Source organism: Myotis myotis, unplaced genomic scaffold (genome assembly GCF_014108235.1).
Source record: "Myotis myotis isolate mMyoMyo1 unplaced genomic scaffold, mMyoMyo1.p scaffold_m19_p_2, whole genome shotgun sequence".
Taxonomy (NCBI): Eukaryota; Metazoa; Chordata; class Mammalia; order Chiroptera; family Vespertilionidae; genus Myotis; species Myotis myotis.
The window spans coordinates 208,460,941-208,582,836 of record NW_023416324.1 but is presented as its reverse complement, the minus strand read 5'-3'; the positions used below and the strand labels follow the sequence as shown (position 1 = coordinate 208,582,836).

General features: G+C 51.1%; 1 protein-coding gene and 1 pseudogene across 2 annotated transcripts; both read left to right on the top strand.

Moving 5' to 3' along the window:
• Window positions 1-13,135: 13,135 nt before the first annotated feature.
• On the top strand, window positions 13,136-120,619 carry ADARB1 (adenosine deaminase RNA specific B1). Of its 2 annotated transcripts, none has more exons than XM_036348852.1 (12): window positions 13,136-13,260; window positions 60,474-60,623; window positions 90,176-90,269; window positions 90,392-90,466; window positions 94,111-95,045; window positions 98,364-98,478; window positions 100,337-100,505; window positions 101,127-101,272; window positions 102,340-102,508; window positions 112,617-112,798; window positions 116,210-116,344; window positions 117,146-120,619. In XM_036348852.1, the coding sequence occupies exons 3-12, from the start codon at window positions 90,227-90,229 to the stop codon at window positions 117,196-117,198; spliced, it is 2,022 nt and encodes a 673-aa protein (XP_036204745.1). In that variant the 5' UTR covers window positions 13,136-13,260; window positions 60,474-60,623; window positions 90,176-90,226; the 3' UTR covers window positions 117,199-120,619. The 2 variants fall into 2 exon arrangements, with proteins under 2 accessions (XP_036204745.1, XP_036204744.1); XM_036348851.1 differs by having other exon boundaries at window positions 116,210-116,388.
• LOC118675913 lies at window positions 22,547-24,737 on the top strand (annotated as a pseudogene).
• Window positions 120,620-121,896: the final 1,277 nt, after the last annotated feature.

Sequence of the window (121,896 nt, the reverse complement as noted above, 5' to 3'; positions counted from 1 at the left end):
GTTGAGGATCAAATATGCAAATATATGTAAAGTATGTACTTCTATTAGCATCTGGCACATAGTAAGCACTATGGAAACGTTATTATCTTAGAGTCTGGTCTTAATTTAATTAAGGTATACGGTTGTTTCACTCCATTCAATCACAAATTCATATTTTATTTTATTTTATTTTTTTAATATATTTTATTGATTTTTTACAGAGAGGAAGGGAGAGAGATAGAGAGTTAGAAACATCGATGAGAGAGAAACATCGATCAGCTGCCTCCTGCACATCTCCCACTGGGGATGTGCCCGCAACCCAGGTACATGCCCTTGACCGGAATCGAACCTGGGACCTTTCAGTCCACAGGCCGACGCTCTATCCACTGAGCCAAACCGGTTTCGGCCACAAATTCATATTTTATGAGCTCTTCTTGAAAGTCTTCAAGTCATCCATTCCAAATAGGCTACCCTGGACACAACTGGAACCTACTGGGTACAACTGGAGTTTGCATTTTGATAGCTGTTCCTCCCATGGCGAGACCCTGGACCTGGATTGTGGGTGGAGGAGGGGACACTCTGAGCTGCAGGTGGGTGAGTCCCTGGGGACTAGCGGCCTCGTGGTAGGAAAATGGTTGGCAAAGATGGTGCCCCGAGGAGGGGGAAACCTAGAAGAGAACTGGAGCCCTCCAGAGACTGTCCATTAAACAAAGAAGCATGCTTTGGGCGCCAACTTGGCTCCCCAGCCTGGATGGTAATAGGCCAGAGCCTTGAGCATAACCAAACAGGCGGGTGTCCAGGAGCCTTAATGCAGCCACAGCCCATCGACCGAGGTGGACACAGGCCACTCTAGGAGTTGTTAGGTTGTAGAATTTTGCTCAATTTGTCATCTTAAAGCGATGAGCTCAACTCACACGGAGCGGGCAGGAGTTCCCACACTGTCGGATTCCGAGTGAGCACGCCCTGTCCGCCTGCCAGCCACTGCTGGCAAGTCCAGAGGAAGTGGCGTCAGGTCCTCAGGTTGTGCTGTTTGCAGAGGAAAGAACTGGAAACTATGGACAAGCCCTTACAGGACAGGAAGCGTCTCTGTGTGGGGACCAGGGAGAGGACGCAGCTCCCAGCACAGCACCCCTGCTGGCCACCCCCACAGCCCCCTCTCTCTGCCCTGACCTCATCCGTGCACCCCTTTGCTTCTCCTACAGCCACTCCCATGGGATCTCATCACACTGCAGTGATAACTCAGGTTTGCTGCCTACACCTCTCCATGGAACTCCAGGCTGGCACACCTGTATTCTCGGGGCTCTCCAGAGAAACAGAACTAACAGCTGTATACATAGGGAGAGATTTATCACAAGGCCTTAGCTCACGGGATGATGGAAGCTGACACACGTCAGGACCTGCAGGCTGAGTCAGCAGGCTGGAGACTCAAGAGAGCTGAAGGTTTCGTTCCAGCTGAAGGCAGGAAAAAGCCAGTGTCTCCATTCAAAGGCCACCAGGCAGGAGAGTCCTTTCTCACTTGGGGGAGGTCAGTCTTTTTGCCATCCTCAAACCTTCACCTGATCAGTTGAGGCCCACCGTCTGGGGAGGGCAATCTGCTTACTCCGTCTACCTGTGTAAATGTTAATCTCACCCAGAAACACCCTCGAACGCAGACCCAGAGAGATGCTGAGCCAAATATCTGAGCCAAATATCAAGTTGACGGGTGAAATTAACCATCACAGCTCCTGAGTGGAGGATGAGCGTCATCGCCTGCCAGTTTGGGAGCGCAGAGGGGAGGGTCCTCCCCGGTCTGGACAGAAGCTGTGAGGAGCCAGCTGACCCAGAAGCTAGCCTCTGAACCTTCAGAGCTCAGGGTGGCCCCCAGGGAGGGTCCCAACCGCAGGGAGTGGCTGGAAGCCACTTTCTTAAGTCGTGTGCCTGCTGCCTACGCACTGTGCAGCGTCCTACCCTCCCGAGCAGGTGAAACCAGGGGGTGAGGGTGAGCAGAGCCTCCTGACTAGGGTTCCGGGATAGGAATGGGTGAACGTGAGGGCGGGGAGGAAGGAGAATTCTACAGGGTCACTGTCAGGGAGGCTGACAGGAAGGCAGCGCAGGAAGGGGAGCCATGCCTGTCCCTTCTTCATTCACAGCTTGCCAGTGGGCCATGGTGAGGGCACAGTGCTCAGGAAGTGCCGTGAGCCTAGCGGACCCTCAGTCAGCGGGAAAGGGCACCTGTCGGACCTGCCCCAGGGAGTCCTTCTCGACAATGTGGGGTCCTGAGCCCCTGGGAGAGGTGGGGGTGGCGCCGCGTAGAAACTGGCCAGTGGGGCAGCGCCCTGGCCTCTGGAAAAGGACGTTGCTGCAGAGCTGAGCATGTGGGGGAACTCCAGGAGCAGAGGGCGGTGCGAGGGAACCCTGACTCCAGGTGCAGCTGCAGAGGCAGGAGTAGCGGCCGCCACGCTGGCATCCTGGACTACGGGCCCAGCAGCCGCCACACCACAGTGGTGTCGGCGCCCGCCCTTCCTTAACCAGATGCCGTCAACCTAAGGGCCCTGCTGGTTTATTGAGCCAGAGCCACCGTGATGGGGAGGGTATTTTGAGACTATTTTCTGCCGAGTGGCTGGAGCAGGATTAGCATCACCAGGCATGAAAAGCCCACACCGCACCCAGCACGGCCGGGCAGGACCGGCTCCCACGCGCCGAGAGGCTGTTAAGGAAACCCCTCTCCAGCCCAGATTTAAGTCACCCACTTCCCTCTCTTCAATAACCGGGATCTCACATTAGTCGTGAGAAGCCAACCGAACAGAAAGGCACCTCTCTGCGAAAAAGGAAGACCCAGCCCGAGAGCTGACACGCGGGCAGAGGCTGCTCCGTTTGTCGGCGTTTATCTCTCTTCCTGCACCTTCTGGTTTCTTCTATTCGTGGAAGGACAGAATGGAGCCGCAGCAGAATGAAAGGAAACGCAGGGCCAACGGGAGGGCGGTCTCGGCAGATCCTGAAATAAAAATGGTTTTCCCACAAAGCCTTTGCTTGTCAGAGATACCAAGCAGAGATATTTCCAGGCGCTATTAATGCAGGGAGCCCCAATTTGTGGATTGCCACCGGCTTCTGCCCCTCCTCCACCCGAACCATCTGGGTGCATGGCTCCTTCCTTTTAAATCCTGTTTTTTTTTTAGAATAATGACTTGGTTGTTCTCTATAGGAGGGGCGTGTGCACATGCAGAGTCCACCAATTCCAAAAGTTATCAAAGAAAAAGCGATAAGGAACCAAAAAATTCACTGCCAATGGCACGGCCAGAGAAACTCCTGTGTCTGCCTGGTGGGGCAGGCCCACACCCGCCACTGAAGGAAGAATGACCGGCTCATGGAGGAGGTGGAAGGCAGAGGGAGAGGCAGGTAGGATTTTCTTTGACTATAACAGGAGAAAAAGGCATGGAGTGAATTTGAGGACTGCTAAATGGTACATAAATAAATCTTTGTCACAAGAAATAGCTTCTGAATGATCCCTCAAAGATAGTCATCAGACAGTGAAAATAAGGCTCTGTGTTGGGACCAGCCCTCCCTTCGGCACAACATGCCCGGTCAGGTGCACGAATGACAGACCCGGGAGAGAAGAGCAAGCCGGAAACTGGCCCAGGTATGCAGGGAAGTCAGTGTTTGATCAGGGTGGCATTTCCGGGGTTCATGTTCAGGGAGGTCCACACCCAGGGGGGCCCCTCCCCCGGGGTGTCTGTGCTCAGGAGGACCCTGCTTGCAATTTTAATGCTCTGTGGTTACTGTCTTGAAAGTTTAGTGATTTCATTGCTGAATTTGTGTTTTGAAGATGGAGCATGTTCTGGGCTTGGAGCCTGGCCTCGAAAGTGGCCACATCTCTCACCACCCGCCCACCCCCACTCAGTGACACCTGTCACCTCCGCTCTATCGGAGGCCTGAACACAGGGTGGGAAGGGGTGGAGATGGGCACGTGGACCGGAATACTAAGTGGTAGAGTGGGATCCCTGGTGCCTATAAGGGTCTGTATTTGCCTTGTAAATATTCCCATGCCCCAGGGATCATGACAGAGAGAGAAAGAGTAGACGAGAGGGAGGAAAGAAAGGAGGGAGGGCGGGAGAGAGAGGGAGACAGACTTCGAAAGAAATGAAAGGGCTTTTGTCCTGCGTTTTGAACAAGGTGCAAACATTTTCATTTTTCACTGGGCCTGCATATTATATAGCTGGCCTGCGTCTCATGAATTATACAATATGTGATATTCTTCTAGGGTTTGCTCTTTAATGAACATTGAGACGTCAGCCAGACCCCAAAAGAAAAGTCCTGTATTACCTTCCTCTTGTGGTTTCCTGGGGTCCCTGCACCATCTGTTCCACCGCCCCATTAGCTCAGTCATGTGGGCACAGCAAGAGTGTCATCTGCAACCCTGTGTCACAGTCCTGGCCGATGGAATGGAGAGGAGGAACTCTGTGTCTGTTCATAAACAACAGGGCTGTAGACGTCGATACAGAAAATCCCTCAAAACCCACAAAAAGCAATGGAATTAGTAACTGAACATAGAGAAGGCAAAGATACACCAACATGCAAAACCAATCTCACTTATAAATGCTAGCAAGACACAAGAGGAAAGTTAAATTTAAAAACACCGTTTACAGGAGCAGCAAAAAACATAAGGTTTGTGGGAATGAGTTTAACAAAAAGATGTAAGATGTAAGACTTCTACTCCGAAAACGCCAAAGAATGCTGCCAAGAGAAAGGAAAGCAGTAAATGAACAGAGATACGTGCCACGACCATGGGGGGAAGACTCAGCACCTTTTAGCGTCTTTCTCCCCAAAATAACCTCCTGATCAATGCCTCCCTCATCAAAATCCCAGCAGGCTTTTTTTGTAGAAATTGAGGAGCTGATTCTAAAAGTGTGATGGAGACACAAAGGGCTCCGAGGAGCCCCAACAGAGCTGACAAAGAGCCTCTGGGACTGACAGCAGCGCTGGCTGCGAAGCTACAGGAATCAAGGCAGCCACGAGAACAACAGGTGAAGGGACAGAATGGAGTCCAGAAATAGACCCACCACAGGTCAGAGATGTCAAGAATGGCTTCCTCTTGGCTTGACTTAAAAAGGATTTTCTGGGGCTGAGGGTAGCTGCTGTAATGTGATCAGGATTCTGGTTATACAGTGTATATATCTGTCACAAGTTATCCAGCTAGGCCACTGAGGCACTTGCTTTTTACCATAGGTAAACTGTCTGCCAATGCAATCTATATAAAACCCTAATATGCAAATAGACCGAGTGGCAGAACAACTGAACAACCAAATAACCAGTTGCTATAAAGTGTGCCCAATCCCTGTGGCAGTCGGACATCCCCTGAGGGGTCCCAGATTGGAGAGGGTGCAGGTTGGGCTGAGGGACACCCCCTTCCAGTGCACAAATTTTGCTCACCAGGCCTCTAGAGTTAAAAATAACAGATAGTTCATGTTTCACCCAAAAAAGAGCCTGAAGCAAGTTTACCAGAGAAGCTTCCCCCCACCTCTGTTACTCAGCAATGTCTGATGGGCATCCTACCCCAGCCCATCAGACCCTCTAATCCACGTAGAGGCCTGATGCACAAAATTTGTGCACTCAGGGTGGGAGGTTCCTCAGCCCGGCCTGCACCCTCTTGCAGTCCTGCAGTAGGACATCCTTAGCACTGCTGTGGAGGTGGGAGACATCCCTCTCACAATCCGGGACTGCTGGCTCCCAATCGTTCACCTGTCTGCCTGCCTGATTGCCCCTAACTGCTTCTGCCTGCCAGCCTTATCACCCCCTAACCACTCCCCTGCCAGCCTGACCACTCCCCTGCTGCCCTGGTCCCCCCCAACTGCCCTCCCCTGCAGGCCTGGTCCCCCCCAACTGCCCTCCCCTGCCAGCCTGTCCCCCCCACCCAACTGCCCTCCTCTGTTGGCCTGATTGCCCACAACTGCCCTCCCTGCCAGCCATCTTGTGGCTGTGGGCACCTCCATCTTTGAGGGCATGGCAATTAGCATATTCCCTCCTTATTGGCTGTGGGCGCTGCCATCTTTGAGGGCAAGGCAGTCAATTAGCATATTCCCTCCTTATTGGCTGTGGGCACCACCATCTTTGTGATGGCATGAGGGTCAATTAGCATATTCCCTCTTTATTAGATAGGATGTTAGCAAGTTTCTGTTACTTTCTAGAAAGGTTTTTTTAAATAATTAAGCTCAGATCCTTCTGTCAATCAACCGGTTGTGACGGAGGCTGACACGCTAATGGGAGTGAGCCAAGCTGGGCACCTTCACTTACACTTACCAGCCTGATGCGTGCTGAGAGTTTCTTGAAACAGTCTGTTAAACTATCTCCACTCATAACAAGAGTGCCCAGTGCCCGCCACCCACGTGCTTAGGGCAATATAGTGAGAGGGTGAACTATCCCAGTTCCCCCTCCTCTTCTCCCTTCCTCCTGGGGGACAGGCTGTGACCTAAGGCCTAGAATCCTCGCCGAGAAGCTGCCCTGGCACCCCGTTACAGGATGGTGGGCATGCCTGCTGCCCTCCTGCAAAGCCGCCTGTGGAATATGGATTAAATGCTGAGCATGAAACACCGAAATGAAATACATGTTGGGCTCGGGAAAGCCGTCGTGGTGCACTCAGCCAGCCCCTGCTCCGGGAACCGGGACAGGGGGCCTCACCCCGCTCCCACAGACTGAATGGGCAACCAAGATACTATAAGGCAGTCAAGGAAAAAATATGTTCTTCCATTTTGGGAAATAGTCGAAGCTTTTATATTCCACCAAAAATAGAAGTGGAATTCTAGAAAGCAAGACGAGCTGGGCTTCTGCATGTCTGCCATTCAGACAAACCCGCATAGACTATGATGCTCTCATCCTTCTGGAATGTGTGCCTGGGTTTCCCTGAGGTCCTGGACCCTGGACACAAGGGAGTCTGGGACCTGCTCTGGGCCTGCGCCAGCTCAGCCACCCGGACCCCCTCCAGGCCCTTATGTTCTCCCCCACCCCCACCCCCCCACACTGCGTCCTGGCCTGGATCCACACGGCTGCAGTGACCCCACACCCTCACTGATGAGTTCTCCCCGGCCGGTACCCCCCAGGGGACAATGACAAACATGAGATTCTTCCCCGAGACTTTTTTGTCACTTGAACCTTCCCCCGAGAAGAGACTTGCTTCTCTCATGTGTTCCAGTTCCCTCCACTGCTTGCCTTGAGCAGAGTGGGGCTCCTGGAGGGGTGCTGGGAGGATCATGGGACCCCCAGGAAGCACCGGGCACACAGGCCTCAGAGGCACAGGGGGTAGGGGGATGCCAGTCCCTAGGCCAGTGATGGCGAACCTATGACACACGTGTCAGAGGTGACACGCGAACTCATTTTTTTGGTTGATTTTTCTTTGTTACATGGCATTTAAATATATAAAATGAATATCAAAAATATAAGTCTTTGTTTTACTATGGTTGCAAATATCAAAAAATTTCTATATGTGACACGGCACCAGAGTTAAGTTAGGGTTTTTCAAAATGCTGACATGCCGAGCTCAAAAGGTTCGCCCTCACTGCCCTAGGCAGTGGTTCGGAGGCCATCTCTCTGGGGCGTTCTGCCACCCAAATAAGCCCCCTACCTGAGCACGCACCTGTGCACGAGGCCTTACGGAGCCTCTCTGGGTCTTGGATGAGGAGAATGTGGAGCACAGGGCTTTGGCCAACCAGCTCGAGACGGCAAACAGCCCATCTGCGCAGTGAGCCAAACCCCCATGTTCCCGCACACTGTTTAGTTCTTATGCCAAGACTACAGTGTTACCAGTCTTGACAACTTATCAAGGGGGACTTCCCCCTGCCTGATGTTTGTCTTGCCAATCTTTCTTCTTCTTTTAAAATTTACATTTTAAAATATACGTACTATGCTACTTGACTTACCGAAAGGTTGTATGTAAATATACGTAACTTACAAAGCATCATATGTGACCTCTGCCTGCTCAGGACTGAGGCTGTCTTCAGTAACTTTGGTCTGCAGGCTCTTCCCCCACCCAGTCCACCACTGTCTGCCTGCTGGAGGAGGTCTCCCCCTGAAACTGCTGATCACTCCCTTACTTGTGAATGCATTATGTGTGCAGATGTCTGTATATGTGTGTGTACATATATACTAGTGCATGTGTACACACAATAAACTATATATGTAGACATAATATATACATATGTTGTAGGTGTATGTGTGCCTACTTTCTTGTGCTTACTTTTCCTTGTTTCTAGGCTCTACAAAATGGCTTGTGTTTCAGCCAAAATTTTATTTCCAAGACTCACCCTTGTTGGGTGTTGCCACAGTTGAGTCATTGACTGTCAGTCACCATTTCATAATGTGTACAGTGTGTGGATTTACCCCGACGCGTTTCCTCTTTCCCCGGTAAATGGGTAGTTGGATATTGTGAACACGGCCATTGCACACGGCTGCTGTCTGTCTCCTGACCACACGCGGAAGTATTTTCCCCAGGTGCGTGTTTAGGATCTCTCTGTAGTGAGGTACACAAATATTCAATTTTGAGACAAGTGTTTTCCAAAGTGGTTGCAAATGAAGCCGCTCCCACTGGCAACGTTTAAGGATTCTGCTGACCCACAACCTCTCCAACACTTGATACCATCAGTCTTTTAAATTTTACCAACCCACTACCGGGTGTAAAATAGTGGTACTGCAATCCGCACCTGCATTTCCCCTTACTGATGAGGTTGAACATCTTTTCATGTGCTTATTGGCCATTCGTGTTTCCTCTGCTGTTCGAGTCTTTTGTCCATTTTCCATTAAGTTGTTTGCCTTTTCTAACCTGATACATAGTTCTTCACATATCCTGGATACAAATCCTCTGAAAGTCGTATGGATTGCCAACATCTTCTCCCTATTTGTTGTGTGGATTTTTACTTTAATACATCTTATAATGAACAGATGTTCTTAAGTTTAACATGATCAAATTTATCAGTCTTACCTCATGTGGTTAGCACTTTTTGTCCCTTAAGAAATCTTCCTTCCCCAAGGTCATAAAGATATTCACCTATATTTTAAAAGTTTTGTCTTCCTTAGTTCATCTGGACTGAGTCCTGAGCAGGGTACACACCTAATTCCATTTTCCCCCCAAATGGAGAAACAAGTGTCCTGCCGTCACATACTGAAGCGGTTCCTTTCCCTACTGGTCTGCAGTGCCTCGTCTGTCATATATAGAAAAATGTGTGGTCTCTTTCTGGCCTTTCTGCTGTTTCATTCGTCAGTGTGTCCATCCTTGAGCCAATAACAAATGGCTTGACTTACTACAACTAAAAGTTTATCTTGATTTTTGCGGGTGCAAGTCCTATAACCTCTTTTTCCTTAGGAGTGTCTTGGCTCTTCTAGGCCATTTGCCTTCCTGTTATATATTTTAGAACCAGTCAACTTGAATAAAAATTCCTGTTGGAATGTTGGTCAGAATTCCATCGACTCTTTAGGTAATTTTAGGGAGAGATGACATCTGTGGCCCTGAGGCCTTCTTATCTATTCAAATACCATGTCTCTACATTCTCCTGCTCTCTCAGTCATTTAAAAAAAATATTTTCTCCTTAATGATCATACACTTCTTTTGTTAGATGTATTCTTCCTAACTCATGCTTTTGTTGCTATTGTAAACAGGATCATTTTTCTAAATTACATGTTGTTTGTTCTTGATGTGTAGGGGTGTGTGTGTGTGTGTGTGTGTGTGTGTGTGTGTGTGCATGTGTGTGCATGTTAATTTTATACTCAGTAATCTTGCTAGATTTTTATTAAATCTAACAAATTAGCTCTAGATTATTTTTAATTTTCTGCATATGTAATCCTATTACCTGTGACTTTTTTTATCCCTCTCCCAATCTTGGTACATTTTATCCCGTTGCTGTTGGTGCTCTGTTGTTTAGGCTCCATTGCAATGCTGAACATCCTTCTTCTATTCCCGATGTCAAGGGGATGTTCCTAACATTTCACACTGGTGTGGTGTTTGCTGTAGGTGTTTGTGGGCACCCTTGATCAGGTTAAGGAAGTTCCCTTCTATTCCTGGTTTCCTAAGAGCTTGTTTTTCTCAACATGAGTGGTGCTGGGTGGTCTTCAAAACTTTTTTTGCATCTGCTGATGATTACACAGGTGTTTTTTGATCTCCTGATGCAGTGATTCACACTCATAGATTTTTAAGTGTTAAAAGAGAATTATATTCTTGGGTAAATCCAACCTGGTCATATATCCTTGTTATCATTTTATGTATTACTTGATTTTGGTTTGCTTCATGTTCTGTTTAGGATTTTAAAAAAGATTTATATAGGTTTATGAGGGTATATGTCTTTTCCCTTCGGTTATGTTAGCCTCACAATATGTGATGGGGAGTGTTCGCTCTTTCAGTCAATCCTGTCCCCAGCACTCCACAGAATTTATCAAAGTCACCATGACCTCTGCGTTGCCACATCCAATAGATTGTCTGTCCTCACTTTATTTAGACTTCTATAATTTTACTGACTTATCTTTTCTTCTTGAAACACCCCTTCCCGTTGGGCCCTTTGCACCTTCCTGGGTTCTCTTGGTCTCGTCTGCTCGCTCCCGATGTGTTCCACTCTAATGGTTGGTGTTCTCCAGGTCTGGGTCCAAGTTCTCCTCTTTTCTCTCTCCTATTTAGGTGAATGTTTCTGTTTTCATGGCTCTCAAATGTGCGTTGCCAGCATCATTCTCTTCCCTGGACACCAATCATTCACATTCCGCTCTCTTCCTAACACAGCCATTGGATACTGATGGGCATCACAAACTCAGCACAGCCAGAAGGGTCTCCTGGCTTCTCCCCAGTTGTCTCTCACTCTTTTCCCACCTCATTATGTCACTTCCAACACATGCAGCCAGAATGCTGGGCGAGTCTTGATCCTTCCCTCTCTACACCCCTTCACCCAGTCTATCACTACATCTTATTGAGTCTGTTTCCAAAAACACCCTAACTCTTTCCACTTCCATGTTACCACCTGATCTAAGCTATCAGCATCTCACCTCAGCAGGTGCATTAGCTTTAGAGCAGACACTGGTGAGGTGTAACAAGCCACCAGCATGTAGGGCCTGGTCACATCACATCTGTTCGACTGCTGCTGGGGAGAGGATGAGATCCACACCTGCAGCTCCGACTGAAGGGCAGTCCCTGAGTTAAATATTGTAATACCAAATGAGGGCCAGTCAAAGACGGCCACAGGGTGGGTCATGTGTCCCTTTGCGACTTGCTTTGGGCCAAAGGGACCTTGGTAAACATGGTGCAGAGGTTGGAAAAGCCCTGTGCACAGAGCTTTGCCACCATGAGAACAACCCAGCCAGCCTGCTGATGGTGGGTGACTCATGGCCCATCCGAGGATGTCCCAGGAGTCTTCACTTTTACTTACTTGTCAACTAGTGGCCCTCTGATACTGGAGCTGGCGGTTGGCCCTCAGGCAGGGTCAAGGGCTTGCTTGTTCACTGGCTGACCGCAAAGACAGGTTTTTCCTTTCCCTCAGACAGCAACCTGAAGCAGGTGACTGGCCTGTTGCAACACTTTCCCCTGTGGTTAATTTATGCTCTGGATCACTGAGCTTCTCTGTCATGTTCAAATGTCACACGACTCCTGAATAAGAGAAGCTAACACTGATGGCACGCTGACCACGTCCCGGGCTTTACCCGTGTGTGTCTCCTCTTCTCCATCTCACACACGAGGAAACAGGCAGGGGTCCTGAGAGATGCCTAAGCCCCCTCAGTTGAGAATTGGCTGCAGCTGGACTTGATTTTGGAGTCTAGCCTCTGCCCCCCCTGCCCCCACCTGGCACCAGGCTAGCCAGGCCCTACCCACTCTGTCCATCCCCTGTAAAAACGAATAAAGGAAACCTCATTAAAATCGGGGTGGGGAAGCTCTGAAGGGGGAGCTCTCATGTACCATACTCACTGACATCTGCAGACTCCAGCAGGAAGAAGTTACCTTGTCCTTCCCGGCCATGTGTCTCGGTGGTTTGAGTGCCGACCTGTGAACCAGGAGGTCATGGTTCAATTCCCAGTCAGGGCTCATGCCTGGGTTACAGGCTTGATCCCTACTGTGGGGCCTGGAGGAGGCAGCCGATCAATAATGCTCTCTCATCACTGATGTTTCTATCCCTCTTTCCCTGAAATTAATAAAAATATATTTTAAAAAATGTAATAAAAATTTTTTTAAAAAAGCACATTTGACCACAGAGGCAGGAGGAAGGTTTTCTCCTGGCCCAACAACAGCCCAGCCAATGAAAGACCACCACACTCAGCCAATGAGAAGTCACCTTGGCTGTCTTTGAATGGACTTTCGCTCATAACTGCCCCTCCCAGCTTCCTCCTTTTTCTCTATAAAGTAACACTCCCCTCCTTTGTTCTCTGGACTTGCCTATTGTGCCTGGGAATATGCAGTCTCGAGCTGCAACACTTCTGCTATTCCCGAATAAACTCATTTTCCATGGCAAGGTAAGTGGCAATTTTATTTTTAAGGTTGACATCCTTGAGTTCTCCTAGTAAAGCACCAAAAACCGAACTGCTCACGCCTTATTACAGGACCCGTGTTCAAGAACTCTAGTTTTCCTTATTAACCTTTATGTTCCGTCTGAATAGAATTGCAGTCTTGAGTTATTCTGGTCCTCGGCAGTGCATTTCCACAAATGCTCGTCGCAGGTACACGTTTCTAGGTCTAACCGTGCACCATGGATGCAGGAGTAAGTCTATCGCATGCACCGTAAAAAGGCTTTCAAATGCCTTTACTGTCGGAACCAACCAGTGCAATAACCACCTTCACTTCGGACATTTGGGCTTGCCTCTGCTGTCACCGAAAGTGCTTCACTGAAACAGGGGAGCCCGCTTGTCACTGGGGGACCCCGGTTTCGTAATGCACACCCAGGGCTGGTGGACCGGCCGGAATGCGTTAGAACGCCCGATCCCAGCGGGCCCTGCGGAGAGCTCCGTCCGGAGCCCTGGGCCCCCGCCCGAGGCCCGCAGCCCCGTGGGGCACCCCCTCCCCGCCCCTGCCCCGGCTGGCGCTCGGGTCGCCCTCGGACCTAGAGCGGAGCTCGGCTCGGCGCCCGCGCACGTCCTACGTCACGGCGTCGCCCCCGGCGTGCGCGCGGCGGGGAGCGGGGGGCGGAGCCGGCGCCGAGGGCGGGGGCGGGGCGGGGGCGGAGGCAGCGGCCTGTCAGGCCCGCACGGGGGCGCGCTCGGGGCCGCGCCAGGCCACGGCCCGCGCGCCGCAGCCCAGGGCAGCCGAGCGGTGCGAGCCCCGGCGAGGCGCGCCGACCGGAGCGGCGGGCGGCTGAGGTGAGGCGGGGGCGGCGAGGGTCTGACACCGCCGGCGGACGCCCACCGCGGGAGCCGCGTGTATGTCAGCGCGCCGGGCAGGTGGGGAGGCCGGGCCGGGTGTGGGGCTCCGGCGAGACCCGGTGCCACCGGCGGGGGGTCGGAGGGGCTGCGGGCCGGGCTGCCCGCGGAGGGAGGCTGCGCCCGGACGGCCCGGTCTCCTCCCGGGGCGCCGGTCTGCGCGGATGCTCTGCGCCGCCCAAGAGGAGGCTGCGCCTGGGGTGGAGGGGAGACTGCGCCTCGGGACGAGGCTGCGCCCCCGGAATGGAGGGGAGACTGCGCCCTGGGAGGCGGCGGTGCCCGAGGGGCGGGGGCCTACATCCCCGGGTGAGGCTGCGCCCGGGGTGAAGCTGCTCCCGGGGAGGGGCGCCGGCCGCGGGGACAGCCCCGTCCCCACCCTGCGAGCGCCGCGTCGGCGCCGAGGCTCTGTCCCGGGGAGGACGCCTTCGCGCGGGGATGCGGCTGCGCTCCGGGGCCAGGCTGCGCCCCAGGATGAGGATGCGCCCCCAGGACGAGACTGCGCAGAGGTTGGCCCCGCGTCCGCCGTGTCCCCGCGGGACGCCCTGCGCCGCGGGGCGGGGAGCGGGCCCTGGGCGAGGGGCCGCCGAGTCGGGGGTGAGGCTGCGCGCTCCGAGGGCGCGGTGTCCGCGGGATGCCCTGCGCCGCGGGCGCCGGTGGGGAAGTTCCCGCGGTGCCGGGCGCCGGGAGCGCACCGGAGGCATCTGGGGCGTCCCGGGGCCCGGGGTGACTTCTGACGCGTTCGCATCTGCAGTAGGAAAAGCACCGGGCGGTGGAGGGTCCGAGGGAAGGGGTCCATGGAGCCCCGATGTACGCGTCGGTTACCCTGAAATGTGTCCCCGCCCCGGGCTGTCCGGGGGAGACGTCTCCCGCACCACTCTGCTCGGTTCGCAGGGAGTATTTTTAGCCAGCCCGTGTTGGTTTTCCGTATGATAACGGCGTTTTATTTCCTCCTTACCCAAACCGATGAAGGTTAGCGTTCCATCCTCAAAGCGCCTATAACGAAAAGTGGGCTGGCGTCACACCTGCTTCTGGACGCTTAGCGCTCCCATTAAGGTGATCAACCTGTCGTTAAGTTGTGGGAATAGAATTATTTAAATAGAAATATTTAAACATTTTCGTTCCCTCTTAAATTTACCCGTATGTATTATACCTTTGAGAGATGCCACCCAGAGCTGCATGTCTCCAAACACTGGGTTGTCTTCAGCTCAGTTCCCGGGCAATGCTTTCCCCTCTGCCTGCTGAGGGCTTCCCAGAGAGGACAGGGAGAAGGAGGAAGGGTCGGTGATGCTGCTCTGCCCTGGGGAAGAGACTTAGCTGCCCCTCTGTGCAGGGCTCTTCCAGAGGGCTCGGTCCTCTCTCAGGGGCACCCCCAACGGTGGGTGGCGTGGTAAATAGGTGATGAGAGCTCTGAGCTGGGTGCCCCATTCTGTCCCGAGGTGCAGGCCAAGGACTCAGCACGAGCTTGGAAAGGAGTGCCTTGGCTTTGAGTAATGCCTGTTAGATACCAGAGGGTTCCCGAGACAAGCCTTCAGCGACATCCTCAACCAATTTGAAGATTAGTTGAAAGGGAAGAGAGGAGGCCTTGCTGCAGGGGGCAGAGGGGAAGAGAAAACTGGTCCAGCTCTGGGAAATGCATGACGCGTGTCTTGAGGTGCGATGTGCCCAGGAAGTCAGTCCTGGGAGTGATGAGAGAATTAGCTAATGACATCATCGGCAAAACTTCTGGGCGCACAGGCTAATTCGTTCCTTTGTGAACTTACATGTTGTGATAGCAGTTCAACTGCTTTTCAGTTTTTGGAAGAAGAAAATTCTTTAGGCTGACATTTGTCTGTGAGTAAAACAAATGTAGTTCATTATTATCCATAATATTTACCAAGTACTATGCTGTCTGTGTGCTAGGCCCTCCCTGTTTTCAGCAGGGGACACAGTGAAGGACAAGCTAGGCAGAGATTTTAAAAAGCTCCAAAACTGGCAGTGTGTTTTATTAATCACTTTTGTAGCATCACAGCTTAAAAATAAAATTTATAATTTTAGTTATAAATTTTTTAAATGTCTAGCACTAATTTTTTTGCAGATTTAAAAATATAAGTATGCACACAGTACATTCTAAAGGTACAAAGAAAAAAGACAAGGAAACCTCCTTCCACCCCATACCCAGTAGCTCAGCTTCCTCCACCTGCTGTGATTGGGTATTCTTCCCGCAATAGTCAAAATAGTGTACACACAGTCGTACATGTGTTTCAATATCGTTTTCAGTGTTTGCTATAACAGACAGCGCCACAGTGAACATTTTATGCATAGCTGCAAGCAAAGCCTGGTAACACTTTTTATTAATCATCAAAATTCCTTAGCTATAAGGCTTATTAAGAGCTGGGTTATATCCCCTTGGATGTTGTGACAAGCCTTGTCAGTACTTAGAACCAAATCATATTATTTGAATAGGTAGAAGATCACTAGAACGTACACTTTGGAGTTTAATAGGTGAACTTACCAACTTATTAAAAACTTGAAGAAAATTTATCAGTTTTAGTGTGAAACTGAGAAGAGCTTAGAGAGGCCCAATTTTATTGGAAAACTTGATGGTTTTGTTTTTTTTTTTTTTTTTGGGGGGGGGTTGGTGTTAACTTTCTAAAATGCAAATTTCCAAATCTATAATTTGTGATAGAAATGGTGATTTAAAAAAAACACACCCTTTTAAAAATATGTTTATAATATGTGAGGTAGGAAAGGCCGTGGTGAGAATTTCACTTACACGTTGTATGTTGGAGTCATTATGATTCCCTTGTTCCTTGAGTGACTGTTCCTGGCCATGTTCCTTTCATGTGGAGTGCGGAGAGGGGACGTGCAGTGGGCAGCAGGTCTTCCCGTGGCCTTGCTGCAGAGCTCACGAGTGGGCCCGGACCATGGGTATCATCACCTCTTTGTGTGCTCTGTGAGTGCGCTGGTCTTCTCCACCGGGACCTGTGCACGGTGTTCTAGAGGGTACAAAGAGAGCCCGCTTTGGCTTTAGGTTTCCGTCCTTGTGATAGGATGAAGCGGAAGATAAGCAGAGAAGGGGTGGAAGGAGCTCAGAGGTGCCTGCCTGCCTCTAGGTTGGTTTTGTCTCACTTTCGGGTCACCCCACAGGTATTTACCAGGTATTGTTCTGGACCCTGGAGGCGTGGGAGCTTGCACAGCAAGAATAGTTCCTGCCCTCATGGGGTTCACATTATAAGGAGGGAACATAAAGTCCTAAGTGCCAGGCTGGGCAGTGTGTGTGGGATCTGAGAGGGAGCCCAAAGGATGGAGGGAGCTGGGTGCTGCCCCGGCAGCCGCATTCGGGCAGCAGGAACTCTGGAGTCAAAGCTTTGTGTCCAACCGATTGTACTGCGCTGGTGACAACCCCGTGTTTGGGGAAATGCAGCTCTGGGTGGCATCTTTCAAAGGTATAATACATATGGGTACTGCGCAGGGAGGTCACTGGCAGGAAGTGCCCCTGGGGCACCGAGGGCTGAGGTGAGGAATTTAGATGTTCACCTACCTCAGTGTGATAGGAAGCCTTGGGAGGGCTGCCTTCCTCCCTCCTTCTCTTCCTCCTTCCTTCCCTCCCTTCCTTCCTAGTTGGCTTAGAGAATTTTGAATGAGGAGTGACATGATCTGATTTATCTTTACAGAGAATCGTTCTGGCTGTTACGTAGCTAACATTCGTGAGGAGCTTAAGCACTTTGCATATATTAATGCAATTCTCATGAAAGTCCAAAAAGTCGGCATTATTGTTTGTCTTCTGTGGGTAAAACTAGGCAGAGAGAGGCCACAAATAAGTGGCAAAGGCAGGACCTCCCTGAGCACCTGTTTCCGAGGCCCTTCCCCCCTGCCTGCCACAGGCAGGAGGGGAACAACAAGGGTATCCGTGATGGCGACCACTCAGCGCTCAGACCAGGGCAGAGTTGGCCAGATCCGATGCCACCATCGGTAAGTTGCAGCATTACTGTTTGTACTATTAGCAGGAAAGTGTTGCCAATTAGACTGGCATGTGCTTTCTTATCACTTAGCCTTTCCTCTACTCACTGCAAGTACAAACTTTTCAAGTCAGACGACTCTTGTGCTTCCATAAAAGGAAAATGTGAGTGAAGTAAAATAAAGTAATTCTAAATGTCTTCATGTTTAGAACCCAGTTCTTCCAAGTCAGCCTTGGCTGTGGTGCCGCGCTGCCTGCGGTGCTGTCCGCTGTGCTGTCACCACACCGGTGACAGCGTTTCTGAGACAGCGGCACTGTTGTCCCTGGGGTGTCGTCCCAGCTGCCAGGCCCAGTCAGCAAGTCTGCATGCTTTCTCGTTCTCGCTGTCAGGTGTTAAGGAAAGGTTTCCGGTCCTGAAGGGACTTGCTGACCGACTCGCTGACAGTTACGCTGTCCTGTCATACCTCCAAGAGGAGCAGCTGAGTTGAGTGTGCGGGTGCAGAGCCGTGTGACACACCTCCAATTCCAGGCACTCCATCTCCCCAGGAGTTAGGATGTGGGGCACGCCCTTAGCACTGAGGAATGTGGCCTGTTTAGCCGCGGGCCCATCAGGATGGCCAATAGACTCTGTGAGAAGGAGCATTCCAGAACGACCCCAGGGTTGTTGGCGGCACAGCTGCCTGGCCAGAGGTGGGGAAGTCTGTGGAGATGAGGAGCGAGGAGTGCAGGAGGTTCACACTGGGGAGGCCGTTCCTCAGCTGTCCCCGCAGACCAGAGCTGGGGCGTGCAGGCGGCTCCTCGTCCCACCCCGTGCCAGATGTGTGATTTTGAGCAGGCTGCGTAATCTTTCTGGGCTTTGGTTTTCTTGCCTGTGAATTAGGAGGAAGACTAGCAGCTTGTGTCCCAGGGTGGCTGGGTGCATAAACTGAGCTCATGTAAAGTGCCCAAAATGTACCTCAGCAGCAGGACTAAAGAGGGTTTACTTTGCTTGTTACTTCTGTGATTAGTCACCGAGTGCAGGTGCTTGGATAATTTCAGGTTGACTTCAAGAATATGTAAATGTGGCCGTGATTTGCTTATCTCAGGTGCTTGAAACCACAGACTGGGCAGTGGGTGTAGAGACTGGAGAGCAGGAGGACGAGGACTGAGCCTAGGGTCTTTGGCCAGGAGTCCACAAGACAGAGGATCTAGCAATACCCACTGGAAGGGGTCTGTAGAAGGAGGAGGAAACCTGGAGGGTAGTGGCCTGGAACAGGGCTGAGGGCTGGGTAGTTCCATCCTTTTCAGTGAAGGATTGCTTGGGTTTGATGAGAGGCAGATGGCCTTGTGGTGGGGAGCGGGGGTAGGAGTGAGGAAGCAAGAACATCCAGTAGACAGGACTCTACAAGTTTGCCTGAGAAGGGACAGAGTAATGGGACAGTAGCTGGGGGGGTGGGGGTGGGGGTCTCGGGAGTTTTTTTATTTTTTAAATGAGAGTGTTTATAGCATGTTTATGGGCTAATAGGAACACTCCCGTAGAGGAGGACAAATATACAGTGGGGCCTTGACTTACGAGTTTAATTCGTTCCATGATGGAGCTCGTAACTGAAATTACTCATGTCAAATCTTAAAGTGAACAAGTGAGACACGTGATGCTGGGCTGATGTTGTGGTGTTCACTGTGACGTTCGCTGCGCCAACTAGCGGTGGGGTATCTGAAACTAGCTCGTAACCTGAATTTTAGCTCGCAACTCAAAGCAAAAAGTCAGCCGAGAGACGGCTCGTATCTCGAAAAACTCATTAGTCGGGACACTCGTAAGTCAAGGCCCCACTGTATAATACTAGAGGCCCAGTGTTGAGCGTCTGCCCCCTGGTGGTCAGTGCGTGTCATAGCAACCAGTCGTTCTGCTGTTTGGTTGATTTGCATATTAGCCTCTTATTATATAGGGTGCCTGGAAAGAGGGTAATTGAAGAGCAAAGTCCTTGAGAAGGTGAGAGGGCACAGCTAGAGGAGCAGGGGGACACAGCCCCAGGAGCCAGGCAGGACTTTGCTAACACCTGGGCAGCTTGATTCACTTAGGATCTAAAATGAAAATAATGTGTCTCGGTCAGGAAGCTGGGCATTGTGCTCTAGGATTTGGGATCTAGTGTCTTATTAGTTTATGATGCTCAACATGCCTTGGGGCACTCTTACAGAAAGATACATGTGGAAATGGCATTTTTTTTAATTAAAAAAAATTCATGTGTCCCTAACAGTATTATTAACTTAATTAGACGTTGTCACCTTTACTCACCAAATTTGGTACTGCTCAGAGGACTAGCAAGACTTGTGCTTAATTTGTCTTAAGGATCTGGCAGGAAATGCCAGGGTTGCATCCTGGACAACTCCCCCACCCCCGGGGGAGGACAGGAGCTGCTGCTATGGGCCAGGGATGAGCGAGCACCTAGGGGGCAGCAGCATTCACTGCAAGTTGTCTGTTGAAATTATAAAATACCTTCCTTGCATGTCGGTTTGCATTGTTTGTGATCATTTGATTTTTTTAGGTTGGGAGTTTGGAAATACTACAATTTTCTCCGTGGTTCCACAGATGTGATGAAATGTGGACGCCCTTCCTTGACCTTGCCTTCAGTCCATCGTCGGGTGGTGGCAGGGTGGTGGGAGGGTGGTGGGAGAGCGGGTTTGCATCGCTCTGGGCACACTTCCTGTTCCCTCTGCCCTGCAGTGGACAGATTTCACAAGTGCCTTCTCTCTGTGTCACTGTGGAGAGACACAGGGAAGGAGGAGCTCTCTGCCTCTTTGAGCCAACATTCCAGTGGGGGAGACTAAGCAAGGATAAAGGCAGATAATATAACCTCAAAATTAATGTCCGTGGGATGAGTGAAGAAACGGGGCTGAGGTGGATGGTGTCAGAGGGCTGCTCCGACTGGAGGCCTGGCATTCCGGGAAGGCCTCCCGGAGAGGGAGCTGTGCTGAGGCCAGAAGGAGCTCTCGTGTCAGGAGAGGAGACAAGGACATTTCAGGCGGAAGGGACAGCTTGCAGGACCCCTGCTGGTTGGAAGAGCTCAGGTGGGGCCAGTTGCCTTTGTCCAGTCGTCATTAATGGGGAGTGCAGTGGAAGGTGACTTTGAGAGACACGTGTGGCTGGCTGTTCAGGCTCTCATGCACCACAGGAAGAGTTTGAAGCAAAAGGATGAGGAGGGTGAGGGGAGCAGGTGGAGAAGCTGGAGAGCAGAGAGCAAAGTGCAGTTTCTTGTGGTCGAGCCAGCAGGGTTGGTGATGGGTTGGGTCTGGAGAGGAGGGGGCTGGAGGGAGTGAGAGGGGCTGCCCTTAGGACTCCGAGCTGTGCTGATGCTGAGGACCAGCGGGTTCGAGGGCAATGCTTCAGTTATGGACGTTATCATTTTATACTGGGCTCTGTTTGGATCTGCAAATCAGTTCTTCCCAGTGTGTGATGTGCAGAGTATTTATCTATACCTGTATGTGGTCTATAAGATATTTGTAAACACACAGACAGATGTAAACGTTTAAACCTCTGTTTGCTACAACAGGCACTAACTAGGAGTCCTCACAAATCTTACATGGAGGTTTCATTACCCCTACTTTTCAGATCAGCAACTTCCTGGGAGAGCTGGACAGTAGTCAGCTACATTTATTATGCTCTTCCTCTGTGTCAGGCATGGTGGAACCAGTGTATTCTAGTTTGCTCCTCATGCTAACCTTAGATGGTCACTTTACGTGGGATCACCATCATCTGCTCTTACTGATCAGGAGACTTGCCGGGCTCTCCTGAGTTGCCTCCTCACAGGTCTCCTCTCCTCCTGTCTGTTCTTGACCAGCAGCCAAAACAGAGGCTTAAATGGAGGACAGATTAGTCACCCTTTTGCTCAGAAGCTTGTAACTTCCCCCATATCAGAGTCCTTCCAGGACCCTCCTCTCCTGCCAACCCTTCAGCTGTCTCCTGGGCTGCACGCCTCTGTACGCTCACCTCTTCACCCCACTGTGTGCCCTGCTGTCCCTACTATCTCCCTTCCATCCTCCCATCAGCCTGCCAAGAAGATGGGTCTTGCTCCGTCTCTGTCCTTAGGGAACAGAACAACACCTGGCAGATAGCAGACTCTCAGCAATGTTTGTTGAATGAATGAATACCTCTTTCTTACCTTTTATGTTGGTAGTAAATGGTGGAATCCAAATTGGGGCTCTTGGCCTCTGAAAACTAGTGCTTTTCTGCCTCAGCACCCCCTCCCATTGTGCTGGTGCACCAGGCATATATTTATGCCCATATGTCTGTTATCTCCAAAGTTCCATGCTTTCCTTTATAGAATAGAAACATTCACTAAACACCCAGAATTGTTCTAAAATTATACAGTGCAATAGATTAAGTGAATCTCTTGAAAACAGTAAATTAACCTGAAAAAATGGCTCTGTCCCACCACCATCATTTTAACCCCTTTCACGTGACGGGTAATTGAAACACATTCTCTTAAGTCAGTGGTTCTCCACCTTGGCTGCACATTAGAATCACCTGGGAATCTTGTTAAAATTCTGATTTCTGGGCCTCATCATTAGTAACAGAATTTCCGGAGGATGAGGCCCAGAAATCAGGATTTTAACAAGATTCCCAGGTGATTCTAATGTGCAGCCAAGGTGGAGAACCACTGTCTTAAGTAGTAACAGCGTCCATAACGGTCAGAAGTAACAATTATAACTACATCTTGATAAAAATGAAATAATTTAAAAATTCTGGAAGTTTCAGAAAAGCAGCCAAATAAAATGAAAAATATGTGATTCAACTGTGAAGGCTTAAAGGATTTAAACATTGGAGAGAATGCGGTTTTATAAGCTGTGTGGTAGAGAGCAATCAGAAGAATTTCCCTGGGTTTAGGAACCTGGGGATTTAATCCCAGCCCTGACCTCACGGGCACCTCGCTTCCTGGCTCTGCCGCAGGTTCCCTGTGTGTTGCGTTGGTGGTTTCCAAGCTTCCTTCCATTTCTAGAAGACTGCTGTTTGTAGGAGTAAAATAGTACGTTCTACGTGTTTTAAGGGCCACGCAATTGGTTGTTCAAGAAATAGCACCTGTGTGCAGTCCTGGGCTAAATACAGTGATGCCACGTCACTTCATGGCTGCTTAAGATCCACAAGAGGCCAGCACTTGGCACCAAGCATCCTGTCCCCTCCGTGTCGACCTGGTTGCTCTGCTGGAAGAGGTGAGGTGCAGGACGGAGGAAGGTGGGCCAGCGGGCAGGGTCTGGGTTGGGGGGGTGGGGGTGGAGTGATGGGTCTGACTCTGTGAGAAATGGCGAGACTCCAGAGTCCAGGCGATCCTTCTGTGTTTTCCTCAGGCTTAGGAACTAGACTGTTGTCGTGAATTAAATGAAGCAAGGATTGTGTTCAGATTGTAAATCTAGAGCATATCATAACTAATGATAATTCAGTGGTGGGTGACGTTGAATTAGGCCCTCTTCCAACATTGTAGAGTTAGAAAGAGGTGTTTGGAGAGTAAGTTTGAACGTTGCATTGTATTTTGTGCCTTCACTTCCGGGCAGCCCACGTACATCGATTCCTTCTGGGTTTTCTTGGTTAGTCACAGTGCACACAAGTTCTCTCCCTCTCCGAGTGTCAGCGCACTTAGGGTGAGTTGATTTCTGTAAGGACAGGAACTTACCAAGGATGTCAGGAAGTGTCTCATCACGTCTGTGAGGCCGAGAGCGAGTCACAATAGCCCTTTTCCTGTGGATCACATGCATGGAGCTGGTGCTGCACGCGAGTCCCCTGCCTACTGTCACCTCGCGGCACCCAGGTCTCCATCATCTCCCTTTCCTCCCTTTTCAGGAATGGGTTCTGCCGGGCACCTGCTTTCTCAGATTTCTCTTTCAAGGCGAGGCCTCATGTGTGCCTCACATGGGCCCTGGCTGAGAGAGGACAGGGATTCCATGTCTGGCCTCTGCCTTAGGAAGGGGGACCCAGCCAAGGGGATGTCCCCAAGTAGAGGAGGGGATTCAGGGGCTACCAATGGGAAAATGATGGAAAACAGACTTCACTCAGACGCTTCACTTGGTTCAGGCCTGAGCACAAACAGCCAACGTTAAATCTAAATACAGGAAGTAGTTTTGAGAGACGTGCTTGGACCATAGCTGAAATTGCAATGAAGTGACTGTTTATATCCACTCTAGCTAGATAGGAATGAAATTAATCACATAAAATGCATATTTATTTGTCTTGACGACTTGAATTTGATTCCTCTTTAGAATAGGAATCTATCCCAAATAACAGTCAGACTTATTATTTTTGAGTCAGTCATTGGCATTAGGTTTCGCAGCATGCCTATTATAATACAGTATTCTTTGTGGGCTACTTTAGAGGATTATCTTTCCTTTCTTACTATATTAAAACTTTATTTCATTAAAAAGTTACCTAAGGTAGGCCTGGTGGGGCGGGGCACCTGGTGGCAGGGCTTCCCCTCCAGCCAACCACTTCTCTCAGCCCATATTAGTACCAAACATGAAATGTGGGGCATCGGCCTTCTAGTGCAGGTCTGGGCTAAGGTCTGGTTTCCTGGAGTCTGGTTTTGCACCAACCTTCCAGGTGGGGCTGAAACCCACGCATGGGCATCCTCTGCAATGGGCCTTTGGGTTGTAGGTGGAACCTGCGGGCACCTGGGAGAGGTCAGCCGTGGCTCTTGACCGGTCTCTGCGGGGACCACTTGCAGGTCAGCCCTGTCAAGAAGGCCTGGGTGGAGCAGGAGGAGCCGGGTACACCACCCTCATCGCCACTGAGCCCCGAGCAGTTGGTCCACGTCCAGAAGAACAAGACCACGGCCCTGCGTAGACTCATGGCTCATAGCCTGCCAGTGAGTGTCGGTGAGAGTTGGAAGAAGCACCTTGGTGGAGAGTTCAGAAAACAGTATTTTGTAAACCTAATGGGATTTGTTGCCCAAGAGAGAAGGCATTACACTGTTTACCCACCCCTCCACCAAGTCTCCACATGGATGCAAAATGCAACACAAGAGGTTGTCATTCTGAGACAGGATCTGCATCATGGACCAAATCAAGCTCATGGGCTCTGCGTTAGTATTCAAAGACCTGTGCCACATCCGCCCAGCTTGGAAAGCATTTTTAAAGAGCTGTCTACAGACACCGATGGTTTTGTTCATTCTGGTCAGGGAGATGTATCTGAGTGGGCCAAGCAAGGTGTTCTATCAACATTGTCCTCACTGTCTGGGCACATCAGGCCAGTTCTCATAAGGCGGAAGGTTGGGATAATTTACTGATGCGGTTGTGTCCTGGCTAAATCAGAACTCAGGTGACCTCGTCTTCTTGCTCTGGGGCTCTTAATGCCAGAAGAAGGGCAGTGCCATCGATAGGAAGCGCCACTACGGCTGCAGACCACCCATCTCTCCCCATTGTCGTGTACAGAGGGTTCTTTGGATGCAGACATTTCTCTAAAACCAACGAGCTTCTGAAAAAGTCTGGCAAGGAGCCCATCAACTAGAAGGATCTGTGACCTTGAACTGGGGTGAGAGTGGGGGTCTTCTGGGCGGTTACTAGCAGTTGCTATTGAAGTATTTATCAGCGACGAAGTTGAATTGAAAACATAATTTCTCTAGTGATTCTTAAGCACTATGCCTACCAGGGAGGAAGTGTTGGTGAAGTGGCCATGAGCCAGGCTGCCCAGGAGTGGCAGCTTTGTCCAGCAGAGACTGTACCCTGTGACCACATGCCTGTCTTTGCAACTTGGCTCTGGCCTAGAATATGCGTCAAAGTTTTTGGAAGGAAGAGGAGGTCAAATTCTCTAGACTCTCTTCCCCTCTGTTTCCTTTATGGTTAAAGATGGGGCGATAGCACGTTTTTGGTATATAAGTCAGCTGCTACTCTACTGGTTTTTACCTGTAGGTTAAGCTTTAGGTTCTAAGGTGTTGGGTGTTTTTATATAGAAAGGCCCCCTTTGCACATCCTGGTGTTCCAGTCTGGGCCAGGTCCACCGCCCTCTGACCCTTTACAGAGCTCTCAAGCCCTTCCTTGAAGGAAATAGGACCCTTTTTGCCATTTCCCAGAAATTAAGGTTCAATTTCCTGGTGGTAGCAGAGGTGAAATTCCTAAGGAACAATCCTTGCTGTGACTCTTCAGACTGGCAGATGCCAAGAGAACTGGGCTGGGTCTTGTTGTACTGTTCTCTGGGTGTTTCTAGCAATAAGCAGTGGAAGCTGAACAGAAAGGAGGGGAGAGGGAGATTTTTTTTTTTTTTTTTTAGCAGAGGAAATGCTGTTCTCTCAGGTGTGTCCTGAACTGGATTTTTAAGGCAGCATAGTGTCAAATGCTGTTTTTTTTCTTGACTGAAATCACTTTGGGATACCTTTTTCTGCAACACTGGAGAATTTCGCTCTTTTAAAAAACACATAAGTGGATGCTTTGTATTTTATTAATCCTTTGTTTAAGAGACCATGTTTATTAGGTCTGCACCTCCATCCTAGGTCCTGTTAGAGATGCTGTATCGCTGTTACTTGGTCTCAAACTTGCTAGAGTTTGGTAATAAAAGGTTGTTGGAGTTAAAATAAAAAAGAGAGAGAGAGAGAGAAGAAGCTATCTAAATGTTTAAAGAGTCTCATGTAATAATTTTTTAAATTAACAGTTCCGGGAAAGTAGTGGCATGTGCAGTAAACAATGAATTATTTGCTGTAGGTAGAAGCGGGTTTGGGGGTTGAGGCTGAAAGTCCTAATCCAGGAGGAGGTGGAATTTGTAGGATGGAATCTGAGGACTTCAGAGCTGCAATAACCCAGGTCATCACTGAGCCCTAGGGACAAAGTCACTTCCCTCAAGTCTCCACTGGTACAATGAGAACCCCTGTGTGAGGACTGTGAGCTCCGTTAGGCCTGCGCCTCTGACTCCTACTCTGGGGTTTTCTCTCTTCGTATATTTGGTGTCACGAGTAGGTGGCTTCCTCCCACATGCACATGAGTGAGTGGCATATTTGATGATTTCATAACGGAGCTTTCTAATCTTTAATTTTATGCCCCTAATGAAGCTAGGAGGGCATTGATAGTATTCCCATAGAAGAGGCAGGTACTGTGTAAACCTACAGGATATTTCAGAGCACAAAGCATGGTGTCCCATGCCCCTCGCGCCCCCCCCCCCCCCCCCGCTACCCTTAAATTCTCCCCGTGTGGATCAGCTCTGGGCGGGCAGGGCACAGACAGGGAGGGGGTGCTTGATGAATGGAAGTGTTCGCACTGATAGCCCTGGCTGTAGGAAAGGGAGGCTTTCCTTTAAGTTCACCAAGACTTCGAGCCATGATGTAACCTGGGAAGGGTGCACAGAGTTCCTGGGTCAGAGCAACACTGTGAGTGGCACCAGGAAGGGGCAGTGCTGGGTGACACACCAGGCTGCCCTGTGTGAGTCACATAGAAGAATCCGTCTGCATGGAGTTAGGCCGCATGCAGTCTTTTGTGCCAGGCGCCTTTCACTTCGTGTGTTTCGGGCATGCCCTTGTTGTAGCACGGGCAGGCCTGGTATAAGTAAATACCTGGGTAAGTCAGTAAGTCAGCGGGGGAGCAGGGATAGCTCTTCCTGACAGAAGAATGTCAGTTAATCGGTAGAAGGAATGAGGAACTGGAAAATCACCATCAGCTGACACCACAGTCAAGTCACTTCAGGCGAGACCCAGGGACCAATGCTAAGATACCGGGCGCAAGTTTGAGGAGAAACAGGATATTTGCCTAGTCTCGAAGTATCTCTTCCCAAGTTATTTATTTATTAAAAGGGGAAAATAATAACTGTAGAGTGGATAAAGCCAGCAGACACTACCTCCCCCAGGTGACTCAGGTTAACAACACCTGTGATGAGACAGGTCCTAGGCTCCCTGCTAGCACACGGCACGTCCTCTTCCTGGTATTCTTGTCATAGATTCACTACCACAATGTCATGTCAGGAAAAAGCTGCCAGACTCCAGGAGAGGACGTCCTGAGAAATACCTGGCCAGTGCTCGACAAGCACCCCGAGAGGCCGGGATGGAGGAGGAGCCTGAGGAGACATGGCCTCGGACTGCAATGTGCATTCTGGGTGGGGTCCTGGAACACAAGGGACGTTCCAGGGAAACTGGTGCATGTGAACGGGGTCTGCACTTGAGCTGACACTGTTGTACCAGGGGCTCATTTTCTAATTTGGGGAACCGGTCAGTGATTCTGAGAGAGGTGGGCACTAGGAGAAGCTTGGCGAAAGGCAATGGGAACTCAGTACTATGTTCCACTTTTTATTAGTCTAACATTTAAAAACAAAATGTTGATATAGGAAAGCACACAACAGCATGGCGTGGTCCCTGGGGAACCCAGCAAGGACAGGCCCTTGGTCTTGGTCACCTTGTCAGACTGAGGGAGGACTCCCAGTTGTCTTTAGGGAGAGCCCTTCCCTCTTTTCGTACTGGACAGCCTGGCTACCTGGAGCCCAGTGTGGAGCCTTTGGGAGAGTGCGTCCTGCACCTGTGTGGGGAGGGGCACGTTCTTCACAGGGGCCAAGAATGCATGGTTCCCTTGGGGAGGGGCGCTGTGAGCAGGAAACTCCAGAGTGGGGACCTCTGGCATGGCTGCCGGGGGTGTCCTAGGCTGTCCTTGGTCTTTTAATGTTACTTTTTCCAAGAGAAATTTTTAATTTTTATATATTCAAACTAATCAGTCTTTTCCTTTATGACTTTGTGTTTACATACCGTCTAAGAACATTTTCCTACCTCAAGGGTCATTCTTTAGTTTCTTCCAGCAGTTTCATATTCTGTTTCCACATTCAGGTCTATGTGAAATCTGTTTTCATACAGCTTGAGGTCAGGATCAAATATTTTTTCCATTGGCTAGCCAGTTGCCCTTATCCTTGCCCAGTGGTCAGAAATGCCACTTTTATCATACACTAAATTCTTTCTTCAATTACATTCTAATTGCTTACTTATCATTGCCCAGTAGGAAAGCTATTGACTTTGTATGTCAGTCATGTCTCATGTTTTCAGGTGGAAGATCAAATTGTGCAAACAGTGCCTCTTCCTTTCTAATCCTTGTACTTTCCCCTGGACTCTAGAGCTTCTGATACCTGGCTGAATGCAATGTTTAAACAGTAGCGGTGATGAGTGGTGCTTCTCTTGTTCTAACTTGGTGAAGTTTCCTCACCAAGTGTGATAGTTACCATAGTTGATCATACACACCCTTTGTCTAGTTAAGCAACTTACCTCCCCGGTGTGCTGAGAATTTTTAAATAAACTTTATTATAAATAGCAGAATTTTACTGTTGCTTTTTCTACAAACAATCTGTAGAGATGATCCTATGCCCCCCCCCCCCCCCCCGGCAATCTGTTAATACAGTAAATGTCATTGGATTTCCTGATGGTAAACATTTTTTCATTCTCCGGAAAAACTTTGTTATACTTTGAACACACTGAACATTAAATGTGTTATTTATTTTAATACCTTCTTTTGAAAAATGAGTCCCTCCTCTTCCCCCTCAGCCCCACCCTTTTCTTTCCTGAGACGTAGCTTGCATACCACGAGGTGTCCGCAGTGGTATGGCCGGTGCATGAGTAATACTGGCTTTCTCGGGGGTGGAGGCGTAAAAGCCCTGATTTGCAGCATTTGTCAGTTTTCATGGCAAAAATATTCTCACCCTTGCCTATTTTCAGCTGCCAATAAGCTGACATGACAGCTGCTTCACAAAACTCCTGAAAGTGTAACAGTCCTTGCTCCTGAGCTGGTACCAGCTGCCACCGGACTCTGGTGTGCAGCCTGGTGACTTCCCTGTCTGCACGTGTGTCACCATCTCCCACGTCCACCCGGAGGCTTCATCGTGCCGTCCCAGCTCAGCCCCATGTTGAGAAGTGATTTCCACTTGTTTTCTAACCATTTGGTAGAGTTTACTGCTGCTTTTCAGTCGCCCCAGGGTTACCACCGGCTCCTGGCTCGAACACCTAGTTTATTTATTTTCAGCTCATTCTTGTTTTCTACTCAGTGCAGTGACAGCTGTTCATTTTCCCCTAAGCACTACCTTGGCTGCTTCACTATGGATAGTAAGTATAGGGCTCGGAGTGATTTTGAGTGACCAGTCGGGTATCTGACCCATGGGTGCATGACCCACAGTAAGTGCAGAAAAATGAGGCAGGTTCTGTGATAGTAACTCCTTATATCTGAGGGGTTGCTAGCATATGATATTGATGAAGCTTTTTGTCTTCCATAATGTAAACTAAACCACTTCTCACTCATTGTTTATGCAGTCATTTGACAAATATTTTTTGAGCACCTACTGTGTGTCAGGCACTTTGTAGCCCAAGGTATAGCAGTGGATAAAATAGCCCCTTTTTCATGGAGCACAGGTTCTGGTATATCTTTATTATTATTATTTTTAAAATATATATATATGTGTATATATATATATATTACTGATTTCAGAGAGGAAGGAAGAGAGAGAGAGAGAGAGAGAGAGAGAGAGAGAGAGAGAGAGAGAGACATCAATAATGAGAGAGTATCATTGATCGGCTGCCTCCTGCATGCCCCTCACTGAGGATCGAGCCAACAACCCGGGTATGTGCCCTGACTGATAATCAAACCCACATCTCCTAGTTCATCAGTCTACGCTCAACCACTGAGACATGCTGGCCAGGCAGGTTCTGGTGTATCTTTAAGTTGTGTGTTTTCCCAGTTTGACTGTCCTTGCCAATTTTCTCTTCAGACATCCACTTGTCTTTGCCCTGGGATTCTCTTAAATTAAGCTGAAATTAATCCAATTTCGACCACTTCTTCAATTCTGAAATTTCCTGCTTCCATACTAACTAATGTTTAGCTTAACTAATTATGTAATTACTAGAGGCCCGGTGCACAGACTTGTGCACCACCCTCTCGCAATCTGGGACCCCTCGGGGGATGTTGGAGAGCTGGTTTTGGCCCGATCCCTGCAAGCCAGGCCGAGGGACCCCACTAGTGCATGAATCCATGCACCAGGCCTCTAGTATGCATATAAGACCTTTGGTTAACCTCTTCCCACCCTCCCCGCTTCCCTCTGAGATTCATCAGTCTGTTCCAAGTTTCCATGCCTGTGCATTGAGCATCTTCCCCCTGGTGGTCAGTGTGCATCATAGCTACTGGTTGAACAGTCGACTGGTTGCTTAGGCTTTTATATATAGACTAGAGGCCTGATGCATGAAATTCATACAAGGGGGTAGGCCCTCAGAGCCCTGGCTGCCTCAGCCCTCGCAGCCCCAGCTTCATCCGGAATGTTGTCTAGACGGTTGTTCTGCTGTTCAGTCTAATTAGCATATTAGCTTTTTATTATATAGGATTTCTGTTTTGACTAAATTTTTACAATGAAACGGCAAAGGAATTGAATCTGGTAATTTTTACCTTAGGAACGGTTAATGTTTTCAAAGGGGTGTGACAGTGGAGCAATCGGAAACGTGTAGTGAGGTGACACTCTGACGTGTGGACTGTTGTCAAGGAGGGGCTGTGGCGAGCCTATGGTCTTCCGTGGCAGCTCCGATGTCGGCAGCTTGTTCTCCTCAGCGTGGTCTCTGGCTCCGGAGGGCATGAGGATCCGTGGGGCTGTGCCTCCTGGCAACTTGGTGGCTCCGAGGGATGCGAGCCTGGTCCCCGAGCCCTGAACAGCTTAGTTACGTGTTTGCTCTGTGCTTTGGAATCAGGTGGAGGACATTGGGACTTAGGTCCCCATTCTCCTGTGGGCCCCAGTTCAGGGAGCGTGGTGGGTCTCCCTGGGGGAGAAGGAGCTGAAGGACACCGCTAAGTTTAGTGTCATGATGGGGAGGCTGGGAAATGTGGATGCAGGCCAGTGGGCCTCCGAAATCCATCTGCTCATCTTTCTGCCTGACAGATTTGGTTTCTGCTTTTTAAATCCTTTGAAAAATTGGTGTCTTTAATTTCCAAGTCAGTATTTCATTTTAATAAGAGAAAATAGTTCTAATTTATTCAGATAATTTAAAAGGCCATAGAGGTCAACTTTCCTTATTCCTTGAGGAGGATATGGAAGAACAGAGTGTGAAAGGCAGTCTGGGTGGGCCTTGGCTCCTGGCCCCCAAACAAACCATTTGCCGAGAAGAGCCTTCTGGGGAAGGATGGGTCACTCTGCTGCCGGGCTGTCGGTCCAGAAGGTGTGCCCTGGCCCTAGCCGAGGTCCAGAGCCAACAGCACGCTCCCTTTCCTCCCCCTGACCCTGCACGACTTCTTTGTACCAGCTGGGTCTGTTGAGGAGGAAACCTTCTAAGGCCTTTTGCTTATCAGCGTCTGCTCTCTCCTGAATGAATGCCTGAGCTGGTCATCCTTGCTCTCTCACCACAGTGCAACTGGCTGATAGAGGGGAAAAATGTTAATGGCAATAAACATTTTTTTTTAAATTTAACCTTTGAAAGTAGTAATTATGGGGATCGAGCCTTAATCTGAGGGTTGAATTCTCGTACATTACCTTAACATCTTGGAATCAGAACTCAGGAGCCCTCATCAAAGTCATGTTCCATGGTTGTGCTCCTGCTGGCTTTCAGAAAACAGACGCATCTTATTTATTTGCACTTAAATATGTAAGTCAGACTGATGCTAATAGTATCACAGAAGAGGAAAAAGCAAAGCATCTTTCTGTAAATATGGAAGTAATGAGCAAAACACAGAGCAGATGAGGTGGAGGAAACCACTGACGCTCGTAATAGCGTCAATCTAACCCTTTTTCTGAATCATTATTTAAACACTGTTTTAATAAGTAGAGCCTCCCAATCCTATAAATAGGCATAATTCATCATCACACGTGTGTATATTTTACTTCTTTTTCTTGAAGATCGGTCCTAGGTCCTAGGGATGTCAAAACCACGTCAAAGCTGGTACCACGTCTAGTTTTCAAAAGCCAAGGAAATCTTTGTCCTTTTCTCAGGGGCCCACAGGGCGATTACTAGGCTGTTGAAACCCTTTTGAATAGTCTCAGATCACACACACACACACACACACACGCACTATTTACACAATAGACACAGTGAAAACCAGGAAATCAAGGCTTTGCGATAAGCACATCTCGGGAGGAAGGAAGCAGCACAGCACTGCCCCGCAGCAGGGCCACACTCGCCTTCACGCGATTCAGGGGCCGAGGTGCCACCTCGGGGCTGTGCTCCCCTGGCTCTCCCAGCTCTAGGCCCGGGCACCAGCAGTGGCTGTTCCAGGTTGGCTTAGCACTCCTGTTGACAGATTTCTAGAGGTACCCACCGACATCCCTGGTGATGGGAAGAGAGAAGCGGGCATCCTGGTGCTGAGCCCTCGGAGCCATGTGCTGTGGTCCTCTGATTCAGTGGCATTTTCCTGCCACTTCCTGCATTCTTCTGCAGTTTGGAAATGAGCTCCTGTGCCCTGTGTGATGGTTCTGGGTGTTCACAACCCGAGGCTGAAGACTTTCTTGCACACACACAGCTGTGTCCCAGGGAACCCACCCATCTCTTGGCCTGGCCTCAGCGTCCTACACCTCGGGGAGGCCAGGCAGCCGTGTCTGTAGGGTGTGGACGGCCCTGCTTCGGCCCCAGGACTCTGGGCAGGGTGACGAGGCCCTGGCGGGGGAGCTCTGGTGAGGAGGCTGCTGGCAAGGGCTCCTGATTTTCACATGATTGTCCAGACTTCATGCGTCTGCCCTCCTGGCCCTAGCTTCGGGCACACGCCTTATCGGCCCTGTTCAGCACCTTTGGGTTGGGTTTCGTGTCCCTGCACAGCCGTAGCGCAGTGGCCGCTCAGGAAATGTTGGATAACGTGGAATGAGAGGAGCCTCCGTGGCACCTCATTTTCACGGGTGCCTTGCTAGTCGCCTTCTCCGCTCGTGACTGCTGTTTGTTTGTTTGACTCTACATGGTTGCAACCTTCTCATTCATTGAATTTTAGGAGCTGGTTCTGGATTTTGATGTAATGATTAATGTTCTCTCTCAGAAGATGGGTTTCTGGTGATTTTATGTTTCAGAAGTGAGGCTCATTTGAGAACTAAAATGTGTGCGATTATTTGTGCAGAAGCACTCTGGAGCATGTGACAGGTCCCTCCGTGTGGGTCTGCAGGCCCCGTGCACAACGCCTGTCAGGCTGCGCATCCTGCCTTGACTGAGGGCAGAGCCTCGCGAGTGCTGGGAGCTAGTTTGTCATCTGAAGTTGCCTTTATATTCAGAACTCTTTGCCATTTTGGAAAGTTTTTGGTGACCCCCCAGGATGCTTTGGAATGTTGGATTTGGTGGGAAAGGTGTTTCTGACGCTCTGGCACCACCACTCACTGCTGCGTGGGAACTGGTACGGTTCCCTGTGGGTCACATCCTCTTCATGGAAACACAGCACCCTGGCGCTCTGTGTCTGTGTCTCAGCCCCACCCGTGGGCCCTCTGTGCACCTTGGGCCAGGCAGACTCACGGGCCCTCAGGATGCAGTCCTTGGCATTCTGTCTCCATGGCTCTTCCTCCTTCCCTTCCAGCCCGTCTTGCCCAAGTGCCCCTCGCATGTGAGGCTCTGTGACAGGTGGGGAGAGGGTGCAAGTGCAGGAGACAGGGCCTTGCTCTCGTGGAAGTGTCTGGTGGTGCCGGCATGTGAGTATCAGGTAGGCACTCACACAGTGTAAAACGAGAACCCAGGACAGAGCCCGGGCCTCCACTTGGGGGCTGGGGACAGTCTGCAAGAAGGTGATCAGCATTCATGCTGGGCTCTCCCAGCTTCCATGCCTGCCCTCCCTGTCTCGACCTCCTCGTCTTTTCTGGTCGGGTTTGGCCTCACTGTTTCTCTGAGATGGCTCTTCCGAGTCACTAGTGACCTGTCTTTGCCAAGGGCAGTGGCCACTGTCCTGTCCCTGTCTTACCCAGGCCCTCAGCAGGTCTAACAGAACTGCCTGAGCCAGCCTGCTTTTCCTCCTCCTCCCCGCCCCACCTGTGCTTAGCTCAAAGGCCACACTCCAGTCCCACTCTGGATGACCCAGGCCTTTCTCACCGGCTTGTCCTCCAGCCCCGGCTCCGGACAGGGTACAGTGCGTGCCAGCTCAGAGCCGCATCACGACCCCTGTCCCGTCACTCTGGCCCACCTGCTTCCTGACTGGCCGCAGCCGTTCTCATGCTCTGTCTCACCCTCACTCCAGTGTCTGGCGAGACCTGCCAGCTCCTCCTCCCACGGTGCTCCCAGCTTTTCTCTCTGGAACCCTCTGGAAGCCACAGGCTCCTTATTGGCTTCCCTGGGTCCAGACTGGCTCCCGGGCAGTCCTGCCACCATGTGGTCACTGAGTCATCCTTCTAGGGCACGTCAGCTCAGGTAACCCTGCTTGACCCCTCCAGTGACTTCCCAGACAGGGCGGAAGTGAGTTTCCTCAGGAGAAAGTTCACAGCTCCTCCCTGGCCTGTTCCCTCCATTGTCTGTTTGCTGCTCTGTGTGAACCCGCCCCACCCCAGGGCCCGGTGTCTGCTGGTCCCCCCGGAGGACAGTCACCCCATGTGAGTTCAGATGCCGCCTCCGTGGAGAGGCCGTCTCTCCCTGCCTCCCTGCAGTTCTCATCCACGTCCCCTGGTTAATGAGCACTTCGATGGCCCCATGTTGCCGTCCCTCTTCCCCGGTACCTGAGCTTTCGGAAGCCAGGGGCAGTGCTGGTCACCATGGCGGCTCCAGGTCTGCAGGAGGCCTGTCTGCAGTACCTGTGTCCAGGCATTCTCTGTGTTTGACTCAGGTTGACTTGTAGCAGAAAACCTGGCTGGTGGTGCTGGCTTTCAACTCCTGGGTCCTTTGTGCCAAGAAGGAGGCAGCCTGGGACGAGGACAGTGGTTTCTGGACTCTTCCGTCTCCACTCTGCTATTCATCCCTGTGCTTGGCCCCTGGGGTCTGGTGGCAGCTACTCTGACCCCCGCCTGATGTTGCAGAGAAAGGAGGGGAAGCAGGAAGGGGCGGGGCCTCTGTCGGGAAAGCAGTTCAGGAAACCCCCAGCTTCCGTCTCACTGGCTGGACAAGCACAACACAGCCAGCCCTGGTCCCCGGGCGTCTGGGCAGAGTCTGCGTTCCACAACGTCAGGCTGTGAGAGGAGGGCGATGTGCGTGGTGGGCTGGCCGAGTCAGGTCCCCCACGGCCACATCAGCAGCAGTTCTGTATGGCACTGCTGGAGGCTTTAACAGTGTTGGGGTCTTTATTTAGCAGCCATTTCTTACCATCTCAAGTCCCACATATCACCGGGAGGCGAGTGGAGAGCAGGTGCAGGCCCTGATTTACATAATTATAGAGAATGGGGCTGTCTGTGGCCTTATGGGCCTGCTAGTCTTTTATCCCAAATAAGACAGACTTACCCACCTAGTGATTAACACAGATGGGGACGGGTGCAGGGCGCCCTCAGCAGGACAAGCCCGTCTGCACAGAGACCTGAGTGCATGGTCGCTGTGTGTGGACCAGACAAGGATGAGGAGAGCAGGAGGCTGGCTGTGCAGGTCCTGCTCTCCCTCCAGCAGTGGCCTGTGCTCCCTCTGCAGGGAAAGTGACTGAGCTGGATTCTCCATAGGGCACAGAGGAGCAAGACTTCAGGACGTGAATGATGAGGGCAGGGGGTGGCTCTGGAGGTGAAGGCTGAGGGCAGGGGGAGACTTTGGATGCTGGGGCTGCACAGTTGCCTGGGCTGTGGCCTGAGCAGCGGGATGGAAGATGGTGCTGTGCACGGCAGCAGGAGGGGAAAGCTGCAGGTCTGATTTGGACGTGCAGACTGTGCTAATGCAGGCACTTGGACGGGGTCACTTGCTTACTTTTCCATCTCTAGGGTCCATGGCAGTCTGGGCCCAGGTCTACCAGGTAGCACGTTACGCCTCCCTCTCGGGCTGATGTTTCACATGTGCCCCACACAGAATATCTGGAACCAGCCACTTTATTTTACTAAATTTCATACCCTTTCTCCTGGTAGTGCATGTCACCAACATCCCCCATTTTCTAGAAACCTGGCAGTCAATCTGGACTTGTCGCTGTCACACCCAGTCCCCAGCACAGGTTGTGCCTGCATCCCGCATTAACCTTCCACCTGGGGTGTCTGTTTCTCCATGTCTCCCCTGCTGCCCAGCGGCCCACAGCTCACCACCATCTTTCCGTTGGTCTCCACAGAAGCCTCACAATGGGCCCTGGATCTTCCCTCATGCTTCCAGCGCTCTCCATGTAGCACCAGCAGTCATTATCTTACCCCTTTGCTTGCTCACCTGTGTCTGCAATAAAACTGTTACTTACTCCTAAGCCACAAGCACCCTGCTTGATCTGGCTGTCACCTGTCTCCAAACTTCCTCTGACCACTCTCCCCTGTGTGCTCCAGGCCACAGCCTCCTCCCTCTGACCATTCTGTGTGCTCCAGGCCACAGTCTCCTCCCTCTGACTACTCTGTGTGCTCCAGGCCACAGCTTCCTCCCTCTGACCACTCTGTGTGCCCCAGGCCACAGCCTCCTTCCTCTGACCATTCTGTGTGCTCCAGGCCACAGCCTCCTCCCTCTGACCATTCTGTGTGCTCCAGGCCACAGTCTCCTCCCTCTGACCACTCTCTGTGCCCCAGGCCACAGTCTCCTCCCTCTGACCATTCTGTGTGCTCCAGGCCACAGCCTCCTCCCTCTGACCATTCTGTGTGCTCCAGGCCACAGTCTCCTCCCTCTGACCACTCTCTGTGCCCCAGGCCACAGTCTCCTCCCTCTGACTATTCTGTGTGCTCCAGGCCACAGCCTCCTCCCTCTGACCATTCTGTGTGCTCCAGGCCACAGTCTCCTCCCTCTGACCACTCTCTGTGCCCCAGGCCACAGTCTCCTCCCTCTGACTATTCTGTGTGCTTGACTACAGCTCCTGGCCTCCTTGCACATGCCCCACTTGTTCCCACCTTATGCATTCCCTGTGCTGCTCCTCTGTCGTCAGATAACTGCCACTGTCTGAGAGGGTCCGACCCACCTGCCTGTGGAGGTGTTCAGAGGAGAGGCAGCCGAGGGACGTAGTTATTTGTCTGGTCTCTGGAACCAGATTGTTGGGTTTGAGTCCTCCTAGCCCTGCCTCTTACCAGATGTGTGATTTAACCTCTGGGCCCCAGTCTCCCCATTTGCAAACTGGGGATATAAAACCTACCTGCTTACCACAAGGACTGAGAGTGTGAAGTGTTGTGACAGTGAAGCCAGGAAAGCTCCCCATGGCCAGAGCTGGAGCAGTTTCAGCCACAGAATACAGTCACGTTGGATTACAGCCCCAAGTCTAAAATAAATATCCGTGAGTCCATACTGACATGAATAAATGATTAAGTAAATGGGGAGAAGCATAAATCTCCCATGCAGACAGCTCCAGATGGTTTCTGTGGCCCCTGCATCCCCAGGGAGGGGAGCTCACCACACTCCTTAGGGATGGGCTGTGCATGGTGACCTCCTTCCTAAGAGGACAGTGTAGGGGGGAAGAGTAATGAAGGGAGAAGCCTGACAGACACACCTCCTCCAGGAGACCACGGTCAATGCCAACGGTGACAGCTCATGTTGATAATATGTACTCTTGATACGTAATAAGAATGGCACTTTACCTCTGTGGTCCCCCTCCCAACACCCATGTCCCCAGTCTGTCATAAGAAGTCATCATGCTAATCCCAATTGAGGGGCATCCTACTCACCAGCCCTTCCAAAATGGTCAAGGTCATAAGGTCATCAGGGAAAGTCTGAGAACTATCACAGCCCATCTAAGGGAACATGACGACCAAATGTCATGTGGCGTCTGGATGGGTTCCTGGACAGAAAAAGGACATTAAGTAAAATCTGAGGAAATCTGATTACACTGTGGCTCGTCAGCCATAGTGTAATCAGTTAGCAATAATGTGTCCATTAATTGTAACAAATGTACCATGTTAATGTAAGATGTTACTAACTGGGCAAACCGAGTGTGGGTATATAGGAAATCGCTATACTGTCATTCCAGTTTTGTTTTTTTTTTTAAATCTAAAATTGTTCTCAAAACTAAAGTCTGTTTTAAATAATAGTGCTTTTAAAAAGGTAATAATTCCTTAGAACAGCCGTGGGCAAACTACAGCCCGCGGGCCGGTTTGAAATGAATAAAACTAAAAAAAAAAAAAAAAGACCGTACCCTTTTATGTAATGATGTTTACTTTGAATTTATATTAGTTCACACAAACACTCCATCCATGCTTTTGTTCCAGCCCTCCAGTCCAGTTTAAGAACCCATTGTGGCCCTCGAGTCAAAAAGTTTGCCCACCCCTGCCTTAGAAGTTCCTTTCATGTCCACCTCCTCTGCCCTGAATATCATCCTGACTTCCGTATTAGCTGTTTCCCATGGTTTTCTTTGTGGATTCATCACCGTTGTTTGCTGCCCTAAAGGGTATGCATCCTCTGGTCTTACTCGGCAAGAAAGGGTCACATGGCTGGCAGTACCCCTGGGTGAGGCCAGGGTCTTAGTGACCTCACTGGCAAGGGTCCCTCCTGGGCAGTGTCTTCACTAGGTCACACATGTTTATGCAATTTTCAAAGTGAGGCCTTTTAATTCTAGTCAGGACTGCCGTGTCGTCTTCATGCCCCCTACTCCCCCGTCTCCTGCATCGGGAGGCGAGGACCCTCTTCCTTAGACGATGGCCTTGGGCACCTTAGCAATCCATCCAGCTGAGAGGAAGATGTGCTGGGGATGCATTTAGTTTGGGTTCAGTGGGATACAGTATGTGGGTGTGGTCCCTTCTGTGAAGAGTTAATGTCATCTGGGTGGTGTAAGCTTGGACTCTGGAGTCATCCTGTGCAGCCTGGGGCACAGAGGAGAGGGGCTGTGGCCCACTGCCCCCGTTTACCTTGGGACCCCTGGGTAGACTCCAGAAAAGGCAAGATGGGACAGTGAAAGCACAGCTGGGGCAGGGCAGGGACTGGTCTGACTGCCACTTGGGGACACGAGGGAATGTGGAGAATGGACCAGGAATGGAGATGTTTCCAAGGAGGAGATTCTCCAAGAGCTTTGAGACGAAACTCCTGCCACCCTACAATTAACTAACAAAACTGAGGTGGTCCGTTTGGGCCAAGTCAGACAGATAGTATTGCAGGGGATCCTGCAAAGGGCTCAAAGCAGAGGAAGTGTCAGAAGTGGTAAGTGGGTGTTTTGGGGAGCAGAGACTGCCTGCAGAGGAGGGGCAGGCTTACAGTTGCCCCCTGGTGTCCTGGCGAGGGAGGCCTGGCTCAGAGTGATGCTTCACACACACTCCTGTGGGTCTTTTGGGGGTGACTGCTGGCCACAACGAGTCTCGGTTTTTATGATGTGAATATACAGTTGGCGTTTTTCCCTCGGGGGAAATACTCCCAAAAGAAGTGCTCACATTCTAAGTATGGAGTCAGATAACAGGGTTGAACTGAAGAGACTTATCTAACAGGGTTAGTGTGGGGATGAGTGAGGTGGGTGAGGTTGGATTGACTTCCTCAGGGACTTTTCTGTTGTGCTTTAGATGCATCATGGACCCTTTGCATTTCTAATATTTGACTGTGTCCTTTGTGATTTCTTTAGAGGAGTGTTCAGTTTCATTTTGGCTTTTTAAGTATAAAAGATGGACGGCCTACTTCCTCCATTATCATCACCTGCTCCTGATTGATCGCCCATCTGCTGTCTCGCAGCCTTGGCGGTTCTTAGATCACAAGCAATTGAAATATTGTAAACAAGACAGTCCATAAGACTTAGCCCTAAGGAAATGCTGAATTTTTTTGGACATTGTGCAAATAAAAACATTGTGTTGTTTCTATACTCTCTATCAGACTTCATTCATCCCAATATGCCTAAGGGGATAGTTTCGAGAGCCAGCCTCCTTTATGAAAACATAGAGGCCCAATGCACAAAATGTGTGCAAGAGTAGGCCTTCCTCCCCCTGGCTGCCGGCACCGGCTTCTGTCTGGCACCCGGGACCCAGGCTTCCCTCGCAGCTCCAGCTTCATCCAGGAGGTCGTCCGGAAGGATGTCTGGTCTAATTAGCATACTATGCTTTTATTATTATAGATAGGGGTTTGTGGGAAGACACAAGACTGAAAATGGGATCACCTGTCCTCAGAGGTACTCACACTGTCCAGGTCTTCTGAACCTGTTGGCTGAGCTCTCTTTTCATCGTATGCCCCAGTCTAGGAATGGGGGCAAAAGTCACTCCTTTGCTTTCTTGGTCTGTTTTGCTAGTGACACCATTGTCTTTGGTTTGTGAAATAACTGTGGAGGATATCGACAACCTGGTGTAGAATTCCTTTGTGAGAAAGCACTGCCTCGATGTCATTTCTTCTCAACTTGTCGAGGAAGTTGTTCGTAGAGTCTGAAGCATTATCAATAGGATTTTGAGCTTTCAAAGCTGTTTGTGAGGGGTTTTTTTTTCCTTTTCCATGGAAGTATTAATTCCTTCCTTTGTGGAAAATGAATGGGGCAGCCCGGTTGGTGTGGCTCAGTGGTTGAGCATCGACCTATGAACCAGGAGGTCATAGTTCTATTCCCTGTCAGGACATATGCCCGGGTTGCAGGCTTGATCCCCAGTGTGGTGTGTGCAGGAGGCAGTGGATCAATGCTTTTCATCATTGATGTTTCTATCTCTTTCTCCCTTCCTCTCTGAAACCAATAAAAAATATATTAAAAAAAAAGAAAAGGAAATGTATATGGCAGAATAAATTTCTGGGTGTTTTTTTGTCCTCCCTCCACCACCTGGACTCCCACAGCAGGAGCAGGTGCTGGACTTGTGGACCTCAAGGAAGGGCAGGGAAAACAGAGGTGTACAGTTTCATTAAAAATGATAAAGGGGATCCTAATGTTCTCACCAGGCAGGTTGGGAAAAAAACAAGTGAAAACGAAGGCATACAGTTTTGACTAGAAGAGGTAGAACGATCTCTTGCTTGCAGTCCACCTGGAAACCTCAGAGCAGCTGTGCTGTCCGGGAGCCCTGTCTGCAGGGGAGTGCTGCCCGGGGAGGGGGCCACCCTGTGGGAGACCACAGCCCCAGAGAGTCAGTGATAAAAACAACTCAGATCATGGTAGGAATACAAAACTAATATTAAACGTCATTCATAAATTTCATATACACAACAGATAATCAGAGGTATTATGGAGGAGATAGCTCCATTTATAATAACAACAATGAAGGTCAAGTACTTAGGGATAATTATAATAAGAACTGTTCAAAACTTAAGCAAAGAAAATTCTTTAAAAATTCTCGAGAAAGACACCAGGGTAGCCTTGAGCAGAAGGAAGGGTGTGCTTATTCTTGGCTAGGATGTAGTAGCATCATTAAGATGTCAGTTCTCTCTAAGTTAACTTACACATTTAATGTGATCTCTTAAAAATACTAACAACAAGCCCAGATGGTGTGGCTCAGTGGTTGAGTGTCAGCCTCTGAACCAGGAGATCATGGCGATTCCCGGTCAGAGCACATGCCCGGGTTGCGGGCTTGAGCCCCAGTGTGGCACGTGCAGGAGACAGCTGGTCAGTGATTCTCTGTCATCATTGATGTTTCTATTTCTCTCTCCCTCACCCTTCCCTCAAATAAATAAAAATATGAACACAGGAGTCTTTTTCTTTTCTCTTGGGCTGGACATGTTGAATATAAAATTGATTCAGTGAGAACAAACATGGGCGAATCCCTAGAAAACTCCGAAGAGAAGTGGAGAGAGCCTGCAGACAGTGACGCGTGTGGTAAATAAAGGCTCTACCATGGCTCAGAGCCCCATGGAATAAACAGGGAGTTCAGAATGGGCCCAAATCAGGTGGAATTCCAGTACACGATCCAGGTGTCATCTCAGATTGCTGGGTTAAGGTCAGCTTTTTAATCAGGATTTGGAACAACAGGACCATTCTGTAACAGACATTAGATTTCTGCCTTCCACCACATACAGTTGTGCTACAGGGGGTCAGAGAGCCAAGTAAAAGATGGAACTAGTCAAGTGTTAGAACAGGTGAATATTTTGTGGGGGTCAGTGGTACCCCCCAAGATCCCGTAGGAAAATAGGCAAAGGACATGAACAGCCAGACACACATGATACACACGTGTGCACACATACCCACACAGCCCTTCCCTGAGACACCATTTCTCACACATCAGATTGGCAGAAACTCCAGAACTCTTTTGAGAGCTGTAACTGTTACCCATGCCGAGTTGGAAAGGATGAGTTAAATGCAGGTGGTGGGCCTTTCCAGCTCTCCAGAGCATGGAAGTGTATGCTTGCTCATTTCCGAGCTCACTCGCAGTGCGCCTTGAAATAGGCTGCAATGACACCTCTGCCCCCGCCCCACCTCCTAGGTCCTGGGTGCTAATCCCGTGGAGTCAGTGGCACTTGGAAACCTGTGTGCACAGAGCAGGCCCTCTGATTCCACGGCTCCAGACCGCTTCTGCTCCCTCCACACCCACGCCTCACCCACACGTGGGCTGTCGGATTGAGGGGTTTCTCCTCTACTGCCTGTTCTCTTGAGGTGGCTGGGTGGTGATTATGGATCTCACACTTGGTGTCGAGAGAGGAGGAGGATCGGGGGAAGGCCATGCTCTGTTGGTGCTGGCCATGGGGTCATGGTCACCAGGCCATCCACGGGCTGGGTCAGTGGCCGGCCTGCCCTCGGCAGAAGTTGAGCCATGCACACAGCACGGAGAGCACTGGCCTCCTCGCCTGAGTCTGTCTCTGGAATTTGAACCGAAGAAGTCAGACGGGGATGAGGAAACACACAGACGAGGAGATGGAGACAGCAGAGCCGCCCTCAGGGCCAACTTCATGCTCAGGACTGTGCCAGAACCTTCCGTTCCTGAGCCACAGGCCTGGCCCCCCGCCGCCACCTCACAGCAGACACCCTCTGCTGACAGTACACTGTGTTCTCGGCTCCTGGGTTCTATTAAAGGCTGACTTGTTGATTTGATTTAAAAACGAATTTTATGGCTCTTATGTGGGCTTAAGAGCATGCGATCTTTCCCCTGCTTGGATGGCTTCTGCACAGAGATGGCTATAGCACAGGGGACGATGAAGCGGAACGAGTGTTGGTGCTGCTGCCAGGCTTCCTGGGCTCCGGGGGGCAGCACAGGGGCCAGGCCCAGGTCCCCTTCCTGGCTGGGAACTGCTCACTCGCTGATGATGGCTGGACAGGAGGCCCAGTGTCAGTCCTACTGCTGCCAGTGGGCTCCCAAGACCTCGGCTCTCACTTAGGCGGGGGAGGAGGGCACCTTTGCCTCAGGCAGGTCACAGCAGTCCTGCCTGAGGAGACGACACCAGGTGTGGTCAGTGCCCAGCCCTCAGCGGGGTCTGATGCTTAAGGCAGTGGTTCTCAACCTTCTGGCCCTTTAAATACAGTTCCTCATGTTGTGACCCAACCATAAAATTATTTTTGTTGCTACTTCATAACTGTAATGTTGCTACTGTTATGAATCGTAATGTAAATATCTGATATGCAGGATGGTCTTAGGCGACCCCTGTGAAAGGGTTGTTCGAGCGCCAAAGGGGTCGCGACCCACAGGTTGAGAACCTCTGACTTAAGGTTTGCTCACTTTGACTACCAGATTCCCTTCTCCCCACTGAGGTACATGCACTCAGCCCCTTTCTGATTGCCCCCAGCCTCTCCTCTGCTGACGAGGCCCATCAGGAATATTTCTGTATAAGAGAAAGCCCATCATTGAGAAGTATTAGGGGCCTGACTGGCAAGCACCCACCTTCCTCCTCCTTCCACTGTGGCTCTTACACCATTTAATAGACACCCCGCCCCATGTGGTGTTCATCCTGCCGCCAGGGGCTGCCCTGGACAGGGCGTAGCATCTTGAGCCTTGGTCACCTGCATGGCCACAGTGGTGGCTGTGGGAGGGATAGCAGCAGGTTGTTGGTGCGCTGATGGAAGGCGGGAGCACAGGTCCTGGGCAGGGTGGTGCGCGGCTCCTTGGCTCCCCTCCTGCCTTTCCTGCATCTGGCATCACTTCTCACACCTCTCTCTTTCTGTTATGAAACTGTGTGTCAGTGTAGAAAATTCAGACAATAGACACAAGGAAAGGAAAACAGAAGTCATCTCGGCGGTCAGATAACCTCTGTAGTCGTCTTGGTGTCGAGAGAGGAGGAGGATCGGGGGAAGGCCATGCTCTGTTGGTGCTGGCCATGGGGTCATGGTCACCAGGCCATCCACGGGCTGGGTCAGTGCATCTCACGCATGCATACATGCAGCTGGGCACCCAGGCTGGCATTTGAGGGTTCACGGTGCACTTTCTGCCTGCGATCCCATTCACTCTTCAGCCACAGGGACTGGGCATTGCTGGTCTCCTGCGCTGGCTTACAGCTGCGTGAACTGGGGCAGGAAGACTGGGCAGCTGCCTGAGCTGGCATAGCTCTCGCTGGAACTGGCCAGTCACATGGGCTCTGGAGTTCACATGTGAGTCACAGCCTGCGCAGCTCCCACTGTGCACGTGTGTATGCATGCAGGTGTGGGCATGGGCATGTGTGCACACATGTGAAGACTACACTTCTGCTTCCTACTGGACGGGGCTCCCTCCTGGCGTGTACACACTGGTGAAGGGTCGGTGGGTGAACACGGTATTTTTAACCTGAAACAACCTTTTGGTTGTTTCCAGATTCGCTGTGAAGACCAGTGTTTCGGGATAACTTTTAATATGTTTTTGGGATAAGTGACAGAATAGCCAACTCAAACTAGCTTAAGCAAAAATAGTTTGTTTACTCCTGACGTTTTCTTTGGAATTCCAGTAGGCCGTGCCATGTATGAAGTAGTCTGTCACTATGTAATTTCCAGATGTGCTGTGAGCAGTTTCTCTATTTTCCTGTCTTTTAGATATTTAGTGGAAAGCTGAGGGTGGCTGTGCACAGTTATAGCTAGTCTCTTGGAAGTCAAATGTGAGCATATATTTCTACTCAGCACCCTTTTTCTGAACAGCCCAGACCGCTCTTATTTTTAACTTTCTGCTCTATTAGCTAGTGCAGGGAGAAGCTCAAATTAGTCAGTTTGCTTTGTATTTATTTTTACTTGACCTTTTCTCATCCAGATTTTGAGAAGAAAATGTGAGATTCTTTTTTCTGCGTAATTTTCCTCCTTGACAAGAAGCCACTTTCAGTAACAGACTCTGGAAGAGGTGGGATTAACCTCAGGGTGCGTGGCTGGCATTTTCCATTCATGAAACAAACTTTAAAGTGTCCATCTGTTTATTCTATGAAATAACTATTAATTCCTTTTTCAGCAGTTTTGGAAAACAGTACATATCTTCCCCAAGTAATGGTGTGTTTCCCAGACAGCTCGGCCGGTTTCCAAAGCAGGGACAGGGGGCAGGGCGCGTGTGCGGGGCGTTTTGTTGGAGAGCCAGATGACGCAAGAGTGGGGAGGGCTTGTTTACTATTTGTGTGTTTTTTCTTCAGTAACTGGACTAAATACTTGTCACTGATAGGAATCTATCTTCATTTCTAGGAGAGTAAACTCCTCACCCATGGCTGTGTGAGGGATAATTCGGGTGCATGTGAGCACCTGTCGTCCCTTTGGAGAGTCTCATGGTCCAGGGGGTGCTAGCATGTATTGCACCCGTAACGTTTCTAGTTGCAGTTGCTATCAGGATTCATTTACTCTGAATAGGTAATTCACTTTTGCCATTATTTTAAAAGGCAATAAATACGCATATTAAATCAAATCTCATGGGTGGTGTTAATGACAGCAGATTCCTATCCTGCCTCATTCACAACAGCAAGCCAGGCACTTCTGGTTTTGTTCTTCCAGAAGCTCCCGTGCTGGGAACTCTGTCCCCAATGAGCCTCTTGAGACATGGCGCCCCCTGGAGGTCGCGATGCGAATGCCTCGTCAGGTCCCTCCTGCTCTTCCTTGTTCCTCTTCCAGCTCAGCAGCAGTGACTTCTGAACACTAGTGTATTAACCATTCTCGAGAAGCATCACACACAGGGAAGCGCACGGGACATCGCCGTGCAGCTCAGTGACTCAGCACAGAGCCGACTTCTGTGGGACCTCCACCCAGGCTGGAAATGGCACCGCTGTCGGGAACCCCTCACAGGGGCAGGGGGGGGAGCCCACATGTTTGCCATCCGTGCCCCTGCCTGTGGCGCAGCTGGGGTGGGTCTGCCTGCCCGCTCCTTTGTTTGAACTGTATATATACGCATTCTAAGAGTGCGTTCTTGTATCTGTTTTCTCTTGTTCGACATTATATCTGTGAGGCTCCCTGTGGGGTTGGAGTTTATGTTACTGCTCTGTAATATTCCTGTTTGACCACATCATGTATTTATTCAATGCACTGATGGATATTTAGGTGTTTGGGGGTAATTATGAGTAAAACTGCCATGACCATTCAGATACACATTTTTGTATAAGAAAGCACAGGCCTTGGCAGGGTGGGCCACAGGAGCGTGTATCTGCACGCCAGTGGACAGTGCTCGACCTCGGCGGGCGGAAGCTCTGGGCACCCTCAACACGGGCACCGATGGTCTTCCTACCCTGGCCATTCTGTGGGTGCTCACGGTGTTACCCTGCAGTTCAGTTTTTATTTCCCTGACTGCTAGCGATCGAGCACTGCCTCTACGCTTACTGAGCACTTGGACTTCCTCTTTGGAAGCGCTTCTGAAAGTGCCCAGCTAAAACCTCGGTCGCAGGGAAGAAAATGGGTATGGGACAATGCTCTCTGCCACAGCTTATGCCATGCCTACATCTTTTTGCTTTTTAAACCCCCTTATAAGTTAAAGAAATTGGCTCATCTCTGAATTCTACCTCGGGTGTCTTTTCTGGAGTTACCTGTTTTATTTTGTTTTTCAGAAGGCATAAATACTTCATAACCTTAGTTATGGCAAGTTCTCCACGTGTGGCAAGTTCCCTGGAGACGCGTGGAGGCTTTTGGCAGCCTCTTCCTGTTCCGCCCTGGGGACTCCCACAGGCTCCTCTCCTCCGGCTCCTGGCATCTGGGCCAGGGCCTGGGCCTTGGGCTGGGAATCCAGCTCTACTCTCCCTGTTTGTCCCCGTGAAGAGCTGCTCATAAGATGAGAGATTCTGTTCTAATGCAGCCGGGCGGAAATAAGGAGGCGGGTCGTGGGTGGCCCCCATTCCTCTGGCGGGTCTGGCTGGTGTGAGGTGGGAAAGATGAGCCGCAGCCTCTGCAGACCCTCTCTCCCCTCTAGTTCAGGGACGCAGGCTGTGTAAAAGTAGGTGACATGCAGTTTACTGCTTTAATGGGGACATATTTTAGAGTGAAAGGGCCTGTGATTAGTAATTGCTGCTGGACCACGTGGTGAACTGGCTGTCCTGGGCAGACCGGATCATGACCCCAGGGTTACGATCCCAGTCTGAGAGTGTCCCTGGGCGAGTGAAGGATGAACTGTGAGTTGTAAGGGGCCAAGAGTGTCCCTGAGCCACAATCCAGAGGGGCCTACAGGGGCATGTGTGTGTCCCCTGCGGCTGCGGCGAGGGGGCCGCTGGGCCGTGGGAAGATGGGCGGACTTGGAAGCAGAATGTCTAAGTGTTTCACACCTCACCTTTTGACTGTGTTCAGTTTATTCACCTGTGGAAAGGGGAGCCTAGTACTGGCCTTGCTTGAATGCCTTCCCTGGGGCTATTTGGGAGAGGGAAATGTGATGATAAAACTTAAAAGTATTTTGTAGAATGTTAATTATTCATCTTGCCCTCAGTTCTTCCCTTGTCTACTCCTTTATTTTTTTATCCTCACCTGAGGATAAGTTTATTATTTTGAGAGAGAGGAAGGGAGAGAGCGAGAGAGAAGTATCAATGTGAGAGAAACATCGATAGTTGCCTCTTCTGTGGCCCCTGACTGGGTTCCGAAACCTAGGTATGTGCCCTCACCGGGAATCAAACCCTTTGGACAGCATTCCAACCAGCTGAGCCCTGCCAAGGCACCTCGTCTCCCTTTAGTGCAGTGGTTCTCAGCCTTTTGGCCCTTTAAATACAGTTCCTCATGTTGTGACCCAACCATAAAATTATTTTCGTTGCTACTTCATCACTGTAATGTTGCTACTGTGATGAATCATAATGTAAATATCTGATATGCAGGATGGTCTTAGGCGACCCCTGTGAAAGGTCGTTCGACCGCCAAAGGGGTCGCGACCCACAGGTTGAGAACCACTGCTTTAGTGGGTGCTGAGAGGGGCAAATGCCTGCAGAACTTTGTCTTAAGACTGTGCCCCTCATTCTGTCAGGGAAGCGCCCAAGACAGTCAGATCTGTCTAAGACCGCGCTGACTCAGAGGGCTCTGCCTGCAGGAGCAGCCGAGTCCCTGCAGTTCTTTATCGTCAGTCACTGTGCCATTGAACTCCTCACCACTGACACAGTTACAGCCCAGTTAGCCCTTCCTTGACATGTGCAAAGAGCAGCTTAGCTTGGCCACTTCATACATTTTCCAAAGATTTCAAATTGCAGTCACGATTGGCTTTTACTTTTGTAAGCAATCCACTGTTATGATTAGTCAGTCATATACACACGTCACATTAGGACGATTGATAGTTAGTTGGTTGGTTAGTTGAAAGCACTTTAAATACCTGTGGCAGTACCGGAATTCTTTTATAAGTTGAAGAGAACCATGATCGAGCACAGTGGTGACATACAGTGTTTTTTTGGTGAAGATTGGGATCAGGAGACATGGCCTCCAGATCACCAGAGGTGACCTGTTAGGCCCGTGTTTTGAGACGGTGGCTCGGGCCTGAGAACACTTGGAGGATTTCTTGGTTCCCACCCTAACGAGGCTGACAGCCTTTGAGATCAGACACACAGATAAAACAAGAACAATCAGGGAAGGAAACGTCATTTATCAGGTCTCTGAGGACAAACAGTATTTTGAACTTAGTTCTATTCCTTCATCCCCAAAATGCAAAAACACTGGTTTGGGTGTGTGTTTGTTTTTAATGATCTCATCTGTTGGTGGTCCGGAGACAGTGAGTGATGGTCGCGGTGTCCCTTGTCACCCATTAAAGCTCTGTGGCCCTGGCTGGTTTGGCTCAGTGGTTAGAGTGCTGGCCCACAGACGGAAGGGTCAGGTTCGATTCGGGCCAAGGGCACACACCTCAGTTGCAGGCTCGATCCCGGGCCCCAGTCAGGGTGCATGCGGGAGGCAACCAATCGATGTGTCCCTCTCACGCCGATGTTTCTCCCTCCCTGTCTTTCCCCCTCCATTCCACTCTCTCTAAAAACCAATGTGAAAAAAAATATCCTCGGGTGAGGATTAACAAAATAAAATTCTGATTTTATATGACAAATGTAATTGAATAACCACCTTACTGGTTATAATGAGTGTATCTTCGTCTGTCCTGTGGACACCCTTCAGTTACTAAAAAGTCCCCACTGGATGAAGACACCCCTTAATTCCACCATTTATTTATTTATTTATTTAAAATTTTTTTTATTGATTTCAGACAGGAAGGGACAGGGAGAGAGAGATAGAAACACCAATGATGAGAGAGAATCATTGACCGGCTGCTTCTGCACGCCCCCCAATGGGGATCAAGCCCACGACCATGTGCCCTTGACTAGAATCGAACCCAGGACCCTTCAGTCCGCAGGCTGATGCTCTATCCACTGAGCCAAACCATCTAGGGCCTAATTCCACTGTTTAAAGGAGCTGCCGCAGGTACTGTCAGACATGGTGTACAGCCTACTCTGGCCCATCAGGGAGTGTAAGCTAAGGTAACGACCCCTCTCCCTGCTCCTCTCCCCAGACAGACAGTTTCCAGCCCATATTTCTCCCCCTTGGGCTCCATTCTTCTTGTCGTCGTCTCCATAACTTCCAGTCCCACTTCTGTTTGTTGGCTTGTGAGGGACGTGAGAAATACTGCCGCTCCAGCTCTTGGTCTTTGTGAGTTATATTTTGAGATTTATAATGACAAGGTTGGAAACATTTGTAGTCTGTGTCCCATCTATCAGTAGGCTTTCTGCGCTTTTTTTTATAGGTTTAGTTTAAAAATGTTAACACATGGAATGTAATATTTGTAGTGTCATGGTAATATAAATGTATTTCACTGCAGAACCAAGTAGTATGACTGGAGGAGGCAGAACGTGTACTTCTGTGTCACAGAACCTTAACCAGGAAAAGAGGAAGTCAGACTGGGGCCTCTCAGTTTCTGTTCAGGTTTCTCTGCAGCTTCCACTTGCTCCGGCTCCCACCGTGCCCCCTGTCCCACCGTGCCCCATGCCCCACCGTTCCTCCTGTCCCACCCTGCCCCATGTCCCACCGTGCCTCCTGTCCCACCGTGCCTCCTGTCCCACCGTGCCCCATGTCCCACCGTGCCTCCTGTCCCACCGTTCCTCCTGTCCCACCGAGCTTCCTGTCCCACCGTGCCTCCTGTCCCACCGTGCCTCCTGTCCCACCGTGCCTCCTGTCCCACCGTGCCTCCTGTCCCACCGTGCCTCCTGTCCCACCCTGCCCCATGTCCCACCGTGCCTCCTGTCCCACCGTGCCTCCTGTCCCACCGTGCCCCATGTCCCACCGTGCCTCCTGTCCCACCGTTCCTCCTGTCCCACCGAGCTTCCTGTCCCACCGTGCCTCCTGTCCCACCGTGCCTCCTGTCCCACCGTGCCTCCTGTCCCACCGTGCCCCATGTCCCACCGTGCCCCATGTCCCACCGTGCCTCCTGTCCCACCGTGCCCCCTGTCCCACCGTGCCTCCTGTCCCACCGTGCCTCCTGTCCCACCGTTCCTCCTGTCCCACCGTGCCTCCTGTCCCACCGTGCCTCCTGTCCCACCGTTCCTCCTGTCCCACCGTGCCTCCTGTCCCACCGTTCCTCCTGTCCCACCGTGCCTCCTGTCCCACCGTGCCTCCTGTCCCACCGTGCCTCCTGTCCCACCGTTCCTCCTGTCCCACCGTGCCCCATGTCCCACCGTGCCTCCTGTCCCACCGTGCCTCCTGTCCCACCGTTCCTCCTGTCCCACCGTGCCCCATGTCCCACCGTGCCTCCTGTCCCACCGTGCCTCCTGTCCCACCCTGCCCCATGTCCCACCGTGCCTCCTGTCCCACCGTGCCTCATGTCCCACCGTGCCTCCTGTCCCACCGTGCCTCCTGTCCCACCGTTCCTCCTGTCCCACCGTTCCTCCTGTCCCACCGTTCCTCCTGTCCCACCGTGCCCCCTGTCCCACCGTGCCTCCTGTCCCACCGTGCCTCCTGTCCCACCGTGCCTCCTGTCCCACCGTGCCTCCTGTCCCACCGTGCCTCCTGTCCCACCGTTCCTCCTGTCCCACCGTGCCCCCTGTCCCACCGTGCCCCCTGTCCCACCGTGCCTCCTGTCCCACCGTTCCTCCTGTCCCACCGTGCCTCCTGTCCCACCGTGCCTCCTGTCCCACCGTGCCTCCTGTCCCACCGTTCCTCCTGTCCCACCATGCCCCCTGTCCCACCGTGCCCCATGTCCCACCGTGCCTCATGTCCCACCGTGCCTCCTGTCCCACCGTTCCTCCTGTCCCACCGTTCCTCCTGTCCCACCGTGCCCCCTGTCCCACCGTGCCTCCTGTCCCACCGTGCCTCCTGTCCCACCGTTCCTCCTGTCCCACCGTGCCTCCTGTCCCACCGTGCCTCCTGTCCCACCGTTCCTCCTGTCCCACCGTGCCTCCTGTCCCACCGTTCCTCCTGTCCCACCGTGCCTCCTGTCCCACCGTGCCTCCTGTCCCACCGTGCCTCCTGTCCCACCGTTCCTCCTGTCCCACCGTGCCCCATGTCCCACCGTGCCTCCTGTCCCACCGTTCCTCCTGTCCCACCGAGCCTCCTGTCCCACCGTGCCTCACGTCCCACCGTGCCTCACGTCCCACCGTGCCCCATGTCCCACCGTGCCTCATGCCCCACCGTGCCTCATGTCCCACCATGCCTCCTGTCCCACCGTGCCCCATGTCCCACTGTGCCCCATGTCCCACCGTGCCTCATGCCCCACCGTGCCTCATGTCCCACCTTGCCTCCTGTCCCACCGTGCCTCCTGTCCCACCGTGCCCCATGTCCCACCGTGCCTCACGTCCCACCTTGCCTCCTGTCCCACCGTGCCTCCTGTCCCACCGTGCCCCATGTCCCACCGTGCCCCATGTCCCACCGTGCCTCACGTCCCAACGTGCCTCATGCCCCACCGTGCCTCCTGTCCCACCGTGCCCCATGTCCCACCGTGCCTCCTGTCCCACGGTGCCTCATGCCCCACCGTGCCTCCTGTCCCACCGTGCCTCATGTCCCACCGTGCCCCATGTCCCACCGTGCTTCATGCCCCACCGTGCCTCCTGTCCCACTGTGCCTCCTGTCCCACCGTGCCCCATGTCCCACCGTGCCTCCTGTCCCACGGTGCTTCATGCCCCACCGTGCCTCCTGTCCCACTGTGCCTCCTGTCCCACCGTGCCCCATGTCCCACCGTGCCTCATGCCCCACCTGCCTCCTGTCCCACCGTGCCTCCTGTCCCACCGTGTCTCCTGTCCCACCGTGCCTCCTGTCCCACCGTGCCTCCTGTCCCACCGTGCCCCATGTCCCACCGTGTATGTTTCTTGGATTCTGTTTTTGTTTTGCTGGAGTACCTCCTTAACCCCTTCTTCATGGAGTGTGTGGCTCACAGACTTCTTGGTCTTCTCATGCAATGGTCAGGCATGCAGGCATTTTATCCCCATGCTTAATTGATAATTTAACTGGGTTTAAGAATTTCAGGACCCTATAATTTTCCCTGGGAACTCAGAAAGCATTCTCTGTGATTTTCCAGAGTCCATGAGAAGTCAGATGCCAGTTCGATCCTCTTCTTTCACAGGCAAATCTCTCTGCTTTGTCCTCTCCCTCCTGTGGCTGATGGTTTCATTAGGAATGACCCTTCGCCGGATCTACTTCTCATCCAGGCCCCAGTGAGAATGCTGAGATCCCCCCTGGAAAAACCTCCGACTGTCTCGGAGAGTTTGTTCTCAAGTTGCAGCCTAGAAGTCCTGTCATGGCCCCTGTTCTTGGGGAAACTCCCCCCCCCCCCCAATCCAGCACTGTTGTTTCCACTGCTCTTCAGGTCGCCCTGATGTCATCTACGTTATGCCACAGCCACGCAGGCCAGCACCTTTGTCTGCTGCTCAGTCCCCTTTGTAATTTTGCAGCACTGTTACCATTCGTTCACTGCCCAAAATGACCTTCTGCCACTTTGATGGGTTCTTGGGAAGAAAAGAAATACGATATATAGTTTATCACCATTTTCCATTAAAGCCTTTTTAAAGCGCTCTTAGCCACAGGATTCTGTACCTTGAACATCTCTAACCATGTGGTTCTTTCTTTCCAGTGGAAAAACCACTCAACATTATCAAACAATTGGGAAGACATTAAATGAGCCAGTTCTAGTAAATTTGTCAGCAGCATGTACAAATCCTTTATGGGACTTGATTTTATACGATGTCAGAGCACTCCATACACTTAAAAAGAGCTGGGTAGTTTTGCTACCCTTACGTTGATAGTGTGTTGCAAGTTAGTTAAATGACACATACTGTGAGTGGGAGCTTTGACAGTAAATGGAATGGTGACCTCACAGAAATGGGGGTGGGGATCTGGGCATCTGTTTTGTAGTAAGGTTGAGGATGACTTATGAAGCTGTTAAGTTTTGTTTTTAAAAAAGTCAAGTTCAGAGAACCAAGATGGCGGCATAGGTTAACGCCGGAGTTTGCTGCTTTGAACAACTACTTCAAAAGTGAAACCAAAAAACGGAAGGGACATCACCCAGAACCACAGGAACGCTGGCTGAGTGGAAGTCCTACAACTAGGAGGAAAGAGAAACGCATACGGACACTCAGAGGAGGCGCAGTGCTGAAGTCAAATTCTGAGGTGCGGAGTGCGCGGAGCGGGCTGGCGGCAGAGGGCGCGGTTGGCGTATTCAATCGGGAGGGAGTCGCAGACTCTGAGCTCCAGATCCGGGCGAGTCTTTAGGGACCCAGACTCAAACGGGAGAAGCGGGACTGTCTGGCTTCGGTCAGAGCGAGTGCAGCTTTCTCTCTGAGCTTTGCAGCGGGTGCTGGGACTCAGAGAGGCAGAGCCCCTGGGGACAGGACTGAGAGCCGCCATAACTGCTCTCTCCGGCCCACCCTGTTGATCCTGTGCGACCCGCCCCACCCAAGCCCTGCACACAGGCATTTGTCGGATAGCCTCAGGCAAACGCCAGATTAGCACCTCCCTAGAGGACAGAAGTTCTCTCACTGCTGACACAGCTGATTCTCATAGCCACTTGGCCTGGAGGTCAAACCCTCCCTGGAATTAGCTACAACAATCAAGATTTAACTATAAGACTGCAAACAAAGACCACTAGGGGGTGCACCAAGGAAGCATAACAAAATGCGGAGACAAAGAAACAGGACAAAATTGTCAATGGAAGATATAGAGTTCAGAACCACACTTTTAAGGTCTCTCAAGAACTGTTTAGAAGCCGCCGATAAACTTAATGAGATCTACAAGAAAACTAATAAGACCCTCGATCTTATATTGGGGAACCAACTAGAAATTAAGCATACACGGACTGAAATAACGAATATTATACAGACTCCCGACAGCAGACCAGAGGAGCGCAAGAATCAAGTCAATGATTTGAAATGCGAGGAAGCAAAAAACACCCAACCGGAAAAGCAAAATGAAAAAAGAATCCAAAAATGCGAGGATAGTGTAAGGAGCCTCTGGGACAGCTTCAAGCGTACCAACATCAGAATTATAGGGGTGCCAGAAGATGAGAGAGAGCAAGATATTGAAAACCTATTTGAAGAAATAATGACAGAAAACTTCCCCCACCTGGTGAAAGAAATGGACTTACAGGTCCAAGAAGCGCGGAGAACCCCAAACAAAAGGAATCCAAAGAGGACCACACCAAGACACATCATAATTAAAATGCCAAGAGCAAAAGATAAAGAGAGAATCTTAAAAACAGCAAGAGAAAGAAACTCAGTTACCTACAAGGGAATACCCATACGACTGTCAGCTGATTTCTCAACAGAAACTTTGCAGGCCAGAAGGGAATGGCAAGAAATATTCAAAGTGATGAATACCAACAACCTACAACCAAGATTACTTTATCCAGCAAAGCTATCATTCAGAATTGAAGGTCAGATAAAGAGCTTCACAGATAAGGAAAAGCTAAAGGAGTTCATCACCACCAAACCAGGATTATATGAAATGCTGAAAGGTATCCTTTAAGAAGAGGAAGAGGAAGAAAAAGGTAAAGATACAAATTATGAACAACAAATATGCATCTATCAACAAGTGAATCTAAGAATCAAGTGAATAAATAATCTGATGAACAGAATGAACTGGTGATTATAATAGAATCAGGGACATAGAAAGGGAATGGACTGACTATTCCTGGGGGGGAAAGGGGTGTGGGAGATTCGGGAAGAGACTGGACAAAAATCGTGCACCTATGGATGAGGACAGTGGGTGGGGAGTGAGGGCGGAGGGTGGGGCGGGAACTGGGAGGAGGGGAGTTATGGGGGGGAAAAAAAGAGGAACAAATGTAATAATCTGAACAATAAAGATTTAATTTAAAAAAAAAAAAAGTCAAGTTCACATGAGGGTGATATTTTCATCACTATACACACAGACAATTCCTATTAAACTAATGTGAAACGATGAAACAAAACTAACAGTATAATTATACAAACAAGAATGGTGGCTGTTGAAATGCACGATAAGCTAAAGCAATCATTGAGCAGGAACTGTCTTTGGGAAGCTGCGGGCACGTGGCCTCTCCGTGCAGGTGTGCCGCGGGGTGGCTCTGTGGCCGAGCACATGGCCTCTCCGTGCAGGTGTGCCGCGGGGTGGCTCTGCGGCCGAGCACAGGGCCTCTCCGTGCAGGTGTGCCGCGGGGTGGCTCTGTGGCCGAGCACGTGGCCTCTCCGTGCAGGTGTGCCGTGGAGTGGCTCTGTGGCCGAGCACGTGGCCTCTCCGTGCAGGTGTGCCGCGGGGTGGCTCTGTGGCCGAGCACAGGGCCTCTCCGTGCAGGTGTGCCGCGGGGTGGCTCTGCGGCCGAGCACGTGGCCTCTCCGTGCAGGTGTGCCACGGGGTGGCTCTGCGGCCGAGCACGTGGCCTCTCCGTGCAGGTGTGCCGCGGGGTGGCTCTGCGGCCGAGCACGTGGCCTCACCGTGCAGGTGTGCTGTGGGGTGGCTCTGCGGCCGAGCACGTGGCCTCCGTGCAGGTGTGCCGTGGGGTGGCTCTGCGGCCGAGCACGTGGCCTCCGTGCAGGTGTGCTGTGGGGTGGCTCTGTGGCCGAGCACGTGGCCTCCGTGCAGGTGTGCCGTGGGGTGGCTCTGCGGCCGAGCACAGGGCCTCTCCGTGCAGGTGTGCCGTGGGGTGGCTCTGCAGCGGAGCCACACTCCTTGGGTCTGAATTAGACCTCTGTCAACCCTAGTAACACCCCACATGTAGGTGATGAATTCTGAATTTTAGGGCCCCTCTATAATTCACTTTATAGGTTTCCATTGACTAGCCAGGGTTGTATTGGAAAAAGAAAGGCTGTGCAGCTTTATTGGTTAAGTGCCCAAGAAAGGACTGGGCTTGGGGTTAGTTCACAGCCCAGGGGAGGGCTGGCTTTGGACTGCTCTGCTAAACCAGCATGCACTGAGCATCTGATTAAAGCTCCGCACCTTTCACTAGGAAGATGCCCTCAGGCATATAAACACCATTTTGTGTATAATTTTACTGTTTGCATGGACTGTGACCCCTCGGTGAATACCTGCTCTGGGTACAGCTGGGAAGCCGCTGTTTCTCTCCCTTGGCACTCACCTGGCAGTCTTTCCATCCGGACAACAAGCCCAGAAAGCCTGCAGAGGCCAGGTGTCCCCACTTCCCTTTCCTGGGGCTGTGCTCCTGGCCCTCAGGGTGGGCACACCGATCTCCTGAGGGCGCCGTGTCCAGCTGTCCTGGCTCCGGTGCTCCTGCTCAGCTCAGTGCCTTTCCTCCCCCAGAGGAAGAGAGGTGTAGCGACTTCAAGTGCTTGGTCTTTATTTTCATGGTTGGCAAACGCATTCATTTTATCAGCTTCTTTACCTCCCACTCCCTCTTTTTAGTTATTTCTTGAAGGTATTTTTAAAGAAGAGTGTCAGGTACATTGTACAAATGGAGATTTAGGAAATAACCAACTTGAAGTATTGAGGAGTCTAAGTTAAAGGACTCTTGAGTGGAAACGCCACTGTTGATGTATTTCCAAATGTGCAGCCAACTGAGCATCCTGGGTGTATACATACTGAACTTGGTTGTGATGTCTCTGTTCCGAAGAGAAGTTGACCACTGGTTTTTAATTCCTGCAGCGTCGGTGACAGGCGTGCTCCCAAGGCGATCAAGGGTTAGGAGTGCTCCCTCTCTTTTCTGTCTGAGCAGTGGGAGGTCTCTGTTCCCACAGGCCACTTGCTCTTATCTTTGTTCTTTCTGTTCTGATTCTCTCTCCACGATAGCGCATTTCTTCTCCTGTGCCTTTTAGGATTTCTCCTAGTGAGGGCCACTGCTGGCAGGTTCTCAGCTTTTACTTGTTTGAAAACATCTTCACTTGCTGTCACTGTGAAGAGATTTTTTGTTGAGTCTAGAGCAGCGGTTCTCAACCTGTGGGTCGCGACCCCTTTGGGGGTCGCACGACCCTTTCACAGGGGTCGCCTAAGACCATCAGAAAACACATCTATAATTACATATTGTTTTTGTGATTAATCACTATGCTTTAATTATGTTCAATTTGTAACAATGAAAATACATCCTGCATATCAGATATTTACATTATGATTCATAACAGTAGCAAAATTACAGTTATGAAGTAGCAACGAAAATAATTTTATGGTTGGGGGTCACCACAACATGAGGAACTGTATGAAAGGGTCGCAGCATCAGGAAGGTTGAGAACCACTGGCCTAGAATTTCAGGTGGGCACCGTTGGGCTCTCACTGCCCCCTGCCGACTTCTCCCGGTGTTCCTTCAGTTTGCCAGGGAAGGTTCGTCATTGTCCAAGTTGAAGTAACAGCAGTCAGAACAACTGAAAACTGCCCTCTTCTACCATTTCTTCTCTTGATTTTATCATGTTGGTTGCCAAGTGCTATCCAGCCCTTCACGGAGCCTGGATCCTCAGAGGCACCCAGGCTTGGTTCATTCCTCCGCCTGGACTGTCAGTCACCGCGTCCCGCTCCTCACACCTCCAAGATGCAGACCTGATTTTTCCAGTCTCTGCCCTCCCTCTGGCCCCAGATGTCTTCCCAGCCTCTGGTCTCAGCCCTCTGGCCATTGCCCACAGAGCCCTCAGCGCTGCCTTTCTGAAAACAGACTGGGTTTTCTTTCTTATACGTTTGTCCGTTTGTCCGTGGTGCCTTCTCCCAAGAGGCCTTCCACCCTCCCTCTCACCAGGCATCTCAGCTGAGGCCGTCTCTCTACCCTCTTGCTCCCCAGGCTCAGTGACCCTGGCCCATTCGCATCTGCTCGCTGGTGCCGCTGGCTTCCATCCTTTTGCGGTGGGTACCCATCCTTAGGAGTAATTAAGCCCTTGGAAGCCACTGTGAGAGATCGGGGAGAAAGCGTCTTTGTCTAAGTATCCTTCAGTCAATTGGCTGTTTACTGTCGTTCACTTGTCTTGAGCATATCAAGCCTCTGTATCTTGGAATAATTGGTGTCTCTAAACATCAGAGTCTGCTCCGTTGAAATCTTTGTTTAACTCGTGTAATCGATTTATGCAGCTACAAGGTAGAAAATGAGAGTACTTATTTTTTGGCAGAGTGAAGCCTTAATTTCCAATCTAATTAACTTATAATGATAAATATCACTTTAGAAGGAAACACAATTGCTTCATTTAATCAGTGTGATTATTACCAGCACAGCCAATCCATCCAGCGCTGAGTGACACGCTTGTTTTAGTACAACTAGTCCTGTACTTGCTCTTAGTGCGGGCGTGCTGCAGCTTACACGGCCCCGATTTACCAGCATGGCTGTGGCATTGGATTTCCTTGTGTTAGGAGGTGGTCAGATGGGAACCTGTTGTGGAAGCCCCTCGGCTTGGTAAGGGGGGCGTCGCACTGTTTTCAAGGGGGCTGCCCGGAGCTCGGGAGCACCCAGCAGGAGAAGACTCCGGAAAGGCGTGGGGCTGGGTCGCCCGCCCCAGCGTATCAGGAGCTGGAGTCACAGAACGGCACAGCGGTGGGCCTTTCTGCTCGTCCCACCCGATACCTCCGGTTCCCCCTTTCAGATTTTCACATGGCCACACTTCTGCCCGTTTCACCTGCGGGTCCAGGCATTGAGAATGAGCAGGATCTAGCTCTCAGCCTTGTGACGGTCTTGCTTCCTGTCCCCAGACCACAGCTTCGTGCCGCTTCCTCCCCACCTTCCCTCTCCTCTTTTGCAAGGAAGACAAAGCCTGCCCTGTCCTGACTTTTCTCACACTCCTGCCACCCTCTGCATCTGCAGTGTTAGCTCTTGCCCACCGAGGATGGCTGTAGCCCTTGTCGGTTTTCATGTGGTTAATTGCATAGCAACTCCTTGGTCCCATCACTGTTGGGATGGTCTTCATGGGGTCCTGGCCTCGGTGCAGGTGAGTCCAAGCAGTCACAGCTGGGAGGTGGGGAAGGTCTTGGAGAGCAGTCAGTTCTCACCCACGAGGACCAGTAGTTGTGGCAGGCGCCCGGGTGGCCTGGGGGGACGTCCTGGTGGCTGGACTGTCTGCAGAGTAGGAGCTCCTGCCCACTCAGACCCACCTCATCTGCACTCCAGCCTCAGTCTCCAGGGCCCACCGAGGGTTCCTGCCTTCCATGTTAGTGCACAGGTCTGCCCCAGGACTTCCCTTCATTTGGATGTCAGTTTGTTTTTAAAAAAGAAAATATAATTTTACTTATATAGGTTTGGAAGTGTATTAGTGTGTGGAAACATTCTCTTTCATAACTTGCAGGTTGAAACCATTCTTACGCAGAGAGGGAATGACATGCAGACCTCGATTCACAGCCTCGTGCCTGTGCGTGGAGGGCCTGTGGCTCCTTGGCCTGGGCAGCAGGGGGTGGGAGCCGCCTGGGCCTGCGAGGTTCTGTCTGCACTCACACACGCTCACCTTGCAGGAGGGAAGCTCACACAGGCAGTGCCCGTGGCACATTCCTTTGCCTGTGGCTTGGTGCCCGTTGGCTCTAGTGTGTTGGGAGCAGAAATGGATTGTGGGTGTTCCCTGTGCGTCTGCCTGCCGTGGCAGGTGGGATGAAGGCATGATCGATAATTGTGTATCCGCTTTAAAAAACCATAAGAACACATTAAAAATAATTTAAACTTATATTCAGGAAGAAGATTTTTAATTGAGTATTTATTATCAGAGCTCACATCTGAAAGGGTGAAGAAGTATCTAAGATTGAGTTACGTTCATGTAAACAATTGAACCTTTTTATTACACAGAGTGAAGTCTCTCCAGTGGGGTGTGGAGACCTTGAGAAGCAGCTGAAGAAACCTGGCCAAGCGCATGTTCCGATGACCTCAGTCCGACACGCACTGACGGAGGCCTGGCCCCAGGAGCAGAGCCGACACAGGAACTGAACTCACTCCAAGGTAGGTCAGAACCTGCAGCCATTGCCAACATTCGCCTGTAAAAATGACTTCTGTTTGATGTAAAGCGATCACGCCTTCTCACGTGGGCTTTCTTGAGTCACTCCCAGCAGAGGTGGTTGTTGCCAGGGATCTCTCTGCGATCCCCACTAGTCCCCGCGGCCCCTGCAGGCTGGAGCCCTGCTGCTCTCAGAGACTCTGGGGCCTGGAGCCGCCTCTGGCCTCAGGGCACCGTGTAAGGGTTGGTGCCGCCTTCAGCCTTTTACCATAAATAATTTTATTTGAGGTGATTAGGATAAAATTTCTTAACTTCTTATTTTTGGTGACTATTATGAGATTCAGCATCTGCTTTTGAGAGAAGTTGAGACACATTTGGGGAGTGAAGATGCACCCATGTCTGACCACTGGATTGGGTTTGTGCCTGGAAAGGCCCCGCTGGTCATTTCTGAGTCGGGAAAGGTCAGGAATGTAGGGTAACTGGTTCCCAGGGAGACGTGTACCGGAGGTTCTGCTTGATCCTCAGCTGATGCCTTTCTTTGGCACCAGGCATAAGAGCTGAGGGGGGCCGGGGGGTGGGGGGAGAGTGGAGGGCGGTGTCGAGGTGACTTTGCCCGTGGCTTGTGCCTCTGAGTGGAGTTTATCTTCAGTCACAGATCTTCTTTTATTTGATTGTGATACGAAATCGGCTTCTCTGTAGCTTTATTTACTGGAAGCTAGAACCCCTGGGCGGCGGGGTCGGAAGGGGACCTGTGCCTAGTGCTGCGGAGCCAAGTGTGGTTGTGACCCCGACCTGTCACAGGCTGCAGGTGCGAACGATGCGTGCGTGATGCTGCTTATGTGGAAGGGCAAGTATTTTTATTGAGTGTAAACATGCATTGGAGAAATGAAGCATTTATAATCTTTTGCACAAATAAATTGTCCTTAAAGCCATAGGAAAAAAAATAATCAGGCCAGAGGAGCTATCCGAAACGCATGCTGAGAAAGCAAAGGAGAGGGCTGCAGCGAAGCCATCACAGCGTTCTGAGTCAGGTCTCCTGACTGCGCACTAACACGTGACTGCACAAGAGAGGGCTTGTGTTTCTTCTTGTTTTTCACAAAATGAGCTAATGTTGGCAACAAATAGTCTGATATATATGCTTTTCCTTTTTCAGTGTGGCTTAAAATAAAGTAAATAAACATGATTTTGGGGGGGCTAAAAGCCATATTTACTAGTTGAAGCCCTCATCGCCATAGCCCCATGACATGCCATCGAGCTCTCTCCGGACCCTCGGGCAGGTCTGGCGGGGGCACTGTAGGCATGCGGCCTCCTGTTCAGTGTCGGGCACAGATGCCGCTCTTGCCTTGCTTATTCCTTAACAAGATTGAAGTTGTTTCTGTGTCTTCACACGTGAGAGTGTCCCCGAGGTTGGGGCACCTTGGAGTGGACTGTGGCGTTCCTGTGGTGTTTACCCAACTGTGCACATTCGGAGAGGGGCCCACAGGGGCCTGGACTCCTGTTTAACTTCGAAGCCCTCTCAGCGTTTCTATTGGCCCCACAGCATTCTTTTTCTAACAGTTACCCAGTAACTCCCCTTTTTATTCTGAAATTCATAGAAGATACTGCTTTATACACGTATAACCATATAATTTTAAAAAGCGCTATACTGCCTGAGTGTAATAAAAGAGAAATTAGGAATTCATACTAAAATAATGTTTGGGTCACCATGTAAAATCTCAGGCACCACTGCTCTCAAAGGAGCCACTGTGACGGACACCTGCGAAGGCAGGTGGAGCCGGGTGCTGGGTGATGGCGGGAGCCATGCGGCAGAGCTGGTGTGGCTCGTGGATTAGCTCCGAAAGAAACAGGTGCAGCCCCCTGTCTTCTCACGGTGGTTATGTTTCTGGAACGTGAGTGGGTGTGGAAAATCTCGTGTTGGCCGTAACAGTCGGGTCTGGGTGTGGGGACGGTGAACCCCTTTCACTTACACGCGTCCTTCCGTGTGGGAGCGTTTTGCTTCTGGTACGTCCTGCTTGTCCCACGTAGTGCCCACAAAGTGCCTGGAGACCCCACTAGAATGTGCAGACCCTTCCACACGTGGCTGCCGTGGGGCACCACTGCCACCCACCACAGCCACCTGCTGGTGGCCGTGGGCTGGGAAGCCAGTCGACAGGGACCAGCAGGGAGCATAGAAATCCAGCCGCCTACAGTGTTGGGTGCATGCGCAGTTCTTAGGAGTCTGTGCGTAATGTCCCTCTAGCTGTTTTGTGTCTGGTCGTGACTAAACATAAAATAATGGATGCAGATACCTTCAGACTGATGTGTAAAAAACGAAGGGGTTGGTTTGTAGATGCAGGAAAGTCTGGTATCCTCCAGCCCTTGCTTTTTTTTTCAGTTTCTCTGAAGGCATCTGCCGCAGAAGGCGCTTGTGGAAGCACAGCAGCGCCCTCTCGTGGACCTTCCTTGATGTGCGATAGTTCAGAAAGATGGTCTTGGCTACCTGTCAACCCAGCCTAGCTGTGCCCAGCAGCCATGTACCACCACTGACCAGGGGCGCGCCTGCCTGGGTTTACAGCCACGGGTGACCTCAGACATGGGCGAGAGCGTTCGATGTGGCCTCTCCACCACTCCTTCGCATTGTGATGAGAGATCCGTGGGCCCCATTCTAGAAGAAAAAGGCACCGAGTTGCTGGAGAGGGAGGTGGGGTCCCTTGTTTCATTGGCACTTCCCAGGGAGGCACTGGGGAAGGGACAACATGGCCTTTGGACTCAACATGAGCGTCTGGTGGGCTCAGGGTTGTGGTGTCTGCTGGTGCTGTGACAGCAGTGGGGAGCCAGGGAGCCTGTCCTGGAGGCAGGGGCGGCGAGCTTCGTGGGGTGAGCTGGAACTGAGTCTTGAAAGAAGAGCCTGTTATCTGGGAAGTCAACTGGGGAGGTAGGCACACGACAGGAGAGGCTGTGGAGCAGGGGCGGGGGCAGGAGAGGGCTGGCTGTGGTAGCCTGGTGGGCCTGAGGGGCTGTGACTGTGGGAGGGGCGTGGAGGGGCGGGGCCTTGGGTGGATGCCTGTGGGGGTGAGGGAAAGACCAGACCTGTGTTTTGTTTCATTTTTTTTTTTTTTATCAAAGTGATGCTGTCAAAGTGAGACAAATCACATAATTTGGAAGGGCCTTTGGTAAAAAGCACTGTCCAGAGCGCTCACCTCCCTAGAGGCAGCATTGAGTTATTTTAAAGGGCCGTGGCTCTCTGTGTTTCTGGGTTGGTCAGTGTTAGGACCAGCGGCAGGAATCAGAGGTCCAGCACAAGGGAGAGAAGAGGCTTCCCCTACGGCCGTGTCTGCTTGGTGGGCAGGGCTGGAATGGTTCCAGCTGTCAGCGCCCCAGACGCTTTCTGTCCTGGTGTTCGACCTGCCCTATGAACTCACACACGGTTGGGCGTGTGCTGGAGAAAGAATGGCAGAGCCCTGTGCATGGCTCACTTGAGTGACAACTTCAGACAGTAGATGGTGCTATAGGATCGTGCTAAGACGATGAGAATGTCCCCAGGAGCTGTCAGGAGACACTTCTGTTTTCATCCCAGTGGACTTACCTTTAGTCATGTGACCATGACTGGCTATAAGGTGACTAGAAATGTGGGTGCTTTGCCTCGAGAAAGAAGGAAGGATGTTGGTTCTCAGATGGCAGTCCCTGCTGTACGCCCTGTTTCTAAAATATATACTTGCTTTTTTAAAAAAATACATTTTAGACATCATCTGATGACTCTTAGTTCAGATAGAGGAGGATTTAGCTCAATTGCACTTCTCCTGCCTTCCCCTCTCTTCCTGTGTCAGGAGTGCTTTTGGCTGAAAGTAACAGAAAACCTACAATGGTTTAAACAACAGGGGATTTATTTCTTCATTTATTTCATTAAGAGTAATGTAAAGGTAGGTTTTTACTAGTGTTGAATTAGAGCATAACCATGTCAGGAATCTGGGCAAGTGTCTCTGCAGTTCTCGTTACCATTCCCTCATGGTTGCAATGTTGTTGCCACAGCTCCAGTCATCACATCCACATTCAAGGCAGGAACAACTGGAAAGGAGCAGGCAGTACAACCCATGTTTGTCCTTTTTATTGGGGCATTCAAGAAGCCGCCAGTATATTTTTACTTGTATCTTGTTGGCCAGAACTGTGTTGGGCATCCAGCGATAGTCACAAAGGAGACAGAAAATGTGTATTTAACTCTCATAGCATCCCCGATGAAGGGGGCAGGGCCACAGGCTTGGGGAGGAGCACGGGGTCAGCTAGCGGGGATAGCAGCCTCGTTCCTCTGTTGGTTAGCTCAGAACTGTGTGTGCTTACCCGTCCTTGTTCCCTGGACTTCGGACGCCTCCCGGCTCCCCACCGTGTGGGACATAGGAAGCACTTTCCCTGCCATGCCCAGTCACCTCTTCTCACTCTTTCCACTGTTCAGCTTCGGGCAGGTTTGTTTTTCTGTTTCCTTTCACATTATCGAAGTAGAAAACTTCATTTTGTTCTGTACCCACAGTTCAATCAGTTTCAGATCCAGAAATGGTATTTGTCTTGTCTTCTCATGATCAGTAAATGCTGTTCGTCACAGAACCAAGTGAAATGCACGTGGTTGTATTTTCTTCTCCATGTCCCACACCAGGACTTTTTCTCGGCCAAAGGGAAGGGTTAGCATGACTTCTCCTTTGCACCCTCTGACTGCTGAAAGTCGCCCACATTTGATTTCCTGCCATTGAGCCGTGCCTTTTGGTTCAGTGTTATCGTTTCCTGCATCCTCACATTGCCTGGGCGGTAGAGCAGAGGGCGCGAATGGCTGTAGGCCTGGCCCTCCCAGCAGCACCGTGTCCTGGGCTAGTTGCCCAGTCTCCTCGTATGTGCAGCGGGGGTGGCCGTGGTGACAGTGAGCCGGAATCGAGTAACCTGTGTCTGCGAGTATTGGCCCTGAGCCTCCGTTTTCTCATTGAGAGAGGAACCACATGCTCCCTTGCTTTCTCCCGGTCTCTGCCAGCATCTCATTCTGCTTTTTGGAGTATAGTCATTCATTTTTCTTGAAATCTCTGTGATGTCTATTTTATTTCAAATTGAGGTTCTGACTTTTTATACAATTTTTTCTGGGATTTTTGTTTTTAAGTTGGCTTCATTGAGATGTAAAAACTCACTCATTTCAAGTGTACACTTGATCTATTCTGACAGATGTGTGCAGTTAGCCATGCCTCCAACCAGAGATGCCCTCTTGCCCACGTAGATGTGCTGATCCGCGTCTGGAGTGGCCTGCCTGACGGTGATGTTCGGTGACATTGTGTGTGTGCAGGACAGAACACCTTGACTGCACAATGAGGGACAGGCCAGTGCCCACAGCAGCCAAGCTGGGAGCCAGGGCCTGTCTTTGGCTCACTTGAGTGACAACTTCAGACAGTAGATGGTGCTATAGGATCATGCTAAGACGACGAAGAGACAGCTACTAAGGAAAAAACTCCATTTTCAGGCCATTAGTACCTTTTCTATGCCTTCCCTCTATGAGGCCCAATATCAGTTTCCTTCAAAAAACTTTTTGTTCAACAGGTTTTAACCATTTTATATACTTATTTAAACATATTTTTATTGATTTCAGAGAGGAAGGGAGTAGGATAGAGAGATAGAAACATCAATGATGAGAGAGAATCATTCATCAGCTGCCTCCTACACACCTCATACTGGGGATTGAGCCCACACCCCGGGCGTGTGCCCTGACTGGAAAGCAAACCCTGACCTCCTGGTTCATGGGTTGATGCTCAACCACTGAGCCACACTGGCAGAGCTATGCTATTGCCTTAACCTATACATTTCTCATTTTAAAAACCCTGGAATTATTTACAGTAGATGAACTCAGCCAGAAGTTAGTTGCTCTAGAATGAGCAAAACTGCTTTGTCATCTTTGAAGGACCAGCTGGTTTTACTTTATATTTTAAAAGGTTTGTGTTCTACTTTGTTTTTAATAGTCAGTTATAGTAAGCGTTGTTTTTAAAGAATGATTCAAAATTAATCCTTAAAAATACCCATTTAAACTGTGACTATCAATTTAACTTAGTTTCAAGTTTGTGTTCAGACTTTCAGCAATTTCTTTCCAACTTTCTCTCAATCTATAAGGAGGGAGCAGAGCTCTCTGTAGCACCAGGCCTTGCAGGTCTGCATTGCTCTCTGCTGCCAGCACTCATCTGCATACCACCTGAGCCATCTGCATGCCATCTGAGCTATCTGTGGGCCCCTGAGCCTTCCTTGGGCCATATGGTCCATCAGTGGGCCACCATAGCAGTCCATCCGTGAGCCACCTGAGCCATCTGTGGGCCCCTCAGCCTTCTGTGGTCACCATAGCCATCCATCCGTGGGCCACCTGAGCCATTGGTGACCACCATAATTACCTGTGGGCCACTTAAGCCATCCATGGGCCACCTGAGTCATCTGTGGCCAACATAGCTGTCTATGGGCCACCTGAGCCATCCATGGGCCACCTGAATCATCTGTGGCCAATGTAGCTGTCTGTGGGCCACCTGAGCCATTCATGGGCCACCTGAGTCATCTGTGGCCAACATAGCTGTCTATGGGCCACCTGAGCCATCCATGGGCCACCTGAATCATCTGTGGCCAATGTAGCTGTCTGTGGGCCACCTGAGCCTCCCGTGGGCCACCTCAGCCATCTGCGCACCATAGTCTGTGACTGCTTCCTTCCTTTAGGTTGCTTTTGGCTATTGGAGCTAATTGTAGGGCCTCCAAATCAAGGGCCTCACCCCTCCCTTTTTTCCCTAAACCTAACACCTGCTATACTGATTTGAGAAATGTAGATTTTTATTTAAATTCAAAACTTCTTGGTAAAGTCACCTTAAAAGAAAATGGAAGAGCTCTAACCGGTTTGGCTCAGTGGATAGAGCGTCGGCCTGGGGACTGAAAGGTCCCAGGTTCAATTCCAGTCAAGGGCATGTACCTTGTTGGCAAGCACATCCCCAGTAGGAGGTGTGCAGGAGGCAGCTGATCGATGTTTCTCTCTCATTGATGTTTCTAGCTCTCTATCCCTCTCCCTTCCTCTCTGTAAAAAATCAATAAAATATATTTTTTAAAAAAAGAAAATGGAAGGAGCTTAATTGAATCCATGATCTTGAGTGGAGAAATGTTGCAAGTAGACTGATAACTAGACTTATCCCAATCTATTTGAAACCATTTTAATATAGAAAAGAAAAATGTGTTAAAGAAATACATATGTGTGGATTTTAAAAATTGTGAGGAATTTTAACATAGTGAAAACAGTAAACTTGAGTAGTTGTGAATTTGCTTTAATTGGGCTGCCTTGCAGGAGAAGGAAGAGTGTAGAATGTCCCGGATCCCCCAGTGTTCTGCCACTTCCCCAGTGTGTGACCTTGAACAATCCATCTAGCCTCTCCAGCTACGGGGCTCACCTTCATAAAGTGGGGGTGCTGACGATATGACAGCAGCTAAAGCCCAGTGGCCACTGTGCCCTCGCTGTATTCTCCCAGAAAGCCTAGTGAGGGAAGGGGGGGCATGACTGTGACCGTGTTGTACAGATGAGGAGTCCGAGGAGCCGTGAGGGTGAGAACTTCTCAAGGTCTGCTGGCCAGCAAGAGGCAGAGCAGATGTTCCACCAGGAGGACCTGCTCAGGGGTCTGTGCTGGTTACTCGGTCCTGTTCTCAAGGCCACACTGTCCAGCCGTGCGGGTTGTACACTGCACAGCTCCACTCATGAGGGCTTGCATGTTGTATGACAGATGGTGGCCGTGTCCAGACTGTCCATTGTCAGTCATCTCAGCGTCTCCTGTACTGAGACTTGGTGAAATCTAAGTAAGCTAATACAGATGATGTGATTGGCAGGCCACTTAATAAACATACTACACACCGTGTCCCGTGGCTGCTCCCTCACAAGCTCCCTGCCCATCCTTCCCTCTCCTGTCCTCCCAGCAGCAAGCACTGCCCAGTGTACTTACCAGCTCCGTCCTGGTCTCTCTCGGCTCTGTCTGTGCTCAGGACTCAGGAATCTCACCGCTCTCATCTCTGTGTAGGTGAGTCCCACACCTGATTCTCCAGCCCAGAGCTTCCTTGTGCTGTCCAGACTTAGATCTGGGTCCACCCAGCATCTTTTCTTGGGGGTCCACAGACCTCTCCAACCTCAGACAGCAAACCCAACTCCTGACTGCCCAGCCCACTGGCAGTCTCTGTCTCAGCAGCTCTGTCCTTCCAGGCCCTCAGCCCTAAGCAGGCCATCCTGTCTCTCCTGCCCCACATCTAAGCCATTGGGAAGTCGTCAGAATCTATCCAGAACCTGGTTATTTCTCGCTTGTCCCCTGCCTTCCACGCTGCGCTACCTGCTCTGTCTGTGCTGGGCTCCTCACCAGTATCCCTGGGTGAGCCCTGTCCCTACAGCTGCTCTTCCCCAGGGACCTGAGGCCAGAAACAGCTTAAAACTCCTGGGCAGAGTGACTACCACGTCTTGGCCCAGGCTCAGGCCCAGGCCCAGGAGACCCTACGAGCTGACCCTCCAGGACCTTCCAGCCTTCGCCTTGGCCATTCGGGACTCCTGGCTGTTCCTGGGCTGCTGGGCGCTGCTCAGGGTCTTGGCCCTTCTGTATTCTAAGAACATTCTTCCCCAGTGTCTCTGCTCCCTCACAGCCTTCGTCTTGGCTTCATGACGGCTTTCCTCGAAACTCAAAGCCACCACTGACTCCTGTCCCTGTCCTCTTCCCTGGTGGCACCATCTCCTCCGACGTGTGTCCCAGCCCATTTCGCTGCTTAGACACACTATTGATTGTCCTTCTCTCGTTAGAACGGGGGCTCCTGAAAACAGACGGGACTACCCTATTGCTCACTGCACTGGGATGAGTGACAGTTGGCTATGTGCCTTATTAGCAGCTCTTTCCGGAGTATTTTAACATTAAGTTAAGTAACGTTACAGATTCCCATGTGTCGATTATATATAAATAATTGATGAATAACTGACTCATTTAGAGAGTTTAGAATTCTAATGGAATAAACTCCTCTTTTTCCTCTTGTAAGAGTAGAAAAATAGTTTCTAAGAGTTTCATCCTAAATTAATATTCTAGGAACATTACATTTTGGAGTCTTTACTCTGAGGACAGAGATAAAAATAAAATTAATTAGATACCAGGAACGTCAGATGCTCAGTGGCGTGTGGCTCTTTATGACGTTCTCCTAGAATTCAGTAGTTATTAACTCGCAAAGACATGACAGCTGAAGTCTGAAATTGATGTGTTTTGTTGTTTTTTTTAAAATATATTTTATTGATTTTTTACAGAGAGGAAGGGAGAGAGATAGTTAGAAACATCGATGAGAGAGAAACATCGATCAGCTCCCTCCTGCACATCTCCTATTGGGGATGTGCCCGCAACCCAGGTACATGCCCTTGACCGGAATCGAACCTGGGACCCTTCAGTCCGCAGGCCGACGCTCTATCCACTGAGCCAAACCGGTTTCGGCAGAAATTGATGTGTTTTAAAGTGGGGAAAAAAGAGCTTTAAAGCGTGTGTTTTTTTCAATTATAAATTGTCAATTTGCTGGTTACAGAAACCATACCTGGTGCATTAAATCATCGTCGTTCAGCTGTAGTTTCTTGACTTGTGAATACAGGTGTCTGTTTTTACGTTTCTCTGAAATAGTCCTGGAGGTAGAAGCAGGACTTGGAAAGGACGAGAAGAAGAAAGTGATGGGCGCAGAGTTAGGGCTTACTTAACTCTGGGGACTCTCTGTGGAACGGCCGAGGTCGGCGCCTGCCGTCAGAGCGGATCTCCCGCGGCTGCGCCCGGCCACGCACAACCTCCACGGCCAGGGCGCTACGTGCCTCCTCCTGCTGCTGGATCCGAATCACTCTGATCTCCAGGAAAGCAAAAAGTACAGCATTTGTTGTGTTTGAAGATTTCCTGGGCATTGGGTTATGTCATTTGATGAGGAAATAAGGAAATGATCACTTAATGAGATGAAAGCAAAATATATGTAACTGGCGTTTTTAACGAACTCATTAGCTGAAGGTAGAGCAAATATCAAGTAGGATGGCACTGCATGACAGTCAGTCTGTGTGTCTGATTAATTACACGCCCTTTAGGTAGCAGGAACCTAAGTAGACTTGGAACTGTCAGACCCAGCAAGTCTAGAGAATGCTCTGCGGCCCCATTGGTACCCTGGGAACTGTAGCTCTAATGGGGTGCTGAGTGACCCCAGAGAGAGCCAGTGCCATTGGAATAAGACTTACTCCTCACAGTTCTCTGGAGGCGGGGTGTGTCACGCCACACGGGGAGCACAAGGTTGGTCAGGAGGAAGACAGCGGTGAGGGAGAGGCCTGGCCCAGAGACTTCATTGGGGCTTCCACAGGGTGAAAGCTTAGGAGTGGCCAGTTTGAAGGATCCTGGTGGGCGTTGGGCGCTGACGGTGGTCTCTGGGTGCCTGGCCCTGGCCCAGGTTGTCTCAGGGCAGGGAAGCTTTGCCTCAGGTGAGTGAGTTGGAGAAGGAGAAGCTCGCACTGCTGGCCGAGCCCTCTGCTGTCCCTCAGACCGGCTAGCCCTGGGAGGGCCATCTCTCCCGGGGTCGGCAAGGCTCCCAAATGGCAGAGCATCAGGAGAAAGAAAATAGAGTTAATATAATCTGCCTGTGACGAGTGGATGTGAAGTAGACAAATGCAGAATCCGGGACACAGTGGGAACCTCTGCCCCCACTGACAACATGGCACACGCCACCAGAGACAGACCCCCAGACGGCAGGCTGACCCCAGCAGAGGGCCTCCTATCAGACTTGCCACTGTGTCTTTTACAACATTAGCTCTAACCCCCAAGTTGATTTTTAGTGGCAGCATCTCTCCTGGATTTGGGTTTAGTGTGTTTCACTTAAAGCAGTACCTTATTGGAGAAGCTCCGCGTCCATCACGTATGGGTGGGTTGAGCCAGGAGCCTGCAGTGTGCTGGTGCGGCTCACTCCCCACAGCGCAGCCAAGAGCCTTTGAGTCGGTCCATCTTCACAGCTCCCCGACTTACCCGATTTACGCATCTTTTGCACATTTTTCTTTTTATGAATATGCTGGTTATAAATTGTGAATTGTCTTGATGGTAAATGTTTTGTTGTCCCTCAGAGGTCAGAGTTATGGTGGAGATGGAGAAATTATAATCTTCCCTTTTAAGAAAGCGGTAGGAAGGCTGTGAAGTCACCACAGCAACTTGGTGGTGGCCTCACCCAGATCCGTGCCTGCGGAGCAGGGGTGCAGAGAGCGTAGCAGACCCTGGGGTGGCCCGGCTCCTTGGCCACCTCTTCCCATATGGGGGTAAACTAGAGACTGAGCTCCGCTTCCTGGAGAAACTAGACCCAAATGAAACCCTAACACAGAGAGACCATGAGGTTTATTTTTTCAAAACCGTGTCTCCAGCAGCTGGGGAGATGGTCCTTATTTTCTCTGACTTCACTAAGCATTATTCCCCCAGAATAATTCGTAAAGAATCCGAATCCAGCCAAACCGGTTTGGCTCAGTGGATAGCCTGAGGACTGAAAGGTCCCAGGTTCGATTCTGGTCAATGGCATGTACCTTGGTTGCAGGCACATCCCCAGTAGGGGGTGTGCAGGAGGCAGCTGATCGATGTTTCTCTCTCATCGATGTTTCTAACTCTCTATCCCTCTCCCTTCCTCTCTGTAAAAAATCAATAAAAATATATTTAAAAAAAAGAATCCGAATCCAGGCAGCTCTTCACGGTCTACTCTTATTACTTCTGTGTTTGTTTTGCTCTGGCCTCCCCAGGACTCTGGCAGTATTCAGCTCTTTCTCCTGGGTAAGGGAGCTCTAGAAGTTCTGGCTCCATTTCTCAAATTGTTTCTTCCGTGGTTCAGTCCCCGTTAGGAGACCCCTGGGGCCAGTCTCAGCGGCTGCGTGCTCCAGCCTGTGTCTCCTCAGAGGCTGGAGACCTGACTTCGCGGCTCTTCTCAGCAGGCCAGCTTACCGCTGCGGAATGTAGCTGCTGGCTCAGCCTCTGCCTCCAGCCTGGTTAGGCACAGTGCGTGGCCGCGTTCATGGTCAAGTGCACACGTGCTCTTATGCATGGCATGGGACTAAGTATAAAGAAACCCATGGGAATCCCCAAACACAGTTTTTAAAGGCAATAAGTGACTGTATTCTAAAATAGGTTTTCTTGTTTCTTATTTGAAATAATTGAAGAACTTTATGTTTTCCTTTTTTGAGTCTCCTTTTCGACTCCTTCTTTCCTTCCTTCCTTCCCTCCTTCCATTAATCACCCAAGGATATTTTTCCATTAATTTTTTTTTTTTTTAAGAGAGAGTGGAAGGAAGGGGGAGAGACAGAGAGAAAGAAACATTGGTGTGAGAGAGACATCGATTGGTTGCCTCCTGCACATGCCTGACCAGGGCTGGGGATCATGCCTGCAACCAAGATACGTGCACTTGACCAGAATCAAATCCAGGACCCTTCAGTTTGCAGCGGATGCTCTATCCGCTGAGCCAAACCGGGGCAATCCAGAGGCATGGCGGGCAGGTGGGCATGGGTCTGAGTGAGTCCTCACTCTCAGGGGCGCCTCCTTTGTGGTTTCTTGATTCCTGTGGTTGCCTTTGGATTCCTCTGTTGGGGATGCACTGTGCATCCAAACTTGATCCGAGGGGCAGCAGCAGGACCGCCAGCCCAGTGATGCTGTAAGGATTGTGTCCAAGGTGACCTGAGCACAAAGGTGTAGAGGGTGCAGAGAGAAGGGGTTTCTTGAGGTTGTTCAAGTGCTGCCTCTACCAAAATGGATACCTCAGGCCACGCCTTTGGGGGCACAGTCCAAGCACAGCAGCAGTAGAAGGGAGGCCTCCAGCCCACGGCCACAGAGCTGAGGGAGCTCTGCCCACCTGTGGCATTAGTTCCACAATCGCCATGGGAACCGTCCAGGATGTGGACAAGGATACACCTGCTCCCCTCCGCACTTCTTTAGGCCGCCGGTTCTTTGTCCGGCCCCTAGGTCCCTCTCGGCGTGTTAGGAGCCCGGTTCAGGGCTCTGCTCTGTCCCTCGCCTTCTTCCTCCTCCCTGAGAGTGGGCTGAGGGCTCTGTCCTGCCAGGGCTGGCCGCCTGGGGGCTTTGTAGAGTGGTCTGCAGGGCTCACAGCGCAGGTCTGTAGAGTGTGACCAGGTCACATGCTTAGATACTAAAAGAAAGAAGGCGCTTTTCAGTTCTTGGAGAAATCCATCCTGACAGAGGGAGGGGGGGCAGCCTTTGCCAGAAGTTTCTCTCCCCTCTGCACCCCAAGGCCACGCCAGCCTTGTTATATTTGTTAACAATAGAAACGTATGACCACAAACTCTAAAAAACCTCTTATCTGGCGCCTGATCCAAATGATTAATGATAAAATATGTAATTGAAATGAAAGTATACAAAATTTGAATATATTCCTGTTAAAAATGTGAATTTAACTAAATTACAAAGCAAAACATTATTATACCAATTTTTCCACGTTTTTAGAGAATACTTTTTCAAAATCATGAATTAAGAGTAAGTTTTAAAATATAAATGATGGTTAGTATCAAGTGTTGAAATCAAAATGATTTTAAGAGAGCTGAATTTTAATTTAACACTGAAAGTTTAGTTAAATCATAGTAATAGTTTTATTTTAAAAAACTCAACACAGTAATTCTGGTGTCTGGCTCCCACCTGGTTGCCTGCACACACCCGTGCACAAATTGGAGAGTAATAGGAATTGCTGAGAAATGGTGCCGTGTGCGGTGGGAAAGTTAGCTGCTATACATGCCTTTGGGGAAGTAAGTTGGGGAGCAGATGCTGGGCGTTGCTGGGAGAAGAGCTTTGTTATAGAGGACGCACTTGCTGTGAGTTGAGGGAAGTACCCAAGTGCTCCTTCCACTCCCATGCTACCCGCAATCCGGCTCCTCCCAAAAGCCACAGTCTCTGTATTTTGGGATGTCATTGCCTTTTCCACAAGGACTCGAGCCTGGATGTGGGAGAGCATCTCCTTGGGGCCTGGAGCAAGTCTGTCTGGACCTGAGGATGTGAGGGCTGTGGGCTGTGCTGTGCCTAAGGCACCCAAGATTCAGGCATGTGCTGTGAGGTGTGTGCATGCCTGCTTGTGTGAGTGTGTGTACATGCATCGTGTGTGAGTATGTGTGGGCATGCATGCGTGTGCGAGTACATGTGCACATGTGTGCACGTGGCATGTGGGCCCTGCAGGTGGGCTGGCCCTGACACTGTGCTGGTCCCACTAGCTGTGCTGTCATCCCCCAGGCTCTGTAGTCCAGGCAAAGGGATCAGAGTCTGCTCCCCCCTCGCTTGGCATATGGTGGGAGGCTGTGCCTGGTGCTGTAGTGAAGGAGCCCACAGTGGACCGACACCTGGGAACCAAGGGGGGTAAGGCAATCCAAGGGCATGGCGGGCAGGTGGGCACGGGTCCGTGAGAGTCCTCATGGCGCCCTCGCTCTCAAGGGCGCCTCTGGACACTGGCTGCCTCTGTGCTGGGGTGTGGCGGCCTGAATGCGGCCGGTTGTTTTGTGAACTGTCCTCTCAGTGACACTTCCAGGTCATTATTTGAGACGCTCTGTCTCTTGTAAAGAGGACAGGCTTTTTACTTAGACGGGACTTCGGAGAGTCCTACTCCCCTGGGAAGCGTCCCTGGCAAGTCTTTCCTCCCTGCCACGGTGCTGTGTCCGTGACGGCCCTGAAGGGTTAACAGTCTCATGCCGCTCTGGGTGCGCTGGAGGTCACTGTGCTGTTGGCGCCGTTGCCCTGATTCCTGGGCTGATGAATGAGCCTGGGCTGCGGAGCAGCCCCACGTGCCGGCAGGGGCTGGCATTGTCGCAGCCGCTGCTGGAGCTGAGATTCACAGTGGCGAGGGGCACAGAATGAGGCTGGAGCTGGCCGCCGGCAGCTGGTGTCCGCTTGGCCGGATGGCCTCGCCTGTCACTGGGACTTTGACCGTGGGGACCCTTTTCAGCATCATGGGACGTCGGTACAAAAGGAGGCGCAGGAAACGCTCGGAGAGGAAAGGTGATGTGTTCACTTTCATTCTGAAATGTCAAGTGTTGGGCTTTAAATGCAATGTAGGAATGTGTTCTGGGTTGCAGCTTTGTGAATTAATGTTGCTGCCAGTTACTTTATATTTTCCCTTTTCAAGTGCCTCCTGTTGGCATTTAGTAGATTTTAGACGGGGGCTGGCTTAAAAAGGAAGATTTAAAAACATGTCTATAAGCTTGTTTAGAAATCATTAGATATTTGTGAAACCATACAAGTTTGTATCTTTGCTTTATAATGGTTTACCCTAGGCTGCCACCTTCCATTAATGACTTTTCTAACATTTAAAATAGTTTTCCTGCTGAAGAAATAAGATTGTGGCAACCATTGTTAAAATATTTTCCTTTTAAAAACCTAGACAGCGAATTCCTTATATTCATCATTCATCATTCCAGGTGATTTCAGTCTTTAATTCAACTTGATGTTTTAAGACATAAAAACCTATATTTTTTCTTAACACCAGACTCAAAAGTTGTCCATGACTATAAAAATCAGAAACCACTGGCTTTGAGGGGGTGAATTGTTGCTTTAAAAGGTGTTGAGAGTTTGCTGTCTTCATCGAAACGCATGAACGAATAGAGAATGTCTTCGGTGCAGAGATACTTGAGTGAGGGGAGCAGCGGTTGTGCAGCGAGTGAGCCTCTTTCCCGAAGCGTCACCCTGTTACCCCCCAACTGATAGGACAGTCTTTTGCCACAGCAGCATTCTAGGGCTGTTCTGTGGCAGGAGATAGTCATCCCTCAGGAATAAAATGAGCCACAGTTTTTAGCGCGGCTTCCTAAGAAGTCAGTTTCAGAGTCAGCAATCCTGGGAAAATAGCATCTTGCTAAATATTACGAAGAGGACTGTGCCTGGTGGGACCCGTGTTTGGGAGTGGCGGGAGCACCATGACCCATAGAACTTGATGGGCACCGTGCCCGCTATGTGCCCAGGACAAAAGGCACTGTCCCGAGGGGGCCTGGGTGTCTTCTGGGCGACTTTCACACATGTCTCTGGGATTCTCCAGACTCTCATCTCAGGTTACAGCATTGATGTGTTTTGTTTCCTGGTTTAAGCATTAAAAAGCAAGATGTCATTAACTCAAGCAACAGAAAAGTAAGACAAAGGCCAGAGCAAAACTGCAAGAAATTTTGATCAAATGCCCTAAATTTAGAATGGCCACCATTTAAAAAAAAACAAAAAACGTTTTTCTTGTTTTCGAAGAGTAAGGGAGAGGGGGAGAAACATCAATGATGAGAGAGAATCATTGATCGGTTGCCTCCTGCATGCCTTCTCCCGGGGATTGAGCCCACAACCCAAGCATGTGCCCTGACTAGGAATCAAACTGTGATCTCTTGGCTCATAGGTCGATACTCAACCACTGAGCCACACTGGCTGGACTAGAATGGCCACCGTTTTTTACTTGGCTTCTCATCACTGAACATTTATGTTGGAGAAAATATTGAGAAGTACAAGAAAAATTCTGTCATCATTCTTTTGGAACTTACTGTAATTCACATGGTTTGTATTGGCCCCATTATGTACCGACTCAAAATGTCTTCTTGCTCTGGCTGCTGGCTCAGTTGGTTGGAGCGTCATCCCATACACCAAAAGGTTGGAGGTTGATCCCTGGTCAGGGCACTCATAGGAGGCAACCGATTGATGTTTCTCTCTCTATCCTTCTCTCTCTTTTCTCCCTTTCCCCATTCCTTTCTCTCTAAAATCAGTTTGTTTTTTTGAAATGTCTTCATGAATCTAGAACAGCAGTTTCAACTGGTGTGCTGTAAGAATTTTTAAAACATGCAATTTAGTCAGGGCACTGATCTCTTTACCCTTAGATTGTCAAATTTAAAAATGACAACCGCCAACACAATAGCTGTCTGGTATGAGTGAATCAAAACTATACCTAATTTTTTAGTCACAGCAAAAAATATATTTTTTTGGTGTGCTGTGGAATTTAGTAATAAATGTGTACTATGAGATGGAAAAGGTTGAAAACCACTGTTCTAGAATCTTATTCTTCTGTAGGTAAACCTTTCTCAAATACAATGCATTTTTATTACAACATCTTGAGAAATTGATAGTGTTGCAATATGTAACAATTAAGCCCATGTATTAAATGTCGAGTTCACTGGACATTCTATGTAAGTTCAGTGTGTCTCTCATTGAACAGTAAAATGTTATATGTTAGTACCTGTTCTTATCTATAATATGGACTTAATACAAATGCCTTTGAAAATTATGAATTTTAATAAAACTGTCCTGTTTATACCAAATCTTTGGCAAAGGTGTACAGGATGTGAAATGTCGTCTTTTAATTGTATAATTTTAAGGTGCTCCAAATCATGTGTATGGAGCTTCCTAAGACTGGTATAATGTGAACCTTTTCAAATTTTATTGTTTGCTGAGGACAATGTAGCAGCAGATTGCTGTTGGCTTCGGCAGCCGTATATTTTCAGTGATTTTCATCACCCCTGAGTTATCCATACAGTCCTCCCTTCCACGGGCAGGCAGTTGGCTCTTGACTGTGCGTGAGACACAGATGGATTAGCTGAGTCATCAAAAAGGACAGGCGAAAGAGAATAATGTGCAACTTGGCCAGGCCCTCTATAGCCGATAGTGCTGCCCTGGCAGATCCTGCCAGCCGGGACCTGAGGGGGTCTGGAGCCCAGGTCACTGCCGGGGACAGCTAGACCCCACACACCCACCTTCCCTGGTCTCAACCTGCCCAGGTGTTTGCTGCTCACCTTTCCACCCAGGCCATGGCTGCGGAGTAAAGGCACGGTGGGAGGGGAGTGGGGTGGTGAAACGTGAAGGCTCTCCCCCACCAGGTTTTATGAATAAGATCCTGTATTTTCACCTTCTCACTGAGTACTTTGCCCCAAGTGTGACAGCACCCTGTCTGTGCCCAGTCATTCTGCATACTATGTGAAGCCCACTGCTGTGGGGGCAACAACTCTGAGCTGTGCTGCAGTCTGAGGCTGGGATCCCCCAGTTACCAGGATGGGGATGTGAACGTGTGGGGGAACTATTGTAGAAATGGAGATCCAGGCCCATAGAGGTGCGCCACCTCTGAGCCCTGCTAGGGACTGGCACTGAAGATCCATTCTGTCTGTCTTCATAGAGCAGCTGGCTGTGGGTGACACACCTGAGGGAGCAGGTGCTATCATGCCAGCCTTCTCACCTGGTTCCATCCTGGGTTTCACCTTGCTGAGAGAACGCCTCTTTGTGAAGTTCAGAGCATGGTTACATGCAGGAGGTGTAGGACGAGATGTTATTCATGTCTCCACCCAGCCATCCACCCATCATCCATCTACTTATCTTCCCATCTACCCATCCACTCATCACCCATCCCTCCATTCACCCATCCCTCCATTCACCCATGTACCCAGCCATTGATCCATCCATCCATCCGTCCATCCACCTGCCCATCCATCCATCCATCCATTTATTCATCCACCCATCCAGCATCCGCCCATTCATCCATCCAACAAGTACCCATTAGAGCTTTCTGGGCGCTCGCCCCAGGGATTGGGGCATGCACAGGACAGGTGTGGGTGGCAGGGCTGTGGCAAAGGGACAGCCGAGCTTCCAGACTTGAGGTTTGCTGTGGAACGGGCCCCCTGAGTACCACTGAGTGATGAGCAGGTGGGTTGTGTGATATGTTGCTCCCGTCCTGTGTGCATCAGGAGGAAGGGATCCTCCCAGTCTCTGGCAGGAGTGGAAGATGCATGTCTGTCAGGGAAGGGTACGAATCAGGACCCCCTCTCGACCCCCTCCTATTGTACAACAAGTTATGGGTAGAAGGCCCTGGTTTGGGGTGCATTTCATTGCATTTGGGCTTCACAGCACAAGTGAGGACCCTGCTCCCGGGAGGCATGGGCGGGCAGAGCCCCTGCAGGTTGGCAGTTGAAATTATAAGCAAAGGTGTGGAATTAAGTGTGTGGATTATACGTGAAATACTGTGAAATCGGATCAAATCCTAACAGTGCCTGTTCTTTAACTATCGGTGTTTGTTTTGAAAATACAGTTCACATTTCTTCCTTGACTCCAGAAAATAAAGTATAATTTTATTTATTTTTTTAAATATATTTTATTGATTTTTTACAGAGAGGAAGGGAGAGGGATAGAGAGTGAGAAACATCGATGAGAGAGAAACATCAATCAGCTGCCTCCTGCACACCCCCTACTGGGGATGTGCCCGCAACCAAGGTACATGCCCTTGACCGGAATCGAACCCGAAAGTATAATTTTAAATGAATGGGACTTTAATGAGGCCATGTTACATAGAGCAAGGTCGGACAGTGCATCAGATGCATTGTTACTGTGTGTTCATTTGGAGGGACAGAGTGTGGTTATAAAAACAATGTGAAGTTTTTTCTTCTGTGGTCAACTCTGAGCTGGTGACGTTACCTTGGTGTTCTGGTACCAGGCTCCAGCAATCTGTGTCCGGTTCTAAAGGCTGGATTGCCCAGGCCTGCTGTGCTGGGGCGGGAGCGTGTGCACACATGTGGGTTTGTGTGCATAAGCACGCATAAACACACACACACACACACACACACACACACACGGGAAGGAGGCAGGGGATGGGACCAGAGGGACAATGACCGAGTAAGAAGCAAGCCCGGTGCTCTGACACAGCAGGCTCTCGCGGTGACTCAGGGACCCTGGTCCTTGGTTCTCTCTTGAGCGGAAGGTTCTGGAGTCACCTTGCAGTTGCCCGCCCCCATCCAGCTATGGGAAGGTGAGAGAATACCGAGAAGCTCACAAGAGGCTACATGGCCAGGCCAGGAGGCAGTGCCCACACCAGACGAGCACAGCCCTCCCAGGGAGACAGCCCTCCCTTCATCCCGCCCAGAGCCCAGACCCGGGGCCTGACTGTCTGGAGGTGGCAGTCGTGGGGCAGCAGCCTGCAGTGGGCATGGGCACAGGACAGCCACATCCGCTGTCCTCCAGCAGCATGGGTGGAGGTGCCCTGCAGTCGGGCCCCCAGTGACGATGGCCCACCAGGCTGGGCTGTGTCTTATTTCCACCCAAGTCTTCTCCTGGGGCCCTTGCCCCATCCTGCAGAGTCCTGCCCGAGGTGGGTGAGGCTCAGACCACAGCAGAGAACAGGACCATCTGAAAGTCAGCTGGTGGGCCTTACACATTTCTCTAGCTTAGGCCAGACTCATTTCCGTGTATCTGTTCGTTATGAAAGATACGTGTTTAGAAGTGTGTGTAGTGGTGATAATCTTGTGAAATAAATGCCTCGAATTTGCAAGACTGTGTCCGAGAGCTGAGAGTCCTTAGGTCCCTTTGTGCCAACGCCACTTTATGGCAGCTCATGGCGGATTGAGGGGCCTGCGCAAGGTCGCAGGGCAGCAGCTTCCCAGGCAGGACTAGATCCAGGCCCCGCTCTTTCCCCACGGTGCCTCCAGGTGTCCTGAGCTGCCTCGCCTTCCCCACGTCTCACGTCTGATGGTTTGTCCTTTACCCTGCAGGTATTAATTCTCCTTCTGTTTTGGCAGTTGTGCTGTCGCTGTGAGATCTGACACCCTGATCTAGTCTGTAGGGCTGAAAGGCGCGCCGCCCGCCTCTGCGGGCGGTGCGGGAGGAGGAGTCTGGCCGCTGGGCTCTGGGATCCCTTCGCGGCCGCCGGCCTCCCCGGAGCGGGTCCGAGTGGCGGCGGGCCGAGGGGTGGGGCCGGGCGGCGACCGACCGCGGGGGAGGTCAGGGGAGCAGAAGGCCTCACCGCCTGGCTCTTCCCTCCCTTCCCCCGTGGTCGGCTCCCCGCTTGCCCGCGCTGGGGCCGGGGGTCCATGCGGCCCTTGGGGCCCGGTCGGGGGGGCCGGGGCCTGCGTGGGCCAGCCGCTGGGCCCCATGGGGGGGGCATTGGCTCCCCAGCCCACGGCGGGAGCCCGCCGTGGGCTGCCACCCGCCCGCTGCCCCCCGGACTGGGCCCAGTGCAGCAGCGGCGGCAGCGCAGTGGCGCGCGTGCCCTAGCTCGGGGAGGCCGCCATGCTGCAGTGCACCGGCCCCATGGCCGGGCCTGCTCCGAGCGGATGCCGCTCCTCCAGAGCTGGGCCGCTCCACCGGCCGCACCCCGTTTGCTGGGCCTGTGCCGCCCAGACGCGCTGGATTCCCAGTCTGCCCGCAGGCCGGCTGCGGGTGCTGTGCGGGGGGCCATCCTGCCTTGTGGCGAGTTCGAGCGGCAGCAGCAGGAGCCGGGCAAGGACTGCGCCCTCCATCCTGCCTTGGGTCCTCCATCTTGGGACAGAGCCATGTGCGCCCTCCATCTTGCCTTGGGTCCTCCATTTTGGGACGGCGCCATGTGCTTCCTCACGGGAAGAAGCCGCTACTAGCCACACCCAGGATTTCTCTGGACTAACCAATAATAATCAAGGGAAGTGCACGCCATCACTATGACCGACTTGCGCCTGGCCAATCAGCGGGGCCCACAGTCCCCTCTCCTGCCCTCACTCCACCCCCCTTTAAAACCCCCTGTCCCATCAGGTCTCTCTCTCTCGGCCACTGGAGCTTACCGTTGCATTGGTGAGTGTGGCAGGGGAGCCAAACCTAGGTTTGAAATAAATGACTCTTTGCTTTTGCATCGGACTGACTGGCTCCCTGGGGGGTCTTGGGAACTTTGAATTCTGGGCACAACAGGGCGTCCAGAGTTTGCTGTGATGTCAAGGCCAACCGGCACCTCTTCTGCTCAGTGGTGACCGCAGACAGCAGACACAGCCGCTGGGCAGGTGTCAGTCCAGACGCAGGTCCACACCTTCCCAGACCAAGTCCAGAGTTCTCTGCAGAGCACGCATCTTTGTGTACAAGAGGATGACTTAGAACAGAAAGCCACTTTTCTCATTATTTTAAGAATTAGGAAATACAGATGCAAATAAACTGTATGAGCAAGCAGAGGTGATGATCCTTGTAGCTAAACCTTTGAATATGAACAAAGCCTTGGTAATTTTCTCCAATCCTTAGAACTGGACTTAGAGTTAGAATTCAGTGACTGTGTAAGATTCTGTGTTTGACATTATGGCCAGGAGCCCGGGGATACCTGACTTCTGCCCTGGATCCCCTCCCAGGATCCCTAGAGAGAGAGGCCACAGGAGGAGAGGAGTGACTGGGACCCCCTCCCCCCATCACTGGTGGCTGAGCCCTGGTGCCCGACCACCTCTTGCAGCCCTGGCTCCCCAGCCCAGCCCCTCCTGATTCCTGGCACAGTTTTCTATTCTGGGTGTAGCCTGGGGAAGGCCGGAGGGCCAAGGGCACTCCCTGTGAGAGCAGGGCCTTGGCCCTCGGGAGGCCGCTGGATTTTGTTCACCATGAAGAGTGAACCCCGCCCTGTACTGAAATCATCTGAGACTTTGCTCTGTCAGTTTGACAACTGACACCTTTCTTTGCTTATTAGTGAGTGAGGTAAAGCTTTAAAAAGTAAGCTTATTAAAGTCCATTCACATTTTTGTAAGGAATTTTGTTTATGTTCGACTACAACTTACTTAAGCTGAGTGCTTGCCTTTCTATTACTGACTGTAGTGGGCCGTTGAAAGGTTGACTAAAGAAACATGACTCCTATTCAGACAGACTGGGCACCCGGAGGTCACTGGGCGCCCTGGGCCAGGCTCATCTGGAAGGTGCTACTTTCTGACAAGGGGCATCCAGGGCCCTGAGACATGCGGAGGGACACATGGCCCTTTATCCAGTGGAATCGGGTCGGAGTTGCCCGGAAACATCCTCCTGTACAGGGAGGCTCTCTGCCACTCTGAGACCGTCCTCATTTCCACAGGCTCACAGGGGAGCAGAGCGAGGAGGCGGGGGTAAAGGATGAGGCTCAGACCCAAAGCTCAGTTCTGTTTGGTTGTTTTAACCCAGAGAAGTAGCTTTTTTGAGTTTTTACTCTCTCTGTTGCTGCATCAGTCTATTCACTGTTTTATCCAAATCTGCACACTTATGGTATATCCAGGCCCTGGCTCCGTGCCATGCCATGGCCCTACGTGTGTGTGTGTGTGTGTGTGTGTGTGAGAGAGAGAGAGAGAGAGACAGAGAGAGAGAGAGAGACAGAGAGAGGTGCCGATCATGCTGTATGAACCTTCCCAGTAGCTCAGCTCTCTTTACTTATCTCAGTGCTAAATGTAGTTAATTAAATATATGCGGAAGATTCTAGATTTTGCGTGTCTGGAACTCTCATTTACTAAACATCTTTCTGTGTATGACTCTACCTCACAGCATTTTGGGTTTGATCATAAGTAATAGGATTTTGTTCACCTCATCATTTGGTTCCAGTGGACGTTCTGCCTGGAGAGAATGTGCTCAGTTTGGCCTTCCTTCTGAGTATTTATTTCCCAGATGGAACTCTGGTTTATCCCATCTCCTTTATGCTCATTGTGCTGTTACATACAGAATCCACCAGCCACGTGCAACCGGAAGGTTAATGGCTAGAGAACAAGTTGAAACATGACTTTGAAAATGTATTTCTTGAAGAATTACTTTAATTTTCCTGAGATTGTAACTACCAAGGTTTCTAATATCTGCTGTGGGACTTATGCTGCAAACAGCTTGGCAGAATTAATGCACCTGCATTTGTTTCCAGGGTGGCACCCTCTAGCATTTCAAGCAGCATCAGTTTTTTGTCCTGGCAGCTGAGCCTGGAGTTTTGATTGATCAAGAACAGCCACACGTGACTGGGAACATTGAGAAGCGTGTGGCTCTGTCCGTGTTGGTCCTGCTCCGTGCTGTAGTCATGATGACAGCTGATGCTCAGAGTGCATGCTGTGTGCAGGTGCTAATCCATCCCCTTGCATTAGCCTGGCTCAGAGCCCTTGAGAACCTTGCCCGAGGCCACATAGCTAGCAATTGAAACAGGCTCACCCAAGACGGTTACCCAGGATGGCCTGACAACAGCCATCATGTGGGCCACGGGCACAGGCAGAGTTCCAGCAAGGCGTTCATAACCTGTGTGAAAGGAGACTGGTCATAGCTGCTGGGAGACAGTTCCTAATCATGAACTGTACTCAGCAGGTAACTTTTAACCAATGTAAAGCTGTTTCATTTACAGATGTTTCTGACTTCAGGACTTGAGAGGTAACTTTGTTCTCCTTCAATACTGTGTTGGCTATTCTGGGTCTTTGTCTCTCCATATTTACTTTACTATCTCTTTGTTGATAGCCACGAAATAACTAGGTGGGATTTTGATTGAGGTTGCTTTGAGTCTGTAGATCAAGTTGGAAGAACTGACATCCTGATAATATTGAGTCTTCCTACCCATTAACATGGACTATCTCTACATTTATTTAGTTCTTCTTTGATTTCTTTCATCGGTGTTTTGTAGTTTTCCTCATATAGGTTTTGTTTGATTTATATCTAAGTATTTAATTTTGGGGGTGGTAATGTAAGTAGTATTGTGCTTCTCTTTCAAATTCCACTTGTTCATATATAGGAAAGCAATTAATTTTTTTGTATTAATCTTGTATTCTGTGATCTTGCGATAATTTCTTATTTTAATTATTCTGTGTTGCCTTTCACTAGAAGAAACATGTTTGCTAAAAGTAACGCATGAACCTTATTTGCTATGCACAGCCTGCTGTATTTGTTCCATGTGCACAAAATCTCTAAAGGGCAACCAAACTAAGCATCCATTACTGATGGTTACCTAGAAATGAAACTGTTTTCATTGTAAAATATAATAAGTTGACAGCTTTGAACGCTTTAGTGATATTGTGTTTAGATGATGCTGAATTTGATTATCTTACTTCAAATGTAAAAATTTTGTACTTCTTGCCGAAACCGGTTTGGCTCAGTGGATAGAGCGTCGGCCTGCGGACTGAAAGGTCCCAGGTTCGATTCCGGTCAAGGGCATGTACCTGGGTTGCGGGCACGTCCCCAGTAGGGGATGTGCAGGAGGCAGCTGGTCGATGTTTCTCTCTCATCGATGTTTCTAACTCTCTATCTCTCTCCCTTCCTCTCTGTGTAAAATCAATAAAATATATTTTAAAAAAAAAAAAATTTTGTACTTCAGTTATCTTTGTTAAATAATCACATTATCATTCAGTTGTTTTTTTTCTATAGCTACAGCTTTTAGTATGTTGCTTGATTTATGCTAAAGAATCAATAGGCATCGCCTCCATGTAACACTTCTCTTTTTAAAAATGTGCAGTGTTGGCTTTTAAAAATAAAACCTTTAACAATCATAAAAATATGTAAAATGTTTCTCAAAACCATTTTTTTGAGACTAAAATGAAGTAAATCTATAATAACAAAAGCGTAATATGCTAATTAGATCAGATGCCCTTCCAGACGTCCTTCTGTCCTTCTGGATGAAGCCGGGGCTGCAAGGGAAACCCGGGTCCTGCATGCCTACCTGCGGCCAGAGGGAGGCCCGGGTCCCGGGTGCCAGAGGGAAGCCAGTGCTGACAGCCGGGAGAAGGAAGGCCTACTCTTGCACGAATTTCGTGTATCGGGCCTCTAGTCCAGTAATAATTAGTAATAAGTTTAATCAAGGTTAATGTTTGTCTTAAACATTTTTGAATCTATACATTTTAAAAAAATATGTTTTTATTGATTTTAGAGAGGAAGGGAGAAGGAGAGAGAAATGGAAACATCAATGATGAGAGAGAATCATTGATCGGTTGCCTCCTGCATGCCCCCTACTGGGAATCAAGCCCGTAATCCAGGCATGTGCCCTGACAGGGAATGGAATCATGACCTCCTGGTTCATAGGTCAATGCTCAACCGCTGAGCACACTGGCCAGGCCCATGTGGGATTTTGATGGGCTTTTAATTCTTAGATGTTTATAGTTCAGGCTGTAAGAGGTGCTTTCAGAATGAAAGAAAAATGGTTATGTGAAATGCTCTAAAGTGCTTGCATTTGCTGTTTTGCTTTGTTTTATAACCTTTGATACAAAAGTTGGCATTTGTAGAATGTGAAAGTGTTGCTCCTGCTCAGCGAGAGCTCTCTGGCTCCCATTCTCCACACGCACGGCCCTCCCGCCGCTGCGCACAGCCTGCTCATTTTCCACTGTGAGACATTTCCGTGTCCTTTTAGAGAACTCTAATATGTAAGAGCAGGGAGACAGGCGCTCTGTAAATCAGGTGAGCTCCATTAGGGCCAGCTCCTCCCGTGGCTCAGACTCAGTCAGTGTCCCTGGCAGTGTGCTCTCCCTCACCCCGTCCTCCAGGTAAGCCAGCCTGCTCTGCACCCCCTTCACTGATGAATGGTATGCTGATTGGGCCTTCTAATTAAACTGTTTATTTGGGGATAATGCAGATTCACATGTAGATTCACAGAAAGAACCATGTTTCCTTTACTCAGTGCATTGTCACAGTCAGGATATTTGTTGACTGGGATACAGTCAGGATCCAGAGCCTTCCATTGTCCCTGGGATCACTTCCATGTGCTTTTGTAGCCAAACCCTAACCCTCTCAATACCTGGCAGCCACTAATCTGTTCTCCATCTCTACAGTTATTTCATTTCAAGAATCTATAATAATAAAAGCATAATATGCTAATTAGACTGGATGTCTTTCTGTTCGACCTTCCGGATGAAGCCGGGGCTGCAAGGGAAACCCGGGTCCCGGGTGCCTGCATGTGGCCAGAAGGAAGCCGGGGGAAGGAAGGCCTACTCTTGCATGAATTTTGTGCTTCGGGCCTCTAGTGTTATATAAAGGGACCACACAGTAAGTAACTCTGGGATTGGCTTTTTCCCCCTCAGCCTAATTCTCTGGAGATGCCTCCAGGTCACTGCGTGTATCAGTCCTTTTCATTGCTGCACCGTATTTCTTGGCATGGGCATGCCCACAGTCGGTTTAACCATTTGCCTGTTGAGGGTCATCTGGTTGTTTCCAGTTTGGAGAAGTTGCTATAAACATTCGTCGGCATTTGGGGTTGCAACCGGTTTCATTTTGGCCACTCTACATGGATTTAAATGGCATTTCCCTGGTGGCTAATGATACTGAACATTTTCTCATGTTTATCCGAATATCCTCTTCATTGGAAGGTCTCTCATGACTTCTGCCCACTTTCTGATTGGATTGTTTGTTTTGAGAATTTCTTGTGTGTGCCATTTTTTCAATGTGTGGCCTTTGTTATATTTTCTCCCAGTTTGTTGCTTGTCTTTTCATCTTCTCTACAGGGTCTTTAGCAGAGAGAAAAAAATGTTTAATTTTGATTAGGTCCAAGTTGTCAAAAAATCCAATTTATCTTATAGATTGTGCTGTTGGTGTCTAGTCTGCTTAAGCATGCTCTGCCCAGCCCCAGGTCCTGGGGATTTTCTCCTATGATTTTCCTTAGGTTTTATAGTTTTATGTTTCACACTGAGCCCCGGACCAACTCAAGTGCATTTTGTGATAGTGTGAGACGCGGGTGCCTGGTGGCTGCAGCACCATCTGTGGCCTGGCCCCTCCTCACTGAACTGCTTTCCTGCTTCATGAGCCGTCAGCCGGGCACGTGGGGCCTGCCCTGATTCTGTCTGTTCCATGTGGTCCACGTGTGTCTCCCTGGCAATGCCATGCGTGCTGCCTTGAGGACTGACACTATCGAGTGTGTGTTGAGATCAGTTAAGACCGCTTCCTCCCGCCTCTTTACAGCCTCAGACAGACGTCTCTGGGTTGGCGTCTGTTAATGGTCTTTTTTCCGTTCAGTTTGAGGTCTTCCTGGCTGTTGGTATGATGGATCATCATTATTATTTTTTTTTTTTACTGAAACTTGGACACGACTCTAAATCTTACGTAAACCATTGCGTCAGCTGACTTTCACTCATTCTTCTCTGTTAGGGGATGGGGGCATCACCTCAGGTTCCCCACCAGGCCTTTGCTGGGGGTAGGGGAGGAGAGGCTCCTCCTCATCCTTGCTGGGTGGGAGGGTCTGGCTGGAGTGGGGCAGTCTGTCTGTCACTTTCAGTCCCGCCGGGAGGAACCGCTGCTGGTCCATTGTCAGAGAGAGCAGCATTTGTTGGGGTTTTGTGGTCTGTGCCCATTGGTGTTTCTAAGTCGCTGGCTTCTTCGGCTCCAAGTCGGGGATGATGACACAGAAAGACCAGGGACCCATGTTGTGTGGTCCCTCGAGTCCCCGCCGGTCTGCCCTCCTCCTCCCACCTGTGTATGTGTTGTCGGGGTTTTGAGTTGTACTGAGGGGAGGGGAGGGAAAAGGACGTCTCCATCCTCCCCCTGCGCACGTCCCTGCGGCCTGTTTCGAAGCCAGGGGTCAGTGTGTGCTGTTCCGGGAATGGAGAGTTTGGGTTTCTTTGAAGAGCTGCGATTGCCTCTCTCACACAGCCTCGTGCTCTTCGCACGCCACCTGTCTCCCGTCTTTGTGGTGCGCCTGACACCCTCCGCTCCAGGCTCAGTTTCACCTCCACGCGCCCACCTTCCGACCTGACCCCGCAGCCCAGAGCCCTGGGAGCACCCGCGCCTTGCGGGGGCGTGCGGTGGGCCTGCACCCCTGCTACATCTTACCTCCCATTCTAGACCTCGAGGAACGGACTCCTGAGTAAAACTTTCCGTCGTGGAAATTGTAAAACACCTACATACAGAACTGCATAATGAATCCATCTCGCAGCAGCCCGCCCCGGCCCCCAGTTTCAACTGTACAACATCTGCTTTTCCCCACCGCGCTGGGCTCTTTTATAATTATAAATTCCAGATATTACCATTTCGTCTTTAAATACTTCAGTATCACTAAAAATAAGTACTCTTTCCACACCTAACATGATTAATAAGAACTTCTAAATATAGTTAGCTCTCCAGATGGTATTTCTGTTTTAATTTCTCCATCGCAGGATCTGTCTGATTCGCTTCAGGTTCTCATCGTGTCCCATTCTGGGCTTTGCACAGAAGGAAGTTTCCAGAAACCATATCTAGAAGTAATCTGGAACACTCTCTTGAATAAAGATATGTTTCTCGTATATCAAATACCTAAAATATATATAGCTTTTATGACAACCGTTTGTTAATAATGTCTTACAAGCAATGAATTTGCCTTTTAGTGATTTATAATATCAATTTTATTTGTATATAAAGCAACATGTGCAAATCTTTTTCCTCAGTTACAATTTGATGGGATTCTTTAGTACAGACGGTGTGTTAGTAAAATTTTACTAAGTATAGCCAACCTATTTAGGAAGAGGAAACTCTTAAGTTTGTTAATTATTAGATATTTGGAGTAATTGTTCTTTAAGGATTTCCTGTGGTTTCTCCTACCAACAAAATAATACATGGCTAAGAAATTCAATCAGATTTAACAATTACATGCTTTTTAGATTCGTCCACGTGAGATGCAACTTGAGAAGAAAAAGAAATGGTAAAGTAAAATGCTGTTGGGTGCTTCTTCCTTTGTAGCCTTACTTTATAACCGGAACCGGAAGTCCTCCAGAGCAAAGGTCAAATGGCACGGGGTTGAGTCCTGTTTGGGTTCTGTGGTCATCTGTCTTCAGCCCCTCCTACAGGAGCGATCTTTCTAAGACAGAAACACCATCCCCTTTCTCCCTGGTTCGGAGCTTGCCAGGGCCTCCACCCTGGAATCAAGGCCAGCTCCTCAGAGTGGGACCCCTCCCCACCTCAGGCCTCCCTCCCTGCAGCAGAGTCCTGGGGCCCTGCACTGACCATGCTGAAGAGGCGGGAGCCTCCGAATGTCCCGTCCTGACCGCAGATCGCAGAGCGATCTAACCATCGGCAAGTGTTTCATGAGCTTTCCCGTCAGTGTGTAATCCTGGGAGCGTCGTTTCCGCAGAGGAGACACCTCCTGTGACTCACGTGATGGGCTCACTGAATGTGACTTTCTTGCTGTCTTGCAGACAGAAACAGCCTCCGCCAGTCAAGAAACCCTCCAAAGCATTTTGCCATGGATCTGGAAGATGAAGAAAACCTGAGTAAGACCTCGGCTGCCACATAGGCTCCAGCAGCTGGTTTTCCATTAGCCGTAGAGTTCCTGGGCGTTTTCTCAGGAGGCCAGTTTGGGGGAAGTGAATTTCCAGGGCTGCAAGCAGTGGCGGTGTTTAATTTTGGCCACGTTCTCTATTTACTGTGGGCCTCCCCTCCCAGCCGCAGGGAGGTTTGCCGCTGCCTGAAGGAGCGCATGCTCTGGTGCCTGTCTCATGAAGCTGTACGCTTCCTGTTGGCACAGCCTGGTTACCATGACGATGGTCAGATTTCCGTCTGTAAAGTCTAAGATAACCTCTGAGGTGGATTTAAATAGCTGGCCATTTAAAATAGTACATACCTTTTCTGTTCAAATACCCTGGATTCTCCTATATTTTGAGGGAAAGGGCTCACACAATCTGCTGATCTTGTTTCTAGACTTTAATGAGCCTTAGGACTAGTGTGGCCTGAAACACCCTTCTCCTTTCCACCCTGCCCTCTATGGGGCGGAGGGACGGAGGATGGAGAGGCTGGGAGCTATGCCAGCTTCCCCTCTCTACGTTGTTCTCCCTGAAAAGTTCAGTGAACATCCTTCTCTTCTGTTTTATCTTTACTCCCAGAGAGCAGTGCATTTAAGGCTTAAATCTCCCTCCCCATTTGGGAGCTTTTAGTAGGGACACTGCAACAAAGACTTCCTTTTTCTGACACATGTAGACATGAGCGTTCTTGCTTGTCTGTGTTCAGTTGCTCCCAAGAGAGAGCGTGCAGGTCTAAGTGATGGGTGACATTTTACCAGGAGTGGTCATCAACGGCCGGGACACAGCTCAGTCCACTTCTCCGTGACGCCACCCACGCCGGCCAGCTGAGGCCTTGGCGTTGGCTCGCGTCCGTAGATAACCCAGAGGTTCCCGCGGCAGACCGCCCGCCTCGCTCGCAGGCTGCTCCGTGGGTTGGGTTGGGGAAGATGCGGGTGAGCTGGGTCTTGGTTACAGTGGACACTCTCTGGCTGAAGTCAGTCCCTGTGGGATGGACACAGCATGAGCAGCTGCCCAGTCGCTGTCGGAGAAGCTCGTGCCCTCCCTTCTGCTGACTGTGGTGGCCTCTGGCGGCCTGGCGGAGGCCCTCTTCAGGGTGACCTCCCATCAGAGCCTCCCCTGAGGTCCCTTTAGAACCAGCCGTGTGTTTTTACTGTGCGGTTCCACTCGCCATCTCCAGTTTTGCCCGCGCACTGTTCCCTGTGAAGAGTGTGCATACGAGTGTCCCCCAGCCTCCGAGTTGTTGGGACTGCGGGCTGTCGTCCACGGCAGTGGGCATCTGGTTTGGGTGGAAATGTCATGCAGTGTAGCTTGTATAACTGACCCTCGGGTAACGTAAAGAATCCTTCTGAATAACTTTTCTGGAAAGATAAGCTGCTGGTGCAAGTACTAAAACTTAGCTGTGCCAGTCCTGTATTTCCTGTCATTTCGTAAGCAACAAAAAATATTATCACGATTAGTAGTCACACTTAGGAAACCAAGTAGCATGATATGTAAAGAGAGAGTTGTGATAGAGGGGGTGTCTTTCTCCAGTTTTAATATTTTCTCTTTACATGGTAGCATTTTAATAAGACAGACTGTGAGTAGCATTTCAGTGCTTCTGAAGCAAATAAGAACTTAGAATTTATGGGAACTATGCTATAGAACGTGTGTTTTTCCTATGCTCTCAAGACGGCCAGTCCAGTACTGGTTGTCTTTATCCCTTGAAGGGAAGCATTTTGGGGTGGGAGGGTATCCTGTTTGGGTAATTGCATGCCGGAATAACTGATGACGATCTGAGTGTCTCTGTTGCTAGTTCTTCGAGCAGGAGCACCAGCACGTCCGCCCGCGGTCCTCTGTGGCGCCCTTGCTGCCTGTTCATCTAACCTGTCTCGCTCTGCCCTTTCCACCTTTTGTTCCCTCTGAGCACCGAAAGGAGTAACCTATCGAGCTTTTGCTGGAGGATGTTATAAATGAAAATTTAGTGTCTATTCCGTCAGCTTTGTCAACTGGGAGAAGTGGTGTGTGTATTAGGGCCTGAGAGAAGCTGTCTACAGAGGAAGGGCACCTGGCTCTAACCTCCGCCACAGGAGAGCCGGCTCCCCCAGGAGCTGTGTGCAAGCACATCTCAGCCGATGCTGATGGCCCGGGAGATGCGAGGCTTCACTGTGGCCTGGCAGCCAGGGGCCTGGGCCTCTGTCATGTGAGGCCCGCCCGTAGGTAGAGCTTAGCACGATGAGAGCCTGCGTTTACACTGTGTTGTCGAAATAGACCCAGGCCACCGCACCAGGCCCTGTAAGTTGGTTTACATTGTAAAAAATATCTTGTAAAAGATTTATTGTGGGCTTTCGAAAGCTAGCGGTAGGTTTTAAATGCCGTGCCATCAACATCCCCCCGCCCTGTGATCACGGCTCTTGTGCTCCGTGCAACAGGCGGCCTGTGGAAACGTGCCAGGAAAACAGAATTATTTCTTGTTCTCCTTTTTAAAAAGCTCAATAAACTTAAAGGGAGACTAAATACTCTTTTATTCCTCTTTTTGAAATTAAACTCATATTTTTGCCATGAACCTTCAGAGTCCTAAAATGATCTTTATTAATTATAAACACCTTCAAAAGGTAGCATAACCAAGTTAGTCTGTAATTCCAGCTTCAGTTAGGAGGTGGTAGCCTGCCTGCAGCTTCAATTTTATATCTGCTCATATATTTGTTTCTAACGTGGGCTGTATTAAAAATTCAGAGGTAAATCAGTCCCCATGTGTAGTAAAAAAAAGCTTTAAATGAATATGGGAAATGAAGTTGTATCCTTCAAAAATCATTTCTAAATGGGCAGAATACTCTACATCAGTGATGGCGAACCTTTTGAGCTCGGCATGTCAGCATTTTGAAAAACCCTAACTTATCTCTGGTGCCGTGTCACATATAGAAATTTTTTGATATTTGCAACCATAGTAAAACAAAGATTTATATTTTTGATATTTATTGTATATATTTAAATGTCATTTAACAAAGAAAAATCAACCCAAAAAATGAGTTCACGTGTCACCTCTGACACGAGTGTCATAGGTTCGCCATCACTGCCATAATTACATAAGCAGATTCCTAAGATTGATTCATGAACTAAATCAAATAGCTGCACAAATTGATGGAATATTTTGAACCTCGAGAACAAACCAGCCTGTAAATGCTGCTTTTAAATATGTCCCCTCGTCTGGGAGAGGCTGCAGTGCAAAGCCCAGTGAGTTAAATGCCATCGGGAGGGGGAAATGCCAAAATAAACGACAGGTGTCAGTGCTGACTTAGGCTTACTAATGTAGGGTCTTCTGGACAAATTTATCGTCCCACACTTTGATGCTCAGAATATTCTCATAAAAGTTATTTAAAAATTCACCTTTTAATGTAAAAGCAGCTGGCGATACTAAATAGAAATGGTAGGAGCCATTATTCAGCAAAATGTCAGACTACCCATTTCCGCTGAGGTCCTGAGCTGGTGGGAAATGTGCAGCCCTCCCGTGTGCAGCAGGGAGTGAAGTAGAACACACATCACTTACCCAGTTACAAAGAGAGATAAAGGAATCTATAAATTTTGCATTTACAAGATCCTGCAACGAAGGCGTTGTAAGTTGCTCTTTCTGGGCACCGCAGGTTCGAGCAGCACAGAGGCTAAGGACAGCTGCAGTGTGGACCCTGGGCCCCCGGGGGACAGCGCTCCGGGGCCGGCTGACAGCTACCTGCTCCCCAATGGGGGTGGTGGCAGCGTCAGCAGGAAGCGGCCCCTGGACGAGGGCAGCAATGGGCATGCCAAGTTCCGCCTGAAGAAGAGGAGGAGGGCGCCGGGGCCCGCCCTGCCCAAGAACGCGCTGATGCAGCTGAACGAGATCAAGCCCGGCCTGCAGTACACGCTGCTGTCCCAGACGGGGCCCGTGCACGCACCGCTCTTCGTCATCTCCGTGGAGGTGAACGGGCAGATGTTCGAGGGCTCTGGCCCCACGAAGAAGAAGGCCAAGCTGCAGGCGGCCGAGAAGGCCTTGCGGTCGTTCGTCCAGTTCCCCAACGCATCCGAGGCCCACCTGGCCATGGGGAGGAGCCTGTCCGCCAACACGGACTTCACGTCTGACCAGGCGGACTTCCCCGACGCGCTCTTCAACGGCTTTGAGACACCGGACAGGTCGGAAGTGCCCTTTTACATGGGCTCCAACGGCGGCGATGACTCCTTCAGTTCCAGCGGCGACCTCAGCTTGTCAGCGTCCCCCGTGCCCCCCAACCTCGTCCAGCCGCCCCTCCCGGTCCTCCCTCCATTCCCCCCGCCCGCCGGGAAGAACCCCGTGATGATCCTGAACGAGCTGCGCCCGGGCCTGAAGTACGACTTCCTCTCGGAGAGCGGGGAGAGCCACGCCAAGAACTTCGTCATGTCCGTGGTTGTGGACGGCCAGTTCTTCGAAGGCTCGGGAAGGAACAAAAAGCTGGCCAAGGCCCGGGCCGCACAGTCTGCCCTGGCCACCATTTTTAATTTGCACTTGGATCAAACGCCGTCTCGCCAGCCTATCCTCAGCGAGGGCCTCCAGTTACACCTACCCCAGGTGAGGAAAAGTCTGTCACGCTCGGTCATGCTTTACACAGCACTGGGGTTCTTTGCCATGTTCACTCTCCATGTCATGCCACTCTGTCCTCACCACAAACAGCCAGCAGTAAGTGTGGCTGCCGAGCAGCCTTCCTAGATTGGGATGGCCAGGTGGCCCCTGGGGAGCCATCTGAGGCCATCATGGCACAGGGTGGGGACACAGAGCAGTGCCATCAGCCCTCTCCACACTGAGTCTCACCCCGAAGGACAGTCCACAGTGCCCTCCCTCCCTGTGTAACTGCCCTGGGGGGGGGGGGGGGGACGGGTCCCATAGCAGCCTCTGATGAGGAGGGAGGGCCAGACACCAGAGCCTGCCCAGCCCAGGGTGTTTCCTACGTCTCCCTGGGTCTCTAGTCACAAAAGGAGTGAGTTTGGCCATTCAACTGCTGAAACCTAAGAGTATGGGCTCTGGGCTCCAGCGGGATTGGCTGGCAGTGCATTCCTGAGCCTACAGTGTAGGGACCGTGTGTCAGAGGGACGAGGGGCATAGGGGGCCCTTAAGCAAATGCTCCAGGGCCCCCCAGGCACCCGGGTCTCTCTGTACCTGGAATTCCCCATGTGGGATTCATGCAGGCTCCCTCCTGCCCAGCCCCCTCCCCCCTAAAATCAGGGTGAACAGAGGGAAATGCTCGGGACTCGGATCAGCGTCTGTGAAGGAGGACGACTGAAGGAGAAATGGCACTAGTGTCATCTCCAAACCCTGCAACTCTGATTATTTATTGCTCTTTTCTTAGAAATCCAAGCTCTCTGGTCTGCTTAAAAATCAGTCTTTTAGGGAGAAAACCCGACCCTCTTCTCTGTTTATTCCTTCTTGTCACAGTATTGTTCAGTTTGAAGATAAAATATGTAGTGGTTTGATCAGAAAAAGTGAAGGACTCAATATTGACAGATAGTTTGGCCTGTATTCTCTCAGCGGGATCCGAGAATGTTGGCTTCTCTTTTACCTTTGAACCAATTAGAGAGGCCTGTGTTCAGTCCTCTGAAATGACCACGGTCCTCAGTTTTCAAAGAGGGAATTTTATTTTATTTTGCCTAAAGAGGCCAGGTTTCGAAGTGCAGATGAGTAACATTGAAGGGGAGGCAGAAGGAGGTGTGTGTGTGTACACACATGTGTGTGCATGTGTGCATGCATGTGTGTGCATTTGCAGCCCAAGCCCCAGGCCGGGCTCCGTGGAGCAGTGACCAGAGGCCCTGGCCTGGGAAATGGGGCCTATCAGCCTCTCTGGGGAGAGTGTCTGGGAATCCTATGGGGGGTGTGGGTGGGGGGGCCATCCCAGCCCCACCCTCACCACCTGTGCTGGTTCTGCTGGTGCTGAGCAGCAGGTTCTGGGCTTCTGTGTTCTCCAGCCAGGGAGGCCTGGGGTGTGCAGCTGTATCTGCTTCCCAGTCTCTGCTCACAGTAGCCCCGTAGTGTCTCCCAGAGGCCCCTGAGGCCCCGGTAACCATGTTTTCCTGGAAGACCTGGGGGTGGCTTCGCAGTCAGCCCGGGCCTTGTTTCTGAGCTACGCTGTCTTTCCCCTGAAACTCTCCAGTGTGCCTCTAGAGTGGGTGTAAAGCCTATGTTTCCCAAGAGTAACCCATGCGGGACTTGGGCCAGACGTCCCTGGTCCTAGGATTCTTTGCCTTCGTGGTGCTCATAGTGGCACTAGTTTAAAAAGCAGGCGACATTAACCGCATGTGAGTGCGAAACGCCCTGTCAGCAGTGACTTATTAAAGCGGCCAGCCGAGCCTCCGGCCTCTGCACCCCGAGGGTCCTCAGGAGGCCGTGCCGCGGGGCCGTGGTGTGTGGGCTTGCCGTTGAGGAGCATGTTAGTTTGTCATTATACCCACCCCCTCGTTTAGAGGGAGGGGTGCTTCATCGCCCCTAAAGAACGAGGCCGTGACCTCTTTACGGGGGCGGAAGAAGGTCCAGGAGTGCCATGCTGGCGTCGCACGGGGAGTGTGCGCAGACGGGCCCGCCTCTGAAAACGTGCGGTACGCCTGCCTCCTGTGAAACGAAACTCCTCTCCTCTGGGCCTCCTTAACCTCCCTCTATGTTTTCCTTCTATGGAGGTTGGAACGTGTTGTCCTTTATCTGTGGTGCCCTCCATCGTGTGGTTGCTCATCTGTTTCTGTCTGTGCTCCGACTCCCTCCCCTGTGTTCACATCTGTAGCATCGATGCCTCTGCTGAGGTGCCAGGTGAGGCCCGAGGGCCCCGCCTGGACCTTCTGCCCACCCTCCACCTGGCTGGTCTTGAGCAAGTCCCCAGGGGCTCGCTGGAATTTGCTGGAGCCATGATGGGAGGAAAGCTTTCTGACAACTATGCTTTTTCCAAATAAGTCATCGTTTAGGATGAGTGACTTTTCTATTCATTTTGGGAGTATTTTATTAAGGGGACATTAGATTTGGCCGTTTGATTGTCAAGACAAGTGTGAGATTAGGGAGATGTAGATCCAGTGTGGCTCTTTACACACACACACACACACACACACTCATACCCGTTAACACCATTTCCCAGAACATTATGGGTCCGCTCTATCCATGACAACTCATGAGCCATAAAAATAAGACGTGTCCCAACTCTAACATGTTGGCTTCTAAGAAGCACTCCCTGGAGGGCAGTGCTGTCGGGCCTGGTCACATGCAGTGAGGTGTTCCAGGCCTCGCCGAACCCTTCTCTGGGTCCATTCCGCTGTCATCTGAGCTGAGTGACAGCTGCCCACAGGCTCTGCTCAGGGCTGGATTCGGAGGGAGTGACTGAGCCAGGGTGATGGGATAGGTGTTGCAATAACTGAGACGTACCTGATGGGCGGGGCCTTAGAGAGGGCGATTGCTGTGCAAGTTCACGCTTCTTTAATTTGATCACTTCTAACTGCTCCTTTCTCCTGCCCGAGCTGCACACTGGGGAGCCTGGGCAGCAGAGCAGCGGAGGGGGAGGCAGGTGACCCCAGGCAGGCACTCTAGCCCCCTCCTCCTCGGTGTCCTCATCAGAGGGCGGGGCTGGTGAGCTGTGAGGACCAGAGGGGCAGCAGGGTGTGCCCCGGATGCACGAGCTCAAACTCCCACTGCCGGGCTCAGGGCTGTCCCTGCCCTCTAGGCCCTGTTGAAAGATTCCAGCCATGGCCTTGCATGCTCCTCGGATGTGTGTTTTGGAGGAAACACGCACACACATGTGCACACACACACACTTGTTTGCCAGACTTAGTGTGGGATTCTCCAGAGAAGAAAGCATCTGAGCCATCACCCTGGCTTTCGGGGGGCAGGTGCAGGTGCCTAACCCCCTGCTGTGGTCCCCAGGTGTTAGCAGACGCCGTGGCCCGCCTGGTTCTGGATAAGTTCGGTGACCTGACGGACAACTTCACCTCCCCCCACGCACGCAGGAAGGTTCTTGCTGGAATTGTCATGACAACAGGTAAACATCTTGCTCTATAAAAATCTCTGACAGGAAAATCGTGTTTTCCTTCTTCCTCAGAATGTCTGTCATCTGCAAATGTGGGAACTGTACTTACATATTTTTCCCAAATGTTCATCCTTTCAACCTAATTGTTTTCATGTGGAGAAGCGCCCTCTGTTACGGTTGGATCCCCATGATCGTGTGAGAGCGGTCTGTCTGCTCAGGAAACTGCAGGAGACATTAATTCCTGCTTCATGGGAAAGTAGGGCGTATCTGATTTACCAGCTAGTGTTCATGCTGCCAGGGAGGTTTCTGTGTGGCTTGTGGGGGAGAGAGGAAGCTCCAGCCGGAGGTGAAAATCTGGGGGAAAGCACAGTTTGGAAGGCAGGAAGAACCCTATTAAATTTGTCCAGAAGGAACCCTTCCCCAGGTCTTCTCCCCACACCTGGGGTGCATCTCCGTGGTGACTCCTAGGAGCAGGAAGCCACACTCTGGCAGTGCCCTGTCCAGCGCTGGGACAGGCGGGACGTGCAGTGCCCTCTGCTGGCAGCTTCCCCAGCCTGTGCTGGAGGCAGGCCCGGAGGCCAGGGAGGAGGGCTGGGGATGGCGCATCTGTCTCCGCCAGCCAGGAGAAGCCCAGCTCTGTGAGGGTGGCTGTGCTGTCCTCCTCTCCCAGGCAGTTCTCTGTCCGACTGGGGAGAGGACGCGGTTCTGTAATCCTAGCCTTGATCCCCCCGCTTGCAGAACGTGACGACTGGAATCACAAGCTCCTCCCGCCACGTGTGTGCTTTGGCACAGCTGAGCGTGTGTCTGGGGGCGGGTGAAGAACTCTGAATCTTAACGTGGGTTTCAGGTTTTCTCTGATGTTTTGTGCCTGTGTTTTCCTGCTCTTCTCTCTGTGCTCGTACTATTTACGTAACTGAAAGGTGAGCTGCTGATGCAGCAGCCCCCTGAGCAGGCTCTGTGGTGTGTGGCTGGTTGCCATCTAGCTCTTCTCACTGCCTGAGGAGAGGCAGATGCCCGCAGGGCAGCATTTGCCCCTCTGTGTGAATTCCACTGCTCAGAGCCAGTTTACACCTGCATGCAGGACTGCCAGCACAAGCACCTGGCTGTGACCTCAGAAGACCTCCATGCCTGGCTCTGACCTCAGGTGGCCTGCACTCGTTGAATGGCCTTGGGCAGGTTTTTGGCCCCTCTGAGCCTCAGTTTCCTGGTCTGTAAAACAGAGGCAGTGGTGCCATGCACTTTAAGGATGTGGGGATGAGATGAGAAAACCTTCCCTAGTAGACCTAGCACAGTGCCCGCCTCTGGGTGGCACCGTCTGCAGCTGGTGCTGGTGGTGCAGTTTATCCCTGGTGGCGTCAGGCCTTTGCAGCACATCTGGCGCGTGGCCTGTGACAGGTTTACCGCAGAGTGGCCGCTCCTCTGGAGGTGCCCGGTGCTGCGGGCTGCAGTCCAGCATGAGGGGGTGACAGGGACTCCTGACCAGCACACTGTGAACACTTCTTTTCCTTCTTGTCCCTCCCTCGTCGCCTCTTTAGTGCTTTCACATCAATCTTAAGATTAATAACCAGACCACCTACCTGCCTTCACATAGTGCTTCCTCCCTGTGTCCATGGGACTGTTCAAGAAAGACTTACATTCCCGAGGAGTCACTTCCTCAAGCTCAGAACCTTCACACTGAAGACGAGGGCAGCTGGCTCCCAGGGGGCAGCACAGAGCTCGTCCTCTGGGAGGCTGCGGCCGGGGGGTGGCATGGGGGGTGAGTGTGCACTGCGGTCTCTGCCAGGTTCCGTCACCGCGGGTGCGTGCAGGCCCTAGGGCGCAGGTGGGCACATGACTGTGACTCAGAGGAACGGTCTCTCTTGTTTTCCAGGCACAGATGTTAAAGATGCCCAGGTGATATGTGTTTCCACGGGAACGAAGTGTATTAACGGCGAGTACATGAGTGACCGTGGCCTCGCTCTGAATGACTGCCACGCAGAGATCATATCGCGGCGGTCCTTGCTCAGGTTCCTTTACACACAGCTTGAGCTGTACCTAAAGTAAGTCTAGTAAGTAAGTAAGTAAAGGAAGCTGTTTTAAAAAGTACTGCCTTCTCCCCCTCCCCCGTCAGAAAACACTGCAAAACTTTCACTCAGTTCTCACAACAGCAACTTTGTCAGTAATAGTGAGGTTGGCTCCCATCTGCCCATGATGCTCAAGCTACAAATAGAGTTGGCTAACTTATAGCACACATGCGTGTACACACATACATATGTGCACACACGTATGCACACATGCATAATAGTATCATGGATTTCAGGGCTGTGCTCAGACCCTGGGCTTTTGTTTCCTGCAGGCTGATCTCAGTAGACTCCACAGCCGGTAAACACGGGCGTTTTTATCCCAGTCACTGTGCCTCACACCAGCCCATCACGTATCCAAACTGCTTTTCTCTGTAAAGACATCTCTACACAGTCGTTCTGTTTGGAATCAGAAATGAGAAGGCAAGGGGAAATGCTCCCATTTTGATGCCCTGTCCATTGTTGAGTGACAGGAACTGTGTGAATGATCATAAACCGTCGGAACTGCGGGCCTTTGAAAGTCTCTGGGGGCTGGGACAGACCGGATTGTGACTCCACGCAGCTGGAGCACTCACTCTGCAACTTGCTTCCTTTCCGCAGCAAAGAGGATCAGAAGAAGTCCATCTTCCAGAAGTCTGAGCGGGGAGGCTTCCGGCTGAAGGACACCGTCCAGTTCCACCTGTACATCAGCACCTCGCCCTGCGGGGACGCCAGGATCTTCTCACCTCACGAACCGATCCTGGAAGGTATGGCCAGGCGTCTGCACAGCCAGCAGTTTCTCACTGTGAGGCCATGTGGTAACAAAATAACAAACTTACATTAATATCCTTCTTCTTTCCATGTCAGCCTTAAACGTGGGTCTGAGGGCTAAATAAAAGCAGGTTTTACTAGTTCTTCTCCACGAATAATTACTTAGGATATTTTAATGAATGAAAATGTTGACTCTGGGATTGGAATAGAATGAGGATACCAGATCAAAATCGATGTCAGCACTTAAATTTGGATAATATACAGGTTGTCACAATCTTTGGGACACCTTGTCTGTCTCTAAGTCAGAGACGTCCATCCTCTTCCCTGTTTCTGATGAACTGGAACTTAAATGTGTGATTATTGGCGGAAACCCCAGCAGCAGGTCAGACGAATGAAAAGGGAGACCCTGTTTCTATCACATGTCCCCACCCTTCTCTGCACGTGTTTTCCACGGATTTCTGTTTTCCATGGATTTGTATTCACCTCTCTCCCCCGAAGCTTAAACATTATTTGTTCCAAATAGAACATTTGATTGCATTGTTTTTCTTGATTATAAAGGCAACACAAATCAATTTAAATATTTTTTAAATAAGAAAGAAAATTTAAATCACCCGTCCATATGGCCCAGAGGTAGTCACTGTCTGTGCGTGCTTCCTGTGAGCTTCCTGAAACCCTATGGGTTTCCTTATGAAATTTTTAAAATGTGGGGGAAAATATAACAGACACCCAAATATCCAACACGTAGAAGGAGCAAATGTTAGCATTTTGTACTATTTGCTTCAGTCCCTTTTTAACAATGGAAGTCAATCACTTTGGTTAAAATGGAAGCCCTCGTCTTCCCCAACCCCTGAGAAGGCCACTTCTGTGAATTTGGTTCATATTATATCCTTCCTGTCCAATTTTATATACTTATAATGTACGTATGTCCTATAGATACAGAACAACCACAAGCACATACAGGCGGACTGTGTGATAAATGTGTGGGGTGTAGTTAGACGTGCTTCTCAGTGAGTGAAGCAGATGATTTCCTACCGGTGGCTTCCTTCTCCCGTTTCTCTCTTAGAACCAGCAGACAGGCACCCGAATCGCAAAGCCAGGGGACAGCTGCGGACGAAAATAGAATCTGGTGAGGGGACGATCCCCGTGCGCTCAAATGCGAGCATCCAGACGTGGGACGGGGTGCTGCAGGGGGAGAGGCTGCTCACCATGTCCTGCAGCGACAAGATGGCACGGTAAGGCCATGGAGCACCCACTGCACCAGACTCACCCTTGCTGGTTCCTGGGTACCCCCCACTATACCCCTGGGGGCACCCAACCCTCCCCACTGCACCAGACTCACCCTTTATGGTTCCAGGGTACCCCCCAATGTGCCTCTGCAAGCACCTGACCCTCCCCACTGCACCAGACTCACCCTTTATGGTTCCAGGGTACCCCCCACTGTGCCTGTGCAGGCACCTGACCCTCCCCACTGCACCAGACTCACCCCTGCTGGACCTGGGTACCCTCCACTGTGCCTCTGCAGGCACCTGACCCTCCCCACTGCACCAGACTCACTCCTGCTGGTTCCTGGGTACCCCCCACTGTGCCTCTGCAGGCACCTGACCCTCCCCACTGCACCAGACTCACCCCTGCTGGACCTGGGTACCCTCCACTGTGCCTCTGCAGGCACCTGACCCTCCCCACTGCACCAGACTCACCCCTGCTGGTTCCTGGGTACCCCCCCCCACTGTGCCCTGGGGGCACCTGACCCTCCCCACTGCACCAGACTCACCCCTGCTGGTTCCTGGGTACCCCCCCACTGTGCCCTGGGGGCACCTGACCCTCCCCACTGCACCAGACTCACCCCTGCTGGTTCCTGGGTACCCCCCACTATGCCCCTGGGGGCACCCAACCCTCCCCACTGCACTAGACTCACCCTTTACGGTTCCTGGGTACCCCCCACTGTGCCTCTGCAGGCACCTGACCCTCCCTGCTGCACCAGACTCACTCCTGCTGGTTCCTGGGTACCTCCAACTGTGCCCTTGTGGGCACCTGACCCTCCTCCTATGCCAGTTACCTACTTTCAAAATGGTTTGGTTTTGTTCCCACTCCCCACTTCAATGTTCCCCACATTCTTTGAAGGATAAAGGCTCTAGGGGGCTCCAGGACCCTTCGAGGGAGTGAAGGTGGGCCTTTACCCAGGAGGCTCCAGGCTGCCACTGCCATTCATCAAAACAAGCATCTTGCCCTTTATTATTATTGTTATACTAGAGGCCCGGTGCATGAAAATTCGTGCACTGGGAGGGGGGTGTCCCTCAGCCCGGCCTTCCCCCTCTTACAGTCTGGGAGCCCTCAGGGGATGTCCTACTAACGGCTTAGGCCCGCTCCCCTCTGCAGGAGGTGACTGGGCAATCAGGGGAAGGCGCCACCCCCATTACCCCACCACTGCTGCCTGCCCTGACTGCCCTCGGCCCTCGCAGTCGCCGCAGCTTTGTCCAGAAGGACATTCAGCTGTCCAGTCTAATTAGCATTTTATGCTTTTATTATTATAGATTATTATAGATGTGGGCTTCTGGGGTGAACTGATGTGTTTCACTGTGACCTTATAAAATGATTTGCTCCCAGAGAAAGCAAAGAGGTTCCTCATTCATCAAACATGCACTTTAATGGTCATACTTACTATTCAGTTAGTATTTGGGGTGATTGGTATTTACATTTTAAAAACAATGTGACACCCTCACAGGCATTGTGCTCTGAGCACTGAGAGCACCCCCTCATGGGGAGGGGAGGCTGGGTGCTGCAGACACCCCGAGTTTGCCTCCCCCTGAGAAGTGTTATTCTTTCAGGAGCCCGCGTCCCAGGCAGATTCCCATTTCTTCAGATGCTGGTCTCAGTTCTCATAGTTCTGTATCTTTTAACAAATGTTTATTTGAAAAAAGGTACATGGGCAGATAGCACGAAGTTCCGTGGTAGAAAAGCATGTAAAATAAAACCCCTCCCCCAGAGTGCTCCACAGCCCATGTGTGTGGGTCCTGACTGCCTCCCGACAGCTGTCAGGGCCGACGCGTGTGGTGCACATCTTGTCCGTTGTTTGTAAGCTTGCTCTTGACTTTCTCTAATGGTCATGTCAGGGAACCTAGGGGATGTGGAGCTAAGTTAATCGTACACCGTGGCCCATTCCCACCCAGCACGGTGCCCACATGATGTGTTTACTAATCACATGCCCTTTGTATTCGCTGTCCATACCGTTTCTGTGTGTGTGTGTGTGTGTCCGTGTCCTTGAAAAATAGGTGTATGTTGTTAGTTTACAGATTTGGCATTGTGCTTCAAATCCCATTCTGTACCCCGTATTTTCATTCACCCCGTGTTTGGGGGACTCTCCCTGATGCTGTCATGTCCAGCCCGTTGCCTCCTGCATCGTAGCCATGGCCACATTATGTCCTTCCCCTCGTGGTGGGCACATGGATTTCCTCGAGCTCCCCAGGCAGCCTTGAGACCCCGTAAGCAGCTCGTTATAGGCCATGGTACCCAGGGCTCCTCACGCAGCACGATCGGGCGTACCCGGCGGTCCTCCAGCTGCACGCACACCGGCAGTGCCGAGGTTAGCTCCCCACTCCTGAGGCTGTCTCGGGGTTTTCGGTCTGTTTCTCTTCTCACTAGGCGTGTTGAGCATCTCCTCAGCCCCCCGTCTTGCTCCTGTGAATTCCCTGTGTATATCCTGGCCATTGTCTTTCGGACCGCATGACTTCTTCATCTAGATTCGCCAAAGTTCCTTTTGTAGTTTGTAACCCTTAACAGTGAGAGACGATTCAGTGCCTCCTCCACGGCCAAGTCCCTCTTAACTTTGTGCCATCCTTTTTGGAATAGAAACCCCAAATTTTGATATAATCTTATCCATTAATTTGTCACCCTATAATTTGTACTTTTAGGATCTTATTTAAGAAATCCCTCCTCAAATTATGGGCATAAAAATATTCTGCTGTCCTTCTTTCTAAGACCTTTATCATTTCACTTTCACATTTAGGCCTTTAACACTTTTGTATTATAATTTAGCTTTATTTTAATACAGTGGGTCAGTTTTTCCACTCCCTTCTATTCAATAACCTATATTTTCTCCCTGATTTGTGAAGACACCTGTTATATACTGAGCTCCCTCACAAGGATGGGTCTATTTCTAGACTCTAGATCAGCGGTTCTCAACCTGTGGGTCGCGACCCCTTTGGAGGTCGAACAACCCTTTCACTGGGGTCGCCTAAGACCATCAGAAAACACATATATAATTACATATTGTTTACAGTAGCAAAATTACAGTTATGAAGTAGCAATGAAAATAATTTTATGGTTGGGGGTCACCACAACATGAGGAACTGTATTAAAGGGTCGCAGCATTAGGAAGGTTGAGAACCACTGCTCTAGATTCTTTATTAGTCTACTTGAGGCCTGGTGCATGAATTCGTTCACAGGTGGGGTTCCTCGGCCTGGCCAGCGATTGGGGCCGATTTGGGTCATCTCGCCCAGTCCCGATTAGACCGATCGGGGCCAGCCGGAGTGGAGGGACTGCAAGAGGTTGGCTGTGGGAGCACACTGACCACAGGGGGCAGCTCCTGCATTAAGTGTCTGCCTCCTGGTGATCAGTGCACATCATAGCGACTGGTCTACCAGTCATTTGGTGGACCAGTTGTAATGGTCACTTAGTCTTTTATATATATAGATTATTCTGACATTTTAATAGTTTAAAGATCTGATTGGATAAAACTGTCATTCTTTACTCATTTTTTTCAAACTTTTGGTAGCCTTTTATGAAACTCTGTTCTTCTGTACGTATTTTAGAGTCAGCTTGTTAAGTGTCTCCCAATGTCTTGCTGAGATTTCATATGGAACTGCATTGAACTTATGGACTTAGTTGGAAGGAATTGATATGAAGTTAAATCAGTCCATCCATGAATATTTTATCTCTCTCCATATTTAAAATATTTCCTTTGCGTTGATAGTTTTTCAAAAAAATGTTAGGCAGTTTTTAACACATTAATTCCTACAACTTTATACTTTCTGTGTTAGTGTGCTGATTATCTTGTGATCTGCTATATATTCTGTGTAATTATTGGTGGCATCACTGACTTACTATAATTGTGGTAAAGCACACAATGGAAGACTACCATCTTACACATTTCTTTAGATTCATAACAAAATTAAGACAAAGGTGCAGGGATTCACATATGCCCTCTCCCCCCGCCCCCCTGCATTGCCTCCCCCAATTACCCATCCCCCACCAGAGGGCACATGGTTACAATGGATGAACCTACGCTGACAGATTACGTTAGGGTCACTCTTGGTGGTGCACATTCTGTGGATTTGGACAAATGTATAATGACATGTGTCCAACTGTCTTTGTAATGTCAAAACCAGAAGCAATCCAAGTGGCAGCAGTGGCACAGGATGGCCAAACGATGCTTCTCCATGCAGTGGAGCACCACTCAGGCAAATGGTAATAATAACAAACAATGATGCACATGCAGCCTGGACAAATCTCAAAACAATTATTCAGAGTAAAGGAAACCAGATCCCAAAAAGTATGTAAATTTCTAGAACGTGCAAACTGGTCTACAGTGACAGGAGCAGATCGGTGGTTGCCCAGGGTGGGGACCAGAGTAAGAGGGACAGTGAGGAAGGAATGGGACAAGGTGGACAAGGTGTGAGCAAGGTGTGGGGGGTGATGGTCTCCTGGGTAGAGACACGTGTCCAACTTACCGAATCGTATGCTTCAACATATACAACATAGCGCATGCCAGTTACACCCCAGGGCTCACAGAAGAAATCGCCGGGGGCACTAGAAAATGACTGTAGGTAAATGACCAAAGCACATAGCACTAGGCTGGAAAGAGAACAACAGAACAAACCCCGCCGAGGAGAAGAAAGAAACAAAGATGCCCCGTGAGCAGTGACACCCCGGGGTTAGGTCTCTGGACAGGACAATGAAATCGGCAGAACTCGGGCAGCTTCGACCGAGAACGACGATAGAAGGACGGCCAGACTGTGTTAGGAATGGAAGAGGACAGCCAGGACGCAGTGGAGCTGAAATACGCTGCAGGCAGTTACAGTGGAGACGTGGGCACCTTCGTACCAGTGTTGCAACACTGAGATGAAATGTAAAATGTTCAGAAAAGTGTACTTCTAAAACTGACTCAAGAGTAGACAGAAGTTTGGAATAGAGTTATGGCCATTAAAGCATTAAACCAGTCACCCTCCCTACTCACCTCCAGGAAAGAAAGGAATTGAAGAACATCAGAGAAAGGAGGCAGGTGGAGGGAGAGGCAGCCGCTCACCCACACGGGCCTGCTGTGAGGTCCCCACATCCTCGGGGCAGTAACCCTGTCTTCTATCATCTTCTCTCCAGATTAGAAGAGTAGGGACAGGTGGACCCCCAGCTCATGTTGTGGGGTCACTGTCGCCCCTCTCTCCAGGCCAGACAGCGACACTGAGGAAAACAAGACGAGCTGTCCTCAATTATAAAACACACATACACACACAGTGTAGCAAACCAAACCCAGTGATGTATTCTTAATGTTTTTTTTTATTGATTTTAGAGATCCCCACAGTGGAAGGAGGAAAGACAGGTGGTTGGGGAGGCAGCTGGGCAGAAACACTCGCGGGGTGCCGACTGGAATAGGGGGGTCGAAGCTCAGAGGAAGGGAGGGGATGTGGGGTGGCAGCCAGTCTCTGCTATACTTGGGGCTCACGGAGGAGATGAACTGGTTAGCAGATTGTCCTGGTTAACAGTCTGTATAGGAAGCAAGACAAGCAAGGCCTCCATACTGCACGCAAAGCACAGCCCAACCAGTAAGGCCCTGAGGTGAAAAGGGCCCCTGGCAGTGTTTATGGCTTCCACTCAGCAGGATGCTTAAGGCCCAGAAAGCCCAGATTATACAGCTACATGAATACGTTTGACTAAATGGACATTTTAAAACTCAGTTACCAAAACCCCCAGTTGAAAGAAACGCCATGGGAGTGGTTTCTGGTTCACATAATCAGCAAGTGAGAGCCCAGCTTGTAAAGCCAACCCTCCAGCTCCGTCCATCGTGCAGGGCGTTGCTGGGAGGGCATGGCTGGGGGTCGTGGGAATGTTCCGTGTCTCGTTGAAACAGGGTCACACACAGGCATGTAAGAGTCAAAATTCACAGATGTGCACCCCTATGATCTGTGCCTTTCGCTGTATGCGGTGACACATCATCACAGGGAAAAGCAAAAACAGGCCGGAGGGAAGGAAGAGGGACAGCATGGGACCCTGGCCACACCCACTCCTCCCAGCCCCTCCGAAACCAGGCATACAGGTCCCACACCACACAGTCCAGTCCTACAAGCCAAGCCCATTCAGGTGTCACCTGGGGTCAGCACAGCCCCCAGAGGGGATGGGACAGTCTGATGAGACTGCCCAGGTACTCACACTTCTGCCTGACTTGGCTGCAAGTTGGGGTTCCCTCGCACCCTCTTTAGGCTCAGTAACTTGCTAGAACAGCTCATAGAACTCAGGGACTACAGTTACCTAGTTACCATTTTATTGTAAAGGATACAAGTCAGGAACAGCCTCATGAAAGAGATGCCTGGGAGGATGGGGTGCAAGGATCTCCATGCTCTCTGGTCCCCCTTTCCCAGCACCTGATGTGTTCACCAGCCTGTTGGGTTTTATGCAGATTTCTCTCGCATAGCCATGATTGATTATATCATTGATTATTGGTGATCAGTTTGACCCCCAGTTCCTCTTCCTACCCCCTCTAATTATGTAGTCAGTTCCCCTGGCAGCTGGCCCCCATCCTCCTAGACTCACCTCACTTTTGTAAACTCGAGTGTGGTTGAAAGGGGCTTAATATTCAGTATCACAATGACAAATGGCCATGCTTACAACCAGAAACAGCGTGGCGTCCAGTCCTGTCCCAAGGGAATGAAATGAGCAGCCGCCCAAGTGGCTGTCACGGATGAGAGGCAGTGGGCAGGTGCTGGCGAGGTGTCCTGTGTCTCTCACAGGGAACAGAGCAGTGTCCAGTAGGTCCCAGCCTGCGGGGCAGGACGTGGCGCAGGGGCAGAGGGCTGGCGTAGGAGTGAGGCCACAGGGGGCTGGGGGCGGGGAGGGAGGTTCAGATCTACTGCTGGGGTCACCAGGTGCTGTCTGTCTGGTGGGTCGGTGGGCAGTTTGGCTGAAGGCCAAACTGTGGCCTTCAGAGCTGCTGTGGCAGGGGGCCTCCCCACCATGTGGGCAGGCCAGCGGGGCAGCTCCACGGGACCAGGGAGTCTCAGGTGTGTCCCATGGAGGCTGTGGCTCACTCTCCAGATGCGGGGCCGCCTCTGGCGAGGGGCAGACCGGGTTTTCTCTGAGGGACCCCAAGTTGGAAGCAGGGACTATAGTTAGGGCAGCTGACCAAGTCCTGACCGTCTGGGCCAGGTGCCGTGGAGGCTGTGGTTGGGTCAGAGCTCTCCTGTGACAACTGGTCTGGCCACTGGCCGCTGGCCACTTGCACACTCAGCCTCTCAGAACTGGGCCAGGCACTGTACGGACCCAGGGACTCACCGGCGCTCTGAACCCTGTCCTCTGAGAAAGACGCAAGGAAGGTGAGAGAGAAAGCGGCCTGGGCAGCGAGCACAGTGGCCGAGTGAGCACTCAGCACCTGGTGTTTCTTCCAGTGTCACCCGCAAACTATGAACCTGCACCCTCCCCGGGGTGGGGGCCGCAGGGAGGGGTTTGACACTTGGCAACCACCTCCCGAGTTTCCCGTCTTCACCAGGTTCACTGGGGACGTTTGACAGCTTGGATCCTGGCTGCAGTGACACATGTCCCTTAGCCATCACTGGGCGCCTCTCAGCCATCACTGAGCCCCTTGGCCATTACTGAGCCCCTCAGCCATCACTGGGCCCCTCGGCCATCCCTGGGCCCCTTGGCCATTACTGGGCCCCTCGGCCATCTCTGGACCCCTCGGCCATCACTGAAACTCCTTGACCATCCCTGGGCCCCTTGGCCATCACTGAGCCCCTTCACCATCACTGAAACTCCTTGGCCATCCCTGGGCCCCTTGGCCATCACTGAAACTCCTTGACCGTCCCTGGGCCCCTTGGCCATCACTGGGCACTTTTGTTCCTGGTGAAGTTCGGTCCTGGCTGTCCTTTGAGAGGCTCGGGGGTGGAGCTTGTCAGCAGAGTGGCAGTTTGCACACCACTTCCACCGGGGCCTCCACAGAGCACTCCGAAGCTCCTGGAACTCTTCTGAAGCATGTGTCCGAATTAACGACTCATAACAGACCGAGCTTTCTGCAGCATCAGTGTTTTAAAGTGGGCCTCAGGAGGTTGAGTTCTGCCTAAGATGGCCTGAATTTACACAGACAGGGTGCCCTGTGGTTTTGGTAAGCATCCAGGCCTGTCCTGCTTTTCCTTGTAAGATGGGAAACCTGTGTTTTAATCTTGTTTTAGGAGGTGGGAGAGGGAGGAATTGGAGGGCTTGCTCGCTCAGCACCTACTATTGACCTGTATGTCCCTGGTGCGCAGTTTAAGCTGGGACAGATCAGGGAGGTAAACAGAGTCCTTCCCCCAGGAGCTTACCTTCTGCTAGGGGTGGGGAGACAAAACAGAGACCCGCAAGTAACACAGGAGGGGCTGGCACAGGGCACCAAGCGGGACTTTCCACAGAGACAGCGATGGGGACCGTGGTCAGGGAGCTGCTCAAGGGCCCTGGGGCCATGTTCCGGGATGACGGACCTGAGGGAAGGGCTCTGGAGGGAGCAGCAGGACCCTGGTGGCCCGAGCTGAGCGTGGGAGGCACCGAGGCTGGAGGGGTCAGGGAGGAGGAGCCGGGTCTGACGGGCTGGCGGCGGTGGGAACGATGGCCTTTTCTCAGAGAAGATGGGAGTGTTGGCGGGTTTTGTGAAGGGAGTGGCCTTGTCTGACCGGCATTTTCACAGGTCAGGCGGCTGCTGTTGGGGATGGGCGCTAGGGTGGGGGCTGTGCCCCAGCAGCGGTGGCTTCTGGATCCGTGAGAAAGGAGGTCTCTTGCAGTGACAGGGACGAAGGAGCGAGTTTGGCCTGAGTGTGGGACGTGGAGCTGGGTGGGCCAGGATTCAGGGCGAGGCTCATGCGGAGGCTGTTCCCAGCTCTGACCATGAGGCACCGCCCACCCTCCTGGAGGCCGGAGATAGGGCAGAGCCCGTGGCCATTGGTGAGAGGGGACACAGGGAGAGGGGACAGGGGAGCACTAACGTTTCTAAATTTTGCTGCCCCCACTCATCTCTGACCTGCGCTGCGGAGGCGGCTGTCCTACAACCCCACCCGGCTGCCGTCCCACCGGACCTTCCCCACACGGCTGGCAGGTCACCTGGCCCCACCCCTCCCTGCAAGGCCTTCAGGAGCTCCCGCTCTGAGGACAGCCAGGGCCTGCGGAGGCTGCTCAGGCCTGTCCCTGCCCTGGCCCCGCCCTGGCCCGGGCCTGCCCTGGCTGGGTCTGGGTGGTGGCTTGTTTCCTCTGCCTCACTCCCCCTCTGGGGCCGAGTTTAGGGTCATCTCCTCCGAGCCTTCCCTGAAGTCAGCACCCTTCTTCCGCTCTGTCGTGGAACCTTGCTCTCCCTCAAATGCATTTCAGCTCAACTTTTAATTCTTGATTCATGTGCTTGCCTTTTTACTGCTTGTCCCTGGCCAGACAGCCCCGGCTCCAGGACCACGCGGGCTGTGTCATCTGCCCCGTGGACTTGGCCAGCACTGAGGGTGCGGACTCCCCAGGCTGTGGAGTATTTCTCCTGTTGGGGCAGAGAGAGAGCAGCGGCGTGTTTGAGGGATGGTGTCTGAGTTAGAGCTCAAACGAACGTCTGGATGTCAGCGAAGTGAGTGATTGGTTACTAAGGGTCCTGCAGTCGGTCCCAGTGGGTTCCAGTGTCGCCACTGCTGTGCCTGGCAGGGCAGGCTCAGCGACCGATGGGCAGCGGGGAGCGCACACCTCCTCCCGGGGCGTGGCTGGTTGTGTGAAAAGGAACCTGAGTCGGAGGTGTCGCCAAGGAGCAGGAAAATGACCGTTCAATGTTTCTAAGGACTCCAGGGAGATCATTTCTATTGGAAGTGATAAAATACTTCCTTTGCCTTTTGATTTTCCTCCCAAGAAACATGTCTCTTGGATACCTTGCTAGAACTTACCTTCAGTAAGCGTGTCATCGTGGCAAAAGGTCATTTCACAGCTAAAATGCTTTTTAAGTAGCTTTTTCTCTTTAAAACTCTAAACTGCTAAGTCGGTTATTTCTAGCTGCTCTCTTTTTAATTGGCCGGCATGGTGCAGAATTAGCGGCGTCAGGTCTGCGGCAGACGCTGCGCCCGCTGAGCCCGCTCCCTCTGCCGCAGGTGGAACGTGGTGGGCGTCCAGGGCTCCCTGCTCAGCATCTTCGTGGAGCCGATTTACTTCTCCAGCATCATCTTGGGCAGCCTGTACCACGGGGACCACCTCTCCAGAGCCATGTACCAGCGGATCTCGAACATCGAAGACCTGCCCCCTCTCTACACCCTCAACAAGCCTCTGCTCAGTGGCAAGTATCCCATTGTGACCTCACCTCTTCCAGATAAACCCGTGTGCAGTGCCACGTCATGTGGATAAAAGCGCCACAGGGCAGCGGCTTGTGGAGTAGCTTTTCCTCGGGGTCAGTCTGGCCACTGGAGGGAGGAGGGGGCTGTTACGTGAGTCCTGGGGCCAGGTTATCTCTTACCGATGAAAACCTCACCATTTGTAAAGGATCGACCGCCCAGATGTGGCACCTCTGCATCTGTCTTTCATACGTATGTATTCAGACCCTGTCTCCACGGAGAGACTAAGAGATGTTGTGGAAATTACACACACGGGCTGTCCGAGATCCAGCTGGGCTGGCCACCAGCCTGTGTGGTCACGGTGACGAGCTGCCACCGCAGAGCCAGCCCCTGTGCAGCTGGCAGCCTGACCTGGCTCCTCGCACCCAGTTTGCTCTTAGTAGGGTAGTCGTGTCATTGAAATGTGCCCTTGACACATGGGTGTGTCAGGGATGTGATTGTGTGGACCAGCACAAGCCCACGTGTCCGTGGTTCTGGCACTTTCCGTGTACGCTCACTGTCACTGGTTTGTTAGTTCTTTCAGAATTTCAGTGGCTATTAGCAAAGTGAGCAAGAGCTTTTGAATTCAAGGGTCCTAACTTCTCAGTTCACCCCTATTTTAAAAGACACAAGGTATTTTTTATCCTGCCGAAAATATCGTTTTACTTACCTTTTAAGCTCAGAACTAAAGCCATAGCCTGAACTGAGTTTCCTGGTGTGTGTGTGCGCTGGCCGCAGCGCGCGGTAACAGACTGAAGCCGTGTGGTACCGAAAGTGCGGCTCGCAGACCGCAGCGCTTACGCACGAGCGGGGCACAGAGGTTGTCTCAGATAAAATGTTACAGCTCCCTAACCTTAGCCATTATTTTTTAAGGAAAAGTAGAGTCTGATAAAACAATTGTGGGGAAGTTGAAACTGTAGCATCCACACCCATGGAGCCTCCTGGAAGTTGTGAAGTGCCGTTGTGTTGGCGTACGGCTGTCTCGTGCATCGGAGAATACGTTCTCCCTGCTTACTCCCTATCCTGCGTTTGAGTACGTGGCTTAGTCTCCGCTGTCACTCATCGCCTGGATTCACAGACACTGAAGACACCGTGGAGCACGTGGCACACAGGCGCTCAGAACAGCTGCTAGTCGGTGTCTTGATGAGTTGAAGCACCATCGAGTCCACGGCAGAGTCTGAGGACAGGATCATTTTCTAAAGGAATATTCTAAGATACTGAAACGAGAGCTCGTTTATAAAAGTCAGGTTATTTTTATCAGATCAGATGTACACGAAGTGCATGAATGGCTATAAAAAGATACTGAAAAGTAGCCTTTGCAAGACAGAGGCCTTAAACTCATCAGTGAATTCTCCATGTTTGAAAAAATATGAAATATATAACAAAATAGAAGAACTGCTCTTCATTCTCCTGTCCCCAGTATCACCTCCAGCCCCAAAGCCTGAGGCCCCCAGCCATGGGGTTAGGGCCATGCTGAGGCCACCCAGCCGGCAGCCGGAGCCTGAGGCAGAGCCGAGGCCGGCTGCTGTAGCTCCACCCTGTTGGCAGGTTTGTGCCTCAGTTTCTCCCTCGGCCTAGTGATAGGGACGGACCAGGGGCCTCCGTGACCCTTCTGGACGAGGGTTAGAGTTCTGTGAAGAACAGAGACAGCACTCGGGCTTCGGCAGCAGAATGTTTATCGAATGTTGAGCCAGTGGCAGCAGCATTCTGGTGTCGGGCATTTTGATAAAGTGAAAATGTTTAGATCTTCAAGGATAAAGAAGATCCGTCTCCAGTGTATATTTTTGGAGGAAACATGTAAGGATACTTAGCAAAATGAAGCAGACACACCTCTAAGAAAGAAAATAACGGGATCCAGTTATCTTATAAATCAGCAATGTGATGACAGGATGAGTCAGCAGCAAGCCTATTTCGAACAGAGAACCATGTCAGAGCTTGAACAGCTAATCATGTCAGAGCTCAAAAAAGGATGTCTTTCAGAAGAAAGTGAAAGTATTTTCACAAATAACCTGAGAAGCTGAATGGCCTTTCAAAGGTGAAGGGGCATGCTTCTTTTATGGACAATAAAACACAAAGGCGATGGGAACGCCAGGAAACCCCAACAGCTGTGCAGGACAGACGTGGTTCAGTATAAACCACAGTAAACTAAGGTTTGCATCATCCTGGCTGGCCACATGAACCCAGAGTACTTGTTCTTTCTGGGGGTGTTTGCAGGTGAGGTCAGCATTTGATAGGTGGATATAGTAAAGCAGACTGCTTCCCCAGTATGGGTCCACCCACATTGAATCCACTGAAGCCCGCATTCAAGGAATTTATCCCTTTTTCCTGCCTAGCTGATTGAGCTGGGATGGCTCATCTCACCTTCTCCTGTTGGCTGGGACTCACACCGTCGGCCCCAGGTTCTCTGCCTTTGGATTCAGACGGAGCTACACCACCAGCTGTCCTGGGTCTCCAGCTCACAGCGGGCAGGTCATGGGACTTCTCTAACCCTAACCTGCCGCCACCTGGGGAGCCAGTCCTTCATCATAACTCTCCGCACACCCTACCATTCTGTCTCCCTGGGGCCCTGCCTGACACGGGTGTGATGTAGAGCAATTGCTGGAAGTGGAGACAGAGGCTCCATTTGAAGTTGGGGCTCACAGTGGTCTCTTTTCAGTAACAGACTTGATAACGAATTAGCACTTTTCTCTTCAGTCCGTCACGCTGCTCAGCTCTGCAGTGCATCACATGGTCACTGTCCTGAGTAATTGAATCAAAACTACCTGTACAGGTTGCTTTGACTGCACTGCACTAAAACTACACATTGGCTACAAAGGGAGAGAATGAAAGGCCAGACGCCTGGCCACGAGGAAGTGGGACTCGTCAGTAACTCAGATCAGAGAGAAACCAGGCCAATCTAGTTTCTTAGAACACACGTCAGAAGTGACAAGTGGAGCCACAGGGACACTTTGCAGAATCGTGGCCTTGATTGGATGAGTGGAAATAAATGAATGAAGCATTGGTCCTAGAAATCGTTGAAATGTGGTAAGAAGACATGTTAGGAAGTTGGCTCTTGCATGGAGTGTAGGGCGTGCGAGGCGGGGTGGGCCCGGCTTCAGGGCCTGAGCTCCAGGGCCAGTGTCATCCACTGAGGAGCACCCGGCACGACTCTGTGGGACCCTGAGCTACGAAGCGGCTTGCCATCTGTGCACAGGCTGCTCCCGAGAGTCAGAAGTGGCGTGAAGATGAGGTTTTAGGCTCCGTGACCTTCAGCCCGCCTCCCAGCAGATGGTGCATCCCTGGGCAGCGGGAGGTAACACTGGACTGTGTGAGCCCACCTGGTCCCACTCACCTGTCGTGTGGGGCTCCGTGTCACCTGGCCCATCTCTCCCTCCCAGGCATCAGCAACGCAGAAGCGCGGCAGCCAGGGAAGGCACCCAACTTCAGCGTCAACTGGACGGTGGGCGACTCGGCCATCGAGGTCATCAACTCCACGACGGGCAAGGATGAGCTTGGCCGAGCGTCACGCCTGTGTAAGCACGCGTTGTACTGTCGCTGGATGCGTGTGCACGGCAAGGTACTGAGGCGCCCCCGCGGCAACGCCCGCCCCACCCCCCACTGCTTGTCCGTCCTGTCACAGCCCTGCCCCGTCCACACGACCCTCCTAACCTGTTCCTTCTGGTGGTGTTCAGCCTGGAGTCTGGCCCTGGCTCTTCAAACTAACGCAGCTCAGCTCAGAGGCAGCTTCCCTTCTCGCCCTCCTGCTGGGACCTTCTGTCACCTCAGACGAAGAGCCGGGTGCCTGCAGGACGGGCATTGCTGGGCTCAGTCAAACCCACCAGGAAGGATTTTAGACCTTTTTCCTGCACTAGTAGCAGCAGGACCCTTTCCCCCAAATAAAACCCTATTTAGCAAATCTATATATCAACTAGTTTTCATTGATTTGTGAGTCAGGCCTGTGGTGTTCGTTATGAAGCTGGCTTTGGAGGAATAGACAAGTTGCTGGAACTCAACTGTGAGGGGGCCAGTGTAGAATTCCAGTGACCAACCCTGTGGTTTTAAGTAGCCACAGTGTTGAAATGGACATTGGAATCCACTGTTTGTGGGTGGCAGAGTACCTCCCGTTTGCAAGGCTGCTCCTTGGGGCGGGAGCACAACCCTCGGAGGACCCTGGCTCTGTCCCATGAGAGGACCGTCCCTCTGTGGGCGGCGCCTTCACGTGGTGGCCTTGCCCCCAGGAGCCAGCACAGCGCTAAACACCATTGTCTGAACATCTTCAGGTTTAGCTTCTGTTACTTCTTAATGGTTATACTTGTTTTCTTGTCTTCACACAGGTTCCCGCCAACCTACAGCGCTCCAAGATCACCAAGCCCAACATATACCATGAGTCCAAACTGGTGGCGAGGGAGTACCAGGCGGCCAAGGCCTGCATGTTCCGGGCGTTCATCAAAGCGGGGCTGGGCGCCTGGGTGGAGAAGCCCACAGAGCAGGACCAGTTCTCGCTCACGCCCTGACCGGCGGCGGGTGTGGAGTGCCCGGTGTCCAGCACTGTCCCGAACCTCCATCTGAACTGGGACGGGCACGCGGCTGGGGGCGGGGAAGGGGGGTCCGGTGCCGCCCTGGGCACCTCTGCGGCACCATCTCCCCGTCCAGCGACCCAGTGACCCAGTGACTGCTTTCAATCTCCGTTTACGATAGAAATTGAGTTCTACTGAGTAGGGCTTCCTTAAGCTTAGAAATAGCAATTACTTGGTGTGAAATTCTTGAATAAATAATTTATTCAGAGCTAGGAACATGATTTATAAAATAAGTAATTATGCCAGGTCACTCTTATGCCACATTATTTTAATTGCAAAACATTCTCTATGGAGGAAGAAGAAGTAGAGGTAGAAGTAGTAACCTAGGAAGTCCATGCCCCACACCCCTGCAGGGCCCAGCCACTCTGGAAGCTTCCGTGTCCTTGTAGGATCTTATCACAGGAAACCTTCCTTGGTTTACTTCTAAATAGATGTACAAGGGGCCATTCGCTTGGGTTTTGAAGCAGTATTTAATTTTTTGGGACCAGTGGGAGTGCATCCAGGCTACCGCACAATAACCAGCCTGGCCCCCCTCCTTCTTCTGAGTCCAACAGTGACCCAGTGACCATCCAGAGGTCTTCATGGGACCGAAAGAGAATAAAGTTAGTAGATACTCATTTTGAAAAATACCACTTACGTCATATTTTTAAATTATTCCTTCCAGCTTTATCAAAGACACATTTGAGAAGTAAGCATGCAGGCTGAAGGCGGCAGGCGGGGGCGGAGTCACGGCAGGGAAGGGTGCTGCCGGCACGTGGGGACCCAGGGGTTCTGCCCAACACCCTACAGCACACAGGACAGCCCAGGGCAGGCGAGCCAGGGCTCAGGGGCAGGTCGAGGCCCGGCCTGTTGCTTCCACTCAGGGTCAGAGCTGAGCGGGCAGAGGAAGTGCTTCCAGCCCTTGGCTGATTCTTGGTTGTGGAGGGACCCATGGGTGCCATGGGAGAGATGAGGCACACCCCACCCACAGCGAAGTCAGGTGCCGACACCGGTAGCATCGGCTGTGCACCCAGTGTCCCGTGTCCTTAGGCTCAGAACGTGCAGAGCGTGGAGCCCTACATGATCACATCCTGCGGGCACGTCCTGGGGACGGGGGGGGGGAGGGGGGGGGTGCCTGGCCAGGACTTCCAGGTTCCGGCACCAGCATTGCCCCCTGTGTAGGGTGTGGCTCATCCCCAGCCCACTGAGGGCGGGGTCTGGCCGGGTTCCAATGTGCTGGCACTTCACATCGCAGGGAAGGGCCCCGTGGAGCCAGCCCTCCCCAGCAGGCTTGCCCGCACCGTGACGACATCGGGGAGGCCCTGTGTTTTTATTCTCTCTATAAATGGTATTTTTTCTAATGGGGAACGGGAGATGGAATAGTTTTTAAAAAAAGATGTGGATTTTGACGACCAAGCCCAGTGGAAATACATTCCGTAGACGTGTTCTGTCCCACGTGTCCTGCCATCCCTCTGTCAGATGCTGCGAGAAATCAACCGGGTCCCTCTCGCCCAGGTGAGCGATGCCTTACTGTGTGCCGCCCCGCGGGCCCCGAGCTGTGCACCATCCTGGGCCGGGTTCATGTGACCAGCAGGGCTCCGCCTGAGGCACCCAGGCCTGGCCCGTGGCTGCCAGGGAGGAAGGCAGAAGGCCTGCCCAGCCCCTGCTCCTGGGACAGGGAAACCCCTAGGGCAGGCAGCCAGAACCCCTCCTCTGAGCAGGAAGGAGGGCAGGTTGAGTCACTGCTGCGGAGACAAAGCAGGACACACGCACTTCAAACTGTGCCCTCTGCGCTCACCGCGCACTGGACACCCAGCTGGGTCCTTGGGGCGTTGATTGGCACCCAGTGTCCTCCGTCTGGACTTTAGAGACGTCACAGAAAAGTTGACATAACCAAGGACTTGGTTTTTTTGAGAAAAATGTTAAGTTTTGAGGACTTCTGACCAGTGGGGTGGGGAAGGTTTCTGCTCTGTTAGTTAAACCTAAGTCAGTTCCATAAGAACATCGGTCGCCGTCCAGCCCAGGCCCGGCGGCCAGCCCGCTGGCGGGAAGGGAGCTGAAGGGACGTCTCAGGTGGTGGCACGTTTGTGTCGTGAGTGAGGCTCTTCCAGGTTGGGCCGCGGCCGGGGCCGGCATCCTAGCCACGTGGCCCAGCCACAGTCACCTGCTCAGGGTCAGCCTCACCGTCTCAGGCCAGGGGCACAGGCACCACGATTCCGATTCCGGGCCTTCATTTAACCTTCATTCCTATTTGGGAGATTTGTGTTGTAATCAAAAACAATTGTTTTTAAATGTCCGAGCCAACATCTCAGAAGGGGTTGGTGTCTCTGGAATTCATGTTTATCCAAATCATTTCATTGGTCTCCGTGCTGGGGGGTCACCTTGTAAAGAAGCGCGTCCTGAACAGTAACTTCACGTGGCTGCTGAGGAGCGGCTCCCGTCCCTCCCCGGTCTGAGAAGGGACGGAGGCCGCGTGCCCTCCTCACAGAACACGACACAACACAGATGGGCCTTTTCATTTCTAAACTATTTACACCAAACTATCGGGTCTGCCCCAGCCACAAATTTGATCCAGCAAGAGAAATAAAATTAGCTGGCTTTTCCACCTCTAAAGCCTATGAAATCTCTCAAAAGGTCTCTTTTTACCACCCGGCCATGTGAATGGGAAGGGCAGAGTACTAGTGATCATGTGTGTCCAGTTCTGTGTGTCCTTGTCCCCGGCGTGTCCTGTGACCACCTCCTGCCCGCAGCACACAGTATGTCCACACGATGGGAGGGGGAAGGGCACAGGGTCTGACCTGATCCTGACCCGGTGGCTGCACTTCCCTGCGTGCTGTTTGAAGGGACGAGCCTCCAGCCCCAAGGATACCCGTTTGGGCGCCAGGAACACCTGTTCGGGCTCCGTGTGGCTGATGGTGCACGAGGGCTGAGGGCATCCTTTGGACGTGACCACGGACGGCTGCAGGCATGGTCTGTGGAGTGTTGGTGGCGTGAGCCGGAAGGCCCTTGCCTTCTCAGACTGTAGGCTGTGCGCTTCTAACTTCTGAATTTGGACACTTTATATGAATGTAATTCAGCCAAGAAACCATCGCTAAGATGCTCCTCAGTGTTCCCATATGTACATTGATGTATATACCACACGTTACACCCGCATGCGCTCCTCGCGCACCGAGACCCGTGGGACCGAGCATGAGACGCTGTCACGTAGACAAGGGATTTGCAACATCCTCAATAAAACCAAGCGTTTCACTACCTCAGTGTGCTGAGTCTCTCTCCTGCCTGACCTCTCTCCTTGGCCCGCTGCCAGGGCAGGGCCGGCCGGTCCTCTGAGCATCAGCTGGAAGGTGTGGGTGAGTGGCCGGAGCTGGGGCTGCGGTCTGGTGGGGCCAGCTGTGCTGCTCCCAGCACCTCCCATTAGGGGACAGGCTTGCTGGATCCCCGCCCCCCTCGGTTCCTGGCTTTTTCACCATCTTCCTGAGCACGTCAGCAGCTCCCATGTGTAAGGTGTGCAGAGGGCGGTTAGAGCTGCCCTGCCCAGCCCCCTCTGTAAGTGATGACAACGATGATGACGTAAGCCCCGTCACCTCCAGGGCATGTGAGGGCGATGTGGGCGAGGAGGAGGGGCACAGGAGGCACTGGGACACAATAGCCACAGTCAAATCAAGCATGTCAAACTCAAAGGCTCTTGCGGGCCAGATAAACAAGGCATGTGGCCCACGGGCCGCAAGTTTGACATGCTTGGTCTACATAGACCCGGCATTTAGGCCCACCGAGGGCCAGAGAGACCGGGGCAATTGGGCCCAATGAGGAGAGAGGGGGCATTCGGGCCCAGCGAGGAGAGAGACGGGGCATTTGGGCCCAGCGAGGACGAGGCAGGTAGATGGGGCGTTCGGGCCCAGCGAGGAGAGAGACGGGGCATTCGGGCCCAGCGAGGAGAGAGACGGGGCATTCGGGCCCAGCGAGGAGAGAGACGGGGCATTCGGGCCCAGCGAGGAGAGAGACGGGGCATTCGGGCCCAGCGAGGAGAGAGACGGGGCATTCGGGCCCAGCGAGGACAAGGCAGGTAGATGGGGCGTTCGGGCCGAGTGGAACAACACAGCTACCAAGTGACAAGCCGGAACCATGTTGTTTAGGACTTCGTGTCCCAGAAAGACACTCACAGTAAACCGAGGGGAAACTGGCTGCAGGCGGCCTTCGGACCCTGTGGTCGTGGGGAAGTGCGATGGTTAAGGTGGGAGCACAGCAGCAGGAGAGCCTGGGAGGGCCGCGTCTGGGCCCGGTGCATGGATGATGGGATCCGGGGTGACTTTTATTTTTCTCATCTATTTGTCAATGTGGCTATAATTAAGTGAAAAACAAGGAAATGTTTTGGAAAAATGAAAAGCCCCATGCAAATAAAAAGCCCTGTTATAGACAAATAATTTGTTCTATTGCATTAATTTTAAATCTGTTCTTTTTACACAATAAAAGCAACATTAAAATGAAAATGTTGCATTAATAAAAGAGACAAATTATGCTTCAGAGAAGAC

What these genes read in the sequence shown, in the direction of transcription:
- ADARB1 (XM_036348851.1), top strand. Translation starts at nt 90,227, where the DNA reads ATGTCCCGTCCTGACCGCAGATCGCAGAGCGATCTAACCATCG. An exon ending in GCAGAGCGATCTAACCATCG is followed by an intron (nt 90,270 to 90,391) that starts GCAAGTGTTTCA and finishes GCTGTCTTGCAG; the next exon opens with ACAGAAACAGCCTCCGCCAG. An exon ending in GGAAGATGAAGAAAACCTGA is followed by an intron (nt 90,467 to 94,110) that starts GTAAGACCTCGG and finishes TGGGCACCGCAG; the next exon opens with GTTCGAGCAGCACAGAGGCT.